At 42.2% G+C, this 142,496-nt stretch overlaps 7 protein-coding genes across 17 annotated transcripts; 5 read left to right on the forward strand and 2 right to left on the reverse strand.

The window, feature by feature from the left end:
- Positions 1–5,526: 5,526 nt before the first annotated feature.
- Positions 5,527–11,472, forward strand: LOC100701192 (protein max). Of its 2 annotated transcripts, none has more exons than XM_005453290.4 (4): positions 5,527–5,725; positions 8,390–8,497; positions 9,962–10,100; positions 10,202–11,472. In XM_005453290.4, exons 1-4 carry the CDS (start codon positions 5,690–5,692, stop codon positions 10,384–10,386), a joined length of 468 nt encoding a protein of 155 aa, XP_005453347.1. In that variant the 5' UTR covers positions 5,527–5,689; the 3' UTR covers positions 10,387–11,472. The 2 variants fall into 2 exon arrangements, with proteins under 2 accessions (XP_005453347.1, XP_003447852.1); XM_003447804.4 differs by having other exon boundaries at positions 5,529–5,725; positions 9,977–10,100.
- Positions 11,473–11,952: 480 nt separating this feature from the next.
- On the forward strand, positions 11,953–17,295 carry LOC100700914 (ras-related protein Rab-15). Of its 4 annotated transcripts, none has more exons than XM_005453288.4 (7): positions 11,954–12,355; positions 14,672–14,732; positions 14,819–14,879; positions 14,958–15,017; positions 15,205–15,294; positions 16,175–16,240; positions 16,319–17,295. In XM_005453288.4, exons 1-7 carry the CDS (start codon positions 12,232–12,234, stop codon positions 16,472–16,474), a joined length of 618 nt encoding a protein of 205 aa, XP_005453345.1. In that variant the 5' UTR covers positions 11,954–12,231; the 3' UTR covers positions 16,475–17,295. The 4 variants fall into 4 exon arrangements, with proteins under 4 accessions (XP_025756847.1, XP_005453345.1, XP_005453346.1 ...); XM_003447803.4 differs by having other exon boundaries at positions 11,957–12,355; positions 14,958–15,035; XM_025901062.1 differs by lacking the exon at positions 16,175–16,240 and having other exon boundaries at positions 11,953–12,355.
- Positions 17,296–17,405: 110 nt separating this feature from the next.
- Positions 17,406–18,746, forward strand: gpx2 (glutathione peroxidase 2). The gene is made up of 2 exons (XM_005453287.4): positions 17,406–18,010; positions 18,366–18,746. The coding sequence occupies exons 1-2, from the start codon at positions 17,642–17,644 to the stop codon at positions 18,717–18,719; spliced, it is 723 nt and encodes a 240-aa protein (XP_005453344.2). The 5' UTR covers positions 17,406–17,641; the 3' UTR covers positions 18,720–18,746.
- Positions 18,747–20,518: 1,772 nt separating this feature from the next.
- On the forward strand, positions 20,519–57,731 carry LOC100700378 (signal-induced proliferation-associated 1-like protein 1). The gene is made up of 21 exons (XM_005453286.4): positions 20,519–20,821; positions 37,000–38,693; positions 38,806–38,936; positions 40,058–40,246; positions 40,401–40,575; positions 42,201–42,304; positions 42,554–42,711; positions 47,329–47,908; positions 49,053–49,327; positions 49,445–49,696; positions 49,801–49,944; positions 50,047–50,201; positions 50,284–50,366; positions 50,691–51,109; positions 51,938–52,144; positions 52,765–52,927; positions 54,027–54,228; positions 54,826–54,975; positions 55,183–55,309; positions 55,574–55,652; positions 55,772–57,731. Exons 2-21 carry the CDS (start codon positions 37,202–37,204, stop codon positions 55,913–55,915), a joined length of 5,229 nt encoding a protein of 1,742 aa, XP_005453343.1. The 5' UTR covers positions 20,519–20,821; positions 37,000–37,201; the 3' UTR covers positions 55,916–57,731.
- A 6,995-nt stretch (positions 57,732–64,726) lies between these two features.
- LOC100705232 (regulator of G-protein signaling 6) lies at positions 64,727–106,950 on the forward strand. Of its 6 annotated transcripts, none has more exons than XM_025901042.1 (17): positions 64,732–65,153; positions 67,544–67,639; positions 91,396–91,495; positions 93,579–93,629; positions 93,716–93,822; positions 95,176–95,227; positions 95,754–95,818; positions 97,000–97,076; positions 97,623–97,704; positions 98,087–98,161; positions 98,625–98,726; positions 98,856–99,028; positions 99,343–99,468; positions 100,638–100,824; positions 101,406–101,495; positions 104,444–104,500; positions 104,796–106,950. In XM_025901042.1, the coding sequence occupies exons 2-17, from the start codon at positions 67,556–67,558 to the stop codon at positions 104,844–104,846; spliced, it is 1,479 nt and encodes a 492-aa protein (XP_025756827.1). In that variant the 5' UTR covers positions 64,732–65,153; positions 67,544–67,555; the 3' UTR covers positions 104,847–106,950. The 6 variants fall into 6 exon arrangements, with proteins under 6 accessions (XP_025756826.1, XP_005453339.1, XP_025756827.1 ...); XM_005453283.4 differs by having other exon boundaries at positions 64,737–65,153; positions 104,441–104,500; XM_025901041.1 differs by having other exon boundaries at positions 64,727–65,153; positions 104,444–106,950.
- Positions 106,951–110,937: 3,987 nt separating this feature from the next.
- On the reverse strand, positions 110,938–131,493 carry LOC100704966 (zinc finger protein DPF3). 2 transcript variants are annotated; one of them, XR_003215282.1, is made up of 11 exons: positions 131,398–131,493; positions 124,601–124,761; positions 123,721–123,828; positions 121,459–121,586; positions 120,491–120,586; positions 120,254–120,314; positions 117,054–117,095; positions 116,313–116,453; positions 115,783–115,896; positions 114,810–115,685; positions 110,938–112,971 (listed from the first exon to the last, which is right to left on the reverse strand). XR_003215282.1 is itself a non-coding variant. In XM_025901048.1 (10 exons), the coding sequence occupies exons 1-10, from the start codon at positions 131,427–131,429 to the stop codon at positions 115,525–115,527; spliced, it is 1,044 nt and encodes a 347-aa protein (XP_025756833.1). In that variant the 5' UTR covers positions 131,430–131,493; the 3' UTR covers positions 113,593–115,524. The 2 variants fall into 2 exon arrangements, 1 of the variants encoding a protein (XP_025756833.1); XM_025901048.1 differs by lacking the exon at positions 110,938–112,971 and having other exon boundaries at positions 113,593–115,685.
- Positions 131,494–132,002: 509 nt separating this feature from the next.
- LOC100704695 (zinc finger FYVE domain-containing protein 1) lies at positions 132,003–141,670 on the reverse strand. The gene is made up of 11 exons (XM_003447732.5): positions 140,169–141,670; positions 139,575–140,079; positions 137,960–138,174; positions 137,740–137,846; positions 137,534–137,642; positions 137,313–137,410; positions 137,015–137,132; positions 136,739–136,909; positions 136,344–136,524; positions 136,114–136,227; positions 132,003–134,213 (listed from the first exon to the last, which is right to left on the reverse strand). Exons 1-11 carry the CDS (start codon positions 140,676–140,678, stop codon positions 133,981–133,983), a joined length of 2,361 nt encoding a protein of 786 aa, XP_003447780.1. The 5' UTR covers positions 140,679–141,670; the 3' UTR covers positions 132,003–133,980.
- Between the last annotated feature and the right edge of the window lie 826 nt (positions 141,671–142,496).

Here is a 142,496-nt window from a genome sequence, read left to right on the forward strand (position 1 = left end):
AAAAGTCGCTAGGGGGTCTGAAAACTCGCTAAATATAGCGACAAAGTCGCTAAGTTGGCAACACTGCCCTTCCCGCCGCTGGTATGTCATGTTGCTGGGCGGAATTTGTTTCAATTTTCAGCATGTGTGTTCTTACTCATTTCATTTTCTACTTTTACTTCAATTGTATTGCCCTCGTTCACATGTTACGGTCAAAATTAAGCCTGTTCTGTGTGGATACTCATGCTTATAGTATAGCCATGGCCATTAATTGGTATGCCATACACATTGAGAAATAAAAAATTAATCCTCTTTCAGAATTTTAGTACACCATACACACCTTGGTCCACATTACATTATAAAATGTGTTATTTGTTGAAAGTAATGAGGAAATGATTATGTAAAACAAACAATAACTAAACATTTTATTTATTCAGTTAATATAGTTTTAATACATTGTTCATCTACAATTTATTTCACTAAACAAAGGGCTAGCATCAAATTACTGCGCTGCTAATTTTAGGTCCTGTTGTTAGATTCCGAAAATAACACACAAAATGTGTTAAACTGTGCAACACATCAAGTGTGTTAAGCTTTTTACACATTTTTTCAATGTTTACACATTTTCTTACACATGTTATGTTAAAATTCACACAAAATGTGTTAATAGTGTAACAACACATTTTTTGTGTCATTTTTTAACACATCCTTTCTAAGAGTGTGGGTGTGTGTGTTTGGAGGATGTGTTTGTGCGGGGGGGGGCGAGCATTTTTCTTGTAAAAAAGGGGGGCCTGGCAAAAAAAAGTTTGGGAACCACTGAACTAACTACAATGTCAGGAGTAGTTAGTTATTACAAGAAGTGTTTGTGAACTAAAAATCAAGAATGTGGGATCCTGTTTGTCCGTGATTTGGAGAGCACAGCGCTGCTCCCGACGCAGGGAAACTAATTTTGCAGGGGAGACCTACCTTGGCACTTGTGCAGGTGAAGCCAAAGGGAAGATATGCTTCACCATATTTTCCTGTCTTTGGCTTGGAAGGAAGTTGGTTTGGAAACATATTTGGCGATGCTTCATCTCCTGCTTTGCGTTTGTGTGGGAGCCCCGTCAAAAACCTGTCCACAGTGTCCAAGCGCTCTTTTTTTTTTCTTTTCATACAGCGCCCCCCCCTGCAATGGCTCTGCGCCCCCCCTAGGGGGCGGGCCCCACACTTTGGGAACCTCTGCAGTAATCTAAGGAGCTTGGAAAGAAAAAGTAACTGACTTCTTTAAGTTTCTTGAAAACGTTTCACCTCTCATGTGAGAAGCGTCTTCACTTCTAACACTAAATGGTGAAGAGTCCAGTTTTACTGGTTGTAATCCGGATACTGCTCTCTTAATTAATAAAGAGTAAAAAAATAAAGAATACTTCAAGTGGCTGGCACATAAATAAAATGCTAGGATTTTATAGAGATTTGAATGAAAACAGATTATAAAATAATGAAACAAAGTAATGATTAAATAAATAAAAATAAAACTGTAATGGGGAAAACTCTACAAATTCTGTGTGGATAGGTTAATTGATTAGTCTAAATTGCCCATAGGTGTGAATGTGGGAGTGAATGGTTGTCTGTCTCTGTGTGTTGGCCCTGCAACAGACTGGCGACCTGTCCAGGGCGTACCCCACCTCTCGCCCTATCACAGCTGGGATAGGCTCCAGCGCCCCCCGCGACCCTGAAAAGGAAAGCGGAAGTGAATGGATGGAAAATTCTAGTTTTCACATTGTCATACATTTAGATGTAGGTGTTTAGAATCTCATTCTAGGTTTTTTTTTATAACCTTTGCATGCTTAGATGAAGCATGTACATGTGTCAGAGTGAGCTGGTGAAAAACTGCTTAGCTTTGCTTACCGATGTTTCACTATGTTATCTGCCAACTGTTAGGGCGTAGAAGGACGAAACTCCCATGATGACCAGTGCCAGGAGCTTCCTGGGAAAAGATAGTTGGAGTTGCTCTCGGCCCAGCAACAGCCCCTGGGACAGAGACCTGTTGTAACTAAAAGATACAGAGAGGGGGTGTCAGGGCTCATTACTATGAACCTGTGATGTTTTGATTCTCCTGCAGTAATAAATATCTTGACCAGAGCTGACGGTGTTGCAGACTTTATTTACAGAAAATTCCACCACAAAATAAACAAATAAATAAATAAAAATCCTTAGCAAATAGTACTTTGAAGCTGTGTACATCACACAGCTTCATAACTCATAAGCGAGCAAGAGAAACTTCAAGGCAACACGTCAGTTTGTTCACAGCTTTGTTCGTAGCTGTCAAACGTTCAGCATCAACTACAAAAGAATTAGGAAACATCTGGATCTTGTACAGCACTGTCACTGTATCAAGGTACCAAGATGTCTCAGAGACAACATCACCAAAGCCAAAGGGATCACCCCAGCACTGCTCACTTAAGTGAATTTATAGCCCTCAGAAGAGCATCTGAAAATTGTTGCAAGAAAAAACAAGACCTGGAGAGCAGGATGAAACAAATGCAAGAGGAGAAAAGTGCAGACATGATAAAAATGCAAGAAATTACAGTAATGTTGAAAGAAAAAGAAGAGCAGGGCAAGAAAAACAGAGAAATGCAGCTCAAGCTCCAAGACATGGAGAAAAAAATGAAGGCCTGCAAGTGATGCTTAATGAAGCTCTGGGAAGAAACACACAACTTTTAAAAGAGAAGGAAGAGCTGGAGGTTATACCCCAAGAGCTGCTGTGCAAGATCCAAGACAAATCCTCACAGACTTTGAAAAGAAAACTACAGAATTACGAATATTTTACAATGAAACACTGAACTGGAAAATAAAATGTATGAAATGTTTCACTTCAATCATTTGCCTTCATTTCATGAATAGTTGTATGTGTTAGTGTTGACTGATCCTCATAAGCCTTGTTGTTGCTTTCCCAAAGAGAACAAACATTTAAAAAACCCACATGAATGAAACTGGACGACAAGTTGAAAACAGAAGGATGAAAATGATTTGCAGATTTCTTTCTCTGTAAAACAAAATCAAGGAATGAACAAACACAGATGTACTTTTAGGAGGCAAAGAGGACAAATAGGCAGGAGTTTATTTTTCATGTGCGTTTATAAAGAGTGCATTTAATGTATATCACGATCTAATAACTTCAATTCTAAAACTGAGAAATATAGAGATGGGTCGGCTTCTTTATAGGTGTGGTGGTATGGTTTGTGCCTCGGCTGGAGAGGAGGGGTGGAGCAGTGGGTTCACAGTGTGGTGTCAGGGGGAGGCTGCTTGTCACAGCTGGCGAACATCATCTAATCATGCCTTCCCTATTTTAGTAGCCGCCAGGGCTGGAGAAGAGAAAGAGCAGAGACTATGAGCTGACGGCGCAAAACCACAAGCAGCGTTAACGAGCTGTTAAGCACTGAGTGTGAGGGTGTTTGAGGATTTGCTGTGAAGCAATTGGGACTGTAGAAGTAGTAGTAGAAGTATCATGTGGGGAAGTGCACAAACATGAGCATAAACAACATATAAATGAGTCACGCAAGGTCCTTTCACAATATGCAATAAGAGCTTATAGTGATACTCATCTCTTAACACTCTACTGTTAATACAACATGTTAACATTAGACAGCCTTCACCTCTGATATGTATGTTTGGTATTTTGCAGTATGAATAATTGATTCTTGATATCCTCCTGTTGACATCTGAATCTCAATGAGATTAAATGAGCACAAAGATTCAATTGATTTATATTTTTTTATTGAACTTTTATCTCCTTTTAGAAACACGTATTGCAGACATTTCTATTAATGTGAACGTTAATCAGGATTAGTTTTCTTAAACATTCCTAATAATTAAGGAGTATATTTGCAGTGCTGCAGCTATTTGAAGTTCGTATGCTCTGACAAATGAACAGCTATGGGTGGAAGGTGGGGGAGGGCAACTGAAATGAGCTAGGCCACCATCTGGCCTTATAATCATATGCTGGGAATAGAAAAGAGCAGATATTGTCGCACACAACACTGCTAATAATCTCCACTTGAACAGCAGACTGTTGAATCTGAGCTAATACGTCATGTCTGATATCATGATGTAAATATACAGTCAAGATTCTGCAAAATTACTGATGTTTATGTATTTGACTCAACGATATGTAAAGCAATTTATAATGTTTATGTAATGTGTTTTATCAATCAGTCAATCAATTACTGATATTCCTGATCTCAGCCCATTATAAAGCACACTTCTCCACAGAATCAATTTCTTCTATTCCAGCGTCTCCACCACCACGAATGAGGCCAAAGAGCTGTCAAAGGACGTCAGGGATGAGAATGTAGAGTTGCACAAGGCTGGAATGGACTATAAGAACATCAGCAGGAAGCTTGGTGACAAGGTGACCACTGCCGGTGTGATTATTCCTATATTATTCCTATTCCTATACCTTCTGTCTCAAGGTGGGTCATCCAAAACTACAAGGAGAAGCTTGTTTATTATCTGAAGGGAAGTTAGACCACAGTCACCAATATGACCACATAATGGATTGAAATCATGGCACACCCATAGGATCCAATCGCTCAAGAAGGCACATGTACAGGCCCATCTTTAGTTTGCCAGTGAACATCTAAATGATTTAGAAAAGGCGTGGGAGAAAGTGCTCGACCCTCTGTGTTTAGGGGAAGAGGGATGATGTTCTTTGGATCACACTCATCATTTCTCTTCCTCCAAGCACAGTAAAGTACAGACATGTAGATTAAAGACATGTAGATGAGAACCTCCTCCAGAAATGTTATAATGAGCTGTGAATGGGTCTTCCAGCATGGCAGTGATCCAACACATACCAAGGCAGCAAAGGAGTGTCTAAACAAGAAACACGTTAAGGTCATGGAGTGGTCTAGCCAGTCTCCACACCTCAGCCCTGTAGAAAATCTGTGGAGGGAGCTTAAGTTTCGAGCTGCCAAGCAGCAGCCAAGAAACCTAAAGGATTTCTGTAAAGGGGAGTGGGCCAGAATTCCTCCTCAGATGTGTGCAAACCTCATGACCAACTGCAGGAAACGTCTTACCGCTATGCATGCCAACAAGGATTTCTCCACCAAGAACTAAGTCATGTTTTGCTTGGATATTAAATACTTATTCCACTCAGTGACATCCAAATAACTTTTATGTAATGTGTTATTTTTTTTTCTGCATTTTTGGTTGATACTCTGTCTCTCTCCGTTACAAAGAAACTACCATAAAAATCAGAGACTGTTCATTTCTTTTTACTGGAGCAAACTTACAACTTCAGCAGGTGATTAAATCATTTGCCACTGTAATATACCACAGTACAACAAAGAACATCACGTTCTATGTGAGAAACCACACTGAGATTTCTCATTCCCAAGCTGCTGTGATTGTAGGGGATAAAATGTATTTTGAAGGCGACCCAACTCCGCGGACTTGTGGGAAATATAGTTTCAGCTCCAAAAACAGGACATATGCAAATCAGCTATGTGTTGCACAAAGTTACTTCAATTACCATAGGCCTTTGCTTTACTGCGCCTGCGCTGTAGATGTTTTCGCCGTGCATGTGTGTAGGCGAATCACGTGTGGAGAAGCCGTTGGTTGTCATGTCTCTGCCGTAGCAGAGTTCCGTGCTTGGTTTTATTATCTGCTTCCAGCTTTCGCTACACTTTCTATTTCTTTTTTCCCCTCATACCTTTTTTTTTTTAATCGAAGAATGAGCGAAAACGATGACATCGAAGTCGACAGCGATGTATGTCTTTTTGTTTCCTCTAGAAGTAGCTAGCCAGTTTGTTAGCTACACAGTAACTCAACATTCCTCTCAAAATATGCTATTTGATTGTGCTAGCTAGTTAGCGGGGGTTTCTCTGGGCTAGCACTAGGTTTTGAAGCCTGTATGGAGATAGCTATTAGGGGGAGAGTTTGAGCTCTTAATCGCTGGCTTTCAAATGAAAGTCTCACACGGAACTGGTGAATAAGTTGGGTAGCCTCGCTACGACATTTGTCGTTTGTTTGGGGCAGCTCAGCAAAATAAAGAGGGCTGTTTTATGCTCTTATAACTTAAATCACTCGTTCTGGTGGACCATATTCCTGTTGTCACGTGATCAATAAAACTCTTGAAATAAAACGCTGTGTTAAAACTGCAAATATGGAAAAAACAAGTCATAAACAGCAGTTAATCTCTTCCATGACACAAGGTCAGCTCTTCTGAGAGGTGAACTGACGGCTTGCTTGGACATAATGTTCCTTTCAGAAATATAACACATTTCTGTCGGCTATGCCACGCATGCTTTTACTATTTGTCGAGTTTAGATCCTAAATGCAGCTCTTGTTTATTCGTTGCATAAAAGGGTAATCCATTCACGTCAACCTAGATATAGTTAGCATACTTGACAGCTAGCTGGTTGAAATGTGGTGGTTAGTTGTATCTTTAGCTCTGACGTGTGATTGAAGTCCGGCTATGATGCACACACATTTAATACAGCAAACCGAGGCTCAATGAGAATACAGTATTCGATGTTCTCCTATCGTACATGTATTTGTATTGCAGTTGCACGTAACGCCTCTTCAGACGGCTGAATTCATGTCATGTTATCATGTTTTCTTGATTAAGGGCCCGGGCACTTGTTCAGTATTTTACTGCAAGCCCTTGTTACCTATTAAATTGTGGTTTCTTGCTAAAAATCCAGCGCTGTAGTTGCATTTGAACTAACCACTCTGTCAATGTATCAGTACGCCCACTGTGCGTGCAGGTTTGAATTCCTGCTGTTGCAATAATCAGTTGCATTTTCCCACCCCAAAGTGCAATGCGGTGTTTTAATTCAGCATGAATCTAAGCGCATGACCTAATATGGCCAAATTTTTCTTAGAACTATGGATTCCAAGTCTAGTGTAGATCCCATTAGAGCCACCTATACATTTACTGTAAGGCTTCACAAGCACCTCATTGTGCAGTGCATCTAATGCTACAGAGCCATTAAGTTTAGAAATGCTTCCTAAAAACACTTTTCAGCAAAGGCTCAAATTTCACATCCATATTTCAAGTGATGAGCTTTAACTTTGTGAGGCAGATTGTTTGTATTTGTCTTTTGTTTATGTTTGTTTTGATGTATATGTTTATGTCTTTTGCGTTTTGTGTAGTTTTACATGATGTGCCCAGGAGATATTAGCAGTTTTAGTCAAATCTGCCATGTTTGAATCTACATTTTTACGTTGATGTCCACTGACATGTAGTGTTGCTCTTAAATAAACAAATAAAATGAAAATAAAATGTTCCTTCTAATCTCTGTCAATACATAAATTAAAAATGATCCATTTTATACTAACTGTAATATCTGGCCAAGCAACATGTTGTAATGAGTGTGAGATAGATAGATAGATAGATAGATAGATAGATAGATAGATAGATACTCTATTGATCCCACAAAGGAAAGTCCAGCGACAGGATAAAGAATAGAAATAGTACAGTTAGTAAGTTAATAGTTAAAGTAAAACCTTCACTTAGTGAGGGATTTATTCTATCATATATATACAACAGTATACAACAATACCAAGACAAATATTTGAATTTACCTGATCTACATCCCATCCGTGCAGTTCTGGGTTGTGGATGGGGGAGCTGGAGCCTATTCTAGCTGCCATAGGGCAAGAGGCGGGGTACACCCTGGACAGACTGACAGTCTTTTACAGCGCCAGCACAGACAACTAGACAACCATACGTGCTCACATTCACACTTACAGTGAATTTAGACTCACTAATTACCTTCACCCCACTAACGGCTTGTCTTGGGACTGTGGGAGGAAGCTGGCGTACCTGGAGAGAACCCACAGAGACATGGGGAGAACATGCAAAGGTCCTGGGTGCAAATCTAGCTTTGTTTTAAGACAGCAAATGTGACATGGCAGTCGTCAGATTTTTTTTTAAACTTGGACTGCTGTTCTTACTCCCAGACTTAATGCTACCGTAAAATCGCTCTGTAAAGTTACAGTAAGCGTTAAAGACTGTAAGTGCAGTCTGTTCACAGCCTGTGGTGGAGATTATGAAGTCAGGCATTCTGATCATTTTGTGTAACCAGGAGAGCTGGCAAGCAAGCTGAAAGGTCAGCAGTGTGCAGCACAAATTTGGATTTTTTTATCTATCATCCAGTCCGTGTTAAGAAAAAAAGGCAAAGTAAGAGTTGATACTGAGTTACTGTTGAATTTTAGTTACGACTAAGACTTGCTGGTGCAACCCTCAAAGCAAACAGATCATGTCTTTGTAAATACTTCCACCACAGGTTCCTGCTTGTGTGCATATATTGATATTAACACAGATACACGCAATAACCATCTAAAGATGAGGCCTTCTCTTACTGCAGTTTAAATCACTTCTGTATGTTAAAGAACCAGGTGTAAACTTTCTCTGTCCCCTTTGCAGGCAGACAAGCGAGCACATCACAATGCGCTGGAGCGTAAACGCAGGGACCACATTAAAGACAGCTTTCACAGTTTACGAGACTCTGTGCCTGCATTACAAGGGGAGAAGGTGAGGAAACTATTCATATATTACCATAGACCATTCATATTGTGCCCCAGAATCCAGATCTATGCTCGTCATCTCTCTGTCATGCCTAGAGGAAGGAGGAAATTGTTATTTGTAGAAACAGATGCCTTGCCAAGTATCAACCACGTGTCTGATAATCATTCACAAGATCATTCATCTCGTTGGTGGATTTTAACAAGCTTGTAGACACTGCTGTCAAAGCAAGCAGCTCTATAAACTCTGGCAGCTTTGCCAAATAAATGCTGGATGAAGAGTGATGTTTCTGCTTATGCTGTCCATTTCATATTTAATACTATTCAAGTTCGAAAGGCAGTTAATATACAGTTGTTGTGTCAACATGGAGATCATTTTCTCCTCTGTTAAGCCTGATTTGTAGTACTGTGTTGAATCCCAGCTGCTTCATCTTCGTTTGCTTTTAACTTGTACCTGCACTGGTCTGCCATCACAAGTGAAACTGAAGCTGATAATGCTCAACCTGGAGTTAATAAATATGCAGTGCTATGCAAATCTAAAAGCCACCCCTCATTTCTTTATATTTTGCTAGGAAAATGGGAAATTCTGTTGAAACACGTGCAAACATACATGAAAGTACAGTATGTAAGTTAAAAACAGAAGCTGTACAGTTTTAATGATCTTGAAAGTCACTATGTGGTATGACAGCTTTTATTCTTCAGCACAGCCTGAACTCTCTTAGGCAGCTTTCTTATAGTAGTCTCCAGGAATAGTTCATTGAAAGCTCTTCTCTGGATGTTGGCTTTCTTTCGTTACATTTGCTGTCATGATGATCCAACACTGCTTCAGTAATGTTGAGGTCCAGGCTGTGGGGAGGCCAGTCCACGACTGAGAGTGTTGTAATTGTGTTTTCTATCCAGGTATGCAGTGTGTTTGGGATCATTGTCATGCAGGAAAAATTAAGCTGTTGGCTGCATGGTGGAAAAATATCTGATGATTGTTTTCTGCATTCATAATTCCATGAATTTTGACAGGATCCCAAACACCACTGACTGAAATGCAGGCCTAAATAATGACAGAGCCTTTGCAGATGGCTGCAGGCACTCACTCTTTTACCTCTCCTGGATTAATACTGAAGATGATTTAGAGCAGAAATTTCTAATTTGAATTCATCACTGCCCACTGCCACTGATTTTCAGTCTGGTTAGTAATCTGTATACTGTGTTAACACAGCATATTTCTAACAAACACAATTGCTGTTGCTCAAGTTTGCATTGCTGTAAAGTTGTGGCATCAACATTTGTGGTCAGCCTGCGCTGTTGATTCAATACAGTACTACGAAACAAGTGTTGACCCATATGCCCAAGGTCACTGACTCCTGGAATAGTTCTTGTTAACTTCTTATTTTAATCCAGATTAAATTACAACACACTCTGAACTTTGTATAACAGATTCATGCACTTTATTGGCTGCTTTGTCACACGGGTCTGACAGAATTCTGTTAAACAGGCTTCCCGAGCACAGATTCTAGACAAAGCCACGGAGTACATCCAGTACATGAGACGAAAAAACCACACCCACCAGCAAGATATTGACGATCTAAAGAAGCAGAATGCACTGCTGGAGCAGCAGGGTAAGCAGCGCTCTTGTTAAATAAGTATCGCACATTTTTGTCACGTGGATTCAATCTCAGATGCCGTAAACGTTTGTTTCTATCTTTTGTACAACTTGCAGTTCGTGCACTTGAGAAGGCCAAGGGGAACACTCAGCTCCAGACCAACTACTCTTCCGATAGCAGCTTGTACACAAACCGCAAAGGGAGCGCCGTGTCAGCCTTTGACGGCGGTTCCGACTCCAGCTCTGAATCAGAATCAGACGAGACACCGAACAGGAAGAAGCTGCGCGTGGAGCTAAGCTAGATTTGGGTGGACCCCGGCTCCCGAGACAGACTCTTTTTACCCACCAGCCCCAGCTCCTCTTTCCTGTCCACACTGAGCCCTGCCTTCTTGCGCTAGCCCAGGAGACGAGGTGGAGATCGTGTGTGAGAGAGGTGCTATTATGTATAAAACGCTTCTACCTTCTTTTATCCTTCTGGCAAGCATCCTGTCACTCCTTTCTTGACCCAGCAACAAAGTTAAAAATCCCCAAATTGAGGCAGCTCTGCAGTTTTGAAGGACTTTATGCCTTTCAGACCTCATAATAACCATTCATAAATGTGGAGATGACAAGACGTGAGACTTGAGTAAAGCTACAAAAATAACCTTTCCCTATTGGTTGTTTTGGTCGACCTCTCCAATCTGGCGGAGTTGTGAGACTTTTGACAAATGGTAAGGGTAGGAATACCTTACCTTTTTAATAATAATAATAATAATATTTTTCCAGAAAAGAATGTGAAGTTGCTTTTGGAAAAACAACCCTGTCTGTTATGCAAAATGCAGCCCTCCTTATTCTGTGTAGGTGGCTAAAAGTTTTGTCTTTTGAAATGTTGTGTAATCAAAGAAATCCCTCTATTTATAGTCATGCACCAGGAAGAATTTCTTACCCTTATATCTATATACCTATATAATCTGATGTCTGAACTCCCATTATGTTTGGCTTGATATTTCAAAGTTTCAGCTATTTATTTTCCTCTATTTTTAATATTTTTCAAATAAATTGTGGTTAAAAAATCCCCTCATTGATATTGAATGTTGCACAATGCAGTTAAAGGCATTGTCCTTTATTTTTGTCGATGGAAGTTCCTTTTCAGCGTGTGGTATATAACACTGTATACTCTTAAATGGTGTCGTTTCTGCAAAGAAAAGCCTTCCCTCTGATTTGCCTGTGCTGGGAATGTTTATCTTTTTTTTTGCAGAGATAAATTAGTGTGTACCTTATAAGATTTGTTTGTTCCATTCCATGGAAATTACAGGTATGTTGTACATACTGCCAACGGTTGTCTTGCAAGATAAGGCATACCTTTATTATGAAACTATAAATAAACTATTTTATCCTTTTTGGATGAATTGGTGACTCCTGTGTTTTTAATGTAAAAACAGCCTGATGTTTACACATTAGGCATCCCACAGCATCCTTTATTTTGGTGTTAAATGCAGGTTTAGTTAAAGAGCCCGTTAATTCAATAATCTGGCAGGTTTAATAGGATTTGACAATCAGAATTTGCTGATGGAATTAAGGTAAATGATAAGAAGGATTTGTTGAAACTTCGGTAGAAATAAACCTTTAAATGTTCCTAGATCACAAGGATTGGATTGTGGTGCAGCTGCTACCCACGGAGATATGATATTTGTTTGTCTTTTCAGTCATATTTAGAGATATAGTAGAAAATACGAGCATCGAGGAACATATATCCTTTTTGTGCGACATAAAATGACATCAATCATTGTTTAAATATTGAATTTAGACTCAGGCCAGTGTGATGTGTCCTGACGCTCCCTCTACAGGAAACAAGGTTCAAAGATGCAGGCTGTGTGCTGCTTTCCCGTGCCGTAGGAAATTGCAGGTGTAACCAAGAACGACATGTAGGATCGTGAAGTACTACTGAAATATTTGAAGGCGATAGTAAAGCACACGACGAGCCACAAAATATTAGAAAAACGTTCCAAGAAACCAGTCTTTGTAAAGTGCACCAAGTGGCGCTCTTTGAGTTTAGCATGGACGTTTCCGAGGGGCCTTGAATGCATCACCAAAGCAGAGGACAAGCAGCCAGTTTCAAGCGCCGCATCAGACAGGCATGGTTTTTCCTCATCGCTTAGTTTTGGGTCATGGCTAAACAGTACGACTTCTTGTTCCGGCTGCTCATGCTCGGAGACTCGGGGGTTGGGAAGACTTGCATGTTGCGCCGGTTCACGGAAAGTGACTTTGACACTACACACATTTCCACCATCGGTAAGCCATCCAACAGGTTTTCAGTGAAGCTTTCTCCAAAACTCATCATATCAGTTTTTTTCCCCACAGGTTGAACCGGTTAAACACCGGGAAATTCTTTTCTCTGGATGAATGTAGATGCAGGGGTTTTAAAATTCAGAGCATTTTATTTTAGCGTTCCCATTTGTTCAGAATGTAAAAGTGGGCCTACTTATAGGATTAAAGGGCCTCAAGTTCAAACAGCCTCACATGGGAAAAGTTTGCCTTGAAGGTTTTCTGTTGCCCACACTAAAGCACAATGAAAGTATAAGATGTAATGTTTTTGCTTAATTAAAGGTTAGACACGTAGAAGAGGTCTGATACAGTACGTCTCTGTCACGAGCGCACTGGAAATGGGAAAGGAGACGATTATTTCTTCTGCTCTCAAATTATTTGATATCCTATCTTATATTTTTCCCCTTGATTGGAACTTGCGGATTGATGAGGCCATTAGTGCTTTATATCAATACTGCCACTTTTCCTGATTGTGTCACATACTAATGAGTTGGAACAAAATGTGGTAGGCCCTGTTTGCCCTCTTTACCTGTTAGACTGTGAAGCATAATCCGGGTCAAGTCTCAGCAGAAAATGCAGAGTGGAAAGGCTTTACATGGGATTTGGATATTTGGAATAGTGTCTGATGATGAAATCATTGCTAAAAGAAAATCACCCGCCGTGCCTTTAGATCTGCATCAGGCAGTGAGAGAAGCGCTGGAACAAAAGGATACTGATATGCAGGATGAATGGACAGCTTTGCATATGTTACATAAACACAGATTCTTACATGATAAAAGTGAACAATTGCAAAAAGAGGAAAGCCATCCTTAAGGCGAAACAGAAACGGGCTACAGGAGGAGCTCATTCACAGACACTGAAAACATTAAGATCGTGATTTGATTGTTATGTAAAGTAGGTGCATTTTCAGATTCAGTAGCACCTCTTCATTTCACTCAAACTGGACTAGGAAGCTGCATCACCAACAAAAATGTATTTATGGTCAATGATCATGTGAAATGCCTGACAGAAAACTTTTTTATGAGCACAATAATGAGATTGGATTACACAGTGTTTATTGATTCCACAAATTGTGATGGCAGCAAAACGGAAAGAAAAAGACAAATGTTCAGGGTTTTATGTTAAATGTAACAGAGCCAAATATAGAAGGAAACGGAGAACAGGTTACAAATTGTCCAACTGATCAGAATCACATGCTTCCTTTTTTTCTGCTCCACTTCTTTCCTATTCTAACTTCAATGATGCCACTAGTGTCAAAAAATCTTATAAATATCCATCACAGGAGCCAAATGAAAGAATCTTCTAGTTGTTGGGCAGATAACCTCATATTTGACTCCAGAATACTTTGGTATACAGAGGAGTTCATGGTCGACTCAATGACTGCAAGGTGCCCAGGTCCTGTAGCTGTAAAACAAGCCCAAATCATCACCCCTCCACCACCGTACGTGACAGATGGTGTGAGGGGTTTGTGCTGATATGCTGTGTTTGGTCTTTGCCAAATGTAGTGCTGTGCATCATGGCCAAACATCTCCACCTTGGTCTGGTTTGTCCAAAAGACATTGGAGGTGCGATGGTTTGTACGATCTGGGTCCTTGCTGCCTCTTACAGCAAGAATGTCCCGTGTTCAAAGCAGCTGGCCGGTTGGTCTCTCTGTTCCTGCATGGGTTCCTTCCAGGTTCTCTGCTTTCCCCCATAGTCCAAAGACATGCATGGCTGGCAAATTGGTGAATCTAAATTGGCTCTAGGACGAATATGCTAATTTAAGCATGTAGAGTCTGAGATGTAGCTCCGGGGGTTTTTGCCATTTCTCTTAACTTAGACTACTTGCTGTGATATCCACTTCTGGAAAAAATGTGGCATTCGCACAGATCAGCGAATGTTTCACAACTTCTGGTTTTATAGATGTGATGACACTTGCTGATGATCAGTTAAGTACATCTAAGTACACTTCCTCACAGGCATGCAGAGAGTCTTTAACATGACTGTATATAGTGTAGGATCAGAAATTCGTGTCTTATCTTTGAGTGGATTTTGACTCTGTTGGCATGATGAAAACTAAATAAGAAGTAGATTAAAAGAACTGCTTGAATAGAAACCAGTAAAGTTACATGTTGCAAACCTTTATTCTGTCTCCTAGCAGTGCCGTTTACACCAGTTGAGATAATGGTATCTCCGAGCAATCCTCAATGAACCTCAGTGACATTTGTTGCCAGTTTGTGATTGTATTTTTGAAGGTGGCATCCCAGCTTACATCTGTATTTGCATTTTGTTTGTTTTGGTCAGGAATTGATTTTAAGATGAAAACACTCGAGGTAGATGGAACCAAGGTGCGAGTACAGATATGGTAAGTGACATTTTTCTTTCATGGCATTCACGCTTGCTGCCATGGGTGATTCCCTTTTGCTGATATGTGTTTGTTCCTCCATGCAGGGACACAGCTGGTCAGGAGCGCTATCAGACCATCACCAAACAGTACTACAGGAGAGCGCAAGTATGAGCAGCCAAGAGTAAACTTAGATTTCTGTAACGCAGCTTTGACTCCTAAATCCTCTTTCCCCTTTTTGTGCAGGGTATCATCTTTGTCTACGACATCACAGACAAGCTGTCCTTTAAGCACATAGCCAAGTGGGTCAGTGATGTGGATGAAGTAAGGCAATCTGCACTCTGTTCGCTGCCCATCGCAGCTGTCCAGTATTTGTGTTCTGGCTGACTGAACTTTAGCTGCTTGCTAAACAATCAGTGGCTTAGAGTGACTGACAGGATGAAGTCCACTATCCCTGTGCTTAACTTCAATTTTTGTTGTTGTTTTCTTTTAGTATACTACCCAAAAAATGGAGACCATATTGATAGGAAACAAATGTGATGATTCACTCAGGAGGGAAGTGTCAAAGAACCAAGGAACCAAGGTTTGATTGAGCCTTTAATTTGTAGGTTGTGTTTTAAGTACTCAACATCATAATATACATTTCTCCCATATTGTAAGTCAGTCTCCTGGTGGCCTTCAGTTTCTTCCGGGAAACTTCCTTAAACTTGATGATAATTACTGTAATACCTGTGCTGGAAAGCTTTGTGTGTTTCATAAATGTCACCTAAGCTGCCAGATCAGCTCGAAACACCGTCTACACAAACAATCCACACACCTGCATACAAATTCAACCTGTCTGTCGGGCAACGTGGCAACTCGATTCGAGAAGTGTGCGCACAACTATCTCTGTGCTGGCAGGCATTTGGATGCTGGCCATCTTAGTTGTTTCTGTTGCTCAGACAGCCTCAGGCCTTTTTGCCGCAAAGACACGGTGAAGACTTTAAAACACTCCGAAATAAATTCCGGACGGTTGTACAGATCTTGTGTGTGATGAGTAGTTGTTCATGTTGTAGAAACACGAAAATGAACTCTTTCTGACCCTGTTAAAGTAGACAATGAATTACAGCCAAATGTCATTCATCAGAGTGAATGTTCCTCCGAGCTCTTCACACAGACCAGGACCATCTAGGTACTAAATACTACAAAATATTCAGTTATACTAGACTCAGTCGCTGCTCTCATGTTGGGAATAATGTTGACTTTATTTTTGAGGTTTAAAAAAAAAAAGGGTTTTGCATATTGGGGAAGAACTTTTATTGAGAAAACGTGCAATATGGTTGTAGCATAACTTATTTCAGGGAGAAAAGCCTTTTAGAGGCACTACTATCAAAGTCCCAGCTTCCGAAAACTAATAGTTGATACCAGGATGTCTCTTAAAATAGAATACTGTTCTGTAATATGCGCTTCAATGTTGTCTGTAGTTAGCAGGATCCTATGGGATGGAGTTCTTTGAAACCAGTGCCTCCAAGAATATCAACATCAGTGAGGTAGTGGATGTTCTTGGTAACATTTTTTCTGGGTAATTCCCTGCCACATTCTGTTTTCTTTCTTCCTTCTTCCTCCAGTCATTCAAACGTCTGACAGAACTCGTGCTACAGGCTCACAAGAGGGACGTGGACAACCTGTTGGGATCTCTGGACAGCTATCTGGATAAGGCAGGTCTGGAGGAAGACAAAGAGAGCACAGTCCCTCACTGTCCTCAGAGGAGCTGCGCCTGTTAGAAACAAGATGGCCATCATGGTGCCACAGCTTATGGCTGAAGGCGCTCTGACTTGATTCAGTCCCCCTCTGCCCTCTTTGTAGATGCGGAGACCTGTTGCCCCAGGGGTTTAAGGAATGGGTTTCACTTTTTGTAAGTTTTTTTTTTTTTTTTTGAATCACACTGTGTTAAATTGTTAAATGCGTTTAGAAGGAGCTACCAGCAGAGGGCCAATTTTGTTCCATGATCACTGGATCTTAAAGCCGGTGAGGTTCCTGGAGAACACGGTTTTGTGTAATAAAACTATCCATACCCACAATTTCTTCCTTTAAAATACAGGTTTGCACCAAGCACCACTTGTTCATCACATTTTGTTAAAAAAAAATTTTTTAAATTGAATAATTTGGTTGGTGCTGTAGGTGAATTGTAGGTTCAAATCAACAATCGTTTATTTGAGGAGGGCGGAGGAAGAGGATGGAGGCAATGACGAAGAAGCCGGAGGGACAGAGCTGAATTATTTACACCTTGAAATTCAAACCCAGCAGGGGTGGAGTTATTTACACAATTGACTATCCTCCTTTGACGGAGACTCTGTCGTGCCATGTTCGAAGACCTCGAATGCTTGCTCATGCATTATCATCCCGAATGTGTGCATTTGCGTTACAAATGTGATTGGCATTGTGTGCTAAAGGAGTGTTACCGCTCTTTGAAGTAATGTACTCAGGCTCTGCCAAGTTGCCACTTGTATGTAATTTTTAAAAAAAATGATGTGTGCAGGTTGTTACAAAAAATAACAAAACCGCTGTACGGGTTAATAAATTAAAGTTTTCATATTAAAGCTAATGAGATGTGTCGGGATCTTGCTGAGTCATTACATTAGAATGCAAGGAGTGAAGTCAAGTCCTGAAAGAGTTCAGACAGTAGATTCATTCATTTTTAATCACCCTCTGTGAAAGACGGGGGATCATGTTAAATTTTTGATGACAGCGAAAACTGATACATGTCACAGAGATGCCGTAAAGTAGGGTAGTATGTGCAAGTTTTACCCTAAAACACTCTTTGAAAATACAATTACATTCACTCCTAGAAAGTCAAAGTTTACTTGATAAAATTTTAAAAATCTTACCCTAGTAGGAAGACACACACAATCAGTTACATTACTCTATCTCGAACTTCTTCAGAGTATAGGATGGCAGATGGAGATCACTTTCCCGCAGGGCCATTTGATCCTTGTCAAAGGCAACTTTCTGCCCTAAATGAATCAGGTGACCAAGAGTTTGGATACAGGCAGCTCGAGATCCCCTCTGCCTCCACTGTGGCAGAACCAGAAGACGAGATGACGTTCATTGCGAAGACTTTCTACGACCTGAGGGCCACCACGCTGGAGGGAGACTCGGTGGACTTCAACGTCTTCAGAGGACGGGTGGTCCTCATAGAGAATGTGGCCTCGCTCTGAGGAACCACCACCCGGGACTTCAGCGAGCTCAACCAGCTGCAGAGCAAGTACCCCCATCGGCTGGTGGTCCTGGGTTTTCCTTGCAACCAGTTTGGCTATCAGGTGAGTTCAGCAGCGGAGTTTGAAGTCACTTAAAAACCTCTAAAATGTATTAATTCATGTACCAGTTATGTGTTATTGTTAAAATCTGCAGTAAATTTCCAGTTCTGTTTCAAATACATAAATACCACTTCACAGACATTTTCCTTTTCCTGATCCTACCTGGGTCAGGTTTGAGTTAATAAAAGTCTGACTTGTATTATTGGCATTAGTGTATTTCCTCTTTCCTAAAGCAAGTCACAGGAATTGCATCATTTAATAGTGTGCAAACTGTATCTGGTACTGATGGTTTCATACTGAAGTAGGATTTTAATCATCTTCGCTATCATAATGAAACCAATGAATGCTTGTTCTGCAGGAGAACTGCACCAATGGTGAAATCCTGAATTCACTGCAGCATGTGCGTCCAGGCGGAGGCTTCAAGCCCATCTTTACCATCTTCGAGAAGTGTGACGTCAATGGAACAAGCACCCACCCAGTTTTTGCCTATCTGAAAGACAAACTCCCCTATCCCGATGACGACCCAAATTCTCTCATTCAGGACCCCAAATTTCTGGTTTGGAGCCCCATCAGCAGGACGGATATCTCCTGGAACTTTGAGAAATTCCTCATCGGGCCAGAGGGAGAACCCTTTAAGCGATACAGCAAAAAATTCCCCACCATTGACATAGAACCTGACATTCAAAGACTGCTAAGATTAACTAAGACCTAAGAATAGTCTCCATCTCTTAATGACTTCTCATCCATAACTCTCAAAGCTGTCATGCTGTCCTCCACACCGTTGAGCCTTATTAAATGAGGGTGATGTTCTAAAAAAGAATAAGGGAATATCATCGGAGGCCTTATAAGTGCTTAACAGTTGTGGATGAATGAACAGTGTAGTTAAAAGTTTACGCAAATGTACATTATGCATGAGGCAAATGATCACTTTGATGGGGTTTTTTTACGTCCTTTTGTTTCTTGTCCTTTTCCTGTTCGTCCAGCAGATGGTGCTGCTGATTTAATCCTAATCTTCTCCCGTGAATTAACATTCATCACACACATAATGTTTGCACTGGAATAAAACCTTCAAACCAAATTCGTCTCCCACTGAGGTGTGATTTTTAATTGGACCATATATAAACACCGCAAGACACCATAAAGATGCGCTCCTCTGATGTAAGCACGACCAAAATAGAGCTGGAGTAGGCATAATAATGAAGCTTTAAATACAGTGGGGAGGATGTGGAATTATTTGAAACACCCTTTCAAATAATTCACAGCGCAATCTTCTGATTATGCATCCTCTTGCCCGATGAATCCCTTTTTTTTTTTTTATTATCTCAGAGCCTCCCACTCTAATTTTCCAGACCTACATTTTTAAAGTAAAAACATGCTGAAACCATGCAGCTACATGAATACTTTATCACTACAGTGACACCTTAAGACAAACCCAAAGTCATGCATGTAGGTTAAACAGTGACCTTGTTAGCTGTGTTATGAACTGCCATGCAGCTTTAGCTTTTTATGCAAAGTCTGCACTGTTTGCAAGGCCTGCTTTGGAGGTTCGCGCAGGGCTTTGTGCACATATGCTGACATCTACGTCAGCACAACAGGCCACACGGTGACCTCATGGCAGGTGGGTACATTTAGAAACATTAAAGTGATACATTTCACGGGTTTTACTTCCACTCATAGTGGCTGTGGTTATTGTAGCCATAGTCTCTTTGCATATTATATTTACATGTTCATGCTGTCGCGATGCTCCAGGACATTTGATTTCCCTCAGTATGACTGCAAGGAAAAGCTTCACGCCTGTTGGGGAGAAGCAAATATTAGAGGAGCTGCGCCAGGGGCCTCTCCCTATACCCTCTACACTTCTCCCATCTACTCACAGCTTGCAGAAAAATTTCACCAAAGATCAGTTATTTTGAACAGGTGACTCACTCTCACTTCATCCATCCATCCATCCATCCATCCACTCGCTTCCGCTTATCTTTTTCAGGGTCGCGGGGGGCGCTGGAGCCTATCCCAGCTGTCATAGGGCGAGAGGCGGGGTACACCCTGGACAGGTCGCCAGTGTGTCGCAGGGCCAACACACAGGAACAGACAACCATTCGCACTCACATTCACTCACACATTCACACCTAGTGGCAATTTGAATTATCCAATTAACCTATCCCCACAAGCTTGTGAAACTGAAGTCGATTTAGATAATGGTTCAAAGGTCAAACCTAATGGCATTAATTGCCTGTTTTACATTAAACTCCGCAGCAGTAAACATGCACGAGCGGTGTAACTGGAGCTTGCTTAAAGACTTTTGGGCTAAAACATGACAAGTTTCACCTGCTATTGAATAAACTGTCCACTTTTTAACCTGGAGTCACTTGAAGCAGAGTGAGACTTCTTCGATTCCCCTCTGACCATCTACTCACTACAGGTGAGCACTGTTGCCACGGCAACGTTTGCTTTTCCCCCCGCTAAGCCTTCTCGCGAGACTCCAGGGCAGAAAAGAGAGGGAGAGAGAGGGAGAGGGGAGGCTGCCTGAATGATCTCATCCCTCCAGCAGCTGCATACCGCAGCGAGGCAAAGCCGTAACTTTCTATCAAACTTCCAAGTTGCCGTTCAGAGGAAGACGTCGGGCCGTCCTCGGTCTGAACCGGAGCCAGCACGGGTTTTTTTTGTTTTTCCCCCCGCGAGGGCAGCCAACAGAGCTGCTGCGTAGTTTGTGTCTCGGACTTGGAGCACCTTGTTACGAGTTGAAACAAAAGGAAGGAGAGGAAAGAAAGAAAAGCAAAACTGCTTCGTGTTGTGTGACAACCACAATGAGAAAAGGTGAGTGGCGTTACGAAGTCATGCGCGGGGGTGCCTGCTCCCAGCATCTGTGTGAGGAGGACAAAGCACATCCTCGTGCTGTGTGAAGGTGCAGGGGGAAAGCCAGTGCGCAGTGTTAGTGTTATTATTATTGTTAGTGTTATTAGAACTAATGGGGCTGGCGTGGTGAGGCGAAGTGAGGCTATCAGGGTGGCTGTCAAACACATCCGCTGCGTCGCCGTGTATGTCAAGGGCATTGTTCCCTGCGATTCACAGGTGGCATCGTTCACGCCACACCGCTGCATACTGGAGGATATACGTCTGTCACCACCCGGAAAAAAATAAATAAATTCCGAGGTGGCGTATCCCGCGTTGTTGCCACACGTGAAGGCTTGTCAGGCACCAGGTGATTGCCACATCTGTCTTGAGAGATTTGTTTACAGCCTGCCCTGGCTAAGCATCTGCTTGAATAGATTAGGCCACCAGGGCTCCCTGCAAGTCATGCCCCCCTCCCTCCAATTGAGTATCCAGTGCCATTCTTGATGAGATTATCAGTTTATTTCTGCCTGATGTGGATGTGTGGAGTGCACTCCAGCCTCTGTGTCCAACTGTGCTCACATAGGCTGTTTTGGAACACAGAGAGCATGCACACCAGTGCAGTGGTGGCAGCAGCGCGTGTGAATAGGAAAGATCTAGTAATGCAGGGCTGGGAGTTTTGTTTTGACAGAAACAAACAGACCTTAACCTTTCAGAGTTTACTTTTACAGGGCAGCATTGTGTCCAGAGGGGGCACAGTTACAAGTAAGCAGGTAGGGAATTAAATATAATAAAGGGGGGGCTGCTCATAACTGAATCATGGTGTGTGAGTGTGTGTGTGTTACAGAAGCAGTGTTTATTGCAGTTGGATAACTTGAGTCAGGTGAAAAAAGGGGAAGCTTTGTAGTTTGGTTTTGGGCGAGGATCTGGGATTTTTAGCATTCTTGATAAGCTTAGCTGACCCACTGTGGCTGGCATGACTGATCATACAGCTTCACTTCCACTTTTACTGCTTAGTTACTCTCAGTTTTGTCCCTTTTTTGCCTTCTGCAAATACATTGGATTGCTTCTTGCTTTTTCTAGTGTTATTTTTATTATAGATGATGAAAATGATCTTGTTGGATGGGGAAAAAATACTTGCTCTGTTTTATTTCTTTCACTGCGTGGGCCTGTAACGGTTCATTTGGGGATGAGAGGGTAGTTCAGTTGATAAGGTCTGCCCAAAGATTTGGGTGAGACTACTTTCAGAATAGATGCACAAAGATAACTCTGCTTGTTTAGCAGAGTCTCTGCCTCTCACCGTCCTTATCAGCATACGTAGTCCTCCCCTTGTTTTATTACTGGAGGACAGTGTTGCTATTTTCACTTTGCGTTGCATCTCTCGCACAACAATTGTTGGTGTTCTTCATTCGTAGTAGGGTCTTTTCTATAACGTGCCTGCACGTTCACACAAGGATGCTTCCTGTTGCTAAGTTGAGCTTATGTTTCCATTGTCTCCTGTGCATTGGCTCGGAGGGAATAGTTTGAGCAAAGATAAAAGGGAACAACAAGAGAACCATTGTGCTGATTTATAATTTGCTACTCTGGAATCTATGCGCTGCAGTTATGCTAAGTGGTCTTCATAACATGCGTAAATTAACTGTTTATATTATACAAAGAAAGATGAGGTTAGTATTTTTTTTAATTAATGCTCAGGTTCAAAGTGCATGAGTGCTCTTAAAGTAGATACTGACTGAACTCTTTTCATTGTGGTGTGGTGACTCTTACCGTCACAAAGTTGGATCATTTCTGAGACTGTGACGCCTCTCACCTCTCACTGGACAGCTAAATAAACAGACCTTGAGATGCATCCCTGGATAAAAAGTGGTGTACCAATGTGGTCAGTGTCAGTTACAAGGCTGATTTTTTTTATTTTCTTTTTCCCCTCCTACATGAGTCACTTTTTCCTGGATTTTGACAGAACCTTCGGTAACAGATTTGACAAAAAAAACAGAAAGGGGAAGCTTCCTCAGTTTTTATGAGTGAAGTGTCTGACTGGTATTAGTCAGCTCATAGTCAAAGTCAAATGACCTGATGGTAACATGGCCTCTGGTGATTCTTCAGAGTGAGTGTCTTTTTTTTTTTTGCTGGTGACTGAGAGGTTGATGAGTTTGACTTTAATGAGGTGTGACTGTGGGTCTGCATTTCCTGCTTGCTAAACTGTTGGAATGCTCTGTCTTTGTCTGGATGGGACGGTCCACTTTATACCACCCGGCGGAGGAAAGCAGAGGGCTCGGAAGCCACAATAGTGATGATGTAATCCCCTTTCAGAGCTCTGTCACAGAGTAAATGGGTCCAGACAAAGGGGAAATCACCCCCTTCTCCATCCCACCTGACGCAAAGTTTCTGACCTCGCAAAAATGTGCAGCGGTTTGGACACACTGTAATTATCTTTGTGGGAGATCGCCGACCCTGGGAGGCTGAGCGGTGGGACAGGTGGAAGGTGTTGCAAGTTGGCTGGGCTCTGACCCTGACTGGAGGGGTTTGGTCTCCGTTTGGTGGTCTGTTACAATATACACTGCATTCCTAAACTAAAGAGACCTCTCTGGTTTCTGTCATCCTGCTTCCAACTCTCAAACCCAAACCAAAACCCACAGTCATGCCGAGATCAGACGCTGTGTAATTCCCCTTTTCTGCTCCCATCGAACCTCACACACAGGCTGAAAATAGTCTGACGTGGGACAGAGATGAGAAAGTTAAAAAAAAGAAGAAGAAGGATTGGTAAACAACCCCTTAAAAAAAATGAAATGTTCCATAATGAAAACTAGGGATTCTGATGATGATGTGTTGCTGCAGGCTATCTCCGCTGCCACACAGCAGCGACGTGCTTGGAATTGTCTCGACATGTCTGCCAGTTGCTACAGTGTCTCTGTTTGGCCTGCACACTCTCTCTGGAATGGATTACAGAACTCCAACTCAGAGAAGAATCCAAACATCAAGCAGAGCTGCAGGCCCGAGCCTCATGCAGAGACTATGTGGGCAGCTTTGGAAAATAATTCCACGTACAAAAACCGCAGAGGTTCTGCCGTTGTCCCCCCTCCTGTGGACCGAAATCTGAGAAGCAGGCAGGAATGCGCGAGGGCTCTGCCACGGCTGATCTCAGAACAGATCTCAATACGTAGACAGGTCTGATCAGCTTATCCTCATTCTTGTTCGTGTTTACGATTGTATTATTATGTTCAGGAGCCTTTTACCATGTGACGTGTAGTAAAACTGGAATGTTGGCACAACAAAACGCTGCGTAAGTTTTGCCCCAGAACACTATTTAACAACACCAGTTGAGAAACGCATGCTGTAGTCCGTGTTGTGCTTTGTTTCCTGTACCGAAATTCCCCCAAATCCCCTCTTCTCATATGGTTCCAAAATTCCACATCCTTTGCTTTTGGAACCAGGGAATCTCTTTCCACTCTGTGAGTTCCTTTTGTGCTCTTATTTGAGAGAGAAGAATGAGACCACTGTGGACCAAAGGCTCAGTCTGTAAGGTTCAGATGACTTTTTAGATAAATAGCCTCAGGTGGACTGACTGAAGTCTGCAAAAGAATGTCCTACTCACTTCTCTTGTAATAGTTCTGTTTTAGTACCCCACTCAATATTATAATGAGCTCATACTGTAAGTCTTTCTCTGTCTGTCTCTCTATATAAATATGTGTTGTAAATATTATAACCAGGGTGCAACAGTATGCTCTCTGATAAAATAGGCCATAGTCTTTTTCCATGTTGCTCCAGGTGCAAAGGGCAGATAGAGCCGGTTAATAACAAACATGGCTGCTTTCCCAGCCTTTCCTCTCTCACTGCCTGTTTCCTGTGTATTTCATTGATGTATTCCTGGATACCCGGCCAGGCTAGCTTTGCAACTCAAAGAACTCGGCTGAAACTGAAAGCTGGGCATGTGCTATGTTTGATAGACATTCTTGAAGTTGAATATGTCACCTTACACTGGCCACCTCTTTCAGTCCCTTAATGGCTCTGGTGCTTAGTTCAGCAGTTGTCTTTATCGGCACTGGGAGGAGGTAAGGTGAAGTCGTTGCTTTGCTTGTGTTTACACGGTACATACACTCGAGTAGAATACTGATAAGGAGGAAGTCAGAAGTGGCTTGTTTACTACTGACAAAGCGAACACAGACAGCTGGGCAAATTTTTAGCTTGGTGTCCTAAATGTCCAACTTCTGCCTCACTTTCAAAAGATCCTAAAAGGCTAAATGTGTTCAAATGCCCAGCAGGAGCTAGAAAAACAGTGGAAGGTGCAAATGAGGGGCTCACACAAAGCTTCAGTCTTCATCAGTGAACCAAAATCAAAACAGAACAATTACTGGGACAAGTGCCTGACACTGTGTGATTAGCAAAGCAGATGTTAATTTACTTGTATTTTTTGGGGGGGTTGTACATTTCGGCACCAGGGGGAACAAAAGCATTAGAAACCCTCCTTCCTGAGCTGCTGTTTGTAGTTAAATGCGGTTTGCATAAGACTGGCTCAATAATAGGTTAAAACTCCAGTTGCAGGGCTGGCTGGAGTGTGCCATTAATGCGGTGCAGCACAAGCCAGCAGCAGGAGCAGCATGCTGTGCAGGTTTGCACTGTGATTTTTTTCTTTTTTTTTTTCTTTTGGCAGAGTGTGATTTAGCAGGGCACCACTGTTATGCAACACTAGCTGACTTATCGTAGTCCAAATGACTGTATGAATTGATTAACTTTGTGGCCTGACTGTAATTGGACTGGAAGCGCACTGGGCCGTGCACTGGACACGTGCCCAAATCAATGACTGGAAACGGTTTACATGTATAACTTTGCCACGCTGCAGCTGCTGCTGTTGTTGAATTTTGAGGCCTCATCGAGCCTCACAGCTGCTCAACTGTGCATCAAGAAGCTACCTGCCATTTCTGACCTCCTGATTACTGAAGCATACCTGCCTTCAGTTCGGAAATTAGACTGCCCTGCAAGCTGTGAGGGGGCTGAGGGGACAGCACAGTCAGCAAGGCTTCTTGAGAGACATCCCAGAGAATCCCCTGAGCTTTCCCGTGAGAGTAACAACAAGAAGGTCTTCCTTTGTTGCTGTCTCTGTGTTGTACTGAAGCTTTACCCATGTCCTTTGTACTGACTGCATCACATTGGCGCTACCTTAGTAAAATGCTTATCTGGCAAGAATTAATCCTTATTTTTCGACTTAAAGGGCTAATTATAAAACTGTGGACATCTTGTGCACTAGCGGTGGCCTCAGAGGAGATACCAGTGTAAGGGGCTATTAATCAAGCCTTCACCTTGACTTTGGCACTCCAGGATGACTGGCTGTATTTTCCTTTTTACCCACTGCTCTCTTAGCTAAAGGTCCCATTGTGTTAGTCATATGTTTGTCTGTGGTAAAATCCGTACTGCTGCAATACATCCCAGTCATCAATTTGTGTAATTTAATGAGTTTATGTGCATTTCCGTATTGCTGCAGAGGCATGCTTAGGGGCTAAACAGCTGTTGATCGATTGAAAGATCAGTTTGACTGAGGGAAATTAACTGAAGAGGATGCACAGAGCAACTTATGGTAGATTAGATTACATTCTCTGTGGGCTTTTTAAATAGGCCGTGGTCAGTTCTGCTGCTGCTGTGGAGGTCATGTTTCTCAAGTTGGCTCAGCAAGGTCCCAGCCTCCCCCAACCTGCTTAATCACACTGTAAGAACTGCATCGCTTCTTTTAACAGCACTTTGCTACAACATGCCCAGACAAACCATTTCAAATGAATCTACATAATTCTATAAATGCAAGTTCAGCCCCTGTGACTGTGTCACACTGCTTTCATTCTTTTTTTCCTAACTGATTCAGTGCATCTGAATGTTGAGTTAGTGTCTGTTCCAGCAATAGATACAAGGTTGCTGTGATTGTTGATTGTTTTCTGCCTTTGTGATAAATAAATGCGCTTTACTTTACTGTGGTAAGGGCGATCTTATCAGGATTCCTTCTTCACATCTCTCTGTGATTCAGCTTGTTTGCTACCCGTGCAATCAGGCAGAGGATGTGAGAGGACAGGGCAGTGGATGACTTCCAAACATTGCAGGCATCTGTCATATCAACACCTCAGCTGTAAAAATGTGACAGGTTGCCGTTAGCTGACCTTGCTGCTAATCCACGGTTGTACGCAAAGATGTAAAAGCTTTCTCCTGACCCTTCCTGCATTCCAAACCACTGGTCTTGCTCATGAGTACAGTTTCATTTTTTTGCATTTTATGCAGCAGTAAATATAGAACATCAGACTTATAAACTTTCTCTGGGACATTTGCAAGGTGTCCTTGGACTTTGTGGACTTTCCCTGGGTGCTCTGGTTTTCTCTCACAGTCCAAAGGTTAATTAGTGATTCTAAATTGGCTTTAAGCGTGGATGTGGGTGGTTGTAAGTCTGTGTTAGTCTGGTGGCGGTCTGGCAAACTCTGTTTGGTTGACACTGCCTCTCTCTCATTGTCAGCTGGGATGGGCTCCAGATCCCGTGGCTGTAGCTGGATAAGTGGTTAAGAAAGTGAATGGATGGACTTACAAGGAAGTATAACAGGGTTCAAGCACATTGATGCAATTTGAACTGGAAGCTCACAGACACAAGACAATAGAGAAACCAAGGATTATACAGGTCCACTGGAGGTGCTTTGTAGGTTATGCTGCTCCTTTTACCTCATATGACAGAGCAATGTGATCCAACTGATTGGCCAACATCCTGAGAGCCCTAAGCTCTAACTCATAGGGCTAAAATTTTAACATCGATTGGTTTGTTTCCAATTGGAACAATGTGGCCATAAACTGGATTTCTAACAACAACTGTGTGTAATGCACGTGTTTTCTGTTTCCAAGCGTGTTGATTTTCAGGAATATTATTGATTACTCTATTGGTGTTTGGACAGCTAGGAGACGAGTTTCCTGGCATGTAGTGTGTGTATGACCACTGGATGCCCTCAGCCTGGGGCGCCCAGTGATGTTCAATCAAAAAACCATGATCTACTTAACATTGTGACTGACATCTCATGACCCTCTGTATTTATCCCAGTTCAAACTTTCATACAGCTCCACTGTTGTGCTGCAAATGACGATGAAGAGACGCTGCTCCAGTGGAACAGTCAAAATTAATCTGTGCACGTTACTGTGAGAAGCACTAAGGGCTTACTCTGATTTGCTTTGCTCACAAGTGCCTGTGATCCGAGAATGAAGTAATAGCAGGCTTGGAAGTGTTTGCCGGGCCCCCTGGCTGAGTCCCATCCCCCGTCTTTTAGCACGTGAAGGGGCTCAATTATAGACAGCAAGCCCACAGATTCTTCTCTCAACCCTCCTCTTTGCATCAACACTGTTAATTATACCGCAGCTTCGCCCTCCCATCCTTCTATTTTAATCCTCAATTGATGAAACTGCTTCATCCCAGCACATATACTTGAGCACATAGAGTGGAGTGTGCCAGACCCATGCTGAGCTGGGAGTATTTGTTTGGTAACAAATAGGTTCACTGCTTTTCAGATATCAAGAGAGGGAATTTACCTTTTGTAGGGTGAATAGAGTAAACAGACTAGCCCTAGAAACACCTCCCAGTCGTCACAGCCGTGTTTAACAAGACCCGCTGCTGGGAAATGCTCTCTTTGCATTGTTGGCCCCGTTGCTCAGGTCAGTTTCTTTTTTCAGTTCAGTGTGGAAAGTTGAGGTTTTCCTTTATAATAGAAGTAAAACTGTGGTTACATTCAAATGCATTAGAACAACAACAGGAACTGCCTTTCATTTTCTTTTGGTTTTTGTCAGTAAAAGCAGAAGCTGAAAGATGGGTTGGTTGAGAACACTGAAGCTTTCTCTCTCAGGACGTTGCAGGGAAACTTTCCCATAAAAATTGCAGATATTGTTCACCTGCAGGAAATGACAGAATAGTTGATGAGAGGTAGACTGTTTTAGAAATGGTTCTAAATAGATTTCCTGTGTGGTGCAGGGCAGACAAATTACATTTCTCAAGCTGTTTTTTTTCTTCTTTTTTTAAAGGGTCTCACATTAAAGTTGGTGTGACTTTCAGCAGGCTGACTTTTCTGATGTTTAGACTGTGTCCAAAGTACTCATTATATACAGATAGATGCTAGCTCTATATAGACATCTATGTCTGCCTTATATAGATATAGCTATAAATAAAAGTTTGGGTTCAATAATAAGCAAATATGTATTCATTCAGGTGTATTTATAGCGTGCCACATCACAACAACAGTCGCCTCAAGGCGCTTTATATCCTAAGGTTCAGGGATAGGTGGCCATCTGTCGTAACCGGTTGGGGGTAAGTGGATGAAGACAGGACAAAAGACATGCTGTGGAAGAGAACCAGAGATTAATAATAACAAGTAAGTAAATGCAGAGAGGTGTATAAACACATGGTGAGTGAAAATGGTGACTGAAGGAGAAACACTCAATGCATCGTGGGAATCCCCCAGCAGCCTGGACGTATTGCAGCAGAACTAAGGGAGGATTCAGGGTCACCTGATCCAGCCTTAACTGTATGCTTTATCAAAAAGGGAAGTTTTAAGCCTAATCTTAAAAGTAAAGTAATTCCACAGAAGAGGGGCCTGAAAGCTGAAGGCTCTGCCTCCCATTCTACTTTTAAATATTCTGGGAACCACAAGTAAGCCCGCAGTCTGAGAGTGAAGACCTCTAATGGGGTAATAAGGTACTATAAGATAAGATGGGGCCTGATTATTCAAGACCTTGTATGTGAGGAGCAGGATTTAAAATTCAATTCTGCATTTAACAGGAAGCCAATGTAGAGAAGCCAATATAGGAGAAATATGCTCTCTGTGTCTAATCCCTGTCAGTACTCTTGCTGCAGCATTTTTTGATCAACTGAAGGCTTTACAGGGAATTTTTAGGACATCCTGATAATAATGAATTACAGTAGTCCAGCCTAGAAGTAATAAATACATGAACTAGTTTTTCAGTGTCATTCTGAGACAGCATGTTTCTAATTTTGGAGATATTGCACAAATGGAAAAAGCAGTCCTACATATTTGTTCAAAATGCTTATTGAGGGACATACTTGGTCAAAAATGACTCCAAGGTTCCTAACAGTATTATTCAGAGTAAGCATCTGGCTGGAAACCACAAATTATAGGATTTTTAGAGTACAGTAACCTCAGTTTTATCTCCAGGCTCTGGGGAGGCCTGTCCATGACTGAGGGTTGTCTGTTGTATGTTTTTCTTTCCAGGGATGGCAGTGTTTGGAATCATTGTTGTGCTGAAAAAGTAAGCCATTGCCAATCCATCATATTCCATGGTGGACCAACTTCTGGTGGTACTTTTTTATGTTCATAACTATCAATTTTGGCAAAATCACCAATAGCACTGGCTGAAATACAGCCCCAAACCATGACAGAACCCCTGTCAAGAGAGGTTTAACCGCTCTTGATCTCTTTACTTCTTGACACCAGTTTGAACCAAGCATGTCGTGGATTTATCACTTCATAAGACCTGTTATCATTGATTTTCAGTCCAGTTCTTTTTTTAATTTGGTATACCTCAGTCTTTTTTCTTTCTTTCCATTTATTAAGAATGGCCTATTGATCTGCATGGGCCAACCCTCATGGAGACTCAAAAGGGCAAAACTGCTATGGGCCCCATGTGGGCAACCCTACATGTACCTCATATAGGTTTTCTATGGGCAGAGTCACTGTGGGGTGCTCACAGATTTCCCTCTTAGGTGCCCCAAAAAGCAAAATTCTTATGGGACATGGCAACCAACCTATATGGGCAGAGCATATGGGTTTTCTGTGGGCTTACCCATAGAAAAGCCATATAAGAGCCCCAAAGGGCAAAACTGCTGTAGACACACTTACTGTGGGCCAACTTGTGTTTGGTGGGTACTCAGGAAAAACAGCTCAAATGATAGTGCCAGTTTGACTGTGCTTAATGAGTACCACCAGGTGAGAGTCAGATGACGGTGCTCTTTGGTCTTTATCATCAGCTACTGGCAACACGCCACCAGTTGTACAAAGGTTTCCTGCAGTTATCTTTATGGCACTATATCAACATAGCGCCGGTGCCACACACAGAGAATCTCTTTGTTTTAGAGCCAAGGTTTTTCCAAAGCGTTCACGTTTCTGATGGAGAAACCGAGAAAGTGAATGCACGTAAACTGTGCCCAGTAATGCAGACTCCAAAGATGCCTCTTGTTACTGAGGGAGAAAAATTGTTAACCCTTGATGCTCTGTTGAAAAAGAAGAAGAAATTGTTCACAGAAACGGATGTACAAAGTTGTTCACTACTTTGCTGAATTAATTATTTGACCATGATTTTCAGTGCTTATCCAAGACTGCGGTGCTGGCCAGTCTTAAAAGCTTGTACTTGGATAAAATAATTTTATTAATTCAGCATGCACCACCTTAAAAGTCCACAAGCAACACAGATCTGTAGTGAGAGAACAGGTTATTCACCAGGAAATGAACAGCAGGCTAGTCAGAGCATCCGTGTAAATTACATGCTCATTGCAACATCCTCACATCGCTAGGCAACAAGAATAAAATCCCTCACCAGCTTCCACCTGGGAACAGTGTCTGCAGTGTACAGTTTGAGAAGAAATGGCAATAAAGAGTTCCAGTGACAACAGAAGCATTTAAAAAAGATTATATTTGGCCAGCATCTTTATTTGCACAGACATTTTACATTTTATTGTTTATTTTTGTTAAGAGGTATCTTTGGAAAGTTGAATTGTGCATAGGGTGATCTTTTTATTCTGGGCAGTCTTGAGTAGTTTCTGCACGGAGATCATAAAGAGACCATAATTTGCATGTCAAACATGAAATTTCAAAGAAAAGATATTTTTGGTTTGAGACAGGTTTTCCAGAAATAACATCTCAGCGGGCCGGTGCGAGACACAAAAGTGCTGTTTATGATTAAACAACAAGTGGTTTAGCTTCAGAAATGGGTATCCATCAGTCATCAGTTCCCAGGGATTGTTCTCATAAGCACAAGCTCTGTTGTTGTGTAGATGTTGTTTCTGTAGACTTTGCTGTCTTATTTTCTAGGTTTTGCCGTGCATGAATGTGTGTGCACGTGTGTGTGTGTGTGTGTGCTCGGGTCTTTGTCTCTGCATGTACCTGTCTATGTGCATCAGTAGCTCCCTGTCTCTAATGGAGTCCTAGGGTTGTAGGCAGGCAGGGAGGAAGGGCAAGGAGAGGGAAAGTACAGCCTTGAGCAGACTTCCACTTTTAAAACCCAGCTCCGAACTGCTGCAGTTCAGCAGCTAGGCGGCCACCTCATTAGAATTTTTTACATTCCTCTTCAGGCAGCAGCACACTGCTTCTTCTCCACTGCTCTTTCTAACCCACAATCTTTAAAAGATGATGGGATTATATCTAAACTGTCTCAGTCAAATATGAGGCTCTAAACCAATGTCTTTATAAATTAAATGACTGTACATAATGCTATAGCATAGCATAATTCAAATCAATCAACTATAAACTTATTTAAGACAATTTCTTTTTGACAGATTATCATCAGGTGTTACATAGAAGAGGTAGTAATTCTTCTTTAGTCTGGATAAGTAGACCACCTGAGCACTTAGCTGTGCAATTAGCTTCTTTTTTTTTTTTTTTAAAAAGTGTCACTGTAGGAGTTGGACAAAGGCTTTCATTGTCAGAACTTGGGGCCCACCCAGATAATTGGATATAGGAATGGGTTTACTGTTGCTAACTATAAACTATGTCAAGTGTTTCAAGTGTCTGTTTATTCTCCTGTCTCTCCCACGTGAAACCCTGCTGAAGTGCTTTCTGTATAAGAGGAGAGGAAGGATCGAGGACGCCCTGCTGGAGATAATGGCAATGAATGTGTTCTGGCTCTCCTCCAGAACTGTGGTCTCGTGTACGGCCGTGAGTGAAATTCACTTTGCCAGCGGTTAGCACTGCCCATTACTCACTGAACTGTGCTGCAGTGATAGCGAGGGGGGCCCAGCGTTAAGGCAAAGCAGCGTTAGCACAGCGGCGCACTACAGGACAATGGATGTGATGAATGTCGATACACTGCCACTGGGTTTCCAAGTCTTCCAACTACACGTGGCGTTCATCAGCCCAGTTCTCACTGTGGCACTCCACTTCACCCAGAGCAGGTACAACCTAGATTAAAGCTTCCAGTGTAAGGTAACTGCAAGAATAGAAGACAAGCTTTTAAAAAAAGGTGTTTTATAACACTTGGGCAGACAGCGTTGCCTAAACATGCCCGACTTCTTCCCCTCCATGCACACAGATGTTCATCACTTCCTCCACCGAAATTGGTGGAATTCCAGGATCTTGGCTCGCAGTCGGATGATGCTAGTGTTGTTTGTCTGCCAGCATGCCTGCCTTGTTTTCCCCTGAAGGTGTCAGGTTCTCAGGTTTGCTCAATCAGATGGACGAGCAGGTTCGTGCCTAGTTCTCAGCCAGATCTGTGAACAGGAGAAGGCAGCAGGGAGAGGTGGGGAAAGGGAGAGAGAAAGACAGAGTCAAACAGAGAGAAGGAACTAGTGAAGTTGCTCTGCTACTTCCTGTGCATCTGGAAGTTCAGTTCAGCAGCCATGTTTGGGCTACACCTCAGTGAATGTACAGAGACCTCAGTTCACCCCTCACTCACTTACACTCCCTACATGAAAAGAAATGCTGTGTAGGAGTCTGGCTTGACTATTATTGCATCAGTCTCTTTCTGAGTGGTGCATGACATTGTGCCCAGTTGTAGATGAGTTTTTGCTTCCCTATGTCTCTGTCTTTTTTTGGCTCCTTTTATAGTGTATTCATCTTTCCCAGACATGATAGCTTTCCCTTTTTCTCCCTAACCCTCAGTTATCTACTAGTTAATATGTGTTGCAGCTGTGAGTGGATTACAGAACAGCTAATCGGTCCTGTTATGAATCTCATACAGACAGTTTTTTTTTCCTTTTTTGACATTATTCTTTTGCCTTTTGCCTTTAAAAAAAAAAAAAAAAAAAAAGTCTGTTTCCCTTCTTTCCAAATTCTGGTTTGATATTTGCTCCATCTCTATCTCTCCAGTTCCGCTTTGCATTTAATTCATTTGGTTTTTCCTGGCAGCCGCGTACACACAGCTATAGTGAGGTTCCCGTGCCAGGCAATTTTCAAAGACTTCACTGTGCTGGAATGAGGCCCCAGTTTTTGACCAAGCCGGGACAGAGGGACCTTTGTGTCTGTTGCCCAACAGCCCTGTCAACTCTTAGAGCGGGGAAAGATTAGGACACAGAGAGAGCCGATGGACTAAATGGTAGGGTGCCTGTTTGAAAGCCATTGGTGTCAGGCAAACAGCCCCTTAGCCTCATTCAAGCACGCAGTAATTACAAGCTTGTAGGGCAATCCTTCGGCTCTTTTGTCTCGGCTTTGGATACACTTGCCTGTTGTACTGGGAAACTTCATTCCCTCTCTGTTGGGAGACCCAAGGGGGAAGACTCTTTCAACTGCAGCATGTTGTCCTTTCTCTCATCAACATCAGCAAGCTCAGCAAATGGGACTCCCCTTCAGGAGACACAGTCCTTTTTTTTAAATATAAGCCTAGTAAGCCAAGCTGTGCCTTAATGATGATGACTCAGGACATGCTCAGCTCATGCTTGTGATTCACTGCACGATTCACCGTTCCTGCTGACTGACTGCTGTCTGTCTTCCACCTTTGATTTCATGGGTGTCTGGAAGGCCCAACCGTATGAGCTGAATTAAACACACACTGAGGCTTCCAAGAAACTCATTACTGTGTCTCATCCCCAGAAGCACACAATCAACAAATTGTAGCTCATGAGAGGTATGTCATAAAATCATCACCTCTTTATTGCTCTTTTTCTCATCTCTAGGTAGGGTCACATGGTCTGCACTCAGAGGTTAGAGCCCCAATTACAGGAAGTTAACCAAATTTGGTCAGCATGCAGAAGCTGTCTAGACACGTCCCACTGAGATGTGGAAAAATCTTTTTTTCTTTTTTAAATAGAAAAAGACTGATAGGATGGGTTAGAACAAGACGGCATTATCCTGTGAATCGTTAGGTTTTATCTGTGTTTCTTATAAAGTTTTCCCCGCTCTCAGCCAACACAAGACTCTCAGTCTCAGTGCTATAGTTATTCTTTTAATCTGACAGGACCATGAAGTCAGCCGTCTGTCTGCGTAACTGTCAGCGAGGAGATTAGAGGCCTGTTTTCTGGGACATGTGTGTGCGCACGTGTGTCGTGTGTTAGTTTAATTCATCTCGCTGTCCCTGTGGACGCTCAGCGGATGAGGCCCAACGCTCTGGGAGTAGACGCATGGTTTAACTTGCATTCCCTGACTATTTTCACTCCTATAAACGTGAGAGAAAGAGAGATTTAGTAGGACATGAATTAGTTGGTTTTCTTTTAAATAAATAATGAGTTTTTATTCAGTTGCTCCAGGCACATAATCTACTGCCATGCCCCAAACAATTGATGTCCTTTCAGCTAAGCAGGAAATCCTCCTTGTGTGACAGACTGAAGATCATATTGGAGATACTGCCTTTCATCCTACTTGATTTTTCTCTCGCTGAAGATTTCGAAAGATACATGAAGGTCGAATGATGTGATCCGAGGCCATTTTTGCTTGTAAGCTCTACCCATTAAAATGTTATACTGGGTTTGATTTGAAAGTCCTCATGTTTGTTTCATCTCACAGTTTGTTTGTGCAAAAACAGTGAAAAAGCCTGTAAGCACATTAGCCTCCGCATGCTACATTTTGCAAGCAGGATTTATGACTTTAATTGCTACTGCATGATTTAATGCTGCATGTTTTTTGCACAATATTGGGCCTGCAGAATCCTACTCTGCTGCATAATATGCACAGGCTTAAAGATTTGTTGTGAGAACGCACTCTTCTGTGTACTGAAGCTAGGCTGACTCTGGCTGATTTGCCTAAGGCTTTCTGAAAACTGAATCATCTGCAGAGCCTTGAGATTTTGTGCTTACACTTTTTGCATGACTTATAAATTGATGTTGATATATCAAACATATGAGGAAAGCATCTAGGGAATATTTGGCCCGTCTCTCACTTAACTGTGCCACTGTGGCAACGTTGCCGGTCACGTGATACTGTGCACCACTTTCACATACATTGTAGTTTGTTGCCTTTGATGAAAAGCTTCAATTTCCTTAATCCTGTATGGTTTAAAGGTGAGGGCCTTCTTTCTGCTAAGGACTGCATGATTTTGAGCTGCTCCTGATGTTTTGATGCAGTGTGAAGGTGGCTGTGCTATAGGACCGTCACAGTGCTCTCGTTGCTGGTGGCTAATGTGATCACAGCCACAGCCAGGCAGGGCCAAGTGAAAGTAAAGCCATAATCTCCCTCAGTGTCTCACTGCCAAATTGGCCTGATTTGTCAGGCAGAGGATCATCACCCACTTTTCAGATGACTTTCAAAGGGCCACTTTGCTTTTTGATGTGCAGCTTGGCATATTTGATCCTGACAAGTGCGACTAAGCAATACAAATCACTAATGTTTGGCTATTTAAAGGGGCATTCGAGGAGATGGCAGCGAAGGGGTGAGCTAGAAGTCTGCCAGCTGAAGATATTTAGATTGTTCTCTCACTCATGTTCCATCTACATAAATGATCTTATTAAGGAAATGGCTTAGACTTTCAAGGAAAAAAAAAACATGCACTCACTGTTAACCTCTTTTTATAATTTGGCAGACGTTCTGTGTTTCCCCACAATGATTATGCTGAAATTGGTTTGAAAAGTAGGCTCCCTTATCTGTAATTGAACGTGCCATTGAATTTTCACTGGCTTTTAAAAAGAGAAAAGAATTCACATTCTGTTCTCCAGGCAGGTTCGTGCATCCCACATATATACTGCTTTTTATAGAAAATAAGCATTTGCATATTTCTGAACATGTCCTCGTGTGTTTTGGTTTTGGTTTTTGGGGAAAGGTTGGAAGAAAGGATGCCCTCTATGCGTGAGGGTAGATGTTTTCAAAACCACACTGATATATAATGTACTGCAGAGGTGGTGTTAATTAATAAATATAAAGAATGCTCTAAATAACATCTGCTACCCTGCTTGTTTTCCTTTATTTCCAGTCTTATTTATGACAGGAAAAAGCCTTGTGACTCATCATGCGTATTCATTTATGGCTTTTTAGAACATTACTCTATGTACTTACTGATTTCTTTGTTTCCAGGGACGGGTGTTTGGAGTGTGGAAAATGCCATGTGGCAGTCTCGACACATATAAGGAGGCATAAAGCCGTCTTGAGCACCGATGAGGTGAATTTGCCTCTTAATCCAGACAATCAAATGGCTCATGAGGTCAGAGAGCAGTGTCCCATCCCAGAGGCAGCCATGCCCACCTGCTGAGTGCCTTTTGCCTTTGGCACTTATGTAATGACCAGCCTGAAGCGCCCACCCATGGAGCGTACCGTTGGGGGTTCGGTCCCCGCCAGTGATGAGTTTTACACCCGCCACCTGCGTATGGCCAATGGGGTTCCTGTTTCAAGCCGCACTGACAACATCCATGCCACTGTGAGCACAGGAGTGCCTAAAATGGGTGTACGGGCTCGTGTGGCCGACTGGCCCCCAAGGAAAGACGTTACAATGCCTCTGTGGCATTCATCTACGGAGCCTGAGAACTCTGGTGTGCCCTCAGCTGGAAAAAGTCACATAAAGTTAGGCTCTATAATGAGCCCTCAGGACTCAACAATGCTGCGTAACATCCACAACACTTTAAAGAATCGAGCCCAGTCCCAGGCTAACAATTACAGCCCTGACACCCGTTACCTCGCTCCAGGAGACTACAGAGGTCCCGCACATAGAAACCCACGGCAGAGACGCATCCGCCAGCGCAGCAATAGCGACATGACTGTTGGTGAGATGGAAGGCAGTGGAGACAGTGGCGAGGAGTGGGGTCCATCATCGGGAGCCAAATTGTCCCCTCTTCACCGTGAATATGGCAGTACCTCATCGATAGATCAACATGGAGTAGCTGGAGACAGCTTCTTTGAAATGCTTAAGGGCTATCAAGGCGACAAAGTTGATCAACGTAGCCCTGCTCCAGAGAAACTGGAGGACATGCTGAATATTGCATCCAAGCAAGGGATTACTGATATTCAGGAGGATGTCACAGACGGTCTTCTTCCTAAGGCGAAGGACAGAGATAAGCCCCCAAAGAGACGCACAAAGTCTGAAACAGGAGGTGAGTCTATATTCCGTAAACTTAGGAACGTGCGAGGTGAGTCCGACTCCCCCAGAGCGGGGTCTGATGTGGAGGACAGCCGAATGGATGACACGGGCCCTCCTCTCAAGCCCTGGGTGTGTCAGAAAGGGTTCGCTCACTACGATGTTCAGAGCATGCTTTTTGACCTCAATGAAATTATTCAGTTGCGGCAGACTGCAGGCAAGAGGAAAAACACCACCACGGGAGCGTCTGCCGCTGCCGTGGCCTCTGCTACCTCTACTCTGTCATCCACCCACAGCCTGCCTTATAGCTCTCCTAGTGGAAGCCAGGAAGATCTCAATTCCAGGGACAGTCCTAGCCTGGATGCTGGAGATGAACAAAGCAACGAAATGTTGCTAAGCTGCCCTTGCTTCCGCAATGAGATCGGTGCCGATGGCATTGCCAGGCGCAAGCTGGGGGCTAACGGGCCAGGGTATCATGGGCTTGTGGGTGGCGGAGGTGGAAACAGTGGCTCAGGGACCCTGAGTGGGGAAAATAACTTGTACGAAACATCTGTGAGCACACACTTAACCAATGCTGGAGTAGCAGTTCTTGAGGGACCAAAGGAGGGCCCGAGCACGCTCAGCGAAAAGGGCAAACAATACATTGTGGAGCACGTGGACCTGGGAGCCTACTACTATCGCAAGTTCTTCTACCTTAGGGGTGAGATGCATTCACCTGCTATCATAGCATATAGATGGATTTATTGTTTAAAGCAGTAGTGCTGTTGAATATACATGATCAGTTTTTAATTGTACTACTTCTTCTACCTCAGATCATTGGAACTACTTTGGGCTAGATGAGGCATTGGGTCCAGTGGCAGTGAGCATGCGCAGAGAGAAGCTGGAGGAGGACAAGGAGCATGGCCAGCAGTATAACTACCGTGTCATCTTCAGGACCAGCGAGGTCGGATATAGTGTCTGTCCTACATGCAACCTCAGCATAACGTCATGCTATTCCTGTCTACTGTGGAAAATTATGCCCACAGCATGTTTTTCTTTTTTCACCAGTTTGGGAAACAAATTACTTTGCTTGTCTGTGAAGCAAGCTTCTTTGGATTTAGGGTGTTATACATGCACCACAGACCTTATATAACCATATAGGAGTTGTGTTTATTGCAACATCTCTATGCATCCCATATTAGGAAGACCAGCTCAAGGTAAAATAAGTCTCGGTCCTCGTTTTGGGGGGGGGGGGGTGTTTTTTTTTGGTTATGCAACCAACCCCTGGGCTATTCAGCTGTCTCACAATATCAGCAATGTGTGAAGAAACTTCAGGAAGTGCGCTCATCCTCCAGCCTCCAAGGCCTGTCAGCAACCTAAAACTGCTGCGCGGAGAACTTTACGTCTTTGTTTCAGTAAAAATAGACTGTCATATTTAGTAGCTGTGTTAGCTCCCCTGTCTTCTGTGTTTGGCTTGGGATATTGGATTTTGAATTTTGCATTATGGGATTATATGGACATGCATTCCCAGACAGTGGATAAAGGCATCTGCCTGGGGCTGTTTGTTGTGGACTGAGGCAGGACAGGTGCATGTGATTAAACCCCCACACTTTAGCCTGAATTACCTAAGCACACCCCCACCATACCTTGTAGACATGGGGAACACAGGTCTATTGTAAAAACAAGCCCAGCACAGCCTCAAGCTTGCAGGAGAGAGAAAGTCTCCATCCGTTCCAGCTGCTTATGATAGCCAAGTGATTGAGTACAGTCCCAGAGCCCGGCACAATGCACACTTTGTGTACACAGAACGCTTAGACAAGCCCTTCCACCTCCTCTTCTTCCTCGGTTGCACTTTGTGATTGTTCTGTGTTTTCACATAACTTCTTAATGGTTGAATAAGAGGCAGCTATGACTTTAAGAACCACAGCAGCCTGTATTTCCTTCCATGTGTCAGGGCAGGCATGTTTTGTTATCGCTGTGTTTCATCTCCAAGAGTTCAAAGCACATTAAAAATTCCTGAGGTGCATTCCTTCGGTTCTCGCGCTCCTCACTGTAATCTCCTCTTCTTCATCTCTGCGTTTCCAGCTGATAACTCTTCGAGGTTCTATACTAGAAGATGCAGTGCCTTCCACCTCTAAGCATGGCACCGGCCGAGGTCTGCCCATTAAAGATGTACTGGAGTATCTTCTGCCTGAGCTGGATCTCTCCTGCCTCAGACTGGCTCTCAACACACCCAAAGTCACTGAGCAGCTGATGAAACTGGATGAACAAGGGGTAGGCCGAAAATAAACAATTTTCCAAAGGATTGAGAGTTTAAAGTGCGTGTTTATAATAACTGAATAGGAATTCTTTTCCTCAGCCTGCTCACTCCTGAAGTAGATTAAAGAAATAAATTGACTGTCATGTTTGTGTGTTTGCTGGTTCCCAGCTGAGTTTTCAGGTAAAAGTGGGAGTGATGTACTGCCGAGCAGGGCAGAGCACAGAGGAGGAAATGTACAACAACGAGGTAGCTGGTCCCGCCCTGGAAGAGTTCCTCCAGCTGCTGGGGGAGAAGGTTCGCCTCAGGGGCTTCACCAAGTACAGAGCCCAGCTGGACACAAAAAGTAACAGTTTCCCTAGCATACTTATAGATGACACACACAGTAAATAGTACTAATACATCTTTAAACCTGCTGATCACTGAAACTGATTACATATAAGAGTGTAGATATCTTTCGTTTTGGTAGTGAAAGTAAGACATCATGTGAATGGTGACTTGGATTTCCCCTTCTTCATATTACACTTTATAGTTTTTGAACTTTGGCCCTTTATCTTGCCTTTATCTTCTCCCCTTTTATCTCACTTTCTGTTTCTTCTGACCAACATGCCCGCTACAACAGTTTATTAGTGCTGGCACTAGAGAATAAAATGACACCTGATGTGTTGTGACTATATCAGGACTTTTATGTTGCCTGGCAGGACTAAACAGATTTGTTAGGTGAATGAATGAGGCCCTAGATCATTTACCCTACATTTATTGTTGGTTTACAATAGTACAAAACTTTTGGCTTTGAAAAAAAATTGTGTTGGGATTTGCTAAATAGGCGCTGTAAGACGTTTCCGACTGAAAGGCATGGACAGAGTTATTTTAGCTGAGCTTATCACACACACAATTCTCTTTCAGACCTCGTAATTTGGGGAGGAGTGTATTTAAATGAATCATACTGTTGTGATTTCCTGCAGATTGCACCATTATTTAATGCTGAAACAAAAGCATGTCTTATTTTGTGCCTGATATGGCTGTGATAGTTGTTCCTAGGAGAGTTGATTTATTTGGAATTCCTTTGGGAGATGTTATCAGAATTAACATGTAATTGCCATGGGTGGATTGCTCAAAGCTGTGAGTGCACTGCTAAAGCTCTGTCCTCTTCTCAGCCTAAACAACATACTGCTGGTTTCCTATACTGTTATTTTAATGTAACAGAGCAGAAGTGAACTTAGAGCATATAGTAATCTTTCTATAGCTAAAGTTTTTTTAACAGTGATCTGAGCTGTTTGTAGTATTTAAGATTTTTATTTTTTCTTTACACATTTGATACAGACAGCTTTAAATCCTCTGTTTCCGGGTCTTTAACCAGCAGCACTTGTACACAGAGCTGTGAAATGTCACAAATATACCTTCTCTTTATTATCAGATCAATTAAATAACATGTTATATGTCAAAATGAAACTACCATTGTGACTCAGACAGATAGAAGAAGAACAAAAAGATAGATGCTCATATTTTCAGTAAGTACGTTATCATTTGATTGATCAGAATCTGATAGTAAATAATTATTATTTACATTAATCTGACAGGTCAGCTGTAACACTGGAAATTAATGAAACTTCCGTACATTTGCACATTGAGCTCTCTGCTCCTATCAGTTTTTACATTTTTATTTATTTTTTTTGCGATTGTGGTCTCGGCCTATTTTTCCCTGCTTAGTAATTCTAGCCCTTTGTTGTGCAATGGCAGGGAAAAATGTAACGAGCTTTCCTTACAGGATGCATGAGTAAAACAATTAATTGTTCTCTTTATTAACATTAGCTTTGACAGGCTGACATTGATCCACAGCTGACTATTGTGTAGCTGTTTGTGCTACAGTGAAACTGCATCCTGTCTTGCACAAAAAAACCACTGAAAAGAAAAATGAATGGCAGTAGCGATACAATGAGTCTGAACACTGTATTCCTATTTTTTCTGCAGCGGATTCCACGGGCACTCACTCCCTGTACACTTCATACAAGGATTATGAGATCATGTTCCATGTGTCTACTCTGCTGCCTTACACGCCCAACAACAAACAGCAGGTAAAGATGGGGAGTACATATTTTGTGGTATGTGCTGAGTTGTGTTTTCGGAAATGAAAAGCTTCCTGAGAAAGCTTCCACAAAGAAATCAGAGAGGAATGTTATGACTTATTGTTCAGGAATCGGCTTTCATTTTAAAGAATGTGGTTTTTTTTGAACGCCAGTAAATGGAGCGTACCAAATCCTTTGTATGACTTTCACATTCAGTTGTCACACCTCTCTAAAAATTCCATGTTTTTCAATGACTAGTTGCTGAGAAAGCGGCACATTGGGAACGACATAGTGACCATAGTGTTCCAGGAGCCCGGAGCTCACCCTTTCACTCCCAAGACTATTCGCTCCCACTTTCAACATGTCTTCATCATCGTACGAGTACACAATCCCTGCTCCGACAGCACATGCTACAGGTGGGTCTTTAAGCTTGACCAGCAGAGATGAAACATGAGCAGCCTGTTGTGAATCTGTAAACTAACCAAGTACTTTTTAGTGCCTAAACTTGACCCAAAATTGAAAATGAAAAGAATTCATAAAAAACAATAAAGTGAAAACAAGTTTAAAAACAACTGTGGTCTCGTGGCTGATAAGCTTGTGACTCTGCTTTTAATTGTACCCTTTCTGGTTCTTTAAAAGAGGCCTATTATACCTCAGGCTTTATGTATTATATCTCAGACTGTCTTGTTGTGAGGGAGAAGATCATCAAAAGAGCGATAAAGCTAGCTGAACTTTAGACTTTAGTTTCCTTAACTGAATTAAGGAAACTAAAGTCTACCTTGGAACCAAATTAAGTGTCTATACAGATCAAGGACAAAGGGTTATTCTTCCCTGATAAAACCGATACTGAGTGAGAGCACATGCTCATATTTAGTTTTCATATGGATTTCAGCACAGTGTGTTGGTTCACATACTTTCTAACAAACAGATCCCAGGGAGCTGGCCTTACTGGAACCCCGTCCAGTACGGCCTCATCTTCTACTTAAGCTTGTGTACTTTAACAATTTTTTTTTGTATACTCAGAGTATATATAGAGCCCCAAAAGAGTCAGAGTAATCATAGCTCATGGTATTTCTGGGGACTGGGCCAGGGTTACTGGCCCAGTCCCCGATGAATTTGTTAACTGATGTGACCAGTTTTCCTCCAGATTAACGTGGCTTAGGCTAAAGAAATGGGCCCCTTTCCATTATCACTCCTCTGTCTAGTGGCAGCTGTGCTGCAATATAAATACATGAGCAATGTATTTATATTACATGTTACAGATGAGAAGCTATATTTTCTGTTAAATACCAAAGTCACTGGATGTTATTTTTAAGCAAATTATGAAATGTTAATGTGACGGGAAACTGGTGAAAATGTTTTATTCTTCCTTTTCCCAGTCAGTGCCTTCCTGTTCTGTGATTTGCTGTTAAAAAGAGGAAGTTGCTTTGCTGCAAGATTATTGGTGTCACCCTTCATGATCTTTAGGCTCAAAGGCACAGAACATCGCTTTGGACCTGCAGAGTCCTTAACAAGGTTTAGCCTCCTCAAAGGTAGTGGTTATACATTAACATAAATTAATGTACATAAAGTACATAAAGTAAATCTTGTGCATATCTTTGCAAAGCAGGTGGTGTCTGAGACCAGACAGCAGAATTTTATGCTGAATGACGATGCTTTGGTAGTCTATGAGCACATGCAGTGAAAACGAGATGCGTTACAATTTTAAGTGGGTCAAACTGACAAACCTCAGCAGTGATGTTGAATGAAAATCTGATTTTGGCTTCGCATTTCTGTCTGGGACCTGATCCTTTTATGGGACTCTTAAAAGTTCCACACCACTTTTCAGAGCTTGTAGCTGTGTTTTCATGCAGGTAGCTACAGTAGCATTAAGACAAAAGCATTGACTGGAAGGCAAAAGCTAGCATAAAAGCCTGTTGCCTGGCTGTTGTCCCGTCTTCATGAGCTGCGTTTCCACTGCACATCTGTTTGCGTGTGAATTAGTTTGATTATTGTCAGATAGAAGAAATTACTTCTGCAGTAGCTGTCACATTGGGGGTTCTCCCGTGGAGTTGTGTGGCGTTGACACTTATGCGTTTCTACCCCACTGCACATGCTCTTTCTGTGCTTTGAACACACAGATATTATACACATGTAGTTGCTCCCACTCACTCCCCTACTCCCATTTCTCCTTTTACCTCTTTCTCATGCTCACTTGCACACACAGCCCCCCACCCGCCGTACACTAATTCACTCAAAGACTCACTCTTCACACACTCATATAAATACAAGTCTCAACCCTCCCTCCTCCTCCTTTCCTTGCTTACCACTTTGCCTTTGGGCAGCATGAGTTGGAGTGGTCTGAAGGAGTTAGCGCCATGCACATGAAGTGCTCTCTTCACTGGACATGCATGTGAGTGGGGAGGACTGTTCAGAGCAGTGTTTCTCAGAGCTCACAGAGCCAACCTGAGGAGCGGACAGGTCGAGCCAACCTTCTGTCTGTTCAGCTCACGGCGGTACATTTGGGCTAATTTATTTCGAGCCCTTTTATTTTTCTACTCCGTGCTGACTTTTCCTTTTTCTGACGAGCTACTCCATCTCATCGACTCGTGGCTGCGTTAGTTTGTTTTTCTTTTTGCATAAAGGGTTCATCTTTTAGTTTATAGTCTGAGAGAAGGAGAGAAATTCTTGTTGTTTACCTTATGGAAGAAATGGAGAGGCCCAAGACACTGAATCCTTGAAGACAATCCTGCTACCCTACGCAAGAATCATCCGCACAGTCTTCGGATTCATCTCATATTCTGTGTGGACTGAGGCACCATGTGTTAAGACTTCACTCCTGACTGTTTGTCACAAGTCTTTCCCTGGATGCCTTCCCCTGATGGTTTAAGGGGGGAGAAGAAAGAGTCTGGACACGAGAACTCAGTTACAAGGATTTGCTACACAGTATTGAGTGGTTTATATTGGGTGTTGTATTATAAGAACAAGGGAGAATTGAGTTAGCATCGGCACAGTTTGTTCACCGCCTTGATTGAATATAAGTATTTAGATGCAGTAATCTGAAGAGCTTGGTTACTTTTTGATGAAGACAGGAGGTAAGTTACACATGTTTGTGTTGAGTTCAGCATGCTATGGTGTGGTGGTCAAAACCATACAAGAGTACCTGATGCAGGGATTTACACTTCAGCTGCTCAGTAGTTTTCCCTTTCACACTCCTTCCTTAAATTGTTGCACATCATATATGCTAGCTTGAAACTTTATTTTACATGAAGAGATTTTTTTCCCTGTTTCTTTTACTATCATGTAATGCATTTGCCTCTTTAATCTCTATTAATAAAGGGCATGTTTTTATTTGTTGAGTCATCTAGTTATTAATAGCCTGTCGTTGCCTGCTGCTGAGATCTGGATAATTCTCAGGTCATATTGAGCCAAACCAGAGCATTAAAGGAGTAAGTGGCCTGGGGCCAGCGGGGTGCTAATCTGCTGCTTTCAACCGCTGCCTCAAAGTCACACGGGGCCAGCGAGGCAGGATTGCGTAACCAGATCTTTGTTTAGGAAATGATCTTTGTTTGTGCTTGCGAGCCAGAGCCACAGCGCTGCTCCTCCATATACCATGATGTAGCAGAGAGTGGCAGGGTGTCATCACTGGGAGCTGGCTTGTCATCTAGGATTGGATGTATAGCATTTATATGCTGAGTGCAGTCGGCCATGGTTTGCAGCATTTCTGCTACAGGCAGAGGCTGTGTTATCTGTTTAATGGGCTGGATGGAGTTTTGTCAGGACTGTCAAAGTAGCTTATCTGAGACCACGTCTTGGTTTTTTCGGTTTTTAGTGTACATGCATGTATGCACTTACAGGCTTTATATAGCTCCTATACTTATATATAGGAAGAAGTCAGACAAGTTTCTTCCTCATTGGTAGTTTAAAGTCTTTTGAAAGGTTTTTCTTGTAAGGTTTCCCAGATTTCTAATGAAGAACATGTAGAAGGAAGCATCGCCACACAGTTACTAATTTATAGTAATTTAACTCAACGGCCATTGTGTAGAAATGTAATATGAGCAGTGGAGGGTAACAAGACGCGAGCTTTGCCTGTAGGAATTAGAACAGCCTCCTTTTTAGAGCAAAGGTCAGAGGTGAGGTAACCATACATATTGTGTTAATTTAATATATTTAACTTTGCATATGCATATTCTATACCCCGCTATTTATGAATGTGTTTAAAAAAAAAAAAATGTTATATACAATTTTAAAATGCATTTTAAAATAATTTAATATACATGCTTATGCAGTAAACTCATCCTTACCAGAGCCAATCCCGGGGTACCATTCTACTTTCTGTTACCGGTAATCTGGCTACAAAGAAATTCAGCCAGGCCGCTTGAATAGGAGTCAATGAAGCTAAAAGGCTAAAATAATTATTTATACCTGCTTCTAGACCTTAACCCCAACTCAAAGAAACAAAAACTAATTATTAATGCATAATAACACTTCCTTCCTCCATGTTCTTCAGTTTTCTTTTGGGGTTTTTTCTTACAGGAAGAAAATTTTACCCTCAAAAAATTTGCATTCTGGTAATGCATTCTGATTGGTCAGTTCAGGATTCATGACTAGACTTATCCCCTTGCTTTAAAGCAGGGGTGGGGGAACTCCAGGCCTTAAGGCCTGCAGGTTTTAGATTCGTCCTTGATCCAATGGAACTGATTTAAATGGCTAAATTACCTCCTCAACATGTCTTGAAGTTCTCCGGAGGCCTGGTAATAAACTAATCATTTGATTCAGGTATGTCGACCAGGGTGATATCTAAAACCTGCAGGACATCGGCCCTTCAGGCCTGGAGTTCCCCACCCTTGCTTTGAAGCCATAATGTTGCTCATGGTGTCCCAGTGTTTACAGAAAAGTATTTCGCTGTCATGGCAACCTTTAAAAATGAATGCATAATGAATGTATAACTGGAACACATACATCTGTCTTTCTTGACAATTTTGCTAATGGAAAGTCCAGAGAATATGAATTCTTGAGTATTTACAACTTCTTTTCCTCTTTTTCTTCTGCAGTGTGGCTGTCACCCGTTCCCAGGACGTTCCCTCCTTTGGCCCACCAATCCCGAAAGGCGTGACCTTTCCCAAGTCCACTGTGTTCAGGGACTTCCTTTTGGCCAAAGTCATCAACGCTGAGAACGCAGCTCATAAGTCAGATAAATTTGGCGCCATGGCGACACGGACACGGCAGGAGTATCTGCGGGATTTGGCAGAGCGACACGTGACCAGTACATCAGTGGAACCCTCTGGAAAGTTCCCCTTCATCTCTCTGGCACACAAACGGCGGGAGAAGGTGCGTCCGTACAGCGGGGCGGAGCTACGGAGCCTTGGGGCTATAACCTGGCAGGTTCATGCCGAAGATCAAGTAGCCGGGGCTGAACGCGAGTGCCTGTTGGCCATTTCAAACGACTTCATCATCCTGCTGGATCAAGAGGCCAAAGTGGTCGTGTTTAACTGTGCCACACGAGATGTGATTGGCTGGTCAACCGGGAGCCCCGCCTCTATGAAGATCTACTATGAGCGTGGTGAGAGCGTATCGCTGCGCTCCATTAATAACAACACGGAGGACTTTGGAGAGGTTGTCAAAAGACTGGAGGTCAGTGGGGCACCGTTACCTTCTGTAGCCACACATGTGTATAGCATACACCATCTGCTGCAGATATCAGAGGCTGCAGAGCTTAAAAAAGTGCATCTCTCACAAGCATCTTGCAATAAACACACACAGAGATGCTTTGAGCTGTGACTATCGTGAAAGCATTCCTACTTTTATATCAGCATATTTACTCTTTAGCTGGTTATCTACTAGTATCATCTAGTAAACATCCAAATCACCCAGCTAACCAGTCCCAGTCTGTGAGTCACTGTGTATGTGAATAGTAATGCAGGCAAAAAGTGCTTGGTAAAGTCTTTAAGTGTTAGGACACGCTCTCCCTTTGTCCACTTCCCTGACAACAGTAGCTTGAAAAAAAAATAACTATTGTTGATGATTACAGCAACATAAGGGCGTAGCCTGAAATTATGGACTCACCAGAAAGCCACAGATGCTGCACTGACCCTGTGATTAAAAGTCATGCCAAGCATAATGCATAGTAGTTTAATTCATATCATTACTGAGGGTTTCCTTGTGGTCTAGATAAAGCGGCACTTTTGATGGGATATTTCAATCATTCATCAGACACTGCAGTTCTGCTTAATGATAAAGTAAAAAAGGATTTCCTGCTGACAGTACAGGAAAGAGCTCTTTCTTCTTCATCTTCTTTTTTTAACAGCCAAAACTCAGACCACTGTTTTCTACTTGGTGAACTCAATAAAGAAAGGCATATACAGGATCTGTAAAAGTCGATTTCCTCAAGCCTATGGTGCTTTTTACCCAGATTCATCTGGATTGTTTTGATATTGCTTGTCCAGTTTTATAGAGAGCACCTGCAGAGATTGCTCTCTTCTTTTGCAAATACTGAACAAATTAGCATTTTCCTTGTGGTGCTCAAAGGGCTGAAAAGTTTAAAAATTTGACAGCTACACCAAGTTTAAGAAATTATAACCAGATTGCTCAAAAAATGATCTTCAACCCTTGGAGCTGTGGATCAGGCTAACTGTGCAGAAAAATGCATTATGATATCCGTGTTATGTTATTTACATATGTGCCTCAGCTTGTGACTAACAATACATTTCATCCACCCTTTTTTTTTTTCACCACCTTTCTGACTCAACCTTGATCTTTCACACCGTCTTTTCTCCAGTTGTTGACCAAGGGAAGCCAAACCACAGAGATGACCTTACGTCGTAACGCCCTGGGCCAGCTGGGCTTTCATGTCAACTTCGAAGGGATCGTAGCAGAAGTGGAGCCCTACGGCTATGCCTGGCAGGCTGGGCTCAGGCAGGGCAGCCGCTTAGTGGAGATTTGCAAGGTGTCTGTGGCCTCGCTGTCCCACGAGCAGATGATTGATCTTCTTAGAACCTCTGTCACTGTAAAGGTGGTCATCATTCCTCCACATGAAGACTCAACGCCACGCAGGTACTGTGGATATAAGTCATAAATGGATACAAGAGAGACTGTAGTTGATGTGTTGGTTTGTGGCTTTTGAAGCTATCCTTAAAGTATTCTGACTGCGATTGCTTCATGTGCCAACAGAGGCTGCTCAGAAATCTACCACATGCCACTTGTGGACTACAAGAACCACAAAGAGGGCATGCCCTATGAGTTAAAGTTCCCCTTTCGCTCCACAAACAACAACACCAAGTGGCCACGCACCTCATCCAGCCCTCAAACGCGTGCCGCTGGCACGGGGGGAACCCTCATCAAGGCCCCGCCCACAGACTTAAGTAACCCTGCTGCTATTCCCCGCAGTGTGTCTAGCGATGGTCGACCGCTCAACCCCAAAAGGTCACATAATAGCGATAATTCTGTTATGAAACTTGCAGACATGCTGAGCTAACTTCTGTCTGGTTGTAACATATGTCTTTAATAGCATCCATATGTCGCCACAGATATTCCCCAGGGAATGACAACTATGCCCTTGCCTGCTCCATTGTGATGGGACGCACACTGCACAACACAAACTCCCCTTCCAGTCTTTCCTACACAGACACCATGGCCTCCACCCACTGGAGGCAAAAGTCTATGCCTGACGGGTGAGTTCATCGCTACAAATTATGCAGACTAAATTTCATAAATATATATTTTCTTAAAACTTGATGTGTGCTACACGGTAACATAGATAACCTTCTCTTCAGGTTTAATAACAACTGCCAGTCCCCTGTTTCATCTGTGCGCCATGTGGCAGGTGAGGGCGTCAATGGGATCAAAGTATCGTCGAGCTCAGGTGTTGGATGGTCACGACCTGGGGAGGGTGATCCCGCCAGCAGATCAGGGGACAAACCCAGCTCAGGTAGGCAGAACTCCCTCAGTGTTGGTAAACAAAAAAAAAACATGTTTTGCATTATGGGCTCTAAATTTTCCGTACGTCTTAGACACCGTGGTTTCCAAAGTGGTGATTCCTCGACTTCAGCCGTCAGAGCAGAGCAGCCACGTGTCTCCTAACAAGAGCACCAAGGTGAGTGATAGCCAACAACCACCAGATGTAATTTCCTTGCTGACTTGATAAGGGAGGCTCTGTGCTAACAAAAGGTCTGCTGTTTAATCACAGTTAGCATCATATGACTGTGAGCTAAAGTTTGTGTGCCATGAACCAATCTACGCTAAGCACGCTAATTAAAATGTTTCCAACATTGGGGTAAATATGATCGCAGCATGAGGAGTTACGGGATCTCTGAGCACTTCAGGTGATACAAAACAAACAGTCTTTGGGGAAACGCTGCAGCAAAAAGTCCTGTTTTTCTATCTAGAAATTGATCACAGATTTCTCATCTGGTAACAGGCAGATGCTCCCTATTCATCCAGCCAGTCAAGCAGCAACACACTGTCAAGCAACGCCTCCAGCTCCACCCACAGTGACGAGAAGTGGTACGAAGTTGGCTCCCGTTCCGGAGTGCGGAGTGAACTGGATCTCAGTGGCTATCTGCAGGGTACCTCCAGCGACAGCGGCATTGACGCAACCTCCTTCACTGCCACGCAGAGCAGCACGGCTTCCTCCACTGGTGCCTTCACGGCAAAAGACAAAATCCCTTGGCAGGACGAGCCACCAGACGGCCAGACAGCCGCTGACAGTTCCCCTCCAACTCCAGACTCTCTTGTCAACTCTGGAGGCACCGAGATCCCAGGGAAGAGCCCCTTATCCTTGCTACTCGGTCCCGATAGCGGCTCCTACAGCCCCAGTGATGCCGCCGCCCACTCCAGGTGTGCTGCTATTCTGTTAGAATTTAGCTACATAGGCAGTCTAGGAATCTGATCCTTTGCATCAATGTTTCATTAAACAGACAGTGATTCATTGTAGTCCAGATATATCCTGCACTGTCCCAGCTGAAAAAAAAGTCCAAAGCTCTGCGGTTTAACAAAGGGAGAGCGGAAGAATGAAATATCTGTGTCTGTGGTTTTGCATTTGTTATGTGTCTCCATCTCTGGGTATCCATGATAGAAAGGAAGTGCTTGAAGTTGCTAGAAATGCAGACTGTGAGCTCAGCACTGTTCCCCCCTCCTCTAAATCCCACTTCCTTTGAATCAACTAAAGCTTTCCTGCCTCTCTTCTTCACTCAGCCAGAAATAACTCGGCTCCACCAGACCTGTACATTGGCAGCTTTGTTTTATAGTTCGTGCACAGACACAAAACTCGATGTTGGAAAATTCAAGCATTAATGTCAAACTCTATAGAAATGCTATTTTAAAGAGCTGAAAATGAAGTGCAGGGACACGGTGTTCTTATTTAATATTTATGAATTCATCGGTTTATCCAGTCTGCAGAGATATCTGGATATATATATATATTGAAGGAACACCTTTACTAATGGGTTTTAAGGATGCCTGGCTCTTTCTTGTTTGTTCAGCCTTATTAAAGACAACTAAGGTAATTTGATAGTTAAACATGAAGAAAAATAAAATATATCAGTGCAATGAAAATGCATGACTAATGCATTTTCTTTTCAATCAGTCTGGTCTCAGTGTTTGATACTGATGAAATTATAAGGCTGTGTCACACTTTTCTGCCCTTTCTTTTTGTTTTGTCCCCAGTTCAGCCTCTTCTGGTCCCTCAGGCTGCAGGCCCACGTCCCCCCAGGATGAGGCTGCTCCTGTGCCCACATCACCCACATCCTCAAACTCCCAGTCCCCGGGGACCAAGAGCTTCTACCCTCGTCAAGGAGCCACCTCAAAGTATCTCATTGGCTGGAGGAAGCCTGGGGGAACTGTTAACTCAGTGGATTTTGGCAGCACTCGCAAGTAAGATGGAAATAATTCTTTTACTAAACATCTGTGAATGTTCAAAATTGTTTCTAAAGCAACATTGCATGCAGATAAAATATTATAACTCAGTGCAGAGTGCATCCTGGTGTCAGTCATGTCGCCATAGTGAATATTTTATGTTTGTCCCACTGAGTGGTCAGCTCATTTTAAAGGTGTTGTTTAAAAAGTTGGTCAGCAGCGCCACCGTGTGGTGAGTTTTTATTATTTTTTCCACATTAATTCAATTCTGTTCAGTTTTATTTATATAGTTTTCTGAAGGTGCTTTGTATTGTACACTGTAATATTGTAGATCAATATTCTTTGGTTTGTAGGAAGACAAAAAAAAATTCCACTCTTATTCTCACGTATTGAATTTGAAAGTCGATTCCTATCTTTTGTGTTGGTGGTAAATGTTTTCACACAAACCAGTTTTTCCTGGTGCAATAAATCAGTAATTTATTCGACTACAGATCACCAACACCTTGGTTTGAGAACAGTTACAGCTGCCATTGCCATTCTGAGCGTTTGAACTGGTGGCTGCTACTCACAGACATGCTTTGTCGTTTCTAGAGATTTCTGCTTTAATTCGTTTTGGGTTTTTTTACTTTAATCTTCAGACGGCACCAGAGTGATGGTTTGCTGGGTGGTCAACCCCAGCTCAGGGCCAATCTCCGGGGCTCCCAGTCTCCCCAGCGGCACACTGCGAAGTCCAGCCTGGAGGAAGACTTAAAGAAGCTCATCACACTTGACAGCCCTCCACCCACTACAAATGAAGAGAAGGTACAGGGAGATGCTTTCGATAAGCTATTATATTACTTTGCCCACTCATGACTACATCTTCACTCTTTGAAAAAAGACTCTTTGAGGGGAAAACAAAAATAACGTACACACCCAGGTTTGCTTCCTGACTGAGCCTTATTGGTCACAAAATTTAGGCTAATGTATTTTAACTAATCTTTTACTTTAACTAGAGCCGGACCGATTTATCAGCCGACCAATAACAGCAATTTGACGATCTGTCAGTATTAGCATTTATAACGGTCAATACTGAAGAGACACCCTTCAACTGTGCTATCATAGTTTGTCCACCAGATGGCACTCTGCAACTGTTTGGAACCCCACAAACAAAACAACCAGCTGATCCAAGCAAAGTCGGGCAGCTCTTAAACAAGTGAATAAATAACTACACATAAGAAATGTTAAAGAAATATGTTTACATTTCCTGTGTCAAAGGAAAAAAAATCAGGTGATATAAGAGAATATCAGTGTTTTGAATCAACCAAATGATTCAAAACGCTGTATGATTATGGATAATGCTCCTGGTACCACTCTAATAAACCGCTACATTTGCTTTGATAACAAATTAAGGCTTGTTTTCTGTCACTGTGTATACATTATGTTCGTCTTGTGCTGCTTAAAATAGCAGTTTCACCTCATCATCAGTCCAAGTATGGAAGTCTATATGTTCATGGTCATTTCACCAAAGACTGTTTTAAAACAAGGTGCCAGCAGTATTATGGTTACATAGTAGCGAAACACCACAAGTCAAATGTAAGCACAATAGCATGCTAGATAACCTGGAAATTGTAAGCAAAACATAAAATATCTGTTAAATCTGTTAAATCCTTTATATCTGTGAAGGTTCTCACAAACACAAAAAGTACTTTAGTTTAACAACAGCTAATGTAACCTGATATTGTAACTCTTCAGTGGCCGTACAAGACCACATGATAAAACTACCTGGGATATAACATATTGGGTCGAGGTTTTTAACCAGCTGTTTAAGCCCTGCTAAAAAGCTTTTATAATTACTATCACGGACAATATGATATGGCACAACCCTAATAGAATATTTGTCTGCTTCCATCCCTACGTGAAGCCGTTGTTTCCAGGCCCCCCACCCAGTCGACGTTCCCTTCAGAGAACCCTGTCTGATGAGAGCATTTACAGCGGGCAGAGGGAGCCGTCCTCTAGTGGACAGCGTGAAACGCCTACTGACCTTCTTTTCTCCTGTTCAACCATCCCACGTTCACCCACCACCCGCCACGGACCGAGTCGGCGAGCATCGCACAAATCCCTCGGTAAATATTTAGTTTCTGTGATTGAACTTGTAGTGGCTCCAAAGTGTAGTGGTTTACGCATCAGCATCAGGAATCAGGAAGAGTAAAAAACCTTCTAACTCAAACATGCTTCGTTATGTGCCGTGTGACCTCTTGTTCATAACGGAGCAGATGGACTACTGTGCAATAGTCTTGAGCCAAGCCTTTCTTTTTGTTCCAAGGAGCCTGACTTTGCTGTAATTTTTTAAAGATGTCTTCAGCAAACCTGGATTGAAAAAGTTGAAGAATGTCCTCCCCAGAGCTCAACATTACTGAAGCAGTGTAGGATCATCCTGAGAGAGAACAGAACAAAAATGTAGCCGACATCTAAAGAAGAGCTTTTAATGTCCACCAAGAAGCCCGGAGAACTATTCCCGAGGAATACTTAAAGAAATGAGAGGAAAGCTTGTCTAAAAGAGTTGTGTTGAAGAATTAAACACACTAAGCACAATGCAACTGAAAAAGTCATATGGCCAAGCCGTGCTAAAACCGTTGACTATAAAGTTTCCCATCTTCAGCCCCCTAAAAACAGATACAAATCTCATTCATTGTGTTTAACTGTGTTCTTTTCCTTCCCAGGAGACCTGTCAGCCCCAGACAGCTCAGAGCTGGACCAAGAGAGGAAGAAACAGCAGCTGCAAGAGCCTGTCCTCATGCCCCTGCCTGACACGGGGGCAGATGGCCCGCTTGACTGGGCCCACCTGGTAGATGCTGCCAAGGCCTTTGAGGGTAACCAGACGTCATGTTTTCATTTCATCCTTAAAAACAAACCACAAACAAAAAGACATTTGAAGTGAAGGTTAAATTAGTTTTGTAATAGAGAAATCCACTCGTTATCTTAGTTTTTATCAGAAGAGGGCACTGTTACACTGTATTTGTTCTCTGTTTAGGTCAGATAACATAACATTTGACTGTTTTTTTTTTTTAATACTTCAGAGCAGAGGCTGGTTTTCCTAGCAGCCCAGGAGGAGAACTCCATGGCTGAGAGTGCAGCAGCAGCAGCAGCCACCAGTCCCCAGCAGGCCGAGCCTCAGGCGGCTCCACTGAGACAGCCTTCGCCAGGGTGAGAGGCCTCAGGTCATGGCCTAGATCCAGTGTTTGCTTTCATCCACTGGTTTTTCCAGAAATGTGCCACCAAACACACTGATTTTCTGCAAATCGCACACCACTGCATCACCGATGAATCATACCAATAGTACAATAGTCTTTGTTGGGGATTGCCAAGCTATATGTACCATCACTGAGAAAGACTGGACTAAGAAACATTTACCCATGATTTAAGATGAGATGTTGGTCCCAGCTAATCTCAAGCTTTTTCCTCTAACAGAGAGACTCCAGCTTGTTTGATGGGGAAGGTGAGCCAGCTAGAATCCATGGTGAAGGCACTACAGGAGGATCTAAAGAAGGTGATTTGTGATGCTAGATTGATCCTGTTCCTCTTCGGCTGATGGCACTGCCTCCAATATAGATGCAAAATCTAAGTATGAACCTGAAATTGTTTGCATGTGCCTTTTGTAACCATTAGGAGAAGGATGCCAAGGCATCACTACAAGCTCAAATTGAGAGCCTGCGAGAGGACAACCAGCGTCTCCTTGAGGAGTCCTACAGCGCCTCCGCCAAGCTGAAGAAGTTTACAGAGTGGGTCTTTAACACCATCGACATGAACTGATGCACGCTGCTGCTGACCGCTCTCCACTGGGAGAATAACCACTACTCAAGCTGATTTCAAACGTTTCAGTAATCTTCGGTGCACAACAGAATCACATTTAAAAAAAAAACAGTGTCACTCTTGTACTGTTACAAACTAGTGCCAACATGGATGTAAACATCATCCTTCCTCAGCCTCATGGACCTGTTTGAATAGTCACCACAAAAGACAAAGGAGAAACCAGGGTGATAGACAAAAAAGAGCAGCGGCGTATCTGTGTGTCAGTTTTCATCAGCATGGTCTCCCTTACTTAGGAGCTCATAAAATATAACATGTTTTTGTTTCCCCCCCTTGAATGGACTGTTGGTATTCCTGCATGTCAGAGAAAGCGAGAGCACGATTTCGAAACTAACCCAAACCTAAAGGGATTTAAAGTCACCGTTTAGCTCCCCAGCTGTAACCTAATTTTAAGTGGACGGATTTCCAATTAAAGAAAAACCTCTAACACAAATTAAAATTTCTTCAAGAGTTGCTGAATATAGTCCCAGGTTGCTCTGATCTTAATTGACAGGTGTGCTGTAAATGTGCTGCCGTTAAGACATTCTCCACTTTTCCCAGTTCACAGATAACAACACTGATTATTTTTGTATTACTAACAAAGAGAAAAAAGATAAAGTAGATACTATAAGAGAGGATGGGAGTTGCATTTTTGATGGTTAGTGTTGGTAGGTAGGCACAGATAGACAGACAGACCCTTTGCATAGCACATACTGTAAACACTGTAAGGTCGAGTGCCTGTCTGTATCGCTTATGTAAAAGTCTGTGCAAGTGTAGCGAGGGTTATTGCAAGTAAAACATGTATAGGACTACTGGTCACATGAAAAGATAAAAAAAATATATATATCACAAACACAATATGGGTGCCATAAAGATAGAAATCGACAATTCAGTGTCACTTATTCAGATTATTGTAAATATGTGATGTTCACATTTACTTTTCTCATGCCTTCCCTTGATATAATAATGTAAAGAGTATTTATGTCAAAGATGATGGCCAAGAAAAGCAAAACAGCCATATGCAGTTAGATATGTACAGTATATACAAGTAATGGTTTCCTACGTGACAAGATGTATCCTTTGACTCAAAAGTTTCCAGCAGGAGGCGGGTAACTTTTGATCCAGAGTACAGTGCTAGAGAATATATTGATATTTTTAATCCTAAAAACTTTTGCCTGCTGCAGTGGATTGATTTGAGAGTGCCACTTAGTGTTGACAAGATGTAAAATACTACTACAGTGAACTCACATCCTTCTCCTCCCATAGCACGCTGAAATGCCTCAATCTGATCCCTAAATCTTTGGATGGAGTCAGTTGGTACTGTTATATTATTGCAGATAAGATGCTGTGTAAGTCCTGAAATCCCAGCTACAGTTTTCTGTACTTCTGTAAATCTGTGCGAAAGCCCACACAGAATCTGGTCTGCAGATGACCGAGCTCAGTCCTTATTTAAGCCTCATACTTTAACTATTTCCTTTTGTACCCTGATGCTGTGCAACTGTATATAAGGAGAGTTTAATATTCATCAAAATCGCACCTTCGTTCTTATTTTTTACAGTTATTTTTGATGTATTTCTGCTTTACTTGCTAGTGCAGAGTGGAACCACGAGCCGGACTCAGACAAAATGAGTCGTAGGCCCATAACGGTAGCAGATTGCCCCTATGCCTTCATTCTTAACATGTGTGTCAGCATGTGATTCTGTTTCCATTGAGCTGTGATGTGTAAAAACAAACACACAAAAAAAGTTTATATCTATTAAAGATATTTTGTTCAATTACACTTTGTCTTGCTGAGTGGTCTTCTGGTGTGACATTTGTGGCAGATGCACTGCGATTTAGACACGCCATTCATCAACAAGAGCAAAACAGGAAACTAGCACAACTGCTGGGGGTTATGTGAGGTGGCTTTGAGTAAATGGATACCTGTTGGCGGCCTTGTGGCTGCCCGCTGTTGTATTGTGATTAACAGAGAGGTGCTGTTTTTCCACTCAAGCTTGATTACACAAGGCGGTTGTCCAGACACATTCAGGGCTGCGTGGGACAGATTGATTGATCAGGATACCCTGAGAGAAGTCAGGGCGGAGACGTAGACCGTTATGCATCCAACGAGTGATCGGTGTGATTTAGGCCTGTTTGGATGTTTAGTCGTTTAAATCGCAGTTATTCTGTATCAAACCTGCTATTATTAAAATGACCTCCTAAGTTCATGTCATAACTGAAGATGTAATCTATTTCTGCCTGTTTTTAATCAGTGACTGCAAAAATATAATAGATATTAATGCTTATTTTCATATTGTAAAAATAAAACAAAGGGATGGTTGTGCTTTTTTTTTATGTTTGGGGATAGCACTCTATTATTCATTTTTAACCAATAAGACATTTTTACAAGTGATGTGCTGCTTTGAATGGCTTAAACCTGCCAGAGAGCTGGTAACCAAGTGCAAATACTTTGTTACTGTACTTGAGTAGAATTTTCAAGTATCTATACTTTACTTGAGTGTTTTTTTTTCTGATAAGTTTTTACTTTTATGCCCTACATTTTAAAAATATCTGTACTTTTACATTTTCAAAGCAGGCTTGTTACTTTTGGTTTTACCATTTGTGGGCCTTCAAACATCAAACCAATTTAAGGCTAAACAGTAACACATAAAAGAAAGTCCTGTTCGTGTATTAATCACCAGGGGACGTCGCATAAAGAAGAGATGAAAGATGCAAAATCGTGTGCCATAGTCATGGGTTAACACGGATCAGTGTTGTGATTAATTTAAGGCGAAGAACAGTTTATTAGTGGACAGTGGCTGCAGTGCTCATGGTCAGAGTTAGGATACATCAAGTGTGGAAGAGATTAATGTGAATTTTAGCTGATGATGAATTCCAACTTCATACCAACTTTATAGCATCTAGAAAAAAAGACAGCATAACTGGTTACTATCAGTGAAGAGGATGTAAATCAGCCAGGACAACTCATGAAACATCTTGTTCAATCAGGTTCTAAAATGTAGGCATCAGAAAGTAGAGGATTTTTAAAAAATGTTCCTTATTTTTTTGTTTAGAAATTAAAGTTTGTATTCCCATCTTCTAATATTAGAAGATTTATCATTACATTAGTATAGCACAAAAAACAGCTGATACAGGGAGTGCAGAATTATTAGGCAAGTTGTATTTTTGAGGAATAATTTTATTATTGAACAACAACCATGTTCTCAATGAACCCAAAAAACTCATTAATATCAAAGCTGAATGTTTTTGGAAGTAGTTTTTAGTTTGTTTTTAGTTTTAGCTATTTTAGGGGGATATCTGTGTGTGCAGGTGACTATTACTGTGCATAATTATTAGGCAACTTAACAAAAAACAAATATATACCCATTTCAATTATTTATTTTTACCAGTGAAACCAATATAACATCTCCACATTCACAAATATACATTTCTGACATTCAAAAACAAAACAAAAACAAATCAGCGACCAATATAGCCACCTTTCTTTGCAAGGACACTCAAAAGCCTGCCATCCATGGATTCTGTCAGTGTTTTGATCTGTTCACCATCAACATTGCGTGCAGCAGCAACCACAGCCTCCCAGACACTGTTCAGAGAGGTGTACTGTTTTCCCTCCTTGTAAATCTCACATTTGATGATGGACCACAGGTTCTCAATGGGGTTCAGATCAGGTGAACAAGGAGGCCATGTCATTAGTTTTTCTTCTTTTATACCCTTTCTTGCCAGCCACGCTGTGGAGTACTTGGAAGCGTGTGATGGAGCATTGTCCTGCATGAAAATCATGTTTTTCTTGAAGGATGCAGACTTCTTCCTGTACCACTGCTTGAAGAAGGTGTCTTCCAGAAACTGGCAGTAGGACTGGGAGTTGAGCTTGACTCCATCCTCAACCCGAAAAGGCCCCACAAGCTCATCTTTGATGATACCAGCCCAAACCAGTACTCCACCTCCACCTTGCTGGCGTCTGAGTCGGACTGGAGCTCTCTGCCCTTTACCAATCCAGCCACGGGCCCATCCATCTGGCCCATCAAGACTCACTCTCATTTCATCAGTCCATAAAACCTTAGAAAAATCAGTCTTGAGATATTTCTTGGCCCAGTCTTGACGTTTCAGCTTGTGTGTCTTGTTCAGTGGTGGTCGTCTTTCAGCCTTTCTTACCTTGGCCATGTCTCTGAGTATTGCACACCTTGTGCTTTTGGGCACTCCAGTGATGTTGCAGCTCTGAAATATGGCCAAACTGGTGGCAAGTGGCATCTTGGCAGCTGCACGCTTGACTTTTCTCAGTTCATGGGCAGTTATTTTGCACCTTGGTTTTTCCACACGCTTCTTGCGACCCTGTTGACTATTTTGAATGAAACGCTTGATTGTTCGATGATCACGCTTCAGAAGCTTTGCAATTTTAAGACTGCTGCATCCCTCTGCAAGATATCTCACTATTTTTGACTTTTCTGAGCCTGTCAAGTCCTTCTTTTGACCCATTTTGCCAAAGGAAAGGAAGTTGCCTAATAATTATGCACACCTGATATAGGGTGTTGATGTCATTAGACCACACCCCTTCTCATTACAGAGATGCACATCACCTAATATGCTTAATTGGTAGTAGGCTTTCGAGCCTATACAGCTTGGAGTAAGACAACATGCATGAAGAGGATGATGTGGACAAAATACTCATTTGCCTAATAATTCTGCACTCCCTGTAGAAACAATCCAAAGAGCTACTTTTACTTTCTTACTTTGAGTAGGTTTACTTTTACTTACTTAGATTTCAGAACCTGTACTTTTTAACTTTTACTTGAGTAAAGAAATTGAATCAGTACTTCAGCTTTTACTGGACTGTTTTTAGACAGTTGTATCTGTACTGCTAATTAAGTACAGGATTTCTGTACTTTTGTCACGACTATTGTTAGTGCCATCAAGTGTTGTTTGCTAATATGACAAATGAGAGAGCAGCCTGCTCGGAGACTTTATATGAAGTTTACCCTGGTTAATGGCAAAGCTAACGTAGCAATAGCAAAAATAGCCACTGCTGAGATTGCAGGTTTCTGGCCACTGAGCCACTGCTAGGTAATGATCAGTAAAGTAGTTTCTCTTGGCCACACTGGCCTTAGAAGTCCATTTGTTTTAATGAATCCAGTTAAAACAAATATGAAAGATAATGTAGTCTTATGTGCCGCTAGCAGTGACATTTAAATGAGTTAAATATGATTCTTGTAGTGTTGGAATATCTCTACTATCTCAACTGTTAATGTTTATATAGTTGGCACTAAATTGATGTTATGATATTGGGACATAACAGTGGGGTGCTTCTGAATTGATCATCGCAAAAGTCATGAAAATTAATATACTGTAGCTGTCTACCTAGCAATGACAGCTCTGCTGCTAGCATGGCGATGGAGCGGGAATTTGTATTTAAAAGACTATCAGTGTAAGATGATGACAATGTGTTACACAGACTGCTGAAGCCGCATTTGCTTAGGACTGATCTTCCTCGGCTATTTTGGGTCAGATGTTAACAAAATTGTCACATTTAAAAGAATTCATAGCTAATTGCTAACATATATATCCAGCAGTCAAATTCATCTTTTTGTTTAGAGATTGGAGGTCGTGTTGTGGAGTGTACAGATTAGGCCTCTGTAACCATAACTTAACCAAAAGCGAACAAGAACATTTTAATAATTGATAATTATGTATTATTAACATTATACCCTATAAATATTTCACTTTTTCTTAATCCCACTGTTATCTTAAAACTGCATCCAGACATGCAAGGCTAGTAGTGCTTATGCAGTACTGTGCAAAAGTCTTGAGCTGCCCTCCGTTTCCTTATATTTTGCCTCCAAGCAGATTTTCTTGGACCTTAAAACTTAAAGCGGTCTTGAACAACAGTTCTCTAGGCTTTCTGAAGTCTTTCAAATGTTGTCTTTGGACAGTGGCTGCCTTTTCCCTCTTGTTTCAGTTCAGTCCTAGTAACGGATCATTTTTAAGGAATGTTTTTTGTGTGTTGCTTAGGTCACTTAAACTTTAAGCATAAAAAAGGGGTGAGACAGTTTTGTGTCTGCACATAATAGACAACTTAGCTAAGAATCAATTTTAAATAGTTTATTTTGGCATTTTGTTACCAGAAGCCCGTTGGAAAAATACATAATTTGTTCCCATTTCTTTAAACAAATCTCTGAAAAATGCCACAGATAACACAGTTTGACAGGCGTAAAATAGTATTTTTGCACCAACACGGTGATTCCCAAAGAGCTGGTAGCTGAAACCTACGCATATCTTGGGATGATGTGCAGTGTGGCTTTAAGATATTTATGTAAACTGAACAAGTGGAGGACAAAGGAAAAGTAGTGAAACATCTACAGCAGATGAACAGTATCTGATCATGTAAAAAAAAAACCCAAATAAAACACCAAAGACCTGACAGACCTGAGAGAAGCATCTGGCCCTTCAGCTGATCCATCTACTCTCTGCCAAAGCCTCAGAAATAGCTTCAGTGGAAGGGCAGCTGTCAAGAAGCCATTCCTAAGGAAGAGAAACAGAGTGAGTAAGAACTAAACTGAAAATCAGTGACAACAGTTCTTATGGAGCGATAAATCTAAACTTAAATTTGTTTTTGACATATATGGAGGAATTCAGGTACAACAGTGAGTGTCTACAGCCATCTGTAAAACAGGGTGGAGGGTCTTGTCATGGTTTGGGGCAGCATTTCATCCAGTGGTGTTCGGGATCTTATGAAAATTGAAGGAATTCTGAAGACAGAAAAGTACTAGCAGATTTTGATCCACCATGCAGTACCATCTAGAAAGCATCTTTAATATCAGCTTCATGTTTCAGCAGGACAATAATCTCAGTGGTCATGCAGTAAGATGATATCTGAAAAACAGCCTCCTCAGAGCGCAGACCTTAGCATTAATGAAGCTGTGTGGGAAGGTCCTTCAAGAACCCCGGAGAACTACTCCTAAAGACTACTTAAATAAACTGAACAAAGCTTGTCAAAGAGAGTTCAGGATTTGTAGAATAAAGGTAGTTATACTAATTATTGAGAGTACAGGACTGTAGACTAGCATGACACTCCCATGGTACCAATAGGTATGCAAATAATATTTTCAGAAAGCCTTAAAAAACAGCAAACTAATCCACAATAATTTCTTTAAATAATGAATGTCTTCTGTGTATCTCCACATATTTAGATGTAAAATCTGGCAAAAAGCATAAAAACACTCCTCTTAAGTCTCTCTAAAAGCAAGCGAGATCTTTGCTGTGCTGTGTGTGGCTAACAGTGTTGGTCTCTGGCAGTAGTGTGGATCTGAGCAGGCTGTTCAATAATTTAGCATTAATGCAGATTATGGCAGGACTGGCCCCCTCAAAGCAGATTAGAGTCCCTGTCTGTCTGCCGGCTGCCTGTCTGTCACCTTGTTAAAGATGGTACTGAATCGCCGAGAGACCTCGTGGAGCATGAAGGTATACAGCATGGATCATATGCAGTTTGTATTCTGCGGGCGAGGTGTGTTATGTATCACTGCAGATGTACAAAAAGGGTAAATGTGTAGTTATCATAGCAGTTTTGTAGTTTTGGGAGGATGTAACACTCCTGCTCTTTCCCTGCCTATAAGTAGTGGGAAAATGTGCAGGGTAAGCACCGTGGGTGAGTATCTGTGACCTCAGTTTCCCTTGGTTACAACATTTACAGAGAACAGTAGCAGCTTCGGGTTGTTCAAATTTTAATCTGCTCTTTGCCTGAAGAAACACACACCGAACAAATTGTACTTCTAATAATGAGAAGTGCAGCTTTTTATCTGTCAGGCTTGATTAAACCTGCGTTCAGGGTTTTTCTGTGTTGCGAAGAACATTTTGAAGCTTCCTGAAATATTTTCAAAAAGCAACGAGGAGAGGTCTGTGCCAAGCTGGGACGTCCGCTTAGATAACAGCACGCTGTGGAAAAAAAGAAGGAAAAGTGCAGTGAAGAGGAGCAGGCTACACAATTCCTTGATAGCTGGTGAACCGGCTTTGTCAAACCCAGACATCTGTGTGTGTGTGTGTGTGTGTGTGTGTGTGTGTGTGTGTGTGTGTGTGTGTGTGTGTGTGCACACTCTGCACGCATGCACTCACAAATTGGCCATGCCATGTATTTCTGGGCTGTCTTTCTCGGGGGCTTTTGGGATCTAATTTATGGCGGGGGGGGGGGAGAAAAGGTTCTTTCGTTTGGGTTTGCCATTTAAGCTTGAATGACTCTACATGAAGAGAGGACGGGAGGAGAACATGCATTTAGAATGGGTTGAATGGGTGGAGGAAGAAACATGAGCGGATGTTCGGCATACTCGAGGACATGGAAAGTGGACTTTGTCCGTGATAAAAGAAACACACCCCCATCCCCCTAAGAAATACAAGAAAAAGTCTAATTTTGGGACCCGGGCGGCTTCTCATACATGAGCTTTGAATGCATAATGAAAGCATTTTCTCTGAGGTTGCTTGCTCAAAGAGTCTGGGATATGTATTTATAGCCAGCGTCTGTGCGTGTGTGTGTATAAGTGTGTGCTCACTAACTTGTTTTTATATTAGCATTTCAATATCCGCTTAATGAAATGTTTCTTATTTTCAGCATCAGTGGGCGCTGCTGCTGCAGTGTGCATCTCTCTGTCCTCCTTTTCCTCTGTGCGGTGCATCCACTTCTCTCTCTCTCTCGCATGCACACACACGCACACCCTCTCTCGCTCTCTCTTCCTGCCCGTCTTTCTCCTCCCTCTGTTTTCCTCTTTATATTCTCTTTAATTCCTTCATCCCTCCCCCCTTTTTTTCAACTTGATCTGCCCCTCTCTGTTGCACAGATCTCCCTCCCTCCCTCCCTAACACACTCTCTCTTTTGCTCTCGCTCTGAGTCGTGCACATGCAGACAGAGGGAGAGGGGGGGTGAACGAGGTGCACACATGAGGATCTCCTGAACTGCCGGGGCAAGGCAGGGCTGGTGAAGAGAGAAGAAGAAGAGGAGGAGGAGAACTAGAGGAATACTGCAGTGGCCAACCAGCTTCTTTTCCCTTCTGTATTTCTTTCTGTCTCTCTTTTTTCTCGCTGCTCCACTGCTTCCATCCCTTTTTCTTCATCCCCTTCTCTCTCCCTGTGCCAATTATACCATGAACCTGCCTGCTGCTTGTTGCTAAGGGGAAGCCAGCCAGGGGGAGCCGAGTGGACCGGGCGATATTTTGTTGTTAAGGTAATAAAACGCTTCAGTATCAGCAACTGTCAGGTGTCACAGATGTTGCACTGCACCGGGCTCGTTCGCCTGCCTCAAGTGAACATGGCTTTGGGACTCGCTGTTTTTAATATGGCTCTGGCTGTAACTGGAGCACGGCTTGTTACGTGGCTTTCTGCAAACTCTCTGCCAGTTTTATTCCAGTTTGTTTCAGTTGACCGGGCATCTGTGGACTCACAGGGGGTCTGCGTCTGTGAATGTGTGTGTGTGCAATGTCCTTTTGTGTTTCCTCATGAATTGGATTTTGCTGCGTGCTTAGATTTGTGGATATGCATGGGCAGAAGCGCACGCACACACACATACACACATGTGGTGTACATGAGGGCATATGTGGCCCACTTTGGTTTCTTTCAGCAGCTCTCAGTATGCCTGTTTCATCTGTCTGTTTCATCATGTTTGAGCAGCTTCATTAGAAGGAAGTTGCTCTCCAGAATTACAGCTTCCTGATCCGCAGGGGAACTATTGGTACACTATTGTTTTCTTCGAGCAGGTGCTATGCAATCCATACCTCCTCTGTCTGGATACGACCCTTGAGGCGGGCGCAAAGATTAGCTGTCTAATGTGCTCAGACTCTAAAAAGCGCACAGACGTGTTAGCCAATGGGGAGTGCTGCACTCTGCACTTCTGGTGGCAATAACAAACAGTGAGGCAAGAGCGGATGATTACTTATTCACTCATGCGCATCACCATGCTCTACGGTGTAATAAATGAAAGCTACAGTGGCGAAGCCACCTTGCACGTCTGCTGCCGTGCAAACCGGTAACACCAATGATTTTTTCCCCTTCCTGTCTCCGTCACGGCTATTATCTTCAAAAGTTGAAGTAAGTTGTAACATTGCGAGATGCAATTATATAATACAGCCACTCCAAATCCCCCATGCCAGCTGCAGGTTTAATGTATGAAGGTTTCATTTGAGCATGCTCACGTGTCCCTGTCATGAAATGCCATCTGTAGCCACTATTCTTTGCCCCTCGGTAGCTTACCACAGCTCTGTTTAAACAGGAATAACTGTCAACAACAATGAATGGCAGCTTTCTTCTCTCACACCAAAAATTAAGGATGTGTTAAACTATGTGATCTACTTCCTCACCAGTCTCACCTCCCAATTAAAGGACCAGCAAATGGTTAAAAAGCCATTTTACATTTTACAGGTACCTCAAATGCAAAAGGAGCTAAGAGGGCTTGTGAAGCGCCCGTCACCAGGTTATGAAAATCCTTACTTAAGCAGAATTAATTCCCTGAGTGTGTGTGTGTGTGTGTGTGTGTGTGTGTGTGTGTGTGTGTGTGTGTGCCTAGAGAAAGTAAATAAATCCCTTAACAGCAGCTCTCAAAGCATGAAGCCTGGGGGAGGTTAATGTTGGGAGTGCAGGCAGATCAGAGGTAACCGTCGTATGATTGCAGCTAATGGAGTCAACATTTACTTATGCTTAGCATAAAAACAACAACAAACACAGTGGCCAGCGCTAACCACGCTCAAAGCCACTATCGGTATCACCTCGGTGAAGGTTCATTCATTATGAACATCAGCTTTCTGTTAAGATGAGTCATCAACGTCGCAGCCGCACTCACTGTGTGCTGAGGACACCGACATCTGTGCTTTATACATAATTAGTGCCTTCCTGATTCCTCCTTGCTGACACATTTTACTGCAGTGGCACTTTTTATATAAGATGAACTCAGATGAGGTTATCTAATAGTGTTAATTGCAAATATCTTGTGCATCTACCTGTCTGCATACGTCAGTGTTTTTCAGGATCCTTAATGCTATTGAGCCCACTACTCTTCCACATCAGCGCTTATTCATTGGGCTACTTTGAGTATTTCCTTTAAGGTAATTATTAACTATTCCAGTTGTCCTTCCATTATTTCTAGCTATTTATTTCAACCTTTATCCACAAACTGTTGAGCATTCCCAGCTCAACTGTTACCACATCCTTACCACTGACTTTATTTATGTAGTTACAGTCTTTATTTTTCAAATTAAACAGAGCTACACGGCAACCTCTCGCACAGCCCCTGGCAACTGCAGAAACACCCGCTGAGGTTAAGGTATTGTGTGTTCACGATCTGGCTTTGTGGCTTATTTATTATTCATCCTACATCGGCCTACCTGGGCCCTTTTATCTGTCTCTGCTATGACAGGCGTCCTCTTTTCTGTCTTTTTTTTGCTTTTGAGACAGCGGCATGCGTTTTGACAGCTGAATGTCGCTCCGATAAAGGCTGGAGAACTTTTGGTTCTCGGGGGAAATGCAGTTATCGTCTGATGTTTGTCGTTTTTCATTTTGTTTTCTTCGACCCTTCAGCGGATGCCGGATGCTGTCTTCTAATGGTGCGTTTGCTTTTCTCGACAGGATTTAGAGAAAATGGCAGAAGGGTCCAAAGACCAGGGAGGAACGGGCACCGCTGATCCCGAGGAGGACTCCCCCAATATGATCGTCTACAGAAAGGCAAGTCTGCGTGTGCTGTGCTTTCTATAAGATAGGAAAAAGACTTTGCTGAGAGGCAGTGACCCGTATACGGGCTCCTGACAGCTCACTGGTCTGTATGAATGTGTATCTACCTCACACACACTGGTTTCACTGTCAGGTGTCAGGAAGCCTCTCTTTCCACTACCTTACAACAAGCTCCTGTCTCTTCAGGACCCACTTCCTACTACTGTATCCCAACACTGGCAAACCCGAGCCCAGCAAAGTTTTAATAAGTTTTCAATCCCTTCGGTGGATGGTTTTGGCAGCGAGAGGTCCTTCAGTGACATGTGTAATTACCACATCCCCATGGTGCCTTCACTTCCACTAGCTGCTGTTTGATTGGAGAGGTTCAGCAGTATTGGAGGTTAATGGTGTCGATTTTTTCGGCTGGGGAGAAGCGGCTGATTCTCCAGGGCTGGTTCTTTCTCCTCAACCCACGAATTACTTTACTTTATTCCTTTGCGAGCACTATGACAGCCCACTCAACAAAAAAGAAAAAAAAAGAATTATAGAGCTTCTTTTGATCATTTGATCAGACTTTAACTACAGGATCTGTCTTGGTTATGGTAAAATATGAGCTACGAGCCTGCCTCTGAAAGCTGCCCCCAGTCTCGTGTTTCATCCTGCTTTTAATCACCGTCCCTTCATACGTCCAGGTAAACAGATTAGGGAAGAAATCCGGAAGAGCAGGTGCGAAATAGATGTTGACAGTAGCGGCATCGCTTGATAAAAATGTTTTCCTTTTAGGCATGTTGTTAACTATGTGCCACTGTGGAGCTTTAAGGCCTGGTGACAGCCTGAGGAAATCTTTGTAATAAACACTTGAGTGTGCCACTCACCTGGAAAAAAGTGTCAGGCTGAATCTTGATAAATCACTTCTCATAATGATGCCCTTGGCATTTTGTGCTATGAAAGAGGTGTCACATGCATTTGGCGAGATAAGAGTCGGTGGAAGTGCATTGCCAGCAACAACTCGGTCGTACTGTAAACACTCCGCCTGCTCGGATAGCAGCGGGGGCATTTTACAATCTAACATAATGATCGTCAAATCAGCGCTACCGAACCTAGATTTCATGCCATGTGTCATAACTGTGGCTCTTCTACATGGCAGCGGGTTATTTATGCAGCGTTGTTCGTGTTCATCCATTCCGAGAGGCTCTCGAGTTGGCAGAGGAGAACATATAGCTGCGGTAACACCGGGCACTTCCACGGATTTCACTGTACAGCTTCGTTACGTAATGCTACACATGTCTGGAGGCGGCGTATTTAAGAGGCTCGTTTTTGCTTGTCGGGATGCTGCCTTAGGGAATATTCATCATTCCATGTTTTACTCACACGCAGTGACAACAGACAGATGATTCAGATGACAGGATTTTCCGCCTTTCCTGTTTTTGAAAAGGCGATTTTTGATTTGAAGCTTTTGAGAAAAAAGCCAAGCAGCCGGATAATCGAAGGTATCTTTGACAAAATCTTAGAAAGGATTAAAGCATTCGCTGTGGTCTAAACCTGGTGGAGTTTCTTGCGTCGTTGCTTTACCTACGTGCCTGTCTAATTTAAGATGTCGAATAGGTCAAGCAATAGAGAGGTGCTGGGACTTTGAGGGCTCAGCGCGCGTGGCCACTGGACTCAGTGGGTGGGCAGCCTTGCTCAGTGTGAAGGTGCTGCTTGCAGAGAGGCAGATGGCCACCAATATGTTGCGCCGCCTGGGAAAACACTGGCAGCCTCATCCTCAAGGCTCAAACCCACAGCTGGGAGACATCAGGATGTTTCTGCAAGGAGGAACATGCAGACTCGATCAAAGGATAAAAATATCGCAAAGAGAAAGTGCAAAATGCATGGATGCTTTAAAACGCCTTCCCTTCTGCTGCCACATCTACTGCAAAAAGTGTTAAGTTATCGTTGTGGGCAGTTAGACAAAGGTGAAAGTGATGTATTTAGCCATTAGCGAGGCTGAGTGCTCGCAGAGAGGAGGAGGAGGTTGTCTCTGTCCGTGCGGCGTAGGTGCTGCAGTACTATCTTACTCTGTCTCTCTCCTCCCACGAAAAAAAAGGGGAAGTGAAGCAAAACAATCCAATAACTGCAGAATGTCTTATTACCTCGGGAGCTCGCAGGAAAGGAAAAAAAAGACGTGCACACCCTTGGAGACAGCTTGATGCACGCTACCTGTTCCTTGTTGTGTTTTCCTCTGCCACGCTCATATGGTGGAGATGAACAGGACTGGCACTGAGGGGGGGAAAACACAAAAATGAAACTCCAAGCGCCACGAGAAACACTACAGTGCAGGGAAATGCAATTAAGCTGAGGAGAGAGGCCACACACTGCTCGCAAACTATTAATAGCCAACATCTCTCGTCCCTGAGCGTGTCGCTTCTTCTCCTCCACGCTTGGGCCCGAGACTCTTCCGAATTGTGACGACTGCCTGGCTTTTGACACACGCAGCTAATTAGACGAACTAAAGTACCCCTGTCCTGCCCAGGGAGAGTCAAGGATTTGTGCTGCTCCCCACCTCCCTCTTCGCTTAAGTCAGGCTATTAAATGTTAGATTGGATAATCCTTGGCAGTCTACATGTACCCAAAGGCGAGTTTTACAGCTTTTTGTGTGCGTTACAGCTCACGAGACTTATATCTAGATGGAATTAAGGGTGGCTTAGTGGGGAAATATTAGTAATGAACCATCATACCAGGAAGTTTAAAGACACTACTTGGTGTCAGTGGACTTTTGGGATGTGCGTGTAAGCTTTAACAGTCTGTTAAGAGACAGTGCAGTCTGATTCCCAATTACAGTGGTGAAGACCCTCCAAAAGTTTTCATCATTAGTGCGGGAAAAGCCTCATGTAAGATAAAGTACAGAAAGTCTACACTGTCGAGGACAGTGAGGGGTGGGTTAGTGAATGGATGAACTGTCTGTCAGATATTTTTGGTCATCTGAAGCGATGCATCATGGTGATTGTAGCCACAGTGGTCTCCTTTCTCTTCAGTAGTCTAATACTGATATTCCTCGTCTATATCACTAGGTGCTTTGTTTTTAATTTTAGGAGGTCATAAGTCATTTTTTATGTACTACTTGTGTTTATGATCAAATACCAGAAATGTTTTCAAAAATATTAGCATGCTATAATATGAAACTACAGTGGAAGTGCCACTTAGCCCGGCCTCGCAGAGCTACAAGCATCACCGTAGACCGTCGACTTTCTTTTAGTTTCCACTGTCCCTATTTCTTTATTTCGTTAGCTTCATAGCATAAGTGCCTAAGTCATTGTCTGGTCAAAGTGACTTAGGCAATTATGCTATGAAGCTAACGATTTCAGCCTTTCTTCTGCTTCTTGATGATTAATAATTAAAGTCCATTTCAAGCATTCCATCTTGGAAAAAAAATCTGGTCCTCTGAGACATCATATCCCCCTCTCTCACCGTTCACTTATTCATACCGAGCACATTTTTTTGTGATGGCTCGGTATTTTTGTTCCTGTGTGTGCTTCTAAACGTGAGGAGAGTCGGACCGCCGGGGGAAAAGAAGAGAGGCTGGAAAAACGATATTATATGCATGAAGGGTTAAAAACTTTTGCATATCTGGATCATTTGGACACCTCTTTACATTTGCTTGCACGTGTGCAGCATTACGATACGTCATGATGGGAGCAGTGACAGAGTAATGTCCGGTTTAGGACATTTTAGAAACAGGACAGGGGGTTTGCTCCACTCCTACATCATCAGTGTAAAATTACACTAATCACACCACTGGTTGGACATTAACTTTCCCTCAACTGGCAGAAGATGAAATTACTGTAAATGGCAACTTCCTGAACTACTGATTCCCCAGCCCTTGCAGGGAATTACTGCAGCTTGGATCTGAAGGGGCATGAGGACACTCTAGTTGCACTGGTCAGAAGGTAGCTGCCCGTGCGTCACACTCTCTTGGCACTCTTAAGTGCCCCTGGGGGCCCGCGAAAGGTATATCTCTCCTCTTTTAAAGCGAACCTCCATCCGAAGTGTCTACGGGCCACTATTTACTGTTCCAGTATGCACTCAAGATAGAAAGGCCCAGCCAAACACTCTGGATATCAACTACCATTTTTAACACCGTCTCCCCTTGCAGCATGGGAGTCTTTATCTGAGGCGCTGGTATGGGCTGAACTATCAGGGTCACGCTGAAGCCCGTGTGCCTGTATGCTAAGTGCCAGTGTGGGTTGCTTTCCTAGTTGGGTCAATAACATAAAACAACAGTAACAGCACAAAGCTTTATCTCTTATATAACCAGCTCCGGTGTGTTTAATACGTAAGCCAGTCTCTTCTTTCCAGTAAAGCAGATGGAGCAACACATGAAAATCCACCGAAATCAAATCATAACTGGATAATAATTCGGCGTTTTTGGCAGTCTGCCCCTCGTGTTGACAGGATTATTCACCTCTTCCATAGAAAAATCGCTGTGACGAAAATAAAAGGCTTTTCTCCAGTGAGGATAGTCCTCCCTGCGCCAGTGCCTCTCCTGCTCTGCCCGTCTGTTTGAACATCGCTAACAATGTGCTCTTAAAGAAGCGCATTTAATAAATGCAGCCGGCGTTGAGGTTTTTTTATTGGGAGCGCAGCATAAAGCTGTGTATACAGAGTGACGTTAATAGGCAGTTTGATGGGGTGGATCGGCTGGCGCTACTCACGGCTCTCTAGCAGAGCGGATGACATGGAAATACTGGAAATATGAATAAAATTACAGCAATTGACTCAGAGAGTATTTCCACAATAGATAAAATTCCCATTAACTGGAGGTTGAGATTTAATGGCATCAGTGAGGACACTGCTGTCCAGTTAAACCGCTTTTAATGATACTGATATATAAACTTAGCAGAAAAAATAAGGAAATTTGTTTCTTGGCAATTAAGCTTATATTATATCATTGGAAAGTCTGTCTATTTCCCCTTAAATAGTGCCCCATTTGTAAGAAATAATCGACCAAGCACAAATTTCCTTACGTTTTCTGCTAACTTTAGAATCAACTGTTGTATAATCACAGCTGTAAATCCTAGTGGGTTACTGAAACCAGCTGTGACATTTGTAAGCTGCGTGAAAAGTTGCTGGTTCTCCACTTGATAATCAAGCTGTAGCCCCGCGGTAGCGCTGACACGCTTAATTAGGAAAATGTAAAGAGAGAGCAGGCTATTACTCCACAGCATGGTTTTGTCACATTTTTCAAAACAAATGCATTCATTGCGGCAAAAATAATAATTTCTGACACATCTGTATTAATATTATCTTAAGTGTGCAAAGCGCTTGTCAGGAAGACAAGCGATTAAAAGGGATGTCGCAGATAAGAGACGCATTAAACACAGACTCAAAGATGATTACTTCTAAAGTCATGGTAAAAGCCCTCTATTTAAGGATGTCCTCCTGAGAAACATCACACCTCACCAGGGTGGGCTGAGAAGCAGCCACGGGGATCTGTAGCCGGATTCTTGCTGACACAAAAGTAAAAAGTCAGCTGTGGATTGATGTGGTCAGACTGAGCCATGCTCGATTTGAGATGATGTTGCCAAGAGGTGAAGCAGAAACAACAAAAGAAACAGAGAGACATGAAGGATCCTGACAGGTGACATCTGCCCTGTGAATTTGTTTTTTCCTACTTTCCTTTTGAAAGATCAAAATGTATTTGTAGCAGTAGTAGTTACTTATTGAATTTCGCTTTTATGTGCTCTTATTTTTTACAACCGCTGTCATTAAGCCAGTGATAGATTAACTTTGTTAATTTGTTGAGCAAAGGTCATTCAAATGTCTCGCCAAACAAACAACTCACAGGCTATTTTATTAGGTACATGTTGCTAGTGCTTAACTCTTCATGATGTGCTGCTCTCATGATGTGAATCTCCTGTTCCACCACATCCCAAAGGTGCTCCATTGAATTGAGATGCATTGACTGTGGAGGCTATTTGTGACACGGCGTGCTATCCGTCAGAGGGCAGGTACACTGTGGTCATAAAGAGATGGACATGGTCAGCAACAATACACAGGTTGGCATTTAAATAATAGCCAATGTGTGTCGAGAAATTATCCTCTACATTATTACACTAGCACCAGCAGCCTAAACGTCGTTTATCCCAAATTCTGACCCTGCCATCGGACTGTCGGAGCAGAAATGGAGACTCATCTTCTGCACGCTTTGGTCGTAACGAGTGCTTTATTTAAGTTTCTGTTGCCTTTCTATGGTGTTTTTCAACACCATGCTCTATAAGAACTACTGGCAGCTGTTTGGGAAAATCCAAGTGGATCAGCAGTTCCTGAAATACTCGAGTCATGTGATTGGTTTATTGGTTGAACAGTTATACCTGTATTAAGAGGCCAGTGAGTACATTTGTGCATGCAGCGTACAGAATGAGAATAAGTAGCCATTGGTCACATTTGACTTAAATTAGCCAGCTGATTGGCTAATAAGGATGCACAAGCAGACCACTCATTTGTCCAAAAAGATTTTTAAAGCCACATTAAAAATCAATGTTCATAGTCCACTGTGGACATTTTCCACATTTAAAGATAGATGAACATTTCCTATGAACGAGACCCTGCGACTGTATTCTTCTATTGCTCCATTCTTCCTCTTTTACAACGTTATCTTCTTCATGTTTCAATTTCAGCTGTAACTGTCACCTGACTTTTTCTTTAAACCCAGTGAGATCTCCTCTAGAACTGCTCCACGCGCCATCGTGTCCCATTTTCACGTCTCATCAAAGAAGAATGAGGATTTTATCACTGCAGACAGTTTTTCTTTTCCACTGATGGTGTATTTAATCCTTGTGCCGGTGGATCGGCAAGTGATGAATATGTCCTCAATATGCTGAATCAAGCTGATGAAGTACGGCTCCCTGATGGAAAAAAACGAAGCTCGCTGCATGTGCCATTTCACTGAATGCTTCATTAGACGCCTCTTTCTCTGCTCAGACTCTTAAAAGAAGCGCTCAAAGAATGAAAAATAACAAAAGAAGGCACATCTTTCAAATGGCCGTTAATTACTTCTGACAAAGACGAGCACAATACGGCACCTTTCAGCCTGCCGCACAATTACGGCTTTGACATATACCGATCGACAGCACTTTGAGCAACCATACAAATGTACTCCAATTGTGGCACCATCTGCACACCCATTTATATTGTTTACAGACACATCTGATGGGTCGATAGAGAGACGCGTCGCTCAGAATAAAAGCTCTGACTCAGATGAGCGAGAGACAGACGGCGAGTATCATCTGTGTTCTGCTGATTCGCAGGTAATGATGGAGTGTCAGTTGGTAGAGTGGTGTGACTCTGTAATTGTCTTTGGGTGAAGGCTGAAGCAGGGATGAGTCACCCATGCCCCAAATGTTAATTACCCTGGCTAGCTCGTATGACTAAACATGGCTTGGAGGACGGACCAGACCATTTAGTTCTGTTCCAGAGCAGGGACCTGCACCCCCCAAAACACATTCCCCTCTACTTGGGTTCACTTTAGACCACCCCGATTCAGTAACTTTGCCTCTTGGGATGCTTCTGTTGAGCTGTGCACTGTCACGACACTTCCCCATCACTTAAAAATTAATTGGCCAAACGACTGAGATGTCCTTGCGCATCTGTCCGTTGCAGTTGCCGCCAGAGTCATAAAGGTCTAAATAACCCATTTGTCAAAAGCGACTCTGGTGTCCTGCGGTACGTGGGGGGATTTCAAACTGAATCTGTGACATTAGGAAGGCTGTACAAGTTTCCATTATGTGCGCGAGTTAGATAATCACTGGTACATTTCTCCTTGTTTCCTTTTTTTCAGCTCGAAAATAATAGAAATGTCCTTGCAGGAGACCTTGCTGTGTGCTGACTCCTATTTCCACTCCAATTGTTCTGTCAATAACTTATACAGCAGAGGCCCCGGTGCTTAAAAGAAAGCTGTGATTACTTTTATCAAACTAAGTGAGAGGAGGGAAAATGAACCTGGATCTGAGGCTTTGGTTAAAGTTAAACCTGCTCTTAAACTCTGGTCTTTCGGGGTTTTAAAAGTAGTTGTTTTGATCTGCTTCCTGCCTTCCTTTACAACCAGTTACTTGGATGCAGCGTGAGCTTAATTCATTTAGACACTCCGGCATCCTGCCTTTAATTTGACACCGCTGCATTTGCTTTAGTTGGAGATTGGTCTTTATTAGCAGAAAAGAGAGGAAGGGAGTGCCGAAGCTTTTAAGCTCGTCATAATCATCAGAATCGATCGGGCTCGGGGCATGAGGGACAAAGGCGGTGATGATGGTGGAGTAGGGTGGTATCACCAGAGGAATCTAACGTGGTTACTCCCACATTTCGGAAGTGCAGCTGGTGGAAGGCAGAAAACGTATATTGATAAATGCGTGGATTTGTTTTCCATAAAAAGAGCTGTCGGCTGCTGTTGGTTTTGCTGTGACGTTAATGTTCTCCCAAAACAATCAGTCCCACAATGCTGTAAGAATTACTCTCAGGGCAGCTAAGAACATAGCAACTTTAAATCATGCAGTGTGGCTTCATCGCAGTGGCTGGACGTTCAGAGGCTTTTTCCTAATCATAAAAATGTCATTGCCGTCTACTCACAGCACGGCCTCCAGGCCTCAAGTGCCGGTGTCCTGCAAGGTTTTAGATATCACCCTGGGTCAACGCACCTGAATCAAATCACTAGTTCATTACCAGGCCTCTGGAGAACTTCAAGACTTGTTGAGGAGGTAATTCAGCCATTTAAATCAGCTGTGCTGGATTAAGGACACATCTAAAACCTGCAGGACACCGGCCCTTGAGGCCTGGAGTTCCCCCATCCCTGCCTTATGTGGTTCAGGTGACGTGTTTGTCATTTCTAACAGCTACAGTGGAGGAATCACAGTGACTTGAAAAAATAGAGAGTCTACTAATCCATGCTTACTTCACACAATGACAAGCCAGGCGCAAACTTAAGAAAAACAGATATAGTTTTAAAAAATGGTTGCAATCTGTTATAGATCAGCTTTATTCAACTCCTTCCATCTGTTTTTGCGTGCATAGTTGACAGCAAACCTATGAATGCCTTGTCTAACAGTGTGCATCGTTATCACCAACTGCATAATTTATCTCCTCTAAGATATGCAGAAGAGTTCTTGGCGAGAGTTTGTGGAGGCACGGGAACGCAGCCAGAGAGAGGCTTCATTCAAAAGATTTGTTTTCCTTTTGGACGTAGCTGATAAACAATTTGTTTGAAACACACTAGCACCGGATTGCAAGCCTGTAACACAATATAGAAGAAAGATAAAATAAGCTTAAGCTTTGGAGAATGTTTTTTTGCAGCCTGTGCATGGTGGCGCAGAGAGAACAGCGGGACTGTATGCAGAAGAGCCTGTGTTCACATGCAACATGAATCACTTATACTTTGATTAGTGGACATAAGTGGACTAATACAAGCTGGAACAGGTAAAACAGTGTTTCCTTTTTCTTCTATATAGTCTATAATCTGTTTTATATGTATATAAATTTGAGGCAATAAATAAATAAATATAACAGGAGGAAGCCTGAATAAAGAAACTGAAAGAATAGTGTCCAAAAAAGAAAAGGTGCACCTCTCCAAGGTGTTTCCATGGAAATGACGATGGTTAAAGTTTAAACATCAGAGTTGATATGGGAAAAAATGAAAGAAAACGACTAACAGATCTTAAGAAAAAGAAGAAAACAGGTGGAGGAGAAAGACCCCTCACCCACCCAATCATTCGCCTGTAAGATCAAAGCCTAAAGATGCTAAACTCTCTTTTGCTCCTGTGATAAATCCTTTCAAATGCGACTATTGGTGCTGAACTACAAATTCAGTACTCACCAGTACATTACTGCACAATCCCTGACATGTTTTACACCCAATGAAACTGGTTTTGGTGGTCATAATAGGATGCATTTGCTCTTTTTCAAACTGATACTTTCTTTTCTCTTTTTAACATTTTTTTTTTCAGTAAAATAATTCATAGCCTATTAAAGCATAAAGTTACGATCAGCTGCTCCCTTATTCACATGAGGTTACCACAACAGGTGATTCCACATGTTTGCAGATCGGCAGATTTTTATGCTGGGTGCCCTTCCCCGACGCAACCCCCGAAGGGATTTGTGCCTCCTCTTGGGATCAAACCGGGGATCTTACGCTTGTTAGGTGAATGTGGAAGCCATTGCACTACAGAGCTGCTAATACCCTAAGGCCTGGTCAAAGAAGAACCTTCATGATTTAACACTGTCTCGGAAGTAGTAAGACAATCCTGATGTCCTCCAAAGCGAGTGTGGCAGAGCAATCCTTCCACAATCCTTCTCAGCATTACAGCCTGCTGTCACAAGCAGATAGCGTGCAGTGGGGGGAAAAAACACTCAAACGGACACCACTCTTCATTTTGAAATATGTTGAGAGGATTTTAGATCACAAAGCATGCCTAGTCCCTTCTTAAGAAGCCTATTCAATAATTCAAGGGGGCTGTGATGGTAAGGTTGCAAGTTCTAGCTTTGCAGGCGTAATAGATGGTTCATTTTTGGCTCCCCTGGGGTGAAACAATAAAAGATTTATGAGAAAATTTGGTTGCTTCCTATTAATGCTTTGGTTAGCAGTAAAGGTGGTCTGTTGACGTTATAGACAATCGATGAGCAGTAAGTAAAGATTTGATGCTATAAAAGACATGTACTGTAGCTTCTGTGTTTTACTATCTATTGATTTCATTATTCAGTCAATTAGCCAACATAGCTCTGTGACATATCCTTTTTTGCCTGCAATGCAGTTGTGCGAGCTTCTTCGAGACTCGTGTAGTTTCATTAAGAGTCATTAGTGGATGACAATTGGACGAGTGGTGTGTAAGAGCGAGGATGACAGGGTGACAAAGGCCAGGACTGTGAACATCTCTGCAGCAGCTCCCTATCAGGAAGAGGAGGCATGCCCTCAGGGACTGAGTGCAGCAAAGAACATTACGAGTGTACGCCGCCGCTTGATGCCCCACGGCACTGCGAGATGAGATTTTATCACCACGTGTCAGCCCAGCTGCCTGGATTTCATTACCTGTAGCTGCAAGTTGGAGGTAACAAGGCTTTATTGCCAGCGAGAGTCGAGTTGTTTTCATAGCTCTTCGGCAAACTTGAGATGCTCCTCTAAGAAAAATGGCCTAATGTTGCATGATATTACAAATAAAACTGCTGGTGAATGTGCTGTCTGACAGCAGGATGGCCTTGTGTGAGTGTCTGAGCATCTGTGTGGGTTCTAAAGTGCATTCCCGCCTCCACTGTGTTCCACAACACCTTCTCTTTCCTTTATGGTCCTTTTTCAATTCGTCCCTCTGTTGTCACTGTGACATCCTTTGCCTCCAAAAACCCATCTGGATCCTTATGCATGAAGAGAGGCAAAAAATGTGTGGATGACAGTAGACAATGATGAAAAATGGAAGGGCAGGCAGGGGAGGGCGCTTAATAAAACAAAGTGCTGTTGTAAAGAGCATCTCCTATACAGCTGGCATGTCAAAAAAAAATTGTACATCTTTAGAGGTCAAGGGCCTCTCATTCAGGAGAATTTCTTATAAACATAGGAATTCAACAGGAACAGAGATGAAAAACAGCATCGTTATGAGCCGAGGTATAAAACGTGTAGAGGACTGAGCCATACTGTGTGTCCCTGGAGGGAAGGAATGTGAAGCAGTCGAGCAGATGGCATTATAGAATTATGACATGAAACGAGAAAGGGGGGAAAAAATCCTTTGGATCAAAACTTGGCTAAGCTGATTAAGATGTGATACATCATTTGGCTGTGAAGTGTTGCTATATGCCAAATGCACATGCATGCATCACTAATTCAACAGTTTACTGGTGATAGGCTAATACAGAATATGTAGGGATGGTGTAGGCGTGAGTGCGTTTGTGAATTGGATAGATGCGCATGTGGATGAGATGGATTTGGCTCGAGTTCAGAGAGTCGACTTTTATTATTATACTGTTACTAAAGAACACTATGTAATCTCAACTAAAGCCCCAGGGAGCTGGCTCCTTGTCTTTTCTGTTGCAGGTCAATCAAATATCAAATTATCACTTTGAAAAGGGAACATGGAACAAGTCTGTGTTACTGCCGACTTCTAAAGAAGGAATCCAGAGTAAATATTACGAGTAAGGAGGAGATTCATTGGGGAAATCATCGACTCCCTAATGAATTTGTAAGTTTGCTCATCTGTAAGTTTAATGGCAGTTTCATTTTACTGAAGAGAGACAGAATATCAACCAACAATATATTTTTAAAAACCACACACACCACTTAAAAGTTACAAATTAGTTTGCATGCAGTTGACTGAAATAAGATTTTGATCCCCCTGTATGCCCCAGTGGCTCATATAATCAATCACCAACCAATCAATCAAACAACCAATCAAGCAACCAACCAACCAACCAACCAGTCAAGCAAGCAAGCAAGCAAGCAACCAACCAACCAAGCAACATACCAACCAATCAATCAATCAACCAATCAAACAACCAACCAACCAGTCAAGCAAGCAACCAATCAAACAACCAATCAAGCAAGCAAGCAACCAAACAACCAACCAACCAACCAATCAAGCAATCAACCAAGCAACATACCAACCAATCAAACAACCAATCAAACAACCAACCAACCAGTCAAGCAAGCAAGCAAGCAACCAACCAACCAACCAATCGAGCAACCAACCAAGCAACATACCAACCAATCAATCAACCAATCAAACAACCAACCAACCAGTCAAGCAAGCAACCAATCAAACAACCAATCAAGCAAGCAAGCAAGCAACCAAACAACCAACCAACCAACCAATCAACCAAGCAACATACCAACCAATCAAACAACCAACCAACCAACCAACCAGTCAAGCAAGCAAGCAAGCAAGCAACCAACCAACCAATCGAGCAACCAACCAAGCAACATACCAACCAATCAATCAACCAATCAAACAACCAACCAACCAGTCAAGCAAGCAACCAATCAAACAACCAATCAACCAAGCAAGCAACCAACCAACCAAGCAACATACCAATCAATCAATCAATCAATCAATCAATCAATCAATCAATCAAGCAACCAACCAACCGCAGGTGTTCCTATTCTCAACTTTTGGATATACATAACACACCTGTCCACCAAATCAGTTTCTTCCATTCCAGCCTCTCCACCACTGCGAGCAAGACCATGGATTAAATTCTTGCAGGCCCCCTGTTCAAAAAGACACATGTAAAGGCCCATCATAGGTTTGCCACTGAACATCTAAATGATTCAAAGAAGGCTTGGGAGAAGTGCTGTGGTCAGATGAAACCAGAGATGAAAAATCAAGCTCTTTGGCATCAACTCGACCCGCCATGTTTGGAGGAAGAGAAATGCTGAGTATGACACAAAGAACACCATCCCTACAGTCAAGCATGGAAACATTGAGCTTTGGGGCTATAAAAATCTTGGACGCCAACCTCCCTTCCTCAGCCAGGACACTGAAGATGAGTCTTCCAGCATGACAATGATCCAAAACATACCGCCAAGGTAAAATGGAAAGGGAAAGCACATTAAGGTCATGCAGTGGCTCGGCCAGAACTCTATCATACAGAAAATCTGTGGGGGGAGTTAAAGCTTCAAGTTGCCAACAAGAGCCAATAAACCTAAAAGATTTAGAGAGTTTCTGTAGAGAGGAGTGGACCAAAATCCCTCCTCAGTTATGTGCAAACCTCCTGACCAACTTTAAAAAGCTTTTTACTGCTGTGTTCGCAAATATGGATTTCTCCACCAAGTACTAAGTAATGTTTTGCTTGGGGATCAAATGTTTATTTCACTCAATAACATGTGATGCAATTTATAAATTTTATGTAATATGTTTTTTCTAAATCTATAGTTGATATTCTGTCTCTCTCCATTTGTAAGTGAGAACAAACCTTTAAATTCAGCATGGGATCAAATAATTACTCGCCCCACTGTTTTCAACCTCTAAAGCTAAAACATGTCATTAAGGCACCCCTCGCGGCCTCTGGTTTCCTCCTGAGAAAGCTTTGCATTGCAAAGTCTCCTGCGCCTCACACATCAAGAGCAGACCTGTGTGTCCACTGAGGGACAAGGCCAACCTGGGCATGCCTCATCCTGTTCCTATTAACCCAATTACCACCAGGACTTAAGGAATGGGACTGAGAACTCAAAGAGCAGCATGTGAGGGGGCAGTGACAATATGAAATATAGAGAGATGGTACCACCTCAAACCAATTACATGTGGACATTATTACACAGTTGCAGTGCCCCAGATCTGAAGATGAACTGAAGATGTATTGATCAAGAAGATGAAAGCGATTCAAAGAGAGCTTGAATTCAGCACCACCTCTGTCTCACACACACACCAGACCTGAGCCCCTCCACTCCCAGGTGCTTTAATCGGCGAGCATCCTTAGAATATCGCAGCATTCACCCGACATTTTCATACCCTTTTCATCTCCACTTTTACAGTGAACAGTCTGTGACGTGGAAGCAAGACTTAGACTCCCGTGACTGAGAAGCTACGGCAGCGAGTGCACGAAGAAATCAAAAGCTGCTAAATGACAGAAAACCCTCTCTTCACAGATCTTTGAAACTGGCAGTCAGGGAGACAGTCGCAGATGCTTTCCGTGTGGTGCAGGCTGTTAGCTTTCTCTGCATTTGTTTGCATCATACCACCCCCCTCTCCTCTCATTTTCATTTCTCACATGCCTGCCCTGTATTGCTTTTCTGTCTCAATTAGAGACTAGAGACCAGAGACATTCTGCTCTACTGCTCCCACATTGACATACACCGAGTCCCTCGTTTAAAATGCAGGTGCTGTTAGAGGTGTTTGCATTCAAAGTTGCACCCCTGCATTTAAATTGCCATGAGCAAGTGATCTCTGAGGTAAATCTCGCAAAGGAATGAACTGCAGGTAATACACAGTTCACTCCCAGTGGGGAAAATTACCTTTGCCCCACTGGTGCTGTGGCTGTTGCTCATTTCTGACATGTCTGATCTCATACACAGCAGAATATGAGCAAGCCTGTGAAAGCAGCTAGTCCAATGCGAGGCTGTTGTTCATTTGAGGCAGGTTTTGTTTTAAAAGTAGCCGCTGTATCTGTGCAGTGCACTTTGTTTTTAGAGTGGACAATCTGTTCAGAGAAGCAGCAGACTCCTTTTTTCCCCCCACTGCACTCGAGCCCTTAGCAACCCATAGAGTATCTAACAACAGACATTTACAAGAGGGGAGATGATCTTTTTCTGTCCTCCTTGAGTCTCATCAACAGAAAGGTGACCTGATGAGTCACTGTGGTTTGTGGGCAGGCTTATACTCGCCTGACTATAGGCTGTCTTAGTCTTTGCATTTGCAGTTTGCTCACAGCTCAAAGCTTTGATTTTTAAGCATCTCATTTGATGTTGGACAACAAAAAAGGAGCTTATTAATTCCTATTTTTAAAAAAAAGAAAACACAAAAATGTAAAAGAATGATTTGACAACAAGATTATCCCTCTTGTCCAAAGAAGTAGATCTGTAATTGTAATTTAGTCAGGCTGGCATGCTGCCCAGCGCTCGAGCTGAACTTGACAAACTTTTAATTGCTCTGCTCCTCTTGACACCAGTGTTGCCATAGAAACGTACGCCAGTTTCCATAAGGGATCCTCGACCGGCCCAAACAAGCAGCTAACATCCTCATCAACACTTTCTGTTCCAGCACATGGGTCTGACTGGTTTAAAGTGAAGCTAGGCATCACAGTTACACACTTCTGGATCTCATCAGTTTCCCTGAAGAGCACCCGGCTGTATGGGCAACCCAGTACTGGCTAATTGGGCTTTCCATACAGCCCTTGACAGGAGCTCAAGAAACTTTTAATGTTTGTTACGTTTTGAGATTGCAAATGAATCCACCCAGCTGGAGCAAATAATTCCCCTGAAGGGACAGGATGTGTTTACATGGAGAAAATGTAAATATTTTTTTTTTTAAATCGCTAAAAACTAATTGATTAGTGACAGATTCACAGATCGTTTCACTGATCCACGGACGTGCACACATAACGTTCAGCAGGCTTTCATGAAATGATGTTACCAAGAGTGCAGATTTGAGTGAATAGGATTCATTTTCTCCGTGTTTAGCAATTAACTTTAGTGCATTTATGATCCATTACCGCTAATGATTACAGGGATTACGTACGAAAGGCGCTGGCAAAAGTGAAAATGGCTTCACTAGGGTGTAAAAAGCTATTTTTTTTTCAGCTGCAGGACCTGATGGGAAAACAGTTGTTTATTGCAGAAAAGAAATGGCTTTTTCTGCAGGGCATTCCCATGGAGATGGCAATTTAGAGAAGAAATGGATCGCTGAATATGTCTGTTTCGGGCCGCCGACGCCTCAGTGAATTGCAATACCAGACGTAGCAGGTGATTTGGTGTCTTTCCTGTCCACATGACTGCGCGCGGCTATGTGTCAGTGTGTGAGGGAGTTCACTCAAATGTGATTCATTAACACATCTCTAAAGCCATCCAAGTTTCCAGCCATCACAATTGGCTGGCAGGGCTTTTCCATGGGAAAGAGAAGGGGCGTCTTCTCTCTCCAGCAGGCTTTATTCTCACCTCGTTCCCCAGGGCACCGCACACCAGCTGGAACTCGCTTAATTATGCACCCAGTTTGGCGCAGAGGTCAAAGTGGCACTCTGAGGAGTATTGTATGACAGTCTAAGTTATTTAGCAACATGTCCTCCACCAAGTTGTGGATGAGAACAGTGATTTTATGAAGAATGCCCAATTGTTTTGCAGTATATACGTGCTTATATACATATTTAAATTGTGTTCTTTAGTCATATGAGAGCAACTCAACTCTACTCAACCAGCCAATATTAGGTACATCTTGCTAGTACTGAGCTGGACCCAGAGATGCCCTCATTGTTTTGGAATGGATTCAACAAGGTGCTGGAAACCTCTTCAGAGATTTTGGTCCATATCACGGTGATAATATCAGAGAGTTATTGCAGATTTGTTGGCTGCACATCCGTGATGCTAATTTCCTGTTCCACCACATCCCAAAGGTGCTCCACTGGATTTAGATCTGGTAGCTATGGAGGCTACTTGAGTACAACTTATTGTCATGTTCAAGAAACCAGTTTGAGATAATTTGAGGTTTCTGACATGGTAAAGTATCCCACTGGAAGCAGCCATCGGAAGATAGGTACACTGTCATTAGGAAAGAGCCCAAAGTGTGCCAAAAAAATATCTCCTGTACCATTACACCGTCCCCAGCCTGAATCAATGATAAAAGGCAGGATGAGTCACCATACCAGCTGAATGTCAGAGAAGAAATTGAGACTCAGTAGACCAGGCAACGCTTTTCCAATCTACATTGTCACATTTTGGTTAGCCCATGGAAATTGTCTTCTAATGCTGTTGCTCATTTGCTTCAAGATTAAGTGTGCTGTGCATTCAGAGATGCTCTTCTGCATACGTTGGTCATAGTAAGTGAATATTTGATTTACTGTTTCCATCCTTCAGCTCGAAGCAGTCTGGTCATTCTCCTCTAACGTCTGACAACAAGGCCCTCACCAAATATTTTCTCTTTTTCACACCACTATCTGCAAACCCTTGAGATGGTTGCACAGCGAAATCATCAGTTTCTGAAAATCTCAGAACACGCCATATCTGCTTAAATAAACGATTGCCCTCATTCTGATGCTCAGTTTAATCTTCAGCACAGGCTTAAATGGTTGGTTATCATTAGCATTTATTAGCAGTTGAACAGAACAACTAATAAAGCTAACAACTACTAGTCATAACTGGCAACTAACAGAACTTATTGTTATTATTTGATACTGCAGCTAATTCAGCTCCAGTATATAGGAAAAAAAAGTTAAATATTAGAAAATAATTTTGTATTAAAACACTTATCTTACTTTAAATCTTATAAGTCCAAAATACTAAAAGTTAGTGGTAACAGAGACTATATATGTAAAATGAAATGGAAGGATACAGGCCACATTAATATGCCAGTGGTGTCCTGCTAGCCTGCAAGTGTCTGGAAATGTAGGTACTGCAAAATACAGAGCTTATAACAACACAGTTGGAATGAAAGCAGTGTGAAGGCCACTGTTCTGTGATTCAAAAAAGGGGTCAGTGCAGCCATCTGCTGAGAAGGAACAGAGTTCAAGTTTAAAGCAGTGCATAGGCACACAGCAGCAGAGCGCAATCCAGAACAATATGTCGATAGAAAGTGTGAACGTAGTAACCGAACGGACACGACAAACGACTTGGAAGTAAAAAACAACCAGTATGCTGTGGGGCAATGGCAAATTAGCAGCTTTGAAGCAATATCTCTGTTAAGATAAAAGAAAAACATAATGATGACATGATGGTGGCCATCTTTAGCCTTTTGCTGTGCTAATCCTGGCTAGTCATGAAAAAGCTTTGTTTTCTGGAGGTTTGTGAAGAGACAGATGTGGTCTTGACTTTAGATCGGTGGGTGAAGAAAGGACGAAAAACAATAAGAAGTATAAGTTTCATTCATTTATCAATCTATAGTGTATTTCTGCTAAGGTCAGACATTTTTTTACTATTTCTAAGACATATTCATATGTTTTCAGACTGTTGAGGTCCTGGTAAAGTCACCAGATTGCCTATAGATTATAGTAAAATAAGTAAAGAAATAAGCAGTGGATTTTTCTTTAGTCACATTAGGAGCATGAAGTTGGCAGTGAAATCCAGCTGCTTTCTTATCTTTTTTCATAATCTAAAATAATCCTCATGAATACACAAGATCTTCTGCTGTAGTGAGAATGTAATGCCATCTCCAAACACAAATGAATGCTTGGATACTCAAAAGAAGACAAAAGCAGGGCTGCTTTAGGGAAAAACTTGAAAACCTGAAAACTTTTCAAAGCCTCATCACTGTTTCATTGTCACACACCCTAACACTGATGTCAGAATCATCTCCAGGCCAGACATTTTTCTTCTTTGCCCACCACCTAGACATCGGTCATTTGCCTCACTGCCCCCAAATCTCTTCCAACAATGACAAAGTGTGTGCCCGAGTCTCCTGATGACTGCTGAATCATTAATGGCACTATTACTGCCGGATCCGTCTTTTAACAGCGGCGCTCTTATTTCTCAAGGCTGGGCCGGTTTTAAATAGCTATATCTCTGGCCATTTTTGGAAAAAGATAAAAAAAATGGGCCCAGATTTTCAATTAGTAGGAGAAATGAATGTTTCCACACTTAAAGCCTGGCAACGTATTGCATTCACATGATGGTTATTTATGCAGCTGATGCTCCCATTCGCTTTTATGTCACTTCATTAAGCATATTCTGTAAATAATGTGGAGTAAATGGGATTTTTTAAATTTATTTTTAGCTGATGCCCTTGTTGTGTTGGCTTTGTCATATTTCACCTCAAGCTCCATCGCACTTTCTCCCTTCATCCTTACCCTGCTACCGATGCCAGACAAATTACTGGTCCTGCCTTAAGATAAGTTGGACAGGTGACAACATGCACAAACACACACGTTCGTACACTGGCACAAAGGTGCACGCACACACGTGCTGCGAATGCAAACATACAATATGGTGGCAGGATACACAAGATAGTGTTCTCTTGATAATCATTTATAGAGCTCGGTGGCAAGGGACAAAGTGCTGTTATCGCTCGCGAGCAGCAATGTTCGGTGCTAAACAACCCTCCACACCACGCTGCAACGCCATTAGCCTGTGCATCAAGGAGATACAATGTGCACTTTCTGTAGCTGTGCCAAGAGCTTCTTGTCTGCTACTGGGAGGTAATGAGTTCTGTCTATGGAGAAATACTCAAACCAATGCCTGTAATCACAGGAAAAGAAAAGGAATTAACGTGTTGTTGTGCCTCAGTGGATTTGAAGAGTCCTTCAGAGCTGATTTCAAAGTTTTTCTTTCCTGCTCCTTTGAGCAGAAAGTTTCTCTTCAACATTGTGATGTTTCCCATAATCCCTGCGCCCTGATTGTGCTGTTTGGGCTCACGTGTAGGTAAAAGCAGGTTTAAACGTAGAGCAGATGCAGCTCCTCTAATCTCTCCCTCCTCCTTTGTGAGAGATTTATGAACAGAGATGAAGCAGTCAGTCTCCATTGTGGATGTTCAATAATTTATGCCGAGACACTCTCTTATACTTATGGTGAGAGATTGGTAATTGTCTTGCCACACAGTTGGCATGCTTTCGATCATCTCTGTGCTCTGCATTATGTATGATATTAATTCATATACATCTGCATCTTATATTGTAGATTTATGGCTTATGTTTATGAACCATCCATTTAAAGCTTTGCCAGGGAGGATGATTACCTTGTTTAAAGTGGTTGAGTAGGCAGGCAGTACCGTGGGAAAACTCTCTGCTTATTTTCTTTCTCTTTACACTCCTGAGCACGTTTCTGAAGTTTTGGTGGTAATCTTGGTAAAGATATTCTGCTAAATTAAGAAACTGTCAAGAAATGGATTTGATCTCACAAACAGGTGAAATACAAAGTACACAGCCACCTTTATTCAGCTGATGATGGACAGCTGACAAGATTAAATCTACTGTCTGGTTATCTCATTAAAGATTTAATCACTTTGCAAATATAAATTGTGCAAAAGTCTTGTGGCACCCCTCATTTCTTTGTATTTTGCTAGAAAAACTGCAAAAGGGTCAATAATGTATTGATACATTTGCAAACAGAAAAGGAAATACAGTATATAAGATAAACACAGAGTTTGTATTGTTCTAATGAGCTTCAGAGTCAATATCTGATGTGACCACCTTATTTTCTCACATCCTGAACTCTCTTAAAAAGCTTTCTCGTCATTTCTTCAAATTTGTGTTCGGGAATAGTTCTCCAGGCTTCTTGAAGGACATTCAAAGTTCTTCTTTGGATGTTTGCTGCCTTTTGTTCTGTTCTCTTGTCAAGATGATCCCACACTGCATCAGTGCTGTTTGCACCTGGACTGATTCACCTCTCTCCCTGACCTCCTCCATACATAATAACGACAATTTGAACCAAACTTTTCAAATTTCAGTCTAATTCTTGTGTAATTTGGCGTAAAAGCCTTTTCTCCCCGTTTCCCTTCCTTAAGAAAGCCTTCTTGACAGCCACTCTTCCACTGAGACCGTTTCCGATAACGCTTCAGTGAACGGTAGATGGATTAACTTATGGGTCAGATGTATCTCTCAGGTCCTTTTTAAGGTATTTGCTGGATTTCTTTTTCTTATTTTTAAAGGGCATGACTTGCAGATACTGTGTTTTAGAGCTGCCACATTTTCCTTTGTCCTCCACGTGTCTAGTTTCTTCAGTTTTTTTTAAGGCCACACTGCACGCCATATTGAGATATGCCAAGTTATTGGCTAATAGCTCTTTGGAAATCACTTTAGTGGTGCAAAAACGCTCATTAGGCCTGTCAAATTGTGTTATCTTTGGCATTTTGTTGGCATGTTTATACAATTCAAAACTCCAGCTCTTTGCAAAGTTGTCTGTCATGTGTAGACATTAAAACTTCAGTTAGGTGCATTTTTATGATTAAATTATTTATAGCATGTTGACATTTGCTAGCACGAGAGACAAAATATAGCCTAATCTTGTACTCTGTACTCAAAAAAGAAACTTTGCCATGCAAACTGAAAAGGTAAGAGACCACCAAACTTACTGTTGGTTATCTTTAGCAGTTAATCTAATGATTGCTCCAAAAGTTGACTTAAAACCACAAATATAAAAACAATAGTTGTTATGCAGAAACTCCAGAGACCAAATTAGGTGAGATTCCTCTTCCAGTAGCCATAAACATTAAAAGCAATCCCACAGTAGTTGTTGTTGTCATTATTCCATAAAAAACAAACTGGTGATTTCTGACAATCATGGCTAAGAATGTAGTGTTATATGGAGCTCATCCCCTCACACTACTCTATGTTAAATGATGGATGAACAGTGGGGAGAACAGACAAAGGGGGATCATAAGTATGCCATGACTGAGAGCACAGCATGATGCTTTGTGCCTGTCACCATGACTTGAAGTCAGTTGTAACCGGGTGGAATGAGGAGGGGGGCTCACTGTAGCTTGCTGTGGATGAGAGGAAAAACATAATGTTTTGCTAAAATGTTATCATGCCTATGAGTTGGACCCTCAGAATTCACCTCATCAGCTTTTTTCTTACAGTAGCTGTGTGCATGAGTATGTCTGTGAGCATCTGAGTGTGTTTACTTACTAGACAGAAGCTAAGAGAGCCATAAAGAATTTAATAGCCATCTAAACAACCTACATTTGGCTGGTTGCTCATGAATCAGTTAAGTGTGCAAAATCAGCTTCTTTTGGATTCTAGTGAGACTCCACCAGGCACCACAGCACTCACTGCTCAATACATGACCTGACTGTTCCTATAAATTATGGACTCTGTGACTATAGTTGACCTTTTATAAAAAAAAGAGAAGAAAAAAAGAACAGTTTAGTGTACATTTCAGTTTCTTTAAGTGTGTGTTTGAGGGACTGGATGTTTGCTTGATTGTGTATATGTTCTCCCTGTGGAGCAGCAGCATGATGTGCTGTGTCGAGCTGTCGAGCGTTCCTAATTATAGGCGGCTGTTATGTGATGTGTTTGGGGTTATAGCTGCGTCGGAGGTGTGATGTTTATCTCTACCTCCAGGAATAGCTGTGACATCCTTTTTCAACTGGTCAAACCCTCTGAATAATGCTGCTGTAAGTTTTATCACCGTGTGCTTATATTGCCATTCAAATATCGTGCCTGCATATGTTTCAATAAATACTTGAATTCTACCAAACCTCTGGTCCAGGCTTGCCCTGTTTTGCAAGTCTGAGCTTTATAGAGTGGAACATGTCACAGGGTGCCAATTTATGTCAATGTAAGAACTACACATCTGCACATGTGCTGATTCATGATCGTGGACTTGGATTAGACTGACCTCGGGTCATTTTCCAGCATCGGTCCCTCCAACAGGTATTAGATGGCATTTGTGTTTGGCTGGTTGTCAAATAATAATAATGATAATAACAATAATAATGTGTTTACTATTACTACTTGTTATGTTGCCCTCAAGTTGCAAAGTGAAGCTTTAACTTATTCATGCTGCCACTTTTAAACTGGTTTTGATTACTGTCCCTTTTATTACTATAATTATAGTACTGCAAAAACTTCTGGAGGCACCCCTCCTTTCTTTACTCTTTGCTTCCAAGAAGCCAGACTTTCTCAAAATTTCACTAATTTGGCTGAGGTATGATAACGCCTGGACTGAAAATCAGTGGCAAAGTTAAATGTTTGGTTCAAATGGTTGTCGCTATGTGCAGAGTACGACACGGAGTATCTACAGCCATCTGTAAAACAGACAGGAAGCTCTGTCATGGTTTGGGACTGCATTCAGCCCGTGATGTTGTGGATATTGTCAAAATTGATAGAATTATGAATGCAGAAAAATACCATGAGACTTGCATGGTACTCCACCATGCAGTAAGTACCATCTGGTGTCCAATTGGCAATGGCTTCATTTTGCAATATGACAATGAGCCCAAACACACTGCCAATGCAGTAAAAGCATACCTTGATAGAAAAACACACAGTGGAACACTATCAGTCACAGACTGTCCTCCCAAGACCTATATTATTGAAGCAGTGTGAGATCATGTTGGTAGAACAAAAGAAGGGAATAGAACAAAAGGCAGCCAACATATTTTCTTTCAAACTGTGTTACTCTATTTTTTTGTTAATGCTGGCTGTTGTAGAAAATCTATTTCATTGAAAACCTCCATCTGGCCTCCCCACAGATTGAAGACATTGTTACACGAATCCAAGATGAGAAAGCAGGAGGTGTAGCCATACGGACTGTCAAAAGCTTCCTCTCCAAGATCCCAAGTGTGGTATCAGGTTAGTATTTGTGTGCAAAGGTGTGTGTGTGTGTGTCCACATAGACACCCAACTAATGGAGCAAGTGGAGAAATATTATGGTTTTGCTACACTGCATTTTTTTAGTGATTGATTATAGGGAAAAGCTAAACCCTTGACGCTTACAGGTCAGTGCTGGCTCTGCTATACTGTGTGTGTGTGTGTGTGTGCCTGTTTAGACATCTTTGTGGGGACCAAAAATTGGAATGTCACTATACTTGTGGGGACCAACAGTCACTTATGAGGACAAAGGTGCCTGTCCTCATGAGTTTGAAGGCATTTTTGAGACTCAAGATGTGGTTTTAGTGTCAGGGTTATAATTAGGTTATGGTTAGGTTTAGGTTAAGGGTCAGGGTTAGGCACTCATTTCTGATGGTTAGAGTTAGGGTAAGCGGCTAGGGAAAGCATTATGTCAATTAGATGTCCTCACTAAGATATTAAAATGAGAACGTGTGTGTGTGAGACCCCCATTGCTAATCAGTACAAACTTGTCCCAAGTGATTTATTCTATGATCAAACATAACTATCCATCCCGACTCAGACGACAATGTCCACCACCACAAGGCACAATGGGTTGGTGTGTGAGTCACGCGCCACTTTGTCAGATACCAGATGGGACACCATATTGGGGAGTTGGGAGATTTTTGGATCAACCTTTTAGTCAGTACTCTATCACCACCATTAGTGTGACACAACATGAGGGAAGAATACCGTACCATCCTTTCTGTGGAAAGAGGCTCCTAGAATCAATCCTAAGGTTTAATAAAGCTGATATTGGTGGCACATGGTGGATCTTATTAAGACACTTTATGTTGGCTTTTCCTCTAAATTGTCCCCCCATCTATACAAAATCATAAATCAGCAAAGGAAAAAAAACAAGTAAACGCTTGTTAGTTCAGTCTAACTGAAAGCTGTGTCTGCACACTTTGGCTTCTTTGACTGATTTCAGATTGTTCAGCTCAAACACAATCAGTGACTAAAAACAGAACATAGGAAAAGGTGGGCTTAGGGATTAGGGTTGGGGCATTTCAAGCAAAAGTACTCCTCCCTATCCACTTGGAAAAATTCGACTAATCTTCCAAGATTGCCCCCAGATGACTTTGCACAGACTTGCAGACTTGTATACTTGCCAGCTTTACCTGGTGGAGATTATGCTGGACCTCATTTAGCGGACTTTGGCTTTGCTTTTTTAGAAGAGCGTTAGACGCTACCATAGATTTTAAGATATAAAAGCAGTTGCATAAAATATTTGATATTTTTGTAATTGCAGTGTTCACAAATGTCAAACATCCCTTTCAGGAACGCAAAGCAGACTCTCGCCCTCTCCTCTTGCGTTTTGCACATGAAGGCAGGCGTCAGAGTGAGTTTCTGTGGTCAGGGCAGAAGCAACGTGTACCTGCTACTCTGAAATTTCACCTTTTTGGTTTAGTAAGATAATACAGGTTACATGGATCTGTTTTTTCAGCGGTTGTGTATCTGTGTGTGAGGCAGTCAGTGAAGAAAGTACGACCTTTTGGGCTCATTTAAATTGCAGCTACTGCTGTTAGAGGCAGATGATGTCTTTGCCAATAAGACCTTGGCCACTGAGGAAACTGCCCGTGGTGCCATGCTGCCCTTGTAACTATCACAGAAAAGCTCCTCTCTTCTTTCTCTCTGTCTCCACAAACTGTACTCATTTATGTTTGTACTCCTGTGTGCCCGTGTATGAAGTGAGTCACCCGTCACGGACGAGGGGGTTGCTCCCCGTCCTGAGGCTGTTTCTGAGTCACTCCTTCACATGGCTCCCCCAGGACCGACAGCCTCGCGGTTTCTCTCTGTAGCCTCTGCTAAGTGCTAAGACTGGCCCAAAAAACGAGCCGTCCAGGAGCGAAAAGAGAACGAACCGCTAACCTGATTATTTTACGTTATATTTACACACCTATTCAGCTTTGACAGATTTGACCCACGGCTTCAAAGAGATGTGAAGCACAAAGCTTATTTGTGTTTTCCACATTGCGGCTTTTGTTGAAACTGTTGCAGAGCTGGAATTGTGACGCCTCTTCTAACCCATGTCTGTGAATAACAGGGGCGGACATTGTTCAGTGGCTGATGAAAAACCTCTCCATAGAAGATCCAGGTAAATGTCAGTACATGTAAGCACAGCAGAGCTTCCAATCGAAGACGACGGCAGTTTCACGTGTCTGCTTTCTTTCATGTCACCAGCTGAAGCCATCCATCTGGGCAGTTTGATCGCTGCCCACGGATACATCTTCCCCATCTCTGACCACGTTCTGACACTTAAAGATGACGGAACCCTTTATCGCTTTCAGGTATGAAAAAAAAAAATCCACCTTGGGACTGTCCTTGATATGTGTTAGAAGGCCTTTAAATATAGAATAATGAGCTGATGGCAGTTTATCAGAGGGATGTGTTTATTGCGCGATACTAATGAGAGCAATCCCTCCTAAGCCTATTACTCATCCCACCAAGGTCGATACTGTGTACCCCTGCTGGATGCTTCATCAGAGCAGGAGGTGGCCTGTAGAACTGGGCCGATGGGTCAGTAATGCAGCTTGTCAGTCTGGTGGTTTCGTTGTGTTTTTTTTCCTTTGCTCCTTCTTGTTATACAGCACGAACACTGACAGATCTGTCTGATGGCTACAGACTCTGCTATGACTCATTACTGTGACTGGGCCATTAGCATCTTAATCCAGCAAGCAGGCTACACCAGGCAAGCTCCCCTATGGGAAGCGCTGAGCTGGCTACACGCTGGCTCTGCACTTTTCGCTGTTGCCTACCGTCCCTCGGCTCCTCCTCAGTCTACCGCTTGATGCATTTATCTTCACCTATTGCTCAAGATTAAAAGCCATTATTGCAGCTGTGCAGCGAGGGCAGCGAATGCCACGCTTCCTTATTCAGCGGAGGCTAAAAATATTCCCTCTGATGTTGTCGTGATGCAACAGGCTCGCGTCATCGGAACCTCTGAAAAGAGTCCACAGTGGATTTGAAATGCGCTGGCCAGCCTACATTGCAAGAAATAGTGTCAGGGGGAATTTTGAATTGCTAGTCTACAAAAAAAAGAAATTTTAAATATGTACTACACCAGGAGAAGACCCAGATTTAATTATGTGCCTTCTGCTGTTTGTCACAAATTCCCAGTTTTGTGCACAGAGTGGTGACTTTCTTTTGATTTGTCATAGTTTCTTCCTCTCCGAATCCAAATGACACCGCTGAATGAGAGCACGTTAACTTTTCTGTTCATTACATCCAAACTAGCACACTCATCAGTGCCGGGCCTTTGCTCCCGAGATAATTGCTTTTATGACAAATAGTGCAAATGAAAAATGTCCATGATAAGTTCTAATTTTGCCCTGTTATTAAGAGCGTGTGATAGATGTGAATGATCCATTAATAATGGACTTGAGAATGAACTTTGAATGCGTAATATCACTTGCAGTAGACTTTAAGATAGATAGAGAGACTGCAGCTACCATTGCCATTGCAGATCGTTACCTGGAGCGCACGGAGGTCAAAGGTCACAATCAAACAAAGAGTACTCATCCATAAAAGGGGCAGTGGTGGTGGAAGTGTTTGCTGTTTTTTTACTTGATGATAAAAAAAACTGATTATTTGTGTAAATAAGCAAAATCATGTTTTTGATTTATTCTTCCTGCTTTCATCAGTCTCCATACTTCTGGCCTTCAAACTGTTGGGAACCCGAGAACACAGACTATGGTGAGTCACACGCTGTCTGACAAATTTTCCCTCTTTCCCCACCAGTGAGATCTCCCTAATGCCTTCAGCTGTCTCCTTTTCTCCACAACTGACATCTGTAGCTCTGTGGCTGACACTCACTGAGTATTGATCCATGGGTCATTCCCTGTAATGTATCTAGCCCCCGAGGAACCCCACCCCCGCCCCCACCACCACCCCCTTCCCTCCTACCACCACCAGGGAGAATCCTGCGGGATACAATTAGCTTAACAAAATAAAGGGACAGTCACTGATTTGACAGCATCTCTGGCTATCTGCATGGCATTTACTCAAGGTTTGGTATTTCAAAAGAGAACACATGGCCTGCCTGCCTGCTCTGGCAGGATGTGCATTAGTTCACACAGCTGCGGCCTTGGTTAAAAAAAACAAAACAAAACAAAAAAAACCCCCCACCTTGCATTGCATTCTTTTTTGGTTATTTTTATGTAGTTAGGACAGTGTTTATTCCCTTCTCTACGTCTCACTCTTTCTCTTTGTCACCCTGCAGCCATTTACCTGTGCAAGCGCACAATGCAGAATAAAGCCAGGCTTGAGCTCGCTGACTACGAGGCTGTAAGTAAACTGTCATTTTGGTTTGGCGATCGCCAGAAAGCTCCCAGTTCAATTCCATCTTTGTGCATGAACCATAGTATGATGATGCTCTCGATTTCCTGTTTTCCTTCACTTTGTTGAAAAATCAAAAAAAGTGCTGAAGCAGTCTCTTCTGGTCTTTTAAAATACCAAAATGTATTTAGAAGAGGAGAAGAAAAGGAAAACAAACAGCAAAAAAGAACAACAACATCAAATTCTGAAAGGTAGATTTCTTTTCCAGGAACACCACTTTGAGGAATACAATGCAGTCATTTACCGGGCCCGAAATGTAAATAAAAATATCTTTAGGTATACGTGCATCAGCAGATCGATACAGTCTCAGGAGGGGCATTGCTGCAGTGCTGATCTCGTTGTTACACAATAGCAATCCGCTGCACTTTAATATTCTAAATGACTCTGCAACTATTGTCCAGTGGACTTCCTTTCACTCCTATTCAGGTCACTTTATGCCTTCAGGCCTCATTGCTTTCACTGGTAACATGCCTGCTTCTGTAGTTTTTTTCCCCTCTGATTTTGTAACAAGCTCACATACTGTATGAATGTTTGAATAGCTTTTTGGATCCCAATGTTCACTTACAGGCACCAAAAAATGCAATTTCTACAGGTAAATACTGTTTATGATCATTGTTATAGTAATAAATAAACCTGAGAGATAAACAATCCACAAAAAGCACATTATCACCTCACTTATTACCACAGGATATCGTGATTGGTTAGGTCTGTTGGGCCAACCCTAACCCTTAACTCTAATGTTATGTTTTAGAACCAAGCAAAGTCAAATTTGTTTCATAAAATGTTAAAAATTATTGATGCAAGTTAATTCCCGTCTATGTCAGATCTTGAGAAAGCATCTACTGTGACTAATTATAAAGCGCAAGATTGGAGAAAACCTCCTCTCATTTTCCCACAGTTATCTCTGTGGAGAATGCATTTAATCATTGCAGTTTACTGGAGATGAAATCAATGATGTATACTGAAACAATATACCTGTGTGAAACTCGAACTACATGTGGTATCGGCATCTTGTCATAAAAGTGAAGGCATCAGAATGAAAAATCCAAGGGCCTTGAAATCAAAGTCAGGCCCTTGAAGATAAACTCCTTAAATCTTCCTCTTACACCGTGTCTGATTGGCTCCTCCAGGAGAACCTCGCCAGGCTGCAGAGGGCTTTCGCCAGGAAGTGGGAATTTATCTTCATGCAAGCTGAGGCTCAAGTCAAGTGAGTATATCAGTCAATTTTCTAAATTCAGCACTAATGTGACAGGATAGATGTTGATACAATCAGGTTTAGAGAATGCTGAGCTTTGGCTGCCTGCACAGTGTTTGTGTTCTTTGTAAGGCTGACACCTGGTGGCTGAAATGTGCAAGTGCAGCAATAGTCCTGCAGTTAATGACATACAGTAGCTCTCCTTTCTTGTCGTTTAAAATAGAAAATCAAAGTCTTGGCATCATTTAGCTGCTGCTGCGCTGTGGCTGTAAACATGAGGATATAAAAAGAAGCCTTCTTATATCTGGAGAATAACGACAACAAGCAAATGCCGGCTGGTAAATGTCAGTTATGTAAGAGCTAGGTCCCACCAGGCCTCTCTTGGTGAACTGAGCACACAGGTTAAGACCTACACTCCTGAGTTTCTTTGCTCTTTTGTCTGGCCTGTCCGTGTTTTTAATGTATGCCAGCAGCAGAGAGCAAGTATGGACCTACAGAGGGTTAATATTTCAGAGCTGTGAGCGTTTTATTTTAAAGACCTGTTTCCTCTGCTCTCAGGATTGACAGGAAGAAGGACAAGGCGGAGAGGAAGATCCTTGACAGCCAGGAAAGGGCATTTTGGGACGTTCATCGGCCAGTGGTGAGTTACAGCCAAAACAAGGAAAAGAAAAAGTGCAGAAAGGAAAAAGAGGGTCATATGGTTCAACTAAAAAATGGAAATGAACTCAACAAAAGAACAGAAAAGAAGGGATGTTTTTGTAGGTAGACAGTTTTAGCATTTAAACACTGAAAAGAGCAGATTTAGCTCCACATGCTGTCCAGCAGATAGCCATGTTGTGTTGTTGGTAGCACAATCAGATTTGGTGCCAGTCAATTTGCATAAGAGTCTTTTGTGAGTGTGGCGTTGCTCAATAGAGCACCAGCACCGTATTGTGCGAGCAGCACAAGTGTAGACAATACATGCTGGAGAAACAGTCTTATCTGACCCAGAAACATGCTTTGTCTTCTGCTGCCTCCCACAGCCAGGCTGTGTCAACACCACAGAGATGGACATCCGCAAGTGCCGAAGAGAGAAGAACCCACACAGGGTAAAAAAGGTGAGAGGAAGAGACAGGCTGGCACCAACCACGTTCATTTTTAAATGTAAGGTTTTTTATTAACTTTGCTGCTAGTTATACTTTATGTATATACGTATATATAATATATATATATATATGTATGATCAGATTTTTAATTCACCACATATCGTTTTCAGCATCAGTCTCCTAATAAAAAACTTATAATAAAAAATTAATTTTTAAAAAAAGCATTTTTTTATTATTTCTATTGAAACAAATGTAACAATATTTCCTTTTTGGGGTTTTTTCAAAGCTTACTAAGTGGTCTTTGTGTGCAGCTGTGAAAATGTCCTCTTCGACACTTTAGATCCCATATTCCCCGACACAATACTGACTCCTGCTCCCAAAACAATTACCAGACATACATCAAAATGGGGTTAACAACATGGCAGGCAGCAAATTAAAACCGTGTCCCACGTGTGTCTCCACTCGCCCACTCTAGTCGGTCTACGGGGTACCAGATGACGGCCAGAGCCAGCCGAGTCCTGTCCACATCGGCTCCCAGCCGACCAGGAAGACTACCAAAGAGGATGTTCAGAAGGAGGTGAGCCAGGGCGTCGTTACCGTCAGCCTGCCTCACTCATCCATCATAACATAGCTGCGGTTGGGGACGTAGACCGATGAGCCGTTCCCTTATTTAGCCTCCTCATTACTCCTCCTCCCTCTCCCACAGATTACCTTCTTGAACATCCAGCTGGACAGACACTGTATGAAAGTTTCCAAAGTGGCCGACAGTCTCATGACCTACACCGAGCAGTTCATGGAATATGACCCCTTTGTGTCAGCCGTAGAGCCTTCGAACCCCTGGATCAGTGACGACACTACCTTCTGGGACTTGGAGGCAAGGTGAGGCTTGAAACGGGGAAGGCATGTTGGGATGTGACCTGAGAGAGTGCCAGGAACTAATAATGCTTTAAACCCACACTAAGGTCAGGTGGAGTGTAGAGGTCTCAGTGCTAATGAACTGTTGCTATCCTGAATTAGCTGGGATCTGTCTGTTTGGATCTCGTCTCACATGAACACTAACACTGGCATTCCCAAAGGTTCACTCTGTCCTGACTTGCTGGTCGTGACTCTCTGTAGGCCAAGTGACCAGACCTTCTATTCTGTTCTATCCCATCTTATTCTGGGTTTTTTTGGATGTGTTTCAATGTGAGCAGCCGCGAACCCACCCAGCAGCGTGTGAAGAAATGGGGCTTCTCTCTGGACGAGGCGCTAAAGGACCCAGCAGGTCGAGACCAGTTCCTGAAGTTCCTGGAATCAGAATTCAGCTCAGAAAACCTGCGGTAAGAATCTCTATTATTTGACTTCTGTAAAGGTTTATATGTTTTTTTGCAGTCTGGTATGTTGCAGTAGCATGACGCTGCTGCTATACAATGCAGAGCTATGCTTTTTAGTGGCTAAAGAAAACAAGGCATGTGTGATAAGAGTGAAAGAAGTCATAAAAAATGTAAAATTGACACTGTAAACACATTTTTTGGAAGTTGTTATTGACTATGAGGTGCGACTTCTCAGAAAGGGCTCACGGAAGGCAGCATGGTTAAGAGCTTGGAGGCGCTAGCGGCTGCAGTGAATACTCAGAATAACATCTCTGAGCGGATACATCAGGGAAGAATCCGCTCAGAACAACACCTATGGGCGGAAGCTGGAATACATCACGGATCAGTTGGCTGTGGTCGTGAGGTCTCAGAATCTGCTCTGTGAGCAAAAGAGTGACAAGATCACGGAATCGACGGCTAATAACATCATGGAGAAACTCACAGCTCTCCAACGGGAGATTGAGAGACCAGTGTCGGAGTGTTAAGAACAGCTTGAAATTCTCATGAGTTGTTTGCAAAAAGAAAAACCATCATAATGCGGATACCCCTTCGGCGCCAGCTGTGGGCTCAAGGCTGGAGCTGAACAAAAACTCCCTGATAACGAGTGTGTTGAGTCTGTTCCTTCCCATTCCATGCAAGGCCACCTGGGTTGGCTGGAAGACTGTTTACTTAGCCTGGCAGGGCGAAGGACAGTGTCTCAGCTGAACTATGGACACGCACACACATACATATACTGATACTGATAAGCACTCACTGACGCATCACCCTCCCTACCCAACGCCACCTCCAACGCTTACCTCCCCTCTGATGTGGACATCGGGTCAGTTGGAGGCGCAGTCGAAGATTGCAGCGGTCCCAGATCAGATGTACACACTGGAACTCTTTCCCATGTTGCTTGTCTGTGTTTATTGTGTTATGGTGTGTTGATATCTGTGCATTCCTGTATTATCCTTTTGTGTTACATATTTCGATGTTTTTTTCCTCGCTACCTGGCCTGACCTGTCTCCCCAATGTGATGTTTGTATTGTATGTACGGTCGGCAAGGTCTGTCATCTCGGTTGTGGGCAAAAGACTTGCAATTGACAAATAAAGGCTATCTCATCTCATCATCATCACTGTGTATGACACTGTTGTAGGTTCTGGTTAGCAGTGCAGGATTTTAAGCGACGGCCACTCCATGAAGTTCCCTCCAGGGCGCAGGAGATCTGGCAGGAGTTTCTGGCTGAAGGAGCTCCAAGCTCCATCAACTTGGACTCTCACAGCTACGAACGCACCAGCCAGAACCTCAAAGACCCCGGACGATACAGCTACGAGGACGCTCAGGTGGGGGGGCTGTTTACACTTCACAGATGGACTCACATGGCTTTACGTGCTCACTTTTGATGATGTGTTTGATTTATCTTGGCGCTCTTCTTCACCCAGATCTATTTTGAGTTCACCTCAGATTTACTTTCCACTGCATCCCCAGTGACAACGCACAAACTCGTTTGCTTTCCCTCTAATCCGCTAAACTCTCCATACTCATGTTACACAATGGAATGAATGAGAGGGCAAGGATGAATAAAAGGAAAGAGGAGAAGGGAGGAATGACAGTGTGTGTTTGTGTGGGGAGCTAATGAGCCGACTAATTCCATGAATAGGTGGTTGAGTCGGTTCACCGTGGATTCCTCCGCATTCAAAGTGCGTCGTGATGTGTGACGTGCAACGCCTCTCACTGGCAGGACATTACTCAGCTCTGTCTTGCAGGACTTAGTTGCTCATGTCAGTACTCTCGGTTTGCATCACCTCTTGCATGCATTGCATTACCATAATCAGGCCTCTCTTTATTTTATTTTCTTTACCACACTTTCTCCTTTATCGCTCACAGATCAACGCGCGCTTATGCGGCTTTCTTTATCTTGCAGGAGCACATATTCAAGCTAATGAAAAGTGACAGCTATGCACGCTTTTTGCGATCCAACATCTACCAAGACCTCCTGTTGGCCAGAAAGAAGGTGAGCTGCACTCGCTGACCCTGATTTCGCCTCCGCATTTAACATGATGCAATCACTCTTTTTGCGTTCCTCATATTGGTTTGATTTTTTTCTATCATTTAATAAACATCCCAGGTTTATAATCACTATATGTATATCAATCAAAAAATAGTATCTATATTGTATCTATACTATATGCTGCAAGGTAAATGGAATGTAAATTACTACGTTTACATTTCAGGTTTTCTGCTTCGTTTTTATATTAATAAAAACACATAATCATCTTTAAATAATGATGCAATGTCATATTATGCAACATTAGTGCTAACTACAAATCATTGGTCCTTTGGTATTATATCTGTATATTGATTCACTACAGTGTCAAGGTTTGAAATATAATAAAAATATGTCATCTGGCCTTCACCAGGTTTTGGAATTAGACAAATACAACCTCAGATAATTAACAACACATGATATATTACACTGTGCTATTATTTTATTTTTTTAACAAAAGCCGAAATGCTGAAGCAGTGAGTGAAAAACTAAGCAAACACTTTCTGCTTCCATAGGGATTAAGTGGGTAAGTAGCAGCCAGGTTCTGCTAATTAAATACACTTGATTAGAATAGTAGAATAGAACAGAATTCAACTTTGTTGTCATTGCACATGTTACAAGTACAAGGCAACGAAATGCAGTTTGCATCCATCCAGAAAGTGCTTTGGCAATAATATAGATATATTACAAAATATGGATCTATTATAGGTATTTTACAATGTACATGGTATGAAGGTATGTTATAAATATGCTATAACTATAAGTATGTACAGGCTGTAGTGAGTGTACAAACTATGTACAGGCTATGAACAGGATATAAATATGGTTAAAAATATGAAACTATACAGATTGTAGATATATAATTGTGAATATTAAGTCGCCAATCTGCAAGTGTTTTGTCAGTTTCCAGGTCTGGGACATTAAAGAATGTATTAATGCCAAGGAATAAAGGCATCAACAGCAACCTTAAAGAAACAATTCTTGCTGCTTATCAATCTGGGAAGGGCTGTAAGGTCATTTCCAAACAATTTGAATTTCATCATAATACAGTGAGGAAGATTATTCACACGTGGAAAGGATTCGTGACAGCTGGCAATCTTCTCAGGAGTAGATTCACCTTTGCAACGCTCTGGGAAATCTCCAAAAACAAAGAAACAAAAAACGTGCTTACATCTAAATGTTTAGGTTCATGGCATACAATCAGAAAAAGACTGAACAAGTAGGGCTTGTTTCAAAGATTTGCCAGGAGAAGGCCTATTCTCTTTAAAAAGAACATGGCAGCGTGGCATAAGTTTACAAAGTTGCATCTGAACAGATTGCAAAACGTCCGGAACAATCTCCTTTTGACAGAAAAGGCTGAAGTGGAGATTTATGCCCCTAACGCTCAGCACCGTGCTTGGCCAAGCCAAACACACCACATCAGCACAAATACCTCATACCAACTATCAGGCACGGTGGTGGAGGGATGATGATGTGAGCTTGTTCTGCAGCAACAAGACTTACAGTCGACCATAAACTCCTTCGTATATCAGAGTATTCTGGAGACAAATGTTCATTTCTGTAAACTAAATAATGACACAGTATAATATTTCATGTGTAACTGTTCGTCTGGTGTGTATTTAATCATTTTACAACCTGTCAAGGACCAGCTGATAATTTTTATTATGCCCTGATATGTAAAACTTTAGAATTGAGGGTGTACTTTCATTTTTTCACATGACTTAAGTAACAAAGTCTTTTATACATTGTGGTATTGTTGGATGTAATGATCTTCTTCCACCACTAGTCAGTAGTGTTGGGTGATATTGCACTTTTAAACATGATGTTTTGTTACTGTAGTTTCTATTAAAAATGTTACTTGATAGGGTTCTTTTATGCTTCCACACAAAACCTCTGAAAAACCTATAATCAGGCAGAATTTACATTATGATGTTCTTCTTGTCCTTTTCACCCATAAAATGACAAAAAAATGTGAATACTTCCTCAATGTAAATGCTGTCCTTTCTGCTATCTTGCTATCACATGCACATGTATACTAGTCCAGTATGCAGCTGCCTTCCAAAAACACTAGGAGAAAAACAAAAGGAAATATGCATTTTCTTTTTTTATTGTTTTGCAGTAACAAAAGAATTGCAAAAGATTCAGACTGTTTTAAAAAAGAAGAAGAAGAAGAAGAATATATACATGGGAAACAAACATATTCAAACAAGCAATTCAAGGTTTGGGACTTACTGAAGTATTTGGATCGCATTGAAATAAAGTGGGTCATTTAATGTCACGTAGCAGCATTTCACAGCTCTTAATAAGGTCTTCAAAGCACCGTAAGGCTACAAGCAGAGCCCCAAAAAGGCACAACCACTGTGCCCAAAATGCAGGTGCAAGGAAACTGCTAAATTATTTAAAATGTCATCGGAACAGTCTTGAAAAAAACATGAGATCATATGCCAAACACAGACATACCGCTGTGTAAAAGAGGAACAACAGCCAGCCTGAAAAAGAAACTTACAGAGCACAAGTATTACCATGTTATATAAAAATTCTATGCTACTTTTGTCTGTCTCCTTCAGTGTAACCTTTAAATCTCGTGTAGCTAAAATAGACACTCATTTAGCTGTTTAACTGTAATGCAGAGCTTTTCAGCAAATCATAGCTTCTCTGTTCATGCTAGCCTTTCTGCCCTTTCCCCCTTTGGACACTGCTCCTTGTGCTGGCCTGTCACTGATCCCACTCCATTCCCTAAAAATAATAAATGCAACCCCTTGCACTCTCCTTTGGCCCTCATTTTTTATTTTTTTTTACTTTGCAATGCTTGGCCCCCCTTTTTTTCCTCACTAACAACATCACTTCCAACCCCCTCGTCAACACCCATACCTGACCCAAACACTCACCCTGCTTCCCCCCCTCCAAAACAGCAGCCAGCAGACACTGAACAGGGCCGCCGCACCTCCTTGGAGAAGTTCACCCGCAGTGTGGTAAGTCATGTGGAGCTGGGGGCTGTTCATATCACAAACCACACTGGCTGGCTCACTATCAGTGGCTTTTTTGCAGTTATAACCATGTTACACTCTGTTGTGGATTTTTTAAACCTTTAATAGGACGTGTGTGTGTTTGTGTGTTTATGTCAATAAGTTAACACCCTAGTCACTTTGAATGGTCACAACCTAACACTTTTTGATCAAACCACATTGCTGGTAGAGATTCTCTGTGTTACTTTTGCTTTCGGAATCTCAGACTGGTAACGAGTTTTCGTTTTAAACTACCTTCTAGGGCAAGTCATTGACGGGAAAACGCCTGACAGGCCTGATGCAGTCATCCTGACACAGCCTGTGCTGCAGGGGCACAGCCAGACCCTGTCGGGTGGGTGGCTGCCGCACAGGGGCCGGGGCAGGGGCACAGACAGTGGAGCTGGGCTGGACAGGGCTGCTGTGGAGGCTCTCAGACACTGTTCCGAGGACTGCTGCCATATTGGTATTGCAGCACTGGGCTTGCTGGGGTGAACACCCCAAACTGAAACACTGATGATGAGACGATGTCGACAAGGGGAAACCTCAGCCAACACACAGCACGGCATGCAGCGTACAGTACAAGCAAATGCAGTGCAGGGCTCTTCATCACTTAGGCGGCAAACTGGTTGTGAGTCTCGATGAAGCTGATCAGTTTATTGTTTTCAGGTTGTTTTATATTAAGCGTTCCTTAGAAATGAAAAGAACATCTGCTAAATATTCTTTGATAGAACTGCGTGTAACTCGCCACAACGTTTGCAGTGATGACTATCGTCTTATGATTTCGGGATCCAAAAATAGCTGCAGCCAATCCTAACTCGGACATAAATACAAAGTCTAAGAGGCACATCAGCACAGACACAAATCTGTTTTAAATTTGCCTCTGACTCACAAAGCAGCCAGCAATAAATAAAGCCTGTCCAGTTTTTTTGTTTTGTTTTTAGAAATACCCAACCTCTTTTTATATCTTTCTATTATATTTGTGTCCTAAGCGAAGCACGTGTCAGTTAAAAAGCGAGCACAGCTTTAGCACTGTGAAAAGACGCAGTACAAAGCCTGTATTCTCCACACTGAGAGGCATCTACAAAATGGATTTTTAGAGGTATAACTTTTCATGCTTCATTACATTCCAAAATTTGACATAAGGGCTTAATGTAGCATTCACACCGCACCGTGGCGTGCTTCATCCAAACGTCTGTGTTGAGAATTAATGTTTCATTTCTACAACACTGCTCTGTAATGAGACTCGTGGCGATGATGAATTTCTTCTGGCTGGCAAATTATTCACTTGCTTTGAGAGGCTCAAAAACGTGGCTGTGCAAACAGTTGTTGTCTGCGGCGCCGTTTAGTCACAGCCATACGTACACAGTCACAGGCCAAATAGCATCTACGTGCTTTTTAGGCTTCTGCTGTAGTATTTAAAGTATCCAGTGCCATGGGTCCATCTAGTGGTGGCTAAACCACAGGACCAGAAACCAGAGTGTTAAAAGACTGAACTGTGCTGTCTTCACATCATGATGTCAGAACAAGTTGATCTCTCATCTTGGAGACATTACAAGGCCTGCTACCCAATATAGGATCATTTATGGTTTGTTGCTTTTTTTTTACTGCATGAATATTTTTTTTAATCACAAAATGTTACCTGATCATTTAAAAAACAAACATTTTTTTGTTGTCTCCACGAATTATCTGTTGTGTTTTAATGACTATGGGGGGAAAAAGAAATATTTGCATGCTGGACTATTATGGAGTGCTAATTTAGGGAAGGATGGATTCTCCAAAGAGGGCACACAGACAGGGACCAGCCCTGCACCGGAGCAACACTCCTCAGCGAATCAACATCTAAACCCCGAACTGCAACTGGGAACAATATTTGACCCTCGATAGACGATGCACACCGAAGATAAAAGGCCTCTCTGCTCCACTGTGGCTTCAGACTCCTACATACAGAAAGTGCTTGGACTGAGGAGATTATGGTCTCACAGCTCCCCCATGAGGCCAGTGACTGCTATAGAGATAAACTACGCTGCTGAATGAGTCAATCATCTATTCTTTTGTATTAGAGTCGTTGCAATGCACTGTACAGGTCATATTAGTAATTATTGTTGACATAAACCAGTAACCTCGTTGAGTATAAGGTAGAGAGATATGCTTAACTCGAGTCGATGTACCAAATGTTATCCTCAGCACAAGACACAATGACACTATGTATCGAGTGCATTGTAAATGTAAATTGGCTAAATTTCATTAACCAAAAGCACACTTTATTATGATATGGGCACATTACTATGCATGTAACATATTCAGGGCATTTTGTGCTTTTAGTTTCTCAATCAGCAAGATAACTACTGGCACTCTGAAACACTCAAGCACCTGCTGTCTATTCATGGGTACCAAATAATAAATACTATGGACCTGTCGGCTTTGTGCTGCTGTCTGGGTGTTTTTACTGCCTTGAGCCATAAAGCATAAAAGATTCTGGCGGAGATTTAGAGAAGCATGCCGTAGATATGACGAGTCAAAACAGTTAGAGCCATATGTTTTTCGATAATTACACCTTTTTTTTTGTAGTTTTGCCTTTATATACACCAGCGTGGATTTTTAAGTCAAACAGTCAAGATGAGGCTGAAGTGCAGATTTTAAAAGGTGTAACAAAAGTGTTACATTAACTGTTTAGGGATTGTTTTTATACGCACTCCCCATTGCACTGTAGGGGTGTATGGAAGCAAAATCATGAAAAAAACGCACCATTAGGTCCAAAATGGAAATATGGACCTAACTTTATAACATCAGAGGGAACAGGGTCAGTCCGATTCATCATCTTGACATCATTGAATTGAATTACTAGCTAAAGGAATCTGAAACAGGCTTTTAAAGAGAGACTGCATTGGTATTTTTTAAGCATAACAGTTAGTTTAAGTGGTTTTGTGTAATAATAAAAATAATAATAATAATCTTTATTTATCCCCTCTGGTCCTAAAATTAGTTCATGGGACCATTAACAGCTGTTGACTGGAAGATCTCAGACTGTGAGAAGAGCTGTAAGTTCTAGAAGGTCACACAGGGATACAATTTTATAATGAATTCTAAGATATACTGGTAGCCAACGTAAAGAGATTAAAACTGGAGTGCTGTTTTTTTCGTGTAGCAGCAGCATTCTGTATCAACTGGAGACGGTCAAGATCCTTCTTGCTCAAACATAAAAAAGACTGTTACGATAATCAAGACGAGACGAAAAGAGGCATGAATAATCATCTCTAAATCAGCTTTTGACACCAGAGTTCAAAGCTTAGAAACACTTCTCATGTGAAAAAAAAAAAAAAAACAGTTTCTGATTAATCCATGACATGATGGCTCTCCAATGACATGGCTGAATCAAAAATGATACCAAGGTTTCTGAGGTTTGGTTTGACAGAAGAGGGCAATAGACCAAGGTATTGCTTGATTTCAGTTATTTGGTTCTCTCGGGGAATAAATAGGGTTTCTTTTTTTAGTTCACCTACAAGTAGTTTTCAGAGAGACTCTGGTTAATACTACTAAAACAGTTTATCACACATCAGAAAATTGCCTGATTATTTGGCCTAGGGGCAAAATATACAAAAGAAAGAGAATAGGTCCCAAGACTGAGCCCTGTGGTACCCCACACAGCAGGCTCTTGGAGACTGGTTTGCAAAAACACTGAATGTTTAGCCAGAAAGTTGGGAGGTAAACCATTCTAGAAGCCCACCTGATAAACTGACTACATCCCGGAGCCTGTTAACCTAAATACTGTGATCATGTGGTTCATTATGCTAGAAAAATTGGCAAAACAGAGCACTAAATACTACATCTGGATAGATAAAATTCAGTGCAGAAAGTATATGGAGGATCAGCAACAGCTGAAAATTATTCATGACCAGTGTTGGGTAAGTTACTTTAAATTAGTAACTTAGTTACATTACTAGTTACTTCTCTAAAAAAGTAACTCAGTTACTTCAAGTTACTCGTTACTTTCAAAGTAACTAGTTACTAGGGAAAGTAACTTTGGTTTTACTCAGAATTCTCTTGTTAATGTGTTGCTTCCCTAACTGGATACCCAGCAAGACTGCCAGTCTTCTAGCTTGCTTACTTGCCACAAGTGCACTGTGCCACCTACCAATAGAAAGGAAAAAATAATGTGCACATTTCCACGAGAGAAATCCCACGCCTGGACCGTCGTTGACCGCCGCCATGATTCTAGCCTGCTTTTTACATCCAACACAAAAACTGCAGTCGTGGTGCTTTTGATTGCACTCAGAACTTGGAAATTCTGCCTTCTGAATAGGAAGATGTAGGTAACACCAGAATGCAGATGAGCTGCATACAGAGCTGGACTGGAACAAAAAAAATCGTCCCGGGGAATTTGACTAGAGACCCACCATTATAGGAAAAATCATAAAGCCTTTGAATGAAAACAAACACTGTTGTGACAGTGATGTACACTGTTCTGATGGTATATATGTATCAATCTATCAATCGTTTGTTGTAAGACTCAGATAATAATTTTTTTAAAAGCTAGACATTTTAAATGAGAATAATAAAGAAAAGTATTTCCTTGTGCCCCCCCCTTTCCCTGTTAATGCCCTACCTGGCCCCCTGGCAAAACTTTGCTAGACCCGCCCCTGCACAGTTACCAGCTGTCAGCTACTTAGAAAAGGATCCTGGTGTTATTTGTCTCTCAGAAACAGTTCATAACTTCCCTTCAACTCATTCATGTCACCTAAAAGGTAAACCTGTTTCTCCATCACCTGTTCAGCTCTGATGATTCAGTAAGGACATCTCCTGGTTTCATCTTCATGTTTTCCTCTCACCAGATAACCAAACCGATATCATGACCAGCAGCTTTACAGCTGTGGCTCCAGCAAACATCAGCTGATACTAGAAATTAATATTAAATAAATTCTAACAACAGCTGATCAAGCTTAAACGTGCTGCTGTTGTTTAGCGCGACATCCGCTGGTTTCCTCTTTCTGGCGCAAAGTGGGCGATAAATAAACAAGAGAGAAAAGCCGATCAGCTGATCATTGATCAGTTTCGTGATTGAAGTAGAAACAGGAGAGGAGAGAATGAGAGAAGAAGAGGCAGCTGTGCAGCTTCAGCTTTGTGTCTTTTTCATTGTAGCTGAAGTCCAGGACAAACTGTGTTCCTTTTCACCTCAGTACGAAACGCGTAATATTTTCTCTGAATACGAGACGATTCTGTTTTTTACGGGACGGTTGGCAACTCTAATAATTAACCGTATGAACAAAATAAAGTTCAACATCAGTAACATAGCACCCACACAGCTGTATAGAAACTCCGTCATGCTAGCTAGCACGCAGTACGAAAAAGTCAGCATACTGAAAATAAACTCCACCTAAACTTGGTTTATATCTGACTCCGATAGACTGCAGGTCATAACTTCTTACCTGAAGTTCAGTTCACCTGACACGCGGACCGGCGGCCGCTTCGGGTCTCTCCTCTTGCCTCCCTTTTCCTTCATCCACCTGCTGGCTTCCACCACTTGCTAATGTTATTGAATCTGTGGAAGCTCCGCGATATCCACCACACGTAGTAACGAGTAACGAGCCTATCTAAATCCCAGTAACGAGTAACGCGTTCCTGGTTTTGGCATAATAACTAGTTACCGTGCTCGTTACCACAATAATAACGTAGTTACTGTAACGCGTTACTTAATAACGCGTTAGTCCCAACACTGTTCATGACTAAAAATTAATGACTGATAGCGATCCATTGTGGGTTTTTCTATATGTGAGTATGCTGCTACTGGATTGGCAGTGTTTGGGATCATTGTCATGCTGAAAAATGAAGCTGCTGATAATCAGATGGCATTGCATCGTGCCATCTGAACTGTGCTTTCTGTACACGCAGAGGAGAAACCTAGCTTGGTTTCAGCACAGTTCAAATGCCAGCATCCCTGCTGGCATTAGCATGCACGACACAAGAAAGTAGTATGTTTTGGAGCAACATGTGCTGCAATCCTGACATCCTTTACAGAGTTCTGGCTTTTAAAAAAATATATATTATGTCAGTCATTTATCTCCTCTGTGTACCTGCAGTTAACATTCAAATGATGATTTTTGCCACTAGTAAACATTCCTGTCAGTAGACTCTGTTACTCATCCCATTTCTTTAGACTCACTTGTTATTTATCAAGCAGCACCTACTGATCAATAAGATCTCTGTGAGCAAGATCTACTTTTGTTATCTTTGTCTTATACAGAGTCCAGCACTGCCTCTGCTCTCACACACTCAAGAGATGTTTTTCCTCTCTCTCTGTCTGCTCACAGATTCTGAGTCACTCCAGCTTATCGATCCAGTCTAGGAATCTTGTGCTTATCAGAATGACCCATCTCCCTTTTGCAGAAAAACAGCATCACGCAAAAATATTCCTTTTTTTGTTTATTTTTTTCAGAACAATAAAAATAGTTTAACAAAGACTTCATTCTCTCTTTTTTGACTATTTACAGCAGAAGATGAAAAACAAACAAACAACCAAACAAATGAAAAATAAACAAACAAAAACCCAAAAACGGTCATGTCCATTTCATCTCCTCTTGGCTCTGTTCTCACCCCGATCCTCCCTCTCCACCCTCCTTTGCAGGCTTGACAAGAGAGTACCAGGGCCTATTGCTGTGTCTTTGACGAGGTATACAGGCTATTCAATGATTGGTGACACGTTAAATTACGCAGACATCGCTTACTTTTGCACTCGGGAGCTTCGCCTTTTGTTCAGAACTGCACCGCACTTGGCCCATTCATGTATACGGTAGGTAACACTTAGCAGATTATGAGTGATGACACATGCTTCAACTTACTGGCATGACTGACTTAGGAAGATAAATGACACGATGACCCACTTTTTTCAGTTTCTTTTTCTTTTTTTAACTGTGGAAACAACACGTAACTGAGGAAAACAAGACAACCGACATGTCTCAGATGCATTCCTTGTCCAGTGGAGATAAACTGCTGTGTGTGGAGGGTCCCTGAGGGAAGTGAAGAAAGATGGTTTGAATGTACAAGCACTTACGCAAGTCATAACAGACACATCTAAGATTAATGGTTAGCTTCAAAAACGGAGCAGCTGTTATTACATTGCAGCGATACTGAATAATCACATGGAAGAAAACAGACCTCTCAGACAGCATGTGCAACCAGCGGACCTAAAAAAGCTTTTGGATACAGTACTTCAAGCTCCTTCTAAATGTCATAAAGCAATTAGGCCCTCTAAAGCACTCAATGGAAATGTCACAAGTAACTTGGATTTACACTTGTCACTTCTTAGTAAATAGCTGTATCCCAGCGGAGTAATGTCACTCTAGTAACGATAATTCCAAATGCAAATCCGAGATGAATCTCACTGTGTCACGATCTCCTCTGTAGACTGTAGAGTTTTTGCATGCCATGCGTGACAGCAGGTAGAACGAGCATAGAAGAGACAGAGCTGAAGCTTATTATTGCAATGTTTTCCTATAGCATGAGACTGCAGTATTCCCAGTCCCTACTGGGAGCCGGGATCCACGCGTGTTACTCTGCCAACTGAGAACAATCACATAAAATCAGGGCTGAGTGGCTGAACAATCAACAGCAGATGAAGTGAAAAGATGCCTGAGTAGTTGTGGCTATTATGCACCTGATCAGGACAGAGGTATCAATACAGTCTGAACAAATGCAAGAAGTCATACCATCAAACTTTAAAACGTAGAAATATTATACAACAGAGAAAATATGCAACAAAAAAGTGAGCTAAATCATCCATTTGAGATCAGAGAGGCAGAGGAAAAAGGGAGCAAAAACAGGCTGAGGGCCAGAAGCAGAAAACCTGTGTCCACATCGGGGTATTATTACAGTAGTCCAGAGGTCTGCATGTAATAGTGGTGAGTTTGAGCACCATCTCTATGGCTGCAGGTCAGAGGGTCACTGGTCCAATCAGGTTGGAGGGTCATGGCTGTCAGAGCTGATTTCCAGTGCAGAGCGGCAGGCTGGCACAGTGATGAGGATAATGACGTCTTAGTGTCACATCGGATCACACAGCAGACACACAGTTGCAGAGCAGGAGTGGGCAGGCTGGGCCGCAGGGGCCCCAAATGCACCCGTTGGGCACAAACAGTCCAAAGGCCTGGCCTTTAGTGTTCCCATAGTTCTGAGAGGAGCTCCAGCACAGTGCAGAAAGGATAAAATGAAGCCGGATACTCACATTTCAAATGTTCACAAGGGGTCGATATATACTGTCAAGGGAGCAGTTGCTTCAATTAAGCCACATGGCCGGGAGAAGTGATGGATGCCTATTCATCCGTTTCAGTCAGTTATTTCAGGCCCAAATCAGGAGGGACATGAAGGCTCATTAGTTTTTGAGGGTTAAAATCCTCTTCTTCACTGGTCACCCCCCAGCCCTGGGCCACATGTCAATGTGCTGAGTGCTCCTATGTAACACAGACAATAACAGTAAGCCTCACGCATAATATGTCTGAGCAAGAGTTAAGATCTGCAGCCATGCTAGCAGCCGTTTGAGGTTAAACTAGCTTAGCACAAATGCAACAGGAGCAGGAGCAGGGCTGTCAAAACATCAGATTTCTACAACAAAATTGTCAAGGCCATAACAATTGATAGTGGATATCTATAATAAAAAAGAAACATCAAATCTTATTTATGGAAGTAGCCAAATCATAACAACTTTTTTTTTGCTATATGCTAATAAGGTGACGTCTACAGAAAACCTTCAAAAATTACAACCCCAATTCTAAAAAGTTCAGACAAAATGTAAATAAAAACAGAATGCAATTATTTGCAAATCTCATAAACCCATATTTTATTTACAGTAGAACACACAAAACATGGGACATGTTACTCTTTCAAGAAAATTATTTGCTCATTTTGAAAATCAAAAAAGTTGGGATGGAAGCAACAAAAGGCCGGAAAAATAATTGGTACTATAAAGAAACGGCAACCAATTAGATTCAATGGCAACAGGTCAGTAACATGATGGGGCATAAAAAGAGCATGTTAGAGAGGCAGAGTGCCTCAGAAGTAAAGGTGGGCAGAAATTCACCACTCTGCAAAAACGATCTACAAGTGAAGATTAAGCATTTCATCATCTGTAGTATTTAATATTATCAAAACCTTGTGATAATCTGTAGAAATCCTCCAAGATTTCAGTACTGGATGCCTGTAACCTTCAGGCACTCAGACAGGCATGACTCTGTCATGGAAACCACTGCACGAGCTCAGAAACACATTGAGAAATCAACTGTTTAGTGTTCAGAAGAACAGAAATTTGAATTTCATTTTGGAAAACATGGATGCCGCCTCCTCTCATCTAAAGAGCACAGCGTTCAAAACCCTGCTGCTCTGATGGTATGGGGCTGCATTAGTGCCTATGTAACACATCTGGAAAACATCAGCAATGATATATAAAAGTTTTAGAGCAACATATACTCCCATTCAAACAATACGTTTTTCAGGGAAGAGCTTGCTTATTTCAGCAAGACAATGCTAAGCCACATAGAGTATCTATAACAACGGCACGGCATGTTAGTCAGACTCCCGGTGCTGCCTGCAGCTCAGACCTTTCTGAAAACACGGGTTTATGAGATTTGCAAATCATTTCAATCCATTTTTATTTACATATTTCAGAGTGTCCCAGTTTCTTAGCAATTGTGGTTTTATAATTTTCGATAGTCATCAGCATAATTTCCCTTTTAAATATCACTGCGTGTCAAAGAAACATGAGTAGAATATCTGCACCATCAGCTCTGGTACAGTACGATGGGAATGCCATTTATTTTGCATAAAGCAAGTTTTTGGACAAACTGAAAATATGAGGTAATGAAAGCTCAATATTACCAGACAAATTTCCTGGCAGTTCATCAAATATTTCTTCAGATAGTTACTAAACACACAAATGTGAAATCATTGTGCTACTACAACTACTCAAGGCACCAAAGTTATTAGGATTCAACTTCTAAGCATCATGAATGGATGCATCAAATGTCACAGCAGTACATCATTGATTTGTTGGGAGATTTCAGTCTGGACCACAAGTGGTGCTCCACTGTGCCGTGTTGCAAGCATGCCTGAAAACTAGACCAATGCTGGACTATAAAATGCTCGTGCATGACCTTTAATTAGTTTAATTGTCCAGTACAATATGCAAAAATGCAGTTTATCCAAATCAGATTTAAACTAGTAACAATCACTCGCATACCATCTATTCTTGTCTTGTAATCTACTTGTTCTCTGACAAGGTACCACAAACGCTTACCTTTGATTTGATTTCTCCCCCTTGTGTAAAGACTATAAAGGTTTCTTCATCCAAACATTTCCAGTGGCCTGTGGCACTCCTTTCATTGGTTCCTTCATTTTCATACGTTTAATTCAGAGTTAGAGCAGAAGAAGAGGTCTTCATAGTCACACCGACTACCGATTCAAAAATATCCAGTAGTTCTGCAATGCAAGTATGGGTCTGCAATGACATTCAATCATCTACCAAACTTATCACTCACTTAAAAAACAAAAAGTCTTGTCTGCAATTTTCCAATTTCTCCAGTGTTTTTGTTCATAACCTTTATGCTCCTTCTGCTCCAGTGAGGGAAGAAAAAACGAAAAACAAAAAAGCCACACTCCAAAAACATCTTCCGTTTTGCACGGAGTCACTTGTCAGGAAACACTGACAGTCCTTTGTAACCTTTAATGTTATACATATATATATATATACACATATACATATAGATATATAGATATATATCTATATGTATAACATAGTTTGTTTATATATGTATTTATATATATAAAAAAAAAGGTGTTCATAAATTAACTAACAATGTTCAGTAGATAAAATACCACTTGCTTGCATTTCTGTCCTGAAATCATCACTTTGTGCTTTCCGCAAACAAAAAAACATGAAAAAGAAGCAGCAGATTTTTGCCAGAGGTTAATCCATATTAAAAAAATGTCTCTTTAAATCTAAAAGGTTTTCTTTATCTGTGACGGCCGGGTATCCCATTGCCGTTTGCAGCCGGCTCTTCCAGCTCGTCGTCCTCAAAGCCATGAAAAGTGGAAGTGTCGCTCTCTGAGGTGGTGCCGAAGAGCTCCTCAGCTCCAGTAAAAGTCCCGTCTTCCTTCTCTTCTCCACAGTCAGCTGGAACACCAGACAGGAGGGCAACAGAGTCAAAAAACAAAATCATATGGCAATCATCACGGCATAATAAATCATGCAAAGATATATGTGAACATACTTGTGCACTGGCAGGCTGAGCAGGGAGACCCAGATTTACCCGTTTTCTTGTTTGAGCCCTGGCATTTATTACAGTAACTGTTGGGAATGCTGGTCCCACCTGGACCCTTTGGACCTAAACAGGAATTTCCAGGAAGAAATCAAAGTTTTAATGACAGTTGATTTAACCCAGATTATGTCAGGTGCCTATACAACTTATACAAACAGAATAGGACTAGAGTGAAAATCAGGTGACATTTGTTCTGAAGAAGTCAGTTTGCAGAAAAAAATTGTTTTTCAATTTTAATTGCATCAAATGAAATTACATTTAATTTAATTACATTTGTCTACGCCTAAGAAAAGAAAACCTAATTAGGATAAAAACAAACAAAACACCCCCCCCCCCCCCCCCCCCCACACACACACACAAAAAAAACTTTAAAATATAACCAGAACAGGGTTGACAAGAAGCAAAATAATTGTGGTGAATATAACTTAAAGTGTTAAAAAAGAGAAAACTAAACAGGAGCCACAGGTGTCACATTTACTTACGTTTGTGTCTGTCAGTCTGTGGTGCAGTGGGGGGTTGGGAAGCAACTGTGCTCCTTTCCCCGGCTCTGTCCTCCTCTGCCAGGTGGGAATGGGTGTAGTGGTAACTTAGTCCTGTGCGGTTCCTGTAGCGCTTTGCACAGACTGCAAGAAACACAGGGGAGATGATCATTCTCACTACTGTGGCTGCATTTCATTATCCAAATATAATTCTGGGAACACAGCATTTCTAAACGTAGAGTTGGGCAGGTGTTTTTTTCCCCCCTACATCTTCTGGCCATTTGTTTTTAGGATTATGGCTGGTTCTCATAGAGACCTTCACAAAGCTTCTGAGTTAAAATTCCACGGAGCATCTGGTTAGATGGTAATAATGTCAAAGAAACATAACTACAAAATATTTTTATGTACCCTTTTGTCTTTATAGGCAACAACAAAGTGCAGACTGATAGCATCATTGAGTATAGAGAAAAAAATGGAAGAAATGCTATCTAATGGAGCTAACTATTCTACTTCTGGCACCAGCACTTTAAGATCTGATTACAACAGTGAGTCAAATAAAACACCAAGCCAGACATCATAATAACCGTGGCTCAGATTCAAAGCACCAAGGGCACTTTTCAGCTTGAGAAAAATAACATAATGTAAGGGCTAAATCAATAATGGCAGCTCTTGCAACAATACCACTCAACAACCGATCAAAATAAATATCTAAAGAACTACAGTCAGAACAACAAATCAACGTACCTGAGGTTGAAGATTTGGAGTTCTGCCTTTGTTTGTATCTGTCTGAAACAGAAAAGACAAAAACACAAGAAGAAAGAGAAAAGATGAGGGTGTGTTTTTCCACACAGAGTCAGCAAGTGGAGTAAAATCCAATACCCCTTACTTGGATTTTCCACATGCAACTTGCATGTACAAGAATAGCTCAGACTGCAGTGGCAGTAGTTCATAAAGTTTTATCCTGTTACGTCCATAATTTGTTTTGCAAAGACACATTTTTTGTAGTTTTGCCTCTGTGCACCATCAGAGAGTGGATTTTAAATCAAACAATCAAGATGTAGTTGAAGTGCAGACATTCAGCTTTAAAATAAGCAACAATTATGCATCAACTGTTTAGGAATTACAGCCGTTTTTATACATGGTCTCGTTTTCAGAGGCTTAAAGGTAATTGGATAATTGGCTGACAAGCAGTTCTCTTGTTATTTTGTGACTAATAAGAAAGCAGATATAATATTGGAAGCTCATTCAAAGTGTTAAATTTCTATTCTTTTTTTTCCACTGTGATTTTAAATGAGATGTTAATGCAAGTGAGTGAGGCAGTCATTAGGCTGAAATACCCAAATAAACCTTTCAGAGAGATGGAAAAACTTTCTAAGTGGCCAAATCAACAATCTGGTGCATGATTCAAAAGAATGAATGCACTGCACTGGCAGCTCAGCAACACCAAAACCTCTGAAAGAACACAGAAGACCAGTAAAGCGCATGATGACAGAATTATTTCCATAGTTAAGAAAACCAGCTTCACATCTAGTCAGGAGGTAAACTAGACGCATCGTTATCAAGATCTACGACCATGAAACGCTTTCATGAATCGAAATATAGCGCAGGCTGCACACCACTGGTTACACTCAAGATTACAAAGGTCAGATTAGACTTTGTGAGAGAACATCAAAAAGAGTTTGCACAGTTCTGAAACAAAAAAAAAATCTCTACAGATGAAATCAAGGTCAACTTGCACCAGAATGACTGAAACAGAAAGTTATGGAGAACAAGACAAACAACTCATGATCTGAAGCAATCCACATCATCTATCAGTATGGATGGAAATCGAGAACCGGTTCCTAGCAGTTCCTATTGATCCCACTTATCAGTTCTTGCACTTGCGCTACAATCTGCTGATGTCAGTTGTCGTCGGAGGAAAATAGTTGAGCAGTTTACAGCGTGGATATGGACATTACTTTTATTTTTATTGCATTAAAGGACAAGAGTGTAATGGTAAAGAGCCAAATGCATCCAGGACAGTAACAACTGTATTAAACTGTTAACACACCTTCGGTCTTAGCAAGCAGCTGCACAGACAGCATGCTAACGCTAAGCTATCCAAAAACCCAGACTGGTGCTAAAGCCGAGTGAATGACGATCCCAGCCCAGGACTGCAGTCAAGTCATTCGTAATTTGGGAGCTGTGGTGAAGCCAGCTGCCGCTAAACTTCCTCAGGTAACAAAAGGACGAGGAGTCAGGCTGCAGCCTCCGTTTCTACCCGTTCATCGACGTAAAATCACTCTGGCGATTGCTTTGTGCTGTTGGCTTTCTGTTAATACCTAAATACTAAGAAATATCACATGTGTGTCTTCATTAGGATGGGGATTTGTTTTGGTGTGTTGGGCTGTAGCCTCAGGTTTATATTGTTTAATGATAATGAACAGACAGTGTGTGTTCAGGTCATTTTACAGAGCAACGTGAAAGTAATGTTATGAGTAGTATAGTCAATTATTTTCTCCTTGGACTAATTAAGTAATTTACTGCATTACTTTTAACAAAAGTGTTCTGTGTAATATGTGTAATAAATTATTCACAACAAAGAGAGGAAATACATCCAACACGCACAAACATTTGATCACACGACATGCAATTAATTTGCACGAATATAACGTCTTTGATATGATGCTTAGTGATGGCAGTAACTCTCAAAGCAGAGCTAGTGAGAGCCCAATGAGAATCAATAAGATAACTGACAAGGAATCAAATCAATAAGTAATATCGATAATGGAATTGAAATTCCTAAATCCTTATCAATTCCCATCCCTTTCTGTCAGCCGTAATGGAAGTAATGTTATAGTAGGGCATGTAGGGCTGCTGGTAGTATTGGGTCACTGGTGTTAATTGATGATGTGACTGCTGATACACAGACAGCAGGACGAATTGTAAACTCCACTGTGGCGGTGTGAAATAGCAAACCTACAAGTGAGGTGGCTGTAGCTCAGGTGGTAGAGCAGGTCATCTACTGATCGGAAGGTTGGTGGTTCGATTCCTGGCTGCCCCAGTCTGCATGCCAAATATCCTTGGGCAAGATACTAACCCCAAATTGCTCTCCGATGCATCCATCGGAGTATGAATGTGTGTGAATGTCAGTTAGAAAGCACTTAGGAAAACTGTGCTGGTGTGAATGGGTGAATGCACAAGTTGTGTAAAGCACTTTGAGTGCTCAGAAGAGTAGAAAAGCGCTATATAAGAACCAGTCCATTTACCATTTACAAGTGAGTGAGGCAAGTTTAAAAAGTCTAACTATATTATTGGTAACTGACTTTGAGGGTTGCTGTTGACCATGACAGAATTTTGAAGAGGAAATCTTGATCTGTAGGTGCTCTTAACAGCCTCACAACCAAGAGAAGCCTTTTTCTTATCCTTTCTCACACACAGCAAGACAATCTCTGCATCAGACGTTTTCTCGCTACTGAAAATACCTAGCTCGGTTTAGGTCAGAGGTCAGAGCTTGGATAGAGGGTGTAGGAGGCAGGACACATGATGCCCACTCACAGAATTCATCAAACAATTACCTGCTCCTTTTTTCACATGAGCTCAAAGTAGATAGCTGCAAGGGTAAAGTCTGTTTAATGGCTGACTTGGACCCAAACACATTCTGACATACAGCGAGTAATGTCTAGAAAAGTTCAGAGCTGCAGTGCAAAGTGTGAAAGCGGCTTAAACATTATTCTTCCAATTAGGTCTAAAATATAAACAGACTCTGTAAAAAGCCTGTCTAATTTATTTTATCAGTGAGGAGTGTAAACAGTAGTACTCTAGGAAACTGTTAGTCTCGTCTGTACAAGGTTACAACGTTAGATAACAAAATGAGAAGAAGAAGAAAAAAAAAAGAATTCAGCAGATTATCTACAAATCACTTGTATGAAGGTTAAATGATTTAAGAATTTGTCTCGACTTACTATCACAGACATATGGCTTATCATCATCTAGATCTGTCCTCCTGCGACCTGAACCCCGACCCTGAAGAAAGGCAAAAAAAAATCAATTCAATGAGACTGTCTTCTATGGAATCTGTGTTTTTAACATACAGACGTAACACAGAAAAGATCAGCCTGAGTTAACTGTGATTTGACTTTTTTGACTTTTCTAAACTGCATCTCCAGTACGTGTCCATCATCGTTTCTCCAGCCACTTACTCTTCCTTTTCCCCGATGTCTCCGCTTCGGAGTGTCCACCTCGTAGTCGTCGTCATCATTGAAAGCATCTTCTGCTGCATCTGCCTCCAGAACCCTCTGGGACAGAGAGAGATAGAGTAATGGATGATCAGTACTGATTAGAGCTTAGCTAGCTAGAGGAAAGGGGGGAAAAATAAATAAAAACACTATGATGAGGCAACAGAAGTTAAGAGGAACTACAGATTTTGATCACATCAGTTGCAAAGCCTGTGAGGATTTGGGTCAACAATGCCCTCAGCCCTAACCTTGACATCTTAACACATCTCCATTTTCATTTCGATCCCAACAACAAAGCTATACAGCTTTTTAAAATCTCAGTTTAGAACAAACATTTCAAGCATTAACAAAAACATTTAAGTACATTTCTCCCCCCAAAGATTTAATGTCTTTATACGTGCTGTTTTTGTGACTACTGAAAGTTATGGCTCTCCTCATTTATTTGGAAAGGGTTTTAGTCTTGTTCACACAAAATAGTATTACCAGAGCGGCTGCAGAGTGGCAAGATTTCCTTCTGGAAGGACTTGGCCATTATGCTCCAAGCACCCTCTTCCCATAAATATGCATGTTTCCACAAGTGTATTTGGTGGAATGTGTGATGCTAGGAGATATGCCTGCTTTTGACTTGCAACAAGAAACAATAAAGATACTGACATTTTTTTCACAGGCAGAGCTACTGCATTGAAAACTCAAGTTCTATATCTTCCCTTTTCCTAAAATGCCTCTCAGTGAGACAACAGTCATCTAACAAGCACCGCGGGTCAGCTGGAAAAACTTGGCAGGTTGCCTTGGCAACCAGTTGGGGCACAAAACATCACTGTGAGTGCCAAGGCCTTCGATCGTTTAACTGATACCACACAACATTTACATTTTAAAACGTTTACCGGATGCTATGAACCGCACTGATCCACACGCGGTGTGACTGGACCCACCTGGATCTCCAGCAGGCTCTCCTCATCGTTCTTGGAGGCGTTCCTCTTGTCTAGGCCCTCTCCACGAAGCAGAGCTTCCAGTGTAGTGCTCTGAGTCGGCAAAGTGTCCTTTGACATGAGACCGCCGTCTGCATGAAGACAAATAACAGGCAACATGTGATGAGTCATCACAACACCGGCTTAGTGTTTGTCAACTGTGCGCTTTAAGTGAAAACGTCAGAGTGCTAATGCACAGCATGTGCAGTGTATCACCATCAAGCACTATAATTTCGATAGGAACCAGCAGTGTCACAAACAGTGACCTGCATGAGCAGCTTTTATCAGCATAATTCCATTATCTTCCTTCTCTTCCACTCTTACTAGAACTCATAAAAGCATGTGGCAATTTGGTGTAGCATTTGTTTTTTTTTTTAATGCTTATCATCTCTTTGGCCTGCAGCAGAATGTGTCATCACAGCCATTTTTCCACAACAATATACTGCTGGAAAACAACAAAAAACAAAACATACATGTTCTCGCTCTGAGGAAGACTGCACAGTCACTGAGGTCTCGGTACTGCTGCCCTATGCGGACATTAGGCTGACTTTGTCCACAGGAATGTACTTATGTGGCTTATCGCTTTAACTTGAACACATGCAGATATCTCCTCCTACACTGACGATCTAAACAAACAGTGTAGGAGGCGAGCAGGTTGAGCAGACAAAGCAGAACAAACAAAAGCTTTGACAGCTAGTCGGATCCACACATCTTATTTGCACAATCTCCTCTACAGAGAGCTTCATGATCATCCAGTTGCTTTGTGGGTCTTTGAAGAGGACATACTTCAAAGCCCCAGCTTTTGCAGAATATTGAGCACGTAGGACCTGAAACAGCAGAGGACTGCATAGGTGAGAGGCAGGCACAAAGAGATAGGTACGAGAGGGAGAAAGCTCTATGCTTCTTAAAAATTGGCCCTTCCACCATGTGGCAGCAGCCCCTCACCATTGTGTCTGCGCACGTTGACTTTCAACTCTCCGCGACGAGACAACCCCCCACCCCCATCCTTTCCCTCCCTCCCTCTCTCTCCCTCTCTCAACCCATGGGAGCTGGGGGGGGCTAAAAATAGAGCCGGCAGCAGCCTGCAGCAGGGAGCTGATTCTGCATGCAGCCCCAGTCCCTCTAGCACACCATCAGACAGTGAGACAGACTCTGGCTGCTGCCCTGAGCTGGCCACCTCTGGCCAGCTGTACAATGTGCTCCATATAAGAGACGCCAGGTTAAATCGGGGTATGTTTCCCCTCTGCTGGGCACTCGCAGACAGCGCATACCAATCCACTTTTTATTGGAGAAGGGAAGGGACAGCAGGGTGGTGGTGTGGTCTCGGCGAGCACAAGCTCAGTGGAAAACAATAGACTACAATGGGATGTGTTTAGGAAACAAAGGCTTTGTTCACATGCTGTCACTACATCTTGGTTTCTCTTTCCAGTCTCTCTCGCTCTCTCTCTCTCGCTTCCTCAACATCCCAACAATTTTTCCTTCTAACATGCAAAACACATAAACACAGCACCACAATCTTGGAGATTACTGTCAAAACATTATGCATTTTCTTTTTGCAGAAACTACTTGAAAGACCAAGATGTAACCTTGCATTTCTGTGTTTATTCCTTAGGATAGTGTAACCTCCCAGTGGGTATGAAAGCTTTGGGCACAGAATGGACCTGTTACTCGGTGTTGAGAAAGACTGGCCACCAAACACAGACACACTGCGTGGCAGGCTACAGGGAGAGAAAGATGAAAGAGTTGCCAGAGAGAAAGAGACAAACCCAATCAGCAAGGGAGGTGGCAAGTAGAAAATAAGATGGAGTGAGAATATAGAGAGGGTAAATGTGTTGAGTGAGCTGTTTCAAGTGGCAGTCAGAGAAGACCAAACTTCATTCCATAACATTTATTAAATACTGTCTGCAGTGGCCAAACTCTGTCTCGCTGCTCCCAGCAGCGGTAAATCTAATTACATGTTCTACTTCTCACAAAACAAGTTTACCAGCCGTGGCGAACACAGCCACATTTCATCCTCTGAAAAATGACTGGCAGACTGCTCTGCTCATTGCGCTGAGACTGACTGATATGCTTTTAGTGAGATTATTCCAGATCATCACCAGTAATCACATGAGCTGAAGGAGGTGGGTGGAGATCGAGGGGGAGCTGGCTGAGTGGGAGGAGAAGCTGAGTGGAGCAGAGAGCGGTGGGCAGGTGGCATGCCGAGAAGAGGCTGCAGGGTCTTACCGAGCTGGAGGCCGTAAATGCCCAGGCGGGGATCTGTGGAGTTGTGCAGCCGTCTTTTTTTTCGCCAGCAGCGGGCGGGGTACGTGTACATCTGTCCGGCTGCAACACCTGTAGAATGAACGCCATGAATGAAAATTCAAGTCTCGTGGCAATTTGTTTGTTTCGACATAAAGTCCTTCAAACTTTTTGTTTTTCTCTCCGAGACTGACAGGACAGTCTCCAAACCACCAAACCAAAACACACTAAACCAAATCATGATCATTTACTAATCTTAGCCAAGTAGTTTTGTTCCCTAAACTTCACTAAAAAGAACTTAATAATGTATTTTATGTCTTTTAGCTGAAGGTTACTTGCCACTCCCAACCACTAATACCCCTTTTCCATTAGTACATACTCTGATTGGCTTGACACGACTTGGTTCGGCTCGACTCGTTTTCCACTGAATATGCGTAGGGCTCATTACAGTAACGTGACCGAACGTCCCATGACATCATTTGTTTGGGACACAAATGCCACAACAAAGGAGGAAGTTGAGGCGATGGTATCCCTGCTGCTCGGTCTGTGGCTCAAACTCGGGATCACTGTGTTTGTTTTTTTTGTTTAGCCATTTCTCTCGCTGCTGGGTTTCAAGATCGCTGTTTTGATTTTCATGAAGGAGACACTCTCATGACTCATTGAGTGATGTTGCTGACTATCTAATCAGTGGAATTCAGTCTGTTGGTGTCATCTTTTCGGATCATCTCAGATCCCTTGGAAACCCGGCCAAGTAGGTACTTGAAAAGTACCTGGTACCAGGTAATAATGGAAACCCTAAAAACCGTGTCGAACTGACCCAAGTCTTCTTTCTTTTTGCATGCACATTGTGGGTGTTTTCACTCACCGGGGCTGCGATGGTGACGTTCCATCCAGATGTAGCAGTTGTTCTGGGCCACCCCGGTTTGAGAGTCCAGGAATGGCAGGCGGACGCTGCGTTCAGCGCACAGGCGGGCATTGTAGCTGCGGCACTGCTCAATGGCCTCTTTATAGAACTGGTCGCCCAACCTGTCGAGAATTAGCAAAGATCTATGACAAGGGTAGATGTGGTTGGTTAACTTCAACTAATTGCAAATGACATCACCCGCTGGTTAATGAACTCCTATTTTTAACCTACGAGCATTAAAACACAACTTCACTACATGGGACTGCCAAGGGCTGGATGTGACAAACATTACATGCTCATACAATACCAACCGATCAATCAAAAAGTAGGCTTGCCTTAAAGCACATTTTGCTTTATCATTCATTTTGACTTGAGGGGACAACAGTTTAAAAAATGAACACCATGTTGTAGAGATGCACTGACTGATCAGTCAGGGACCAGGATCGGCCCATTCCTAGCATGCCCATCTCAGGGGGTCATGCTGAATGAATGAATGAATGAATGACAATGCTGAATGAATGACAAGTTGACCCAGACAGGGAAGGGAGTGACAGTGGAGTTCACCGGGGAAAGGCAGAAGTCCAAAAAACCCCATCACAGGGCTAAAAATACAATATGAAAAGTACATACTGTGGCTGCAGTGGACATATCATTGCTTTTAACAGTCTAGGTTTCACTTCAGTTCTTTGTATGTTAACTTCTCCACAGCTGGCTGATGGACCAACAACAGTACATCAGGAGTAGCCCACAGACCGGTTGCACCACATACTTTGCACACTGCCTCTATGGACAACAGAGCACTCTCTGCAGGTAGAAGGGCACTCTGCGACTGCCCATGGACTGCCTTTTTGCTACCACCGCTGAAGTATAATTTCAACATCAAAGTATTTCTTCCAGAATACTTTTTTGCAATCGGTGGAGTCGCTCTCTGCTGGCCACAACCCACAAGCTACATCCATCTTTTATACACAGTCTATGTACAGTAGTGGAAGCACAAGGAAGCAAAAAAGGAGCACAGAAAAGTCAAGAAAACAGTCTTATTAAAAATACTCAAAAGTTAAAAAGCTTAACAACTCTTACAGAACAGATCAGTTTATTAGCAATTCATATTGCAGCTAGCACCAGTGGGACTGAATTTAATAATGATATATCCGGTAAATATGCAATATTTGCCTTTGCACTATAGTGGAGTAGAAACAGACTGTAGAAAATGGGGATGCTCTTTTAAAGTGCAACTACTAATCAGACTTGAGTAAATCTACTCTTATAGTTCTCACCACTGTTGACACAGCTGGGACACTGATGTGGAAGCTTCTTTGAAGAACCGGTCAAGAAGTGCTGTGCTGCTAACAATAAGGGCGACTATACTTACGCAGCGTCTGATATCCAAGATATTCATCATGTACTAATGCTTCGATAAAGGCCTGTTGCTTTGCTGGCTGCAGATCACTTAGCTGAAGCAGCTATACGCTGATGGAAAGCCAGATCAAAACAAAACAAGGGAAGAAACACGTTGCTTCTTTAAAAAAAGACCGCAAAGATAAAGTGTATCTTTCATACTATCTGTTTCCTGTATATTCAAGTCCCCAAGAACCCAGCAATGCTGTTAGCATCAAACCCTGTTCAATTTAGGGATCAAACTGACAGCTGAGCTTCTCACTCCTGTTTCCACCTTGCCAACAGGGGGAATTTGTGGAAAGAAAAAAAAACAATGCATCCCATTTACAACAGTTCAACCACTCTGCTGCTCCCACTCCTGAGGTTAAACATATTATTACCTCTGTGGGCTCTTTGTTTGATCTGATTCAAGACAGGCTGTGAGCTACACTGACGCTGACTGTGTTAGATTATCACGCAAACACTGAATCTGGGGTCTGATATAAAGTCACTCCTCCGACCAGCAAGCAGCTAAGACTCTCGCACTTTAGTTCCACTTTTCTTAGTGCTGCTGAGATTTTGGCAGTCCCTGAGGGTTTCAATGTTAATATTCAGAGTGAAATGGGGGAGGAAATTTCACATTCAAGCCCTCAATCGCTGCCACACGCCTGGTATGGTAATTAGCCTACTTAATTAATCTCAGCAGAGTGCCTAGCACAAGGGCAGGTTCTAATTTGACTATATCAAAGACGAAGGTAACTGCTTCATCTCTGAAATCATGACACGGTACTTTGGATGCGTTTTCCACAGTTTGCTATTATATCACAGGGCCAAGAGGGCCCAATAATAGCTACTGGTTCTTCTGGTATAAACATCCCCACATCCGAATAATGAAGCTCCTCCACGTGTTCTCAATTACAGCATTAGAAAGACGGCCATTTTGAAGTGAAACTAATGAGCTGCGGGTTGTGAGTCGAGGCTGGAATTTTAAAGCGGAGGTAGAGGTGCTGGAAGGCTGATTTGTCAGTGCTGCTCGGATCCCACACTCCTCCTTCCCCTCCGTCTTTGCCCCCACTCTTGAGACAACGTCCAGCTATGCATTTGAGACAAAACCAGAGTGTGTGTGAAGTTTCCGGGAAGGACAGGCTTCGTGTCAGTGTGATTGAGAAGAGTAAACAGTCGCAGGTACACAGCTAGCGCAGGGAGGGGTGGAAAAGTGTGAGGGAGATGAGAAGGGAGAGGGAAGGAAAAGCTAACAAGCAGATCATGACTAATAAACACAGGACTTTATTCTAATGAATAATTGCATTACTACTGCTCCCTGCTTAATAAAGACGTAGCTGATTGATTTGCGATGCATACAAAGCCAAAAACAACACAAATTTCTCACATGTAGCAGGGTTTTCTCTGGCTTTAAGGTGCAGGAATTTTTACAAGCGTATTCACACAGGGATAGACTCAAAACAGATTTGCCACAAAGCATGAACACACAGGGTCAGCGGTTTGACATGCTTGCTAGTAGCTTCATCGGATTTAAGAGAAATGTTTAGCTCATGAAAAAAAAAATAATAGCACGTGGCTTGGTAATAAAACGCATAAATTAGATTTGTCAAATGTGTACCGTGTGCGGAGCGTCTCGTTTCCAACAGTAAATCCCTGTCAACCTAACCTGTGTGCTTCAGTGGCATTCCTTGATATCAACACACAGCTGCGATGGGGCATAGTGTGACATATCAGTTTACTAAAAGCAGATCGGCTGCGAGTGCTCCCTGAAGCCAGCTACGGGCGCACGCTAGTGCCAAGAAACCCCTGCGATTACTCGAGTTGAATAAGGCGGGAGAGGATGCCGGTTGGTCTTAAGTGAAAGCTGCAGTGCAAGGGGGTTTGAGGAGGGAGGATGGTGGAGCATCTGAACATGTAAGTGGGTGAAAGACTTCTGGTGGTTGCTAGCTGTGTGTGCAACAGCACGAGCTGCATCAGAGCCCTGCCGCCCCCAGCAGCAGGTGTTCCGGCTTAGGTGAGAGATCTTTCTGACACCTGTAATGAGTGACAAGACCCACATGTCCAGCGACACAGGAGGGGGTTGGGGGGGCACACACACACACACACACACCACCTCCAACTCAGTATTCACAACCTTCTGCCTTGTTCTGACAGACTAGTCTGTTGACTCGGCTGAAAGATAGCTTCAACTTTATATTTTTGGACATTATTTTCATAATCAAGTTAAGATCAGAGAATGAAGCAACAGTTTGAAGAAGAACTGATCAAGTAACACACATGCGCAGTAAGATGATTGGATAAAGCTTCCAAGTATGCAGCTGAATAACACAATTATGTACTGACCAACTACAGACAACTAAAATGTATCTCTGGAGCCTTAGAGAGGTGTGCAAACCACTGGTTTAGACAATCCAGCTACATTTTTAGCTTGTTTGTCTGTTTTCTATTACGGAAAATAAATACGGAGGAAATACGGAAATAAAATATGGAAAATATGGAAGAAAAATACACAAAAATGAGCTCAAATTTGCACTAAACCAGATTTAGCTATTAGAATTAGCCATAAACACTTGACACTTGTGTGCATGCTACAGCCTCAGAGGTATGTACAACACATCCCCGATGTCTTCCAGCTGAGCAGAGAAGGTGAGTGTGCGCATGAGGGTGAAGAACAAAAGCAAATCTTGTGGCCAGTGGGGCCTCCGCTATCAGCGTGTTCCTGTCAACGGTTCACCGTGTCACATGGCTGCGTCCGTAATGTAAGCGTGTGTCAACACACGTTTTGCATATCTAACGACAAACTGCAGAGAGCAGGAGAGCTACGAGTGAGCTGCAGTCATGACAAAAAGCTAGTGCTTTACAATAGCCCGGCTTGTAAGGAGAATATGTAAGCGCAACAACAAAAACAAAAGAAAAGAAAAACAAAAATCTGATATAGAACAACTTCTGTCTCGTGTGCCGTATTTAGAAGGTATCTCAAACTTGCAGGTGCACTGCTGCTCCACAGGAAGCAAGAGCTACCACATAACAAGGGTAGGGGGAGGGCCTACAAAGTGACTGCATCCTGATAGCAACCTCTGATTACACCAATCAGAACAACACAGTCTGGCTGAGGGCAGGGGTAAAAAAAACCAGACCATACACCTCCACACTGCAGTACCAATAAACAGCAAGCCTGACTCACTCAAAGTCTACTCAACAGCAAATGACAAGAAAGCTGACAACACGAATCCGGCGGGTGGAACGTCAGGAGAGCTGCGGATGGAAGATGTGTCCAGGCGGCAGATAAACTCCAGCTGTGGCTCAAATTTTAATGAGCAGCTTTATGCGCTCCCCTTATTAATTAAATATTCCAGCCTCCATTTTAATCAGCAGATTCTGGAGATTACTGTCGTCCAACAGAGCTCAGAGAAGGGGACAGACCTCACCCAGGCGTGCGCGGGCCTGCATGCTCCTGCTCCATCAGCCTCATCCTCACAAAGTCAAACTAGCAGTTCCATTTCCCTGAAGTGAATCATCTTAATACAAAAAAAAAGGTCAAACTGGTCCACGGGAGCGACATCCAATTAGTGTCAAGTGTGACTAATTATAATCTGACAAACGTGTGAAATGAAGTCAGAAACCCGAGACAGAGGCTAATTATAGCAGATTGAAACACTTCATTAAGCACAGCTTATAGCAAGGAGACATTCCACATCAGAATGCTAAAACGTCAGTGAGATGAAGCGGCTTGACAGCAGACAGATACCGAGGCTTGCTGGGATACAAGAGAAATGGCCCAACACCGGTAGTCATGAAATGCACCTCTGCGTGCTCTCGTGAAAACACACAGGCGTGAGGTACGAGAACAGCAGCAGTTTAGATGGGGAGGGAATTATTTATTGAACATTTGCACTGAACATCGAGTGGGTTCGCTGAGCTGCTCAGGTGCCAGCAGAAGGAGGCTGTGATTGCACTGGGCAATTCCCCGGTGAGTAAAACTGTTGAGCAGTTTGAGCGAAAATTGAGAGCATGCTCAGTCGACTGAGGAGTACATAACGATTCAACACCCCCCCCCCCCCCCCCCATTTCTTTTTTTGTGGGCAGGGAGGTTATCTTACTAGGAGGCCACTTTACTGGATCATCACATATACATAAACATATACATATATACTCTGGATGCTTAAAATTAACTTCTCAATAGATGGTGCAAAAAACACCATCCTTTCCAGCATCCTTTCCTAGGTGTAATAATGCCTCAATAACAATGGCAGCATGGGGTGCATGGATGTGCAAGGTGCTGTGAGGTCCACTCCTTGTGCTCACAGTCCACTGAGGTGGCAGGGTACCTCTGTGATGGAGCAGATGGTTCTCCTGCTTGTGCCCAACACTTCCTCTCTGTCGGAGCATCTCTCTGACAGATGGGCCCAGGATCCTGGACCAAGCTAATCTCCAGCACTCCTCCACTTAAAGGCACAGTGGAGACAGCCTGCACTATACCTCCACAGTCCCGTGATTATAACACATCAATACAGGCGGACTGCCTGGTGACAGCCGCGCAACTTAACATGCATTTAAAGATTTAGCAGACCACAATGTGATTTCAGCACAAAAATGACAAGGAGCGAGAGGCCAAGTGTGTCTAACTTGCAGTGATACGTCTACCAGTAGGAACTGGTAAAACAATACAGAAGAACAAAGGAGAAAATGGGAGGGAAAGGTGGAGTATTTCTTTGAAGTTGAGGGACAAAAAACGGCAGTGCATGCACTATTTGAGCGCAGGGTGACAGCCTATTTTCAGCGGCGGAGTCAACTGCTGTCACTTTTGTCGATTTCGCCAGCAAGCATGCAAATACAAAATGCCTCCTCCCTTGCTTTACCGGGTCCTGACCACGTCTGCGCTCGGAGGAGCCAAAGTTGACATGTCGACAATTCACACCAACTATAAACGACTTTCGGAATGTCAGATGATATTCCGCCGCTATGTCCCACCGAGCGAAGGAAGAAATTCGGCTTTTTAATTATTCGTAACGGCGCAAAGGCACGTTGTGGAGAGTTTTTTTTTTTTTCAAATAAATTTACAGCCCAGAAAAAGACGACACTCTCCCGTGTTGTATGCAAAGCCGTGTAGAGGAAAAGCCCCGCTAGTACAGCGAAAATGTCAAGCAGCCGAACGCACGTTGTTTAAAACCAAATGTTGAAATCTAGCGGAATTAAAAAAATAAAAAAGAAACTATACGAGGTTACTTTGCCATGCAAGAAGTACACAAAATGAATTTGGACAGCTTAATAGCTCATATGCACACGGCTGGAAATGGCATGCACTAGCGCTCAGTTTAAATGTACGACTTGGCAACAAAGTAGATATTCACAATTTCCTCAATGTCTAAATTACTTACGCTTTTAGTGGATTCTGAATGACAGCCGCCATTTTGCTACAATGTAACGCAATATCGGCGTCTTGCAGTTCTGAGGGAAACCTACGAAAATTGACCAATCGGAGCTCAGGGTGAATTCGTGGACCAATACATCTGCAGCATGAGCGGATAGGGCGTGGCTTAATGGGGTAAACTGTCAAAATTATTTTAAAGGGTTTTCCCTTGTATTTATATTGTACACAACTGAATTACAGCACTTTTAAAGAGACCCTTACTGTAGCTTTGGATAGATATCACATGCAACTTCCTCGATTGGCTCACTGATACCATGCAGTGTATTGGCACAGAATATCAACATGGAAGCTTGGGTTTAATTATTTATTAAAATAATTATAAATCATTTATTATTATCAATAAGCACCAAGCAAATATTATTTGATTTTTTTTCTCGTTTATCTGAAACTGCAGTGCTGGAGGGAATGAAAGCAAGGCTCATAACACAAGGACGTTGCACACGATCTATTCCTCCCACATACAGTACAGTAAGTGGTTTGACACAGGGAGATTTAAAACACACCACACACACACACACACACACACACTTAAGACATGGAGGCAGTTGCAGATTATGTTTTAACAGACGGGAGCTGATACAACTTTAATCTTATGCAAATCTTCCACCATTTCTTCAAGTTAGTTTCCAACAGTTTAAATTCTATCAGTCATTTCTGCTTGGTTTGGAGTCTGTAGGTCAGGAGCGTTGACAGTAGCACCTTACCCAATTAAAAATAAAGGGATCAAATGTACATCTCAAACACTATAACGGGTATTTGAACAGTCTGCAAAGATATGCATGGCAATGAACTCCAGTACTAGTAATCTGACATAATGCATTTCCTATTATATCCTGTGCAACATTGGCATCTCAAAGGAAGGTGTGTGTGTGATGAAACACTCAGACAGATAAATCTATTTTGAGACAAGGCAGACACAACATCTTCTCATCAGACATCAGAACCAAAAAGTTCCACGTTAGGCAAAGGGAGAATTAACTTTATCTACAAAGCATACAATCGACAAACCCCCTTTTTTTCCTTGTTGCTTTTTTTGACAATAAAATATGAGCATACGTCTAAAAGGCATCACCATGTGCTTTATATGATAATGGTCTCAATACTCAGTAAAACAAAAGTAGTTAATGATGAAAGACATAATTAAAGCTCTCAGTCGCTACATATGGTTCGACGTCTCGCCTTCGACACATTCGAGCATTAGTATTTCTGCGTAATGCTGAAACACAAAAACAAACAAGACAGAAAAAGGGTGGTTCACAAAGTGTCACTACAAAGTCTATAAATATACATACAGTGAATGATGTCAACCAACAAAAAAAAGCTAAAGCAAACAGCTTTCAATAACGGATGTAAAGTAACAGAAAAAACAAGTCATTATAAGCAGAACAAAAAAATACCATTGTGCTTTGTCAAGAGGCTTTATCATGACAGACTGCATCTACAGAGACCTGGAGGCATGAGTGGAATAAGTAAAACCAGTTTGAAGACCATTTGTGTATCTTTGAGTTCTGAAAGACAACATCCATATGCAATGCAGGCAGGAACTGCAAATATTAAATATTTATATAATAATTCAAACAAAAGTTGTCAAAAATAAAAACACTATGAACATGAAGTACATGTTGTAACATAAGAACACTGAAATGCCGCTAACTAAAAGAGATAGTGAGGTTCATTCAGAGACCGTCCTCTGAACAAATTAAAGGCCATGATCTCTCACACTGTCATGCATGCCAGAGTGCGAATATTTTTTTTTTCAATTGTCGATACTTAAATAACTTTCAACATTTCCTCTAACATAGTTCTACGTCTTCATACGACCACATATTACATGATAAAATACCAGCACAGACACAGTGACCTGAATGATTTTTGGCATGCCAGATATCCAAAATCAAGACCTCCTGCGGTAGATTTCAACTCAGTTTGGAGCAACCGCTTCGTCACCTGGATATCTGGCTTTTTGGCCATGGTAAGCAACAGCCTATAACAGCTGAACAAGGCGTAGTGCAAAAACTAAAATGTTGCAGTACATGCATGCAAAGGAACCTGCAGTAGGCTGCATGTGTTTAAAATATCTCTTTGCCATTACGTATATGACATCAGAGAAAATGCTCAATAACAGGAATTGCTGGAAACTAATCACACCAACCCATCCAGCATTCTCAACTAGCTATTATTATTATTTAAATGATATTTTTCGTTATATTTTCTGACAGTAGAAAAATAGCTTGACAGCCTTATTACAAGTAAAATTAGGGATTCGTGTCAATAAGAATCAAAACACTGACACCGCGGATGATCAGAGTAGAAACGCTCGAGTTTCGATCGAGTAGCTCACACGTTCTGGCTGTTCTACAAAGGCCACGGGAACGCTGAAATCCCCAATCTGCTAAATGTCCTACATATATGCCTAAAAATTTCCCTTCCACTGATATGAGACAGCAAGAGAGGTATACTTTAGCAGAGACAGGCTGCTGAGTTAGTGAGCGGTTCAATACGGTGTTCTGAGGAAGGAAAGCCGTCCCTGTTAAAGTTCTCCGGGTTTCTGGTTGCAGCTGGTGCACACGCGCACAGGGTGGTCCCAGCCACGCGATGGAACGGGTCGGCGCTCGGGGGAGCAGTCATCGCACACTCCTTGGCCACAGGCGCGGCAGTGGTGCTTGGACAGCTTGGCAGTGAACTCGCGCTGGCAGTTGTGGCACGACAGGATGTCCTGGTCAGGAACCCAGTAGGCAGGACGAGCTGCGTCTTTCACTAGGCCTGAAAGGAGGGTGGAAAATAAATGCACCACACTCACAGGTCTGGAAACCTTATATGACACCACATCCTGTTTGCTTAAGTTTATACTGCAATATAACCTAATAGAATCTCTGTCACGCAATAATTGTCTGTAAGACGATATCTGCATATGAATATGTAAAATATGTAGGCAAGGGACAAAAATTCTTTCAAATTTTCACTTGTAGTCTTCTTATAGTAATACTGACCAATCTCATAAAGCAGGTCTAGGCTAGATGCAGTCTGCATTCCTGAAAACATTCATCCAATCGTCAATCGTTATCCATTATTTTTTTAACTTAACTTAAATTTCTCCGCATTCTCCAACACTGAACAGCTGGTCAGAGCTGACTGAGCAGTCCTGGCCTGGATATCTGTTGGCAACACTGGAAGTTCCCCATAAACTATGTCAGCAGACCCAGCTGATGAATGCTCTCTAATATGATCTAATTACACCCGTGATTAATTCATACAAAAACTTTAGTTAAAAACTGACAACATAATGTTTTATATGGGGTTTGTCCCAGTCGCCTTCGTTTAATGGGAACAATGTTTTCCCTGAATTTCTGTTGGGTGATGAGCAAGTGGTCAGTAAACACTCACATTAATCTCCTTGTATTATTTCTTTCAGTCCCGTGAATTTAAAAAGGCTTAAATGGGGCATCTCCTGAGCTTTACCCATGTTTAGCTTTCCCAGTACTACCTGAAGCGCACCCTTGTTTCAAGTTGTGACGGGAACACAGAAACAAGAGCTGGGTTTAAAAGTAAGTTGGCTAATTTCGTTGTGATTGGAGAGGACGTTACTCTGGGGTATTTTTGGGGTAGTCACAGATATGGAGATATCTTCAGCGAGATATCATGTGGTCCAAAGCATAATTATCTATGCCCTTTACCAGTACATTTAGACCTGCAGGTATATATAGTATCTTCACATCTATAAATATTTAACTTGTGTTTGGATTACACAAATACTTTTTGTTTAATCTGAATATGTTTGTAGCCTAATTGAAAAAGTACAAAAGTTGACACTCTCTTCTTATAAAGCAGAACTTGTTCTTTCTTTTTGGATAATCCTGACAGTATCCTGTCACACTGGCTTAACAAACACACTTAACAAAAGCTTTTTCTCATATTCACTGGCCAAAGTGCATCCTGGAGGTTAGTTCAAAGGGTACAGAAATGATTGATCCCGAGTAGTTAAACGATCACTGAGGAATTCTCACAGATGTATGCTGTGTAGGCAACCTAACATCAATATTAAACAAGTACAAAGCAAAGGAGACTCACAAGCCTGGCAAAGTCTCATAAACAAAAAGAACAATATAACTGGTCATCGATCACATCACTGCACTAAAGACATCTGGTAGATACAAGAACTGAAACACTGTCAGTGTTAAGCATTAGATGGGAGAGCACTTCTGCATGGAGGTGTTGCCACATATATGTCCTGAACAGAGTGTCCAAGGCATTTTTAGGTTCGGTGGCCAGTGTGTGTGGGAGGGTTTCAGTTTTTTAGCTTATAAATATTTTTTGCTGGCAAGAGGAACTAGTTACAGGAAAATGCAATCTCCATATAAATGTAATCATTTTACTGCCGTTAACTTAAAACGCTTCAGATGGCTCAACTGTTTCCTTGATTTGCGGCATAGAGACCTGCTTTTCATAGCAGTACATGTTATATTAAAACTAGGTCATTAGGGCATCTCATATTCCTGGCGAGACTCCAGTATGACATAAATAAATTCATTTCTTTTTAACTGAAAATAAGCAGAATGGGCCTCAGCCACAAGAGGGCATCGCTGTGGTGTACTACCATTTACTGGGTCATTTGTTCAGGTTACATAACCCTCCCCTTTAGGTTTTGTTTCGGAAAAACACTCACCTAGTGGGATATCAATAGCAGTGACCACGACTCCGAATGTGTTGGTGACAGCTTCTCCAACCTTCCTAGCAAGTGTTCCACCTTCTTCCTCTTCTTGCTCTGCTTCAAGTAATTCTGGATAAATTTAAAAAAAGACCCTTACTAAAGCAATGCTCATAGATGTTAAATGGCAGCATAACAGAGGTTTGAGAAAAACAGAGGAGATCTGACATTATTTAGAGTGTGTGTACCTGCATATGAAGATCTCTGCTCAAAGCAGACGTCACACACTCTGACAGGGGCAAGACCCCAGCCTCTCTCGGGGACGGGTGCAGCTTTGGAAGAGCAGCCATCACAGAAGCCCTCCCCGCAGGCACGGCAGTGATGCTTGGTGTCGTTATCCTGGAAGACTGTGTGACACTTGTGGCACACCTTGCATGAGAGAAAAATAATCACAGTCCGTGTTGTATTGAGCAAGAGCTAAAAGAGTGAGGCTGCAACACGAATCCACGTTTCATCATGAGACATGCAAATGTAGATTGTGTAATAGGCACACCGCAGACAGTAAACATCCTTGTGAACATGAAAGTGTTGACTTGGCCGTTGGTAGCTGGTGGCAGAGGATGGGGCTGTGTGTGTCACTCACCAAGATGAGGGAGTTGGGTTTCCAGTAGGCTGGGGCGATCTGATCTGTCAGCCAAGAGGTGACGGCCTTGGCGGGTTTGACACTGAGCTCTGACACAGACTGGGCCACTAGGTTCACTCCATCCAGAAGCCGCTGTGCAGCATTGCTGTTGTCCTTTAAAAAGCCATCCGACTGCAAGAAACATACAGGTTATCTGTAGCCATAATTAGGGTCTATGCAAATCAGTGAAATATAGTCTGCATCTGATAAATAAATTAAATACTTGGCGCCACTTACTCCCGGCCAAACATGTTGGATCTCGGTGCGGACGACTGTATCAACAGGATCCTGGTTTCCATACCAGTACTGTCGGCTTCGATAGATCACTCCACAGTTGGGACATTCAATAACATACCTGAACATATATTTAAAAAAATGAAACTCATTTTTTGTGACAATAATCTGGTATGTAATCTGATGTGGAGCATGCATGTTGGAGTGACAAGAAGAATTTAATTTTAGGTCAGAGCTTTAAAATGATGTTAACCAAAGCCTAGGTACAGATGCCCTCGCAGGTCATTTCCTTACTACTTACCCAGACCAGGCATATTTTGCGAGGCCCATCCATGGAGAATCCGAGGAGGCTGAGGTCTTTGGGACAACTATCACTTCTTTTCCTCCTTCATAGCAAGCCTGATTTGATGCACAACAGAAATGATTTCAATTTAAGGCTCTTTGGCAATGACACAGAAGTAATTACAGTGTAATGGTCAAAACAGAGAAAGCTAAAAGTCAAAGCTGAGTCACCACACTTACTTTACAGGTGTAAATGCGATTATCATACTGAGCAGAATAACGACAGCGATGCCTCGCCTCGTGGCGCACTCCCTCTCCTAAGTGGTTCATGCTGTTCTTGCAGCCAGAGCTGAGGTAATCACATTAACACAGAATGTAAAACAACAGAAACAGAAAAAGACTGAAGCAAAAATGATTTTAAAAAAAGACTGGCAAGAAATACTTACCCACAACTGAGGCACAGGCTAGAGCAGGTGAAGTATTCATCAGGAAAGAAGCAACTGTGTGCTACCAGCTCACCTGCAATTTCCCCACTGAAGCGCTCGCTCAGTGCCTGTAGGGAAATTAAAGATCAGCAGATATTAATACATAAACTGCTGTCAGACCAATTCAAAAATGCATTACCATGTGATGCAGAAACAAGCAGACTTCTAAATGCAGCCCTACCTGCAGGGCTTTGAAGATGACCACAGGCGTGCGTGGAGAACGGGTGGCGTTGTTATCCAGGAGCTGCTCCAGTTTATTCTGTAGGCCACGAAAGTCAGTAGGAGGACTGAGAGTCTGCGTACCCCAGTAGTGGACAGAACTAAAGGCCTCTGGAAAGCGTGAAAGCTTCCTGAAGCGCTCCAACAGCAGCCGATCTACTGACTCGGATGACTTATCTACAACAGGACAAAAATTGAATGGTTATTAACATTGGCTAAAATATACTGCAGATAAACCTTTAGCATTTATCGACAGTTCTTAAAATATTGTGCCTGAAAGAATGCATGTGACATGTGTGGAGAAATAGACAATAATTTCCTCTATAAGAAATACAAATGTGACTTTCATTCCAAAAAACAGCATGTGGGTAATAAACCAAAGAGCGAAAACATGAAGTTTGTTGTCCCACACTTTGAGGGTTCTTTCGGATTTTAACCCACAACTTGAAAGTAATGCAATTTAAATGATTTATCTCCTTATAAATACCACTTAGTGTCCACAGTTTTTCCATTTTTGTGTTAAAAACAACTTGCAGAAACTTGCAGCTTCATTTTGCCAGGTGATGCACCAGAGTGGTCAAAGGGTCTTCTTATTTCTGTCGGCTTTGTTTCTATTACATTCACACACAAGAAGATGATTTACGTTGATTTATGTACCTGTGCTTTTTTGAATGTTTGTGTTCGTGGTGTTGTATGTTTATTTTCCTTATAGGTGCGCCAGTTGGTGATACATTGTGTATTTCTATTTGTACTCTATCCTTTTATTATGTCTTCCCCAATCCCCACCACCACCATTTTCTTCCTGCCTGTCTTGCCTTAGACATTGTCATACTATATACCACGTATAATGTAATACCTGAAATAAACACGAATAGAAATGAAGAAATAAACCCTGAACACGACGAACCTGTGGAGATTTTATAGAGTTGATCTTGGAAAAGCAAAATGTGTTTGGCACAATAGTGAATTCAAATCATAATTCTGAATGCAAAAGCTGCCAGACAGACAGGGTTTTTTGTAAAAAAAAAGAAAAAAAAGAAAAAGAATGATCGATATCAGACGATAGTAAAAACAGGCAGGCTTCCTCAGTAAAAAGGCTTATCCAAAGAGCAAATTGCAAGTCTCTGCAAGCTGATTATTATACCAGAGCGAGAGGAAAACAAACCAGTAGATACTGAGGACTGGAAAACACATCACACTCTTAGAGTTTAGACAAATTCAAATTATGATTCCCAATAATGTACAATATCTGGTGTTAAAACTAGATGTAAATGTGTAAAAACCGGTGTGACTACAGCTATAAATGTACATTTCTTTATCATTTCCAGATTTAACTAATGTTGGAAAGCTGATTTCGACCTCCAGATAACAGGGATAGAAGGCTAATATTTGCTAAACCCCAAATTATATGCAATGCTTAACCTTCAGTTGACTTTAAAGGGGCCACTTGTAGTCCTTTGATACAGTGATCGATAACTACTGTATATTCAGAGTGTCAGAGTGAAGATGTTAAATAAAGTTATTTTTAAAGGTTTAAGTTATTACATTGCACCCTTTAACTGGAGGAGGTGTTTTACCTGAACCCAGCAACTTAGTGTGGACTGTTTCATGGAAGATGACTACAGCGGGGCCCAGGGTGGACAGTGGAACATCCAGGCCACAGCGTGCTGTCGTTGCCTTCAGTTCCTTGGTGAAATGCTTCAAATATGCGTCCGAAGCATCTCCGAGGAACTTGAAGAGGTCATCGTGGAGACGGTCAGCATGGGTGCGGTAGATGATGAGGTCAGAGATGGCGAGCACCTTGAGTAAGAGACGTGTTCTCTGGCCTTGTTTGGAACTGTTCCCAAGCAGCCCCTCTGTATCAATGACCACTAATTTATGGATGGGATCAAATGCCGCCCACACTCCCACTGTGCACGACTCTTGTGCGGGAGATGTCTTGAACACCTCTCTGCCCATGAAGAATGTGTGGTTCAAGGTGTGAGATTTGCCCTCTCCCGTGTTACCAAAGATGGACACCACCTTCAGCAGCTGGTCGGGCGAGCAGCTGAGGCTCTTCATGAAGGAAGCTTCATCTTTTATCTTAGAACAAACAACAAGTGTAAAAACTTTAAAGCATAAACAAAGAAAATGGAATATGGTCCTATTTAATGCCCACTTGCACAGCTTACCTGCATTTCCTCATTCTCATCAACCAGAAGAAAGCTTGATACCTTCTCCAGAAGTTTAGCCTTCTGAGATTTGATCTCATCGGCTATACAGACAGCAGGCTGGGCAGATGTTTGGACAGAGTTGCCTTCTGCAGGTTTGGGTGGCGGAGGATAATGTGTAAGCTGGTGTTTCTTCTTGTTGCCTCCACTGTGGGTACGTTTCTGACAGTCCTGACACAGGTTAACTTTGCAGTTCTGGCAACGGACCACAGATCGATGGCGCGTGCCACTATCCCCACTACCTCCTTTACAGTTGTCACAGTATGGGACATGTCCAGGACCTAGCTGGACCCGCTCGTGGTTCTTTAGCCGGTCATGACTATGGAGGTCGAGCTCACAGCGAACACACTGCAGGCTTTTGCAATCAACACACTCAAATGCCGCCTCCTCAAAGCCACCACAGGAATAACTCTCCTGACATATCAGACTAGTATTGACTCCCTTTTCTGAAGATGAGCCATACCCATTCATCGTTTCTTAAGGAGTGAGCTTGAATACAGACTGGCGCTTATTGGAACAGCTTTGACAACAGCACCAGCTACTTCCAATAGCAATTAATGAAAAATGCACAGTGCAGTAATACTGAAAACTAAAATGCCCAAATACAATAAAATAAACTTAAGACAGCTGCATGATAACAGGGCTGCTAATACACTGATTTAATACAAAGTTTAAACACTGATGTAAGTGATCAAATTAGTTTTAGCGGTATGAAATTCAGACACCTAAACCGGTTGATCTAATGCCATTTAGTGCACCTAACAAAGGCAGTGAAGTAAAAGCCGTCGTCTTCTTCAGTAACGTTTAATATCCTTTCACCCTGTTAGCTTGTTCATGCATTAAAGTTAGCATTTAGCAGCAGTATTACCTAAAATATATATCTAAGGCAAGAAAGAAACTGTTAGGTAACACATAAGTGTGTACAGGTAACCAGTACCTAACGAGACAAAGAACCCTCCTTGGGAAAAAAAATACCAAAACAAAAATGAGCAAATGTTAATGCTAACAACAGGCTAACTAGCAAGCTGACCCTCTGTGGGTCTATACCTTGCAAATTCAGTAAATTACTTGGCAACCAAATATGAACAGTTAGCTTAGAACTAGCTACTTTAGCCGGACAATTTCAACTTTTTTCCCCCACCTCAAACAAAAGCTGCAATTAGCGAGCCAGCAAACCACCACAGCTCACAGCCGTCCAAGCAAGCAGCTAGCCTCCAGTCTGTCAACTAAACAGCAACAACATATCAACAAACAACAGCTAGTCGATGTCAAAAGCTCGAATATCTGCGGGCTCTTTCACTAAACACCGGGAGGGAAATCGCCGCGATTCGGTTTTAAAAGTCTTTAGAAGAGTTACTGTATTTAAATTCTTCCAAGCAGTGTCATTGTTTTGTTCTTCAGCCCCCCTCCCTGACAGATTGCTCTAGCTACGTTATTTTGTTGCCAGGTCAGATCAGCTGATCGGATTATTTTCAGTCACAGGGTCAGAGCAGGGTGAAGCCACGTTGCAACATGGGAATCGTAGTTCTTACTAATAGTTTGCTCTGTTTACATTCTTTGCAACTCCTAAAAGCTCACATATTAAAACGGTTCTTTTTGAAATTTTTGTATAATATAATATAATATATTATATTATATTATATTATATATATATATATATATATATATATATATATATATATATATATATATAATAGAGGTTTCAAAAAAAGTCCAGAAGAGAGGAGAGAATCAGTGATGTGATGTTTGCTTTGAGAGTGTTGATGGAGGAGAATAGAGAAGGTGGAAAGAAATTGCATTGTGTCTTTGTGGATCTAGAGAAAGCTGATAGGCAGGCACCAAAAGAGGAACTGTGGTACTACATGAGGAAGCCAGGAGTGGCAGAGAAGTATGTGAGGGTTGTGCAGGGACATGACAAGGACAGGAAGAGAGTGGTGAGGTGTGCAGTAGGAGTGACAGATGGCTTCAAGGTGGGGATGGGATCGGCTGTGAGCCCCTTCTTGTTTTTAGTGGAGACGGACAGGCTGACAGATGAGGTGAGGCAGGACACTGCGTGAACTGTAACATTTGCAGATAACACTGAGATCTGCAATGGATGATATCTACTGGATATAAATATGATCATATAGACCAGGTGTGTCACACATAAGGCCTGGACGCCAGAATCTGCCCAGCAAAAACTCCAATTCGGCCCAAAAAGTTATATTTCTGTAATTTTACAATTTAAGTCCAAAGAGTAATGTTGACAGATTTCATTAGTCAACTACAGCATTTCTTTATCAAGTAGAA

The sequence above is a fragment of the Oreochromis niloticus genome, linkage group LG19, assembly GCF_001858045.2.
Source record: "Oreochromis niloticus isolate F11D_XX linkage group LG19, O_niloticus_UMD_NMBU, whole genome shotgun sequence".
NCBI lineage: Eukaryota > Metazoa > Chordata > Actinopteri > Cichliformes > Cichlidae > Oreochromis > Oreochromis niloticus.

Coding starts and splice junctions, on each gene's coding strand:
- LOC100700378 (XM_005453286.4), top strand. CDS start 37,202: ATGACCAGCCTGAAGCGCCCACCCATGGAGCGTACCGTTGGGGGTTCG. Junction 38,937..40,057: donor TCATCTTCAGGACCAGCGAG/GTCGGATATAGT, acceptor CTGCGTTTCCAG/CTGATAACTCTTCGAGGTTC. Junction 40,247..40,400: donor TGAAACTGGATGAACAAGGG/GTAGGCCGAAAA, acceptor GCTGGTTCCCAG/CTGAGTTTTCAGGTAAAAGT.
- LOC100700914 (XM_003447803.4), top strand. CDS start 12,232: ATGGCTAAACAGTACGACTTCTTGTTCCGGCTGCTCATGCTCGGAGAC. Junction 12,356..14,671: donor TACACACATTTCCACCATCG/GTAAGCCATCCA, acceptor TGTTTTGGTCAG/GAATTGATTTTAAGATGAAA. Junction 15,295..16,174: donor CAAAGAACCAAGGAACCAAG/GTTTGATTGAGC, acceptor TGTTGTCTGTAG/TTAGCAGGATCCTATGGGAT.
- LOC100705232 (XM_005453282.4), top strand. CDS start 67,556: ATGGCAGAAGGGTCCAAAGACCAGGGAGGAACGGGCACCGCTGATCCC. Junction 98,162..98,624: donor ACCCACACAGGGTAAAAAAG/GTGAGAGGAAGA, acceptor CGCCCACTCTAG/TCGGTCTACGGGGTACCAGA. Junction 99,469..100,637: donor TTCAGCTCAGAAAACCTGCG/GTAAGAATCTCT, acceptor ACACTGTTGTAG/GTTCTGGTTAGCAGTGCAGG.
- LOC100704695 (XM_003447732.5), bottom strand. CDS start 140,678: ATGAATGGGTATGGCTCATCTTCAGAAAAGGGAGTCAATACTAGTCTG. Junction 140,080..140,168: donor ATGAGAATGAGGAAATGCAG/GTAAGCTGTGCA, acceptor GTTTGTTCTAAG/ATAAAAGATGAAGCTTCCTT. Junction 137,643..137,739: donor AGCCTGTGCCTCAGTTGTGG/GTAAGTATTTCT, acceptor TGATTACCTCAG/CTCTGGCTGCAAGAACAGCA.
- LOC100704966 (XM_025901048.1), bottom strand. CDS start 131,429: ATGGCGGCTGTCATTCAGAATCCACTAAAAGC. Junction 124,762..131,397: donor ATTCAGAATCCACTAAAAGC/GTAAGTAATTTA, acceptor AATTCTCGACAG/GTTGGGCGACCAGTTCTATA. Junction 120,587..121,458: donor AGAGCCTGCTGGAGATCCAG/GTGGGTCCAGTC, acceptor TCTCTGTCCCAG/AGGGTTCTGGAGGCAGATGC.
- LOC100701192 (XM_005453290.4), top strand. CDS start 5,690: ATGAGCGAAAACGATGACATCGAAGTCGACAGCGAT. Junction 5,726..8,389: donor ACATCGAAGTCGACAGCGAT/GTATGTCTTTTT, acceptor TCCCCTTTGCAG/GCAGACAAGCGAGCACATCA. Junction 8,498..9,961: donor CTGCATTACAAGGGGAGAAG/GTGAGGAAACTA, acceptor CGGGTCTGACAG/AATTCTGTTAAACAGGCTTC.